This window comes from Pyrus communis, chromosome 7, assembly GCF_041283825.1.
Source record: "Pyrus communis isolate YQ-2024b chromosome 7, ASM4128382v1, whole genome shotgun sequence".
Lineage (NCBI taxonomy): Eukaryota > Viridiplantae > Streptophyta > Magnoliopsida > Rosales > Rosaceae > Pyrus > Pyrus communis.
Genome location: NC_142571.1, coordinates 2,549,863 through 2,690,260, shown reverse-complemented (window position 1 = coordinate 2,690,260; position 140,398 = coordinate 2,549,863). Strand labels below are relative to the sequence as shown.

Genomic DNA, 140,398 nt, shown 5'->3' with positions numbered 1-140,398 from the left:
AGTGTAATCTGAAAACTCAAGAACATTATCAAAAGCTATCAACAAATACGTCACCTGCTTAGGCCAGGAAGAAGATAATGAATTCTGCAGTTCCATGCGTTTGCCAGCTATGCTATTCAGATTCTTTTTCAACTTAACTTCATGGTGCTTCTTTTCTTCCAATGAGCTCACCAATCTGTCTAGAAACCTGAAATTAAGGTTGACATGAATTAGTATTCTACTTTAGTTCTACTTTAGTTCACAGAACATAAACAAAATAAGAAATCCGGGGTTCCAGGATAAAGGTATGGCTACTTAAGTATAAATTAACATGCTAAATGATACAGCTATAACAGAAGAGAAATTTGACTTGTACCTATTCATTAAGACCAAACAAAAATAAAATTATCAAAAATAAGATTAGCCAAATCCTTATATGTATATTCTCATCTCTACCTAGCACGAGGCTTTTTAGAAGCTCACTGGCTTAGGATTCCGTAGGAACTCCAAAGTTAAGCGAGTTTACGCGAGAGCAATCCCAGGAAGTTGCTCGTGAGTTCCCAGAAACAAAACCGTGAGTGTGGCAGCCCGTCCCGGATTTTTCATACCGTAAGGGTAAAATGACAGTTTTGCCCCTAGTGGTTTTGTTTCGTTGTGTGGTTATTTTGGGGTTTTGGTTGGCTGATTTTGGACCACACAGACACACACCCACACTCATTCTTATTCTCTGCCCTGTCCCGAGTCTCTCTCTCTCTTCCTTCTTCTTCATTTGTGTACGGACAATAACCAATTCACTCGAAAACGTGGTAGATCGAGGAAGAAAACTATATATTTATGCTCGTGAGGTTCTTAGGAGTTCAACCATACTCATTTCAGGTAAGGGAACCTTCATTTTCACGTCGAACCCGAGATGCTCAATTCGGGGTACTGTTCATGCACACGTAAATTCATGTGTTTTTGGGAATTTCAGGCTTGTAGGAAGCTTGGTGAGGTCCTTAGGAGTCTCGGGGTGGTTCGTTTGAAGGTTTTGGACGTCGAGATCGTGAGTTGCAGGTTTGGCCGGATTTGGTGCAGTTTTTCCTGCGAGATTTCGTTGGTTTTAGTGCTTGAAAGTGGTAAAGATTTGTTCCTCTAGTTGTAAACTTCATTTTGGTACCAATTTTGTGAAATTTGGGTGAAAAACGAGTGAGATATTAAGTTTAGAAATTTTCCCGGTTTTCCGACGCCGGAGGTTGGACGGAGAAGATGACGAAATATTCCGTCAGTTTGGACAGAATATTCCTAACGGCGTCAGGTTAACTTTAATGGAATCTGTCAAGTTAACAGAATATTCCTGATGGCATTAACTGACGCCGTCAGTGTGCCAGACACGTGCCTGCACGTGGGCGACGCGTGTGGTCGTGCCTTGGCCGGCACGTAGGGGCACGTGCGGCGTCGGAAAATTATTTTAAAAATATGGGGATATTCGTGAGGTTGATTAGATCACATTGGTGTATTCATACACCCCATTTGAGCATTGTATGAAAAGTTTTTACCTAGTTTGGGTTTGTGCTTTAAATTAACTTTTTTATAATTGTTTCGCATATAGGTGAGACCTATCCCGAGGACGAGTGCAGTCACTTGAGGCAAGAGGGTTATGACCCTTCTACATACCAGTGAGTGGGCTTTTGGTTTTCCGTATATACCTATATACTTGTGATTTTCCCAGAAAGTGAAATTAAACGTTTATATGTTTTAAATTCCATGCTTTGCGTTTGCCTAATTAATTATGCATTAGTAGTTGTGTATATATATATGTTTGGTGATGCGGACGCACATGTAAGTATCAGGTAAGTTGTGGTTTATGTTTCTGTTTAGTAGTGAATTGAGATGCATAGAGAGCTCATAACCTGCACCCCCGGTGTTAGTGCTCCCGTCCAAAGTAGGGCATAGTCCTTCACGTGATGTTCACCTCCCGCACCACACGCTCATCTTGGATCCAAGTTAGGGCACAGTCATGTCGTACAGACCACTATAGGTGGTTCTGACTCGTAGGTGACCCGCGATTATTCGCCCAGTCTTCACGTGATCGTAGCACTTGAGCGTATTTATTTACACCCAGCCCTGTCGTACAGACCACTTTAGGTGGTTCCGACTCGTGTGCAGGTATAGTTAGTGAGTTGGGGATTTGAGCTCTAGATTCCGCCGTACAGGTCACGTTAGGTGATTTCGGCTGGCAGATTATATGGCATTGATTGACATTACCTGAGTACTTGCACTTTATTTAGAGGCATTTGACATGGCATATTTCTGAGCATGTTATATATATGTGTATATTCTATTTTCTGGGAAACTATACAGGTTTTACAGCGAGGGGTTAGAACTTTTGTTATTGAAATGGTTTTGAAAAGCTTTGTTTTTGCCCACTCACACTTTCTGTTTTGCGCCCCTCCAGGTTCTAGTTTGGATAGCTCTGTTGGTGGCTCTCGAGGGATTCACAGCATATCTGACAGATTATCACCAATGTAGGAACACATTTGGGTGTGTTTATTTAGTGTTTGTTTCTCCCGGACTACACTAGGTCTTCCGTGCTCTGAACATTGTTTTTCACACTTACACTTGCACATGTATGTTATCTACTTAGTGTATAACTTGGTTTTTATTTATTCATACTTTTATTATTATTCTTAGCTTCCAACTGTGCACATGGTTACATCACTCTAACGTGACGGCCAACATGCCCTGACCTCGGTCGGGGTGTGTCAGTGAGGGCGTGGTTGGGGCCTAAAGCCGACAATATCGTGTCACAGCAGAGTCGAGCCCAGGATGTGGTGGGGCCCAGGCTGAGATGTGACACTTACCACTACAACAAGTTATCATATTCATGTTATTCAAAATATGTATTTCCGTGCGTAAAACCGCCTTGTTTTACATGAGCGGAGCCTGCCTTGTTCTGAGATGTCAAAATATATTTTTCCATGTGAGGTGTCTGTATCGTTTGCATGCCAGAAGCCCTCCCCTTTTTGCGTCCACTAAGCTCGTGTCATTTTGGCATGCACAGGGCCAACCTTGTTTTTTGTGTGCAGAGCTGGTCTTGATTTATGCGACATATCCCACCTCATTTTTCGTGCGCGAAGCTCACATTGTTTTGCATGTCAGAAACTGCCCTATTTTCTGTTAGCAAAGGCCACCTTATTTTGCTTCCGATGGTTCGCCTCGTTTTGCATGAGCTAAGTCTGCTTCGTTTTCTGTGCATTGAGCCAACCTAACACCCATGTTTTTTTGACAAAAATGCAATTTTTTTTATTTTTGCAAAATATTATTCTTGAGTATTAAGTTAAACTTTTCTTTAAGGAATTTGGAGGTAGTTTTACGGTTTTTTGATCAACAAATATATATTTAGTAGAATATTTAAGCCGAAAACTAAAAAAATATAGTAGAAAGGCCTAGAACATTGTTGGATGGGGGTCTACATTCAAGAATCTCAACGGAAATCCCACCTTCATTTTCAAAACTTCACAATGAGATGAAGGTGAAAACAAATAGATTGAACGGTGATTTATGTACGAATTTCCAAAACTGACTAAAAACTCTGAGTGTTAATCTACGTTTCTTTGTAAAAAAAAAAAAATGTAAATTTTTTATATTCTAGAAATATTTTCTGCATTAAGGAAAATTTTATAATGTATTTGGAAGCGGATTTACAATTTATCGAGCAATAACTATATATTTTGTAGAATATTTCAGCTGAAAAGTAAAAAAAAAAAAAAAAAGTGAAAAATCTAGAGATGTTAAAATCTATATTTGGTGTTTATTTTTTTATTTTATTTTTGTCAAATTAGAGATGTTAAAATCACCTGCAAGTGAGGCTTAAACAAAAAAAAATAGCAAAATTTTGTTTTGTTAAATAGTCTTTTAACTTTTTTTGGTTGATAAGGAGAGTTCTATTAACATATAGTTTAGATTTAGATAAAAGAAAAATTAACAAAGAAAATAAGTTCAAATATCTTTAAATTTAGGTTTTAAATCATTGATTACAAATGTTTAAATACAAACTATAAATCACGGGACTTTTTGGCACCCGTAAGAATTTGAATTATTTTTGTAGATTTTTGTTTATTTTTCTTTTATTTCTCTTATCACTACAACAAACTATCATATTCATGTTCTTCAAAATATATTTTTTTGTGTGTCGAGCCGCCTCATTTTATAAGCACCCATAAGTTTGCCTCGTCCTGTGTGCCTGGGTTCGCCTCGTTCTGCATGTGAGTTGTCCGCATTGTTTTGCATACTAGAGTTTGCCCCTTTTTGCAACCACGAAGCCCCCGTCTTTTTGGCGTGCATGGGGCCATCCATGTTTTTTCATGCGCAGGGCTGGCTTCGATTTGTGTGATGTATCCCACCTCATTTTCTGTGCACAGAGCTCATCTCGTTTTGCATGCTAGAAGCCCGCCCCATTTTCTGTGAGCGAAGCCCGGGTTATTTTGCTTCTGATGCTTCATCTCGTTCTGCGTGAACTGAGTCTACTTCATTTTGCGTGCATCGAGCTCGTCTCTTACCCTTGTTTTTTTACAAAAATGTGAAATTTTTTTTTTTGCAAAATATTTTGCTTGAGCATTAAGTTAAACTTTTTAAGGAATTTGGAAGCAGTTTTACGGTTTATTAAGTAACAAATGTATATTTAGTAAAATATTTAAGCCGAAAAAAAAAAAAAAAAAGTGAAAAATATATTAGGAGGCCCATAACATTGTCAAATGGGGTTATACACTCAAGAATCTCAACAGAAATCTCACCTTAACTTCACAGTGAGGTGAGGGTGAAAATACATAGATTGAATGGTGATTTATGTACGAATTTGCAAAACCGACTGAAAATCATGAGTGTTAATCCACGTTTTTTGTAAAAAATGTAAATTTTTTATATTCACAAAATATTTTCCGCTAGTATTAAGGAAATCCTTATAATGTATTTGGAAGCGAACTTACGGGTTATTAAGCAACAAGTAAGCCATCAAACGGGTCGTGTTTGTTGTGTTCGTATCGTTTTCATATAACACCTGTTATCTTAATGGGTTATGTCGAGTCGTGTCACACCCATTATCTTAACGAGTTCTTAACAGGTCGGGTCATTTTACCCAATAAGTAAAATGACTTGACCTGTTATGACCCATTAAGGAAATTTTTTTTTTCCTTACTAAATTTGCACGTACAACATTACCACATAAATATTCTTCGAAACAAAAAAATACATTTGTCGTTAAGTACTACATTTACATACTCCAAAATAAGAGTCTAATAAAAAATTAAAAAAAAACATTAATACACTACTAGTCTACTACAAAATATCAAATGTGCAAGTATGTGCAAAATGAAATTCAAGATTGAGATTCGAGAGTTCAGTGAGAGAAAGAGAGATAAAGTAGTTGCTTCAATTCGAGCTTCGACTTTGATAATGAGAGAGAGAGTCTAATTTATCTTTTAGGGTGGAGAAAAAAATTGGACAATTGAGATTAAATCTCAGCCAATCCAACGGTAGGGATTTAACCTCACAAAAGTGAGATTAAATTCTATTACTTTTAACTATATTATTTTTTTCAGTTGTATAAAATTATTAAATTAATATTTTTCTTATCGGTATAACAGATTTTTAACGTGTATACTTAGATCGATACGTTATCTTAATTCAATTTTTTAGGGTCGGATCGGGTTCAGATTTTCTATATTTTATCCAGCCGTAGTTTTACCCGCTAGGGTTTTGGGGCTTTTTCCAATTGAAATTGATCAATCATCGGCACCCCAAATGGCTGCACTCTACAAATTGAAGTCCCTGAGATTTGGTTATTCGCAATCTTCCTGTATAGTTGCTTCCACAACTCAACGGTTTGTCTCTGGAGATCCACAACCCTCACTTTTTCCTCTTCAAAATCTGCTACTCTGCAGACATTTCACCTCAGAAATCCAACCCAAATTCTCAGTTAATTACCTCATAAACTCATGTGGGGTGTCACCAAAAAATGCAATTTCAGCATCCAAGAGAGTGAAGCTACGATCGCCGGAAAGAGCAGACGCCGTTCTGACCGTTCTCAGAAACCATGGACTCTCTGAAACCCAGATCACAAACATCGTCAGGAATCGCTCAGAAATTCTTCAATTGGATCCTGAGGAAAACCTTTTGCCGAAGCTTGAGTTTTTCAGGTCTATTGGAGTTTCAAGGCAGGATCTTGCAATAACTCTGTCATACATTCCGCAGCTTTTGACCACAAGCTTGGAAAATCGGATTGTACCCACTTTTAATTTCCTAAGTAGTCTTCTTTCTGAGAAAAATGTCGCATCTGTGTTGAAGCACGGCTCGTGGATCTTCGTGGAAGGCCACTCCAAGAAGGTGGAGCCGAAAATTCGGATTTTGAGAGAATTAGGTATGCCCCAATTCTGCATTTCTCGGTTGATAGCTTATTATCCATGCACTTTAATGCTAAAGCCTGAAGAGTTTTGTCAAGTTGTGGACGAGGTTAAGAAAATGGGTTTTGACTTGGGAAAAGTAACTTTTCTGACGGCAATGCGTGCATTGTGTGGTAAAAGTAAGGTTAGATGCAATAGAAATCAAGAAGTTTATAAGAGTTGGGGTTGGTCCGAGGATGATGCTCTCACTGCTTTCAGGAAGAACCCGCAGTGTATGATTACGTCGGAGGAGAAAATAATGCAAGTAATGGATTTTTTAGTGAACAAGATGGGATGGCGGTCAACTGCAATTGCCAAATACCCAATAGTCGTCTGTTACAGTTTGGAAAAGAGAATTATCCCGAGGTGTTCAGTTGTTAAAGTTTTGTTGGCGAAAGGATTGATAAAGGAAATCGATAATGTGAGTTTGTGTACTCTGTTGACCCCTGCGGAGGAAGGTTTCTTGGAGAAGTTTGTGGCCAGATATATAGATGAAGTACCTCAGTTATTGAGTGCGTATCAAGGAAAAGTTGAACTCCAGGATGTATGATGTTCGTAGGTCAAAAGAAGTTGAAGTCCAGCATCTATGATTTTGATACGTTGAAGCGACATCACCCCTGTTAGTTTTAGCCCCTGTATGATTTTAACTCAGAAAATGTGTCCTTAGAAAGTTTCATTTGTCCAACGTGTTGCTCAAAATTTCTTCATTCTTCTACTCCATGGTCTAACTGCTTTGGGTTATACATATATGTGCTTTCATATGAATGACCTGCTTGAGTTGGCATCCTCTTCGTGGTGTCATAAAACTCTCTTGCTGTTTGTGGCTCCTGAATTTAATTTTCCTTGAATATTGTTTTGTAGAAATATGCAGCATACTCCGTTTATCAGGGTTCATACCTTGTGCATTTTTCAGGTTATTAGATGTCAATGGCTATCAGTCCCTAAATATATGAGTGCTTTTGCTTGGTGATTGGATTCCCCAGGGATCAACAAACCTAACTCTAACTCGTACCAGTAGCTTTGACATTTTGCATGTAGTCAAATACTAGAGATATAAATACAACGGCATGCCCTGTATTCCTTCACTGTATCATTGTGATTTGCTTTTGAAGCTTATCAGTGAATCGTGAGACCATAAGGAATTAAGGATTGAGGGTGCAATTTCCATAACGCTTGTGTTATTTAAAAATGAAAATGAAGCTTTCACAAAATCTGTACTGCAGATTCATTAGAGTTATAGTGCAGGTTCATTTGGCAATTGCCATCTGCGTAGTTAAGTGAGCCAATTTCTATGTGCAGTGGTCTGATACCAATGACAGTGCCCGTTCTACCTTAAGTGCTCAATGTGTCCGGAAATGATTTCTATTGCATAATCGGGGGAAGGGAACAACATCGCAACTCTTCAGACTGGAAATCAGGTATGTACTGACTGAAACTGAAGCTGATCATCAACTGTTGATGCCATCATCTGGAGTTTTTTATATAACTTCTGCTAAATTTGATGCATATTAGAATTTATATTTACTACTTGTTGATCTTGTAGGCACAGAGCGCTTGGACAGAAGGTTTCCGCATTCGGCCTGAAGGGAGAGATATACTGGCGTTCATTTCCACTCTTTATTTTTCTTCTTTTGCCATTTACACGACCAGGTTTGAGCTGTTCAGTTGGTGCAATTGCAGCCTGAGAAACATATGAATGATTAAACAGTCTCCAAATTTAATGAACTCTTTTAATGATGATCTTTAGATGATGATGGAAAAAAAAGCTCGGATTATAAAGTTTTATACAATAGAATGATTTTACATCATGATTGAAGGATGAACGACTCCTTATGATTTGTGAAATGTCGGTGAGCAGCATAGGAACTGAACTCCAACATAGGCTGTTGTTTTGTTTTGTTTTAGGTAGTTTGTTGGATGCTTGGATGACCCTGTTCAACCTGGCTTGTATATGCTGGTATCCTAATACATGTATGAAGACATGTTTATGTATATTTGCATATTGGTTTCCAAGCTTATTGAATTTAAAGTAATGAACTAGAGATGAGTGGTATTCTTAAATCATCTTAGGGTTCGTTTGGAAGTGTTTAAAATGATTGAAAACACTTTTGGTAAATGTTTGTGAAACCAATCATTAATAAAAATCCAAGTGGATTCTGAAAAGCATTTAATGTGCTTCCTACGAGAAGCACATATCTGGTGCTTCTTTCAAAAGCATGCTTATTTCAAAAGTGCTTTCAATCATTTTAAAAGTTCTTTCAAACGAGATGTTAGACTTAGATAATTGTACTCGTAGATACAGAGTAGGGCAACAGGCCTTTTCTCTGACCCCTCTCTCCCCTCACAAACACACACTTGCCTGGCCTTTTGGTTAATCCAGCCCCAATTGTGACAATGTGGCAACTTTTTATTCGACAGCCCAACAAATCCGACCACGTACTTGAATGGTATAGTCACCGGCAATGTTTATCTTATTCAAATTGGTACATTGTTTTTCTTTCTTTTGTCCAAAATGATACAATCATTCCTCCTGTGGCCAAATCAAAACTAAGGTAAATATTATAGTTAGTCGCCAACACGTGCATGAGATAATTCTGATCATTAATCTAATGCAGACTCAACATTCATCAAAAACGACGATCAGCACACGCCTACTGCGCAACTAACATTAACACTTCTCACTCAAGTTTATATTGAAAACTGAAAATTGCACTTGAAGAATTCGTGGAAGAAGTCCCTTATATATTACTATAGCATTAATCGATAAAAAAAAATAGATAATTACAGAGAGATCTATTACTAACTATAAAATTTAAATTTGATCATAGCTTCTGAGCACATCCAGCTCAAACTGCAGCATTAATTGATAAAAAAAAATAGATAATTACAGAGAGATCTATTACTAACTATAAAATTTAAATTTGATCATAGCTTCTGAGCACTTCCAGCTCAAACTGCCCAGAAAATGGTTCAAACAAAGAATCCGAAGCGCAATTCGGAAACTGGTAAAAGGAATTCGGGAAAGGAAGCTGAGGCAGCAGCACGTAATCATCCACAACCTTCAACTGCTGCTCATGAGAATCCTTATGAACATTTTGTTGATGATGCTGGCCACTGTTATTTGTTTCCATAAAACGCTCCGCATCGGAGTGTCTTCCGGTGAGCTCCTGGACAAGTGCCCTAAACTCAGAGGCACTAGTCTTAACTTTCATAGGGCTTGATATGTAGACAACTTTGACACCACCCTTTGATCTGCTTCTCTTGCTTTGCTTCGGGCTCTTCACGTTCACACCGGGCACGTCCATCGCCTTTCGAAACTTAAAACGAATTACAGAGATGATAAGATCCTCGACGGATTTCCGGAAGTTATATATCAAACAGTTTCAACTGTCGAGTTAAGAAAAATGTGTACAAAAAGTGAGCGTGAATTGTGATGACCTAGTTTTGCCCTAGGGTTACTTATATATAATGTACGGACAAAGACTTTTGGTTTTGGGGTCTCGCGGGTGAGGTTCTAGGAAGAAGAGGATGGAGGAAAAGGGGAAGAGTTTGATTGATGAAATGGAATTGGAAAAATGCAAAGTATCGAAGATTCCTTACGAGAGATACACACACACACACACATACATGGCCCGCATGCTTACAGATATTAAACATCTGGTGACGCATGATGTTACGAATTCGCTCACGTATCAGAACGCACGAATATTAGTTTATGGTATAGTCTAAATATAAACCCTTAGTGCATAAGTTTTATACTATATATGAATAAGGGTTTGATTGATTGAGACTGAGATTCAATGTAATAAAGCAACTCAGAAAGTCTTGGATAAAACTCACGTGCGCAGCCTCCTATGACTTCAATTACATATTGGTTTCGTGGAAGATGAAATTTTAAGACGTAGCTGCAATGGATTGGCCGAACAGAGTGGGGCCGGCTTGTGGAAATGTGGTGGGTTGAGACTTCGGTTTCTTTATCGGTTTGTCTTTGAGTAATTATTTAGCACATGATGTGGAAAATTGATGTGGAAAATGGTTTGTTTCTAATCCTTATTAAAGAAGATGTTAATTGATTTTAAAGCAAGATTCCCTTCTTTGTGAGGGTCGGAGGAGGGAAGGAATGTCTATTGTATGTACGCAGTTTTATCCTTTTTTTTTTTTGAGAGAAGGGATGCTTATTGTATGTACGTAACTTTATCATTGTTTTTACAAAGAGACTGTTTCTACGATCCAAACGCGTGACCTTTTGATCCCAAAAGAAACATTTGATAAAGATATTATACTCTTTGTTAAAGATGACAATTGATTTTCATCAATAAAAAAAGAGAAAATTTGATAATGATAGTATACTCTTTAATTTGATATTTATAGTATATGAATCATATTATATTACCAACAAGAGATAATTATACAGATTTCTAGTTTTGTGAAGTTGACTAGAACAATGTGTTCTTTTTTTATTAAAGTTTGAGTTTCTCTTCCCGTTTTTAGAATAATTTAGGATAAAACATTGCTTGTGTACAAATAAAAAACTACCCCATATAGAAGTGCATAAGGCATATAGAGAGAGAGTGAAAGATCTTTACTTATTGGTTCCTATCGTGATTCCTTGTGCTTCGATTCAATGACTTCTCAAGATTAGTATTTTTTAGTGTGCGTATTATAAAAGATTTACATCTCTTTCCGCAATTTATAATTTAGAATAAAATACAAAATAAAACACTAATGATAATTATCTCATAATCATTTAAAAAAAGGATTATCATACAAGTTTTGATAACTCCTAACATTGACAAATGAGATCGACTAATATGAAAATATGTGGTGCTAAAGGATACCACCATGGGGACACCTTGATCTCAAGTCGTACGTCTTCATCGGACAAAACACATATTTTTGGGCCACAAGGAAAAAGGGAAGTTTCTGCCTAGGTTCATGACCCCTAATATCCAACGGCAAGCAATGTATTGACAATTTAATATAATAAAAATATAGTAACAAGTTTGTCGGGCGCGCTTTCTTTTTCTTTTCCTTATCTTATGATGTAAATTTTACCGTACACAATTATGCATGTGTTATGAGAAGCTAATGAAGCGGTGGAGAATTTTTCTATTACATATTAATAGAAAATTATTATTGACATTCTAAAAATTTCATTGTATACTTCTTATAAGTGTATTTTTTTTTCTTTTAAATATAAAAATTCAGCGTTTTGGAATACCAATAATAAATCTCTATCAATATTGTTACTTACGTATTTTAATTTATTCTCTATCAATATTGTCGCTCACGTATTTTGATTTTATAATTCTGCAAATGCAAAAAGAAGAGAAGAGGATCGTCCTTTGTACTATAAATAATCAAACCTTAGGATTAGAAGAGGATCCTCCTTTGTACTGTAAATAATCAAACCTTACGTTACCAACATAATACTATCTAGAAGCCTGTTTATTTGTGCCTTTCTAGAACTTTGTTAATATATTTAAAAAGTTTCTTTTTGGATCTTTCTACAATTTTTATAGTATATTTAAAAATTTCTCTTTATATCTTGTTCAACTTTTTGTTTAGTTTTATGGGTCAATTTTGTTATTTTACTTGGATTTTTATCGTTTAAAATTTTTCATTAAGATTGGCATAACTACTTAATTTGGTTTTTGACAAGAAATATCAATAGAAATGGTTCTTAAGTTTGTACACAGTAAATCATTTTGGTCATTCCATAAAAAATCTGCCAATGTCCTTGTTAAATTGTCGCATGAACGACCACGTGATTACCTTTCTAAGAGTATTTTTGTCAAACTAACCTCTCTACTTAAGGCTTATTGATGCTTCAGTTAGAAGATGTGATTATGGTACAGAGGTTCAGGGCCCAAGGGGGTAGAGGAAGACCTATGAAGACTTTGGAAGAGACTCTAAGAAAAGACTTAGAGTACTTGGATCTAACAGAAGATGTGATACAGAACCAAGCGCAATGGCATTCTAGGATTCATATAGCCAACCCACTTAGTGGGAAAAAGCTTTGTTGTTGTTGTTGTTATTGTTGTTGTAACCTCTCTACTTAACGAGGACATTGGCAGGTTTTTCACGGAATGACCAAAATAATTTACAACTGACAAACTCAATGATCACTTTTATCGATTTACATCGTCATGGACCAAAGTGAGAGTTATGTCAATCTCATGGATCATTTTGGTTAGAAAAACCTTTTATACAAAAGCAAGAGTATGAGTTCACAATTAGTGAAAATTATGCCAATCTCAAATGGATAAGTGATCAATTTTAGTACATGATTTATGATTTTGTTACTAATTAGTGTTGTATCCGGCATATGTAAATGAGAAATTCCAAATTTTATTCACAAGAATAACGAGAACTTATAATCTTTTTGTTGAATTGGATTTCAAGTCTCACACATTATGTGACCTAACTTAATCTCATTCTTTTGACTGAAATATTTTATTTCCTAAATAAATAAAATAAACACATTAATAAAATTAGATTGTGCACATGATGCTGACTTTTAGAAATGAAATGGTTTTGGCTTTGGATGAACATCCTTTGGGTTAGGCTTGACCTTCGAGAAAGTTTCATCGTTGTGCAAGTTATCTCCCAAGTTCAGCGTCAACCGTCAAGCGTCAACCGTCAACCACCTATCCATTTATGTATTCAATACTCCTTTTTTATTTTTTTTTCCTTTAAAAAAAAAAAAAAGGACTACTTGATGGTTTCATCACTACAATTTATTTTTTGAAGGTCAAAAAGACTTACAAAAACATTTTAGTCTCTCTTAACCATCATTGTGCGATTTACTAGTGTTAAGAATTGAACTCAAAACGTGTCATGTAAAATACGAGCCTAGAAATCATCCCTAACTACTAAGCCACCTCGTGGTGGTTATTCTGATCCCAGTCACACTAACACCAAATATACTTAAAATGGTGAATTGTTTCTAAATAAATTTTACAATTTTTCCTAGTCTTGCTACATAGTATTGAGTCGTTCGAAAAGTGACAGTTAATTTTTACACATGAAGATATAAAGAATCTTTAAAACAGTTAGATCTTATATAAAATATGTACTACTAAGTGGTATGTAACATTGTAACCAGACCTTGTTTTCGTCAAAAAAATTGTAAAACTATTATTATTTTCAACGATGAAAAGACAAAAAAATTTAGTACTGTATTCTAGCAATATTCATTTGTACTTGTAAGTATAAATTTAATTTAGAATCTTACGAATAGTTCAATACTAATTTATTATGTCTACCCTTATTTAATGTAAGAAAAATTAAAGAAAATGGTTTGAAAATTTGAGTTTTAATGATAAGGACAAAATAAAGAGTAAAGTGAATAGTATCAGGATTGAATTTTTAGTGTAAAAATGTGATTTTTCGTTAAAATGAATAGTACCGGGAGCTTTTCGTTAAAACTCCATTTAATGCATCGTCTCTTGGGCCAAAAACAATAGAGTGGAGAATAGAGAAGAAAGGAAAATACTATTTATACACCAAATTTTACCTCACATATTCTTGTTAATTTTTATTCATTAATCTTTTTTAATTTATTCGCTTTGATAGCCGAAAATTAAAAAAAAAATGTGATAATTAAAAAAAAATGTGTGAAAAACATTATACAAAAGAAATTGAATTAATCTCTTGTGCAGCTAAGAGACGTCGGCTGGATTCCAGCCGTGACGTGCTACACTGATTACCGTGCAAAAACAGTGCATCTGCATCCACTAGAAAACAAAATTTTTAGCATACCGATATGTCAAATCAGATTTCGACCGACTGTGGTCCCTTTTGTTTTGGTACATCAAATGTATATACAATGTACTTAGACTCATAAACAATGCACCTACGTGTATTTCCATGAAAATGTAACCTGCGTTTACAAGGAGCTTGTGAGTCGAGCGGCTAAGAGCGTTAATCTCTGCACTTGAGGTTCTAAGATGGCTAAGAGCGTTAATCCATGCACTTTAGGTTCTAGGGTCCGGTTCCGTCCCCCATTATCTATTGTACAGAAAAAATCAATATGCTAATCTAGCAACATACATCAAAACAAGAAATCACATAAACTAGCCTACTTTGCAGATGTTGGTTAGAGGTTCAGCAGATAATGTGCTCGTTTCCTTGCACCCATGTTTCCAACAACGATCTCGCCTATCCAGGATCGTTACACAAAACTAGTTGACAGATAACCGTGGAAAACTTCTGCCCCTGCGGAGCGAGAATAACTTAGCCACAGGGCCATAACTAATGTACCATGTTCTTTACAATCAACTGCTGTAAATAGCAGAGAACTGGAATGTCAAAAACCTTCATGTTTGATGTGAAGTAGCAGCCAAAACCATCATGCATTTCATTATCCAAAATTCATTTCGAAAACTCGGTCACAAATTACAATTACATAAACACCATAATCCTATAAATATTAACAGTAATAAGCATTACAGGAGACCCTACGATGACTAGAATGCGGGTAGAAAATTACAGAATTACAGAATTAGCACTAACGATACAATTTCTACAGCTACAGCATCAGGAACAATCGATAACAGAAGATTTGTAACGAGAACCCAGTAATCCCGGTGCTGTACTAGAGAAAGTCAATTGCTATTCAGATGCCTTGCAGGCCACAACTTTACCAAGCAGTTTGGGAACATTTCACTCTCTTGGGCGGGCAAGCCAGAGAGAACTCAGAGCACGTAGCCGTGAGAAGTAATCATGTATAGCCAAAAGTGCACGAGCTGACTGGCGGGTTGTCAAGATACGGTGCATTTGTTGCAGTGTTTGTTGCCGCAAATTGTCAGCCTGATATTATTAGCCCATGAACAGATTAGGCACTTCAAAAGTTATAAGAACAAGAAAGTGCATACACGAAAAACAGGAAAAATGAATATTAAGATTTTGTTATCTTTCATGCTCTTTCCTTTTTGGCTAGGCCTCATGATTATATCGAATTTTGTAAAAGAATAGCATATTTTACCAAATAAACATTTAGGTGTGTAAAAACAAATTCATGCCTACAGTCTTACACTCGTAACACAGTCCGAAACAATGACAAAAGAGGTTTTGGCAGGTTGGTGGATAATCTAAAAAAATTCTTCATAAACCCCAATCGCATTAGCTTGTAGAATAAAAATGATAGCCATGTACATTTCAAATGATACATATTTCAGAGATCCAACTAAATATCAAACTGTTTTAGCACCCTCACATTTCAGAAAGAAGTTAAGAGGCGGGATTGGGCAATGGGGTAATTGGCTTTTGTCCCATTTTATTCTTTGATGTACAGTTTCACACTGATGATTACTATACGTGTGATGCTACAGTACAGACTACACAAACGAATAAACGATAAAGCACTATAATGCATTACCTGACGGATAAACCCCTCAAGGGTCCCAAGCTTTCCCATTGCCATGGCCATTTGACCCATGTAGTTAGCTACATTTCCTGAGTTACCTGAGGAGCCAAGAGATCCACTGGACAAGGTCTCAGCTAAAGATTGTTGCAATGCATCCATCCCTTGGGATAACGCATCTTCTGCCTGTTGGGAGGACTGCTGCAAGTTGTTAATCCCAACCAACTGCTGCTCCGTCAGAGGCTCCAACTGAGTAACAAGAAGCTGCACATAAACTCATTCATTTTAATTTTATCAAAGGGATTAAGACCAAAAACGTCATATAGAAAACAAATTCATGATCCTAGGTATAAAATAAAAAAAATGATCGAGGAAATGGGCAGAGCATGATTTGACAAAACCCAAGGAGATGATTTTTCCTTAAGAGATGGAATACCCATTTTCCATAACTTTCTTCCATTTTCCTCAAGAGATGATTTCTTGAAAGTTAAGGAAAATGGGTATTCCATCTCTTATTTTGGTGATTTGGTCAATTTCTTCCATCTCTTATATGAGTGACAGATTAGTATTCAAGAAAGAAATCTGAAACCCGAAAAATGGGTAGAAATGATGTCTTCAACTAGAGCCTTATGAATCTGCCCTATATGACATCAAGAAATGATAAGTTGCTTCACCTTCAAGAGCTCAGATGAACGAAAACCTCCAAGCCACAAGAAACACCTCTCAGCAGGTGTTTTCCACATACCAGACAACAAATGGAATACATCGGCTTTAGCTGCTGTGCCCTTCAGCTTAAAGATCTCATCATAGTGCGCCAAGATTCCATCTACAATAATACGAAGCTCTGCATCACTTGCATGAGAGTTTACTGCTGATCTCAGTTCATTAATTTGCCGATTCTGCTCTTCCAGCCACCGTCCATATTCTACATTGAATGTCATGGCCCCTGCAAGGAGATACAGTGAACAAGATAACCTACCTCATCCACTGGAACTAAATTAAGAGAAGAGGACCAAATTAAATAACAAGATAAAACTTTAACTTTTTTCCTAAGCCTGTCTGCATGCAAATAAACATATTTGCACCAAAAATGCCTATTTTGAAAAATTTAAACAGAAGATATGTCAATCACACCAACTTTAATACTGCTGGATGCAACTGAAAGAATTCCGTATTCTACTTCAAAAGTATCTGAAAAATAGATAAGTAAATTTCATCCATGGAATACGTTTACGATCATAACATTACCATTATTTTCCTTAACTTTCTTAAGACCAAATCACCAAAATCTAGAGCTCGTAAACTGGAATACTACCCTTTCATGCATGTGAGGATTTGCTTCTCTCATGCAAGTGGAAAAGTTATATCTTTGAAACTAAAAGATGGTGATGAAGGAACTGCAGAGAAGAAAGTGGGGAGCAGTTTACAGTAACTTTATAAGTACTGGAGGAGTTTGCAGTCAGATCAAACGGAAGAATCTAATGTAACCATCTGAAACATGATCACATAAAATTATCAAATATAAAGCACCTCGATAAAAATAATTACAGTACAAGGGAAGCTTTTTAAAATACTTTCTCAACAACGCCATAGAAACTTAAATCTAATTAATCCCAAAGTAACTTTGCATCCTCCTCATTGTCCTTAAAGAACCTCCTATCTCTTCCAGCCAAACATTCCACATAAGAGCCAAAACAGCATATCTCCAAGGGGTGAGCATCATTTGCTAGCCCCTCAACTAAAACAACCTCCCTGACATAAATGAAAACAGCGTCTCAGACACACTCACACCATTTTTAACGCCTCTCAGATATGCCTAGTAAAAAGAAAATGAACAAAAATGTGGTCAGTCTTCTTCCCTTGCATTCGTATAACACAATTTAACATGGCGATCAGTAATCTAGGGCCCTCTTTGGATCCTGTAATAAATATCTATTCTCTCATTTACCAGCAGCCATGTGCAAGTTTGCACCTTTGCTGGGTCATCAGCCTTCTATATCAACTTAAATGACTTAGGGGAGGATCTGGTTGATTGTTGACCAATTTACAGAAAGAAAAAAAAAGATTTACTACAAAAGCTACTAAATGAGTAACCGACCATGGCCTTTCATTAAAGTGATTTGGATGCAAGGAGACACTGTTTAGAGAAGAAGACAATGCAGTACATTTGTGGACCTCTCTCACCCAAATTTCTTCAGAATTTTAAATCACAATAGATAATGCCGACTGAAGAAAAAGAAGAGAAATATGTTGCAGTTGAAAGAAACCTGGCAGAAGTTATAAAATAAGGATTGGAAAGACAGTTAACGCTCCCAAATGTCTTTCCAAAATCTGACTTCATTTCCATTGCCCACAACAAATATTTTTTGTTTGGTGAACTTACCCACAACAAATTTCACTCTAGAAGAAAAGAAGAATAACCCTGAAAAAAAATATTGGATGGATTTAAATCAAACAATATAATGTTGTCGGTTTGGTTCTTTCCCTGAAAACTTAGACAGATATATGATCTGCCAAGAATAAAAATCTGATTGCTATTAGATTCCAGAGCTTATCAGTGGGGAAATCAGGAACCTCCCACCAGCGTATCTAAAACAACCTTGTCGCTAACTACTACAACAGACGAGTATCACTGTCAGCCTGTCAGGCACTATACCAGGGCCATGTACTGCATTAATACACTCAGTCCATGTTCACTGATGCAACCAGCATAAATAACTACCATTAATCCAATACACCGAATCAAGCATGCCACTCTTCATCATCAACAACTCCTTAACCAATTCAACCTCTGTACCGGACGCAAACATTCAAGAATGCCCCTAAAAATTGCTACCAAAATCTCCTGATTGTGTTTGTCGACAATGACAACTGATATATATATATATAGAGAGAGAGAGAGAGAGAGAGAGTCTCTTCGTCATCAACTCCTCAACCAATTTGACCTCGATACTGTACACAGACAATTACAACCGAGAGAGAGAGAGAGGTAGTTTCCTTTCCTCTATTTCCACAAGAACATTATCATGTGGATCAGAGAGAGACAGAGAGAGGGAAGAGGTAGTTTCCTTCCTTATTTCCACTAGAACATTATCATGTGGGTGAGCTACTCATGGCATATAGCATATCAACACAATCTTTCTCCTGAGTATAATTGTTTCATACAAATAGGTATCAAGGAACCATTGATTCAAAATCATGTCAATTTGACTACAAATTTAAATTGATCGACAGTTTATCCCACAATTACCAGGAGCTGGTCTCCCTTACTTCAATGATAATTTTCAAAATTAAAACCTAAGGAAAGAAGGAATACCATTTCCACTATTTGAATGGGCAGCATCTCCTGAGTTAGAAATGAAGATTCCCTGAAAAAATAACAAAATAACTTTCGGAAAGATGCAAGATTAAACCCAACATAGAGGTCATCTACAGAGAATCTAAGGCTCTGAATGCATTAGATTTTACAATAGTACAGAAATAATTGCTTTAACCTGCTGTCTGGCTCGCTGGAGCTCTTGCTCTAGTTGAGTCAACTTCAGACGACTACTCTCCAGCTGCTGAACATATGCCTGCAGTAAACAAGAATAGATACAACTCATTTAAGACTTACAAAAAACTGGGCATGCAATGTCATAATGGCTTACTGACCAAACATAAATATGCAGATCTATGCATTTCCTTCTTTTTTTCGTTTTTCATTTTACAATTTTTTAATAAGAGAAACTATGCTTACGAGAGGATAAAGTAACAAAAAATTTTCAGAAAAGGCAACCTAAAACAGGAGATCCAGTGAAAAAGCTTCCACTCTCACAAAAATAAATATATAACAAGCAGAATGCCAGACATTGACTCATTATCCATTGACTACTTATCACACCTACATTGTAGCATTCCTTTGAATGGTTAAGGGGTAATAATTGCTCATCTAGCATCCAAGCTCAAACCACACAACAATTTTGTTAGCAGGGGATCCAGGACAGACCTGGGCTTACCGATTCCCAGGCCAGACCTAAAATCCCAGCTTAAGAAAATCTCACAATCGAAATATACCAACAGATCTAGGCTCTAGCTGTAAGAGACAGATCAAGTATGAAAGTGGTTTTGCCCCCCAAAAAAAAGTAGGAAGGTGGTCCACCTGTGGCCGTACCAAGCTGAAAGTACTACTTAAGAAGACCTTTTGGCATTCGCAGGACAAGAGAGAAACTAATGTTAACAATATATCAAGGTGAAATGAGAGTTAGGGATCCTACTACACTCAAATGGGAAATGATAGTACCAAACCCCTTGAATTACATCAACTGTAACATGCATACAAAGATGTGCTTTGAGCCAATCAACTGCGTGTAATCTGCAATTTGACCAATGTTGGTTTATCGTGTATTTCATTATAGTTCTATGATTTAGAGTATCATTTCCTATTTAATCCCTTGAATTCCATATTTGAATTGTTGCACATGTGCACTGTAAACTAGAAGTTGAGCTTTAAACCAACAAACTTTTCCTAGATGAGGTTAAACTTTGGAGTATGCTGTTAGGCTATGATGAATTAAAGTCACTAGAACTGTAACAGATTAGATAGGCTAGGCCAGGTTAAGCTTATCTTTGCTCGCAGCTATAGTTTATAGTAATGTACGCCAGAACCCATTTTCCAGAACTTAGTTCCGCATTCAGCTCCTGATTACTTATTGAAATAAAACGAGTAGAAGAAAGCAAAGCTTTAAAGATGTGTGGAGCAAAGACTTTTAACCAGGAAACGTAAACAAGGAAAATGAAGAAATGGTGACCAGTTGTAAGAAAAAGTTGAAATCCACAATCTCAAAAAGTGCTCATTATGAAAAGAATTGAATTAAAATTTATAACGTTACACTAAAATGTTAGGAAATCATGCCAGAAAAGGAAACCAACAAAAATAGACAAATAGGTAGGAAAATGAAAAATCCACATGAGCATCAAAATTATCAGACTTTTCTATCACCATCAGCTGACTTTGGTTAACAACAAAGCTAGGACGAGGAGTAGCTGATAGGCTTATCGTATTAGACCTGACATGCGCTATTGTGTAACCCATTGTCTATCCTATTGTTTCTCAAACAACTAAGGATATAAATATACTAAATAGGTGGAAATGTGGGCTGCCATCGAACTTATATTCTGAATATCCCATTTCCATTAAAATCGCAACCATGTTTTTGAGCAGTCATCGCTGCCATTAGGACTAACAAAAGTAAAGCTATAAAGATATCAAGGCATACTGCAGCAGAAATTTAATTGAGCAAATGAATAAAGATAACGAACTTAAAGAAAGTGAAATATGGCCTACTTTCTTCCTCAGCCGACTTTTTCTCGCAGCCTCACGATTTTGAGCCAGCCTACGAAGAGTCTGCAAAATGCAATCAAACAAATGAGCATCTTACCCTTGCTATTCAACTCACATATCATCGATTTCCTATACATCACCTTCTGATCTTTTGGATCTTTCGATTTGTCACTGGAATCAGAAGCCACAGGAGCAATGGCATATTGGTCTCTGTCAAACTGCACATACAGAGTGATCAAAATGTCAGATGGGCAACAAATACTAGTTAACATCTAACTCAGCAAAATGGCTATTGACCTCAAGCATAACAAAATGATTCTTAATAGTTGGTATTACCAAAACTTTGAGGGAGCGAGAGAGAGAGAGAGGGAAGGAAGGAGGGAGGGAGGGGGAGAGAGTACCCTTTGATTCTTATCATCTGTATCCACATCTGTAGAGATATCAGTCCTAGGACTGCCATCAGCCATGGCGGATTCTGCCAACTTCTCAATACCACTATTTGATACAGAACCAGCAAAAAGGATGACCCTTTTGCGATTCCAACCCTCTGATGGCGGCTGAAACTTGTTTGGTATCGACCAAATGAGCAAAAACGTAGAAAGAGGAGAAAAAAATCTACACCCAGAAAGTAAACAAAGAAACTCAATTCAGGAAAAACCCAAAAGGGAAACTTCATTACTCGAAGTAGAAACGAAATTGAAGGGGAAAAGGAGCTAACTTTGAAACCTTGCGGCGGCGATCAGGAGGAGGAAGCGACTGCTCCGCCACCACTTTACTCTTCTGGGGTGATGGAGGTTGAATTCAACACAGTATCTGCTGCATCAACAACTCATGTCCTAAAAACTTTGACTCAGTAGAGACACTGGGGGGGCTCCACCCACTTTCCACTTGAGGGAGAATAAAATTTGGTCTTTCCCAGAGAGCCAAAAAAGAAAAAAGGAAAAAAAGAGAAGAATTATAGTAATAATTCATATATTATGGCAAAACCAAAAACATATTTTTAAATTAATTTTCTTGGGGGTGCTTTTAAGAAGGGAACCCCCTAATTTGGTACTTGAATTTGTCAGTATTTTTATAAATATAAATTATATAATGATCAATTTCTCCAAAAGTGAATACATTGAATTTTTTTTATTCGAGCAATATTTTGATTTAGACAATTTATAAATGGAAGCTGATATTTTCATATAATTTTAGTTTATCATACATTTTTTTTTAATTTTATGAGTACATCGTTTATAATTTCTCACACTTGTTTATTTCATTTCTAACCAACAAATTAATTAATCAACTAAAAACAACGAACATAATTAAACAAAATGTTTGAAAGCCTAAGAAATTTGTGTATTTATAATTTCCCCTACAATTTTGACAAATAGTCACCAAAATCTTCATACAATTTATTATAAAAAAAATTAATTAAGAACTAATGCACATATTAAAGAAGACATTTTGAATAACATCCAAGAGATCCCCAATTTAAAAAGATTTCAACAAAACATAAAATGTTGATTTGGCCAAATTAATAGTCACCTTAGTGGTAAATTTGGGAGGAACGAGATATGTACAAGAATAAGCATGGAAACACATCCAAATCTTGAAATCATTGACACCAAAACTCAAAGGACTGAGATAAGCAAAACCAAATAAACTTCATACCTGATGTAAAAGTCAAATACTTCACGAATTGGCATCTGAGAAATTTCACACACAAAAATTGCAATATAATAAACATAAGGATACTTTTTGACAACAAGCAGCGTCGAGCTCTGAATAAAACTAACAATGAACCAACTAGTGTCTATCCAAACATGTTTTTTGCTTAATAACATTAATGAAGCTACCATAAACAGCAAGGTAGACCTAGAAGAAGTTGAAGACATACCAACACAGAAAATACTCACCAAAATACACTCACAAATAATCGTACTAAAAAGGCACTTCGTGACGGAAATACTAAACCAAAAAACAAATCTAGGGAAATCCATGAACAGAGGAAGGATGAAGGCTATCAAGATGGAGATAGGGATTGCATATACCCCAAGACGAAGCAAGGGGTCGGCGGTTATGAATCTTTTAGATCTAGAGCTTTGATAGGGAGAATGAGATAGCAGTTAGGGTTTTCTATATAAGGTATCCATATTGATCATTGGGAATTATTGTTACTACTTTAAAGTAATTTTTTTAAGGGGACAACTGGTGGCAAGTCATGGTTATTCACCCCCTTCCGGGGCCCCGGAACACTCACAAAGGCATTTCAGCCTCCCCCTGGCCACAAGTCTAGCTTCCACACTAGCATTGGGTTTAGAACCCAAGACCTCCAATTCTTAATTTGAAGGAAGTCTCGAAATCCGCCATTTATCACTGGGCCACCAACTCGTGGTTACTTTTAAAGTAATATCTTGCATTGTTTCACGGAAAAATGTAAGTAGAAAAGAGTCATCAATGACTTTTTAACAAGCATCAATAATAGTTTCTCACAACTCAAAACTTGTATATTAGCACTTTAAAATAATTATCTGGCTTTTTTTTTTTTTTTTTTTTTTTTTTTTTTTTTTACGACAAAATAAAGTAGAAATGAGTGTCGAGTGAATTATTAGAAAGTACTAATAATGGCTTTGTAACATCCCACATCATCCAGGGAAGTGGATCCTATAAGCCTTATATGTATATTCCCATCTCTACCTAGCACGAGGCCTTTCGGGAGTTCATTGGTTTTGGGTTCCGTAGGAACTCCGAAGTTAAGTGAGTATCGCGCGAGAGCAATCCCAGAATATGTGACCCACTGGAAAGTTCTCGTGTGAGTTCCCAGAAACAAAACTGTGAGGGCGTGGTCGGGGCCCAAAGCGGACAATATCGTGCTACAGTGGAGTCGAGCCCGGGTTGTGGTGGGGGCCCGGGCCGGGATGTGACAGGCTTCCCCTTAACTCAAAACTCATATATTAAAATCTATTGTGATGTCACTTAGTACTACGGTCCAGTGATATTCCTTTTCACTTGTAAGTGATAGGTCTTATGTTCAATTCTTGCAAAAAGTGAATTTGAACCACATTATTGCTAACTCATTGTGAGGCTAAACCCGCCTCCTTTTCTTTAATGTAAATAATATCATTTATTAAAAAAAATTATATAGTACAAATCATCTAAGGCTCAAAGTATATATCCCTAGCATCATCAATCCGGAAAAGTGGGGATAACACTCACACTCATTAATGACCATTAGATTAGTTTTGTTTAATTAATTTAGACATGAATTTCAAAATTTAAACTATTGTAACAACAATTCAAAATGTTAAGCATGACTCATACTTTACGAGATGAGCAAAGATGCATTGAGTGATATTGGATATCGTTACTTTTATTTTCAATATCAAAATTTTGATAAATCTCTCAATTTGAATCTCACTTTTATTTCGATATATAAGAAAAACAACCAAGAATGTGACACTTTCATTAAACTATGATTGTGAAAAGTCTATTATTCAATATTCACCAACAAATATCGCAAAAATATTTGAGCAAAAACAAAAAAAAACCACAAAAATATGTGAACCAAACCCACTTGGTATTTGCATTGATGACGATGGAAAACGTTACAGGAAGAGCTGTGCATACGTAGTTTCCAAAAGAAAGAAAGAAAGGGGCAAAAAAAAAAAAAAAAAAAAAAAAAAGAACTTTGCATACGTTACGTTTGAATACTTGCCGCAATCTCTAGACGTCTTCTTCTGTAAGAAAAATTAAAAAGTAAATAAATAAAAAAATGGGTACATTCCCCAGGTCAATTAAATAATTTTTTAATTGATTTATTTTTTCTTTCTAAAGTTGATTGGTTTGACATTTTCTGTTGATTTGTTTATTTGCTTTCCCTGAAATCCGTGTCAGTTTCAGTACAGCCAAATCTTCGCTGATAACGCACCAGTTGAGCCCATCCGAAAGACATCTCATCGGATTTTTTTTTTTGTGGGGATTTTGAAGATTTTTTAATTATATCCATTTATTGTATATAATATTGTTAATTTTTCTCAGATACTTTTTATATTTAATTTTAAATAAAAAATATACAATGATTTATAACCGCACGATATACGATAAATAAATATGATTTAAGGATCCTCGAGATCCTCGTCGGAGATCCTCACAAAGAGAATCCGACGAGGATCCTCACTCCAACCGAGATGCACAAAATATTGTTGTGGTATATGGCTTATTTATAAATACTTTTAAAATGAGTAAAATCGTTTTTTAAAATAATTTTAGAACTTATCTTTAGTAAAAGTTTAAATAAATCTTGAAAAAACACTTAAATGTTTTCCGAGAGAAGCATATAACAGGACGTTTACATAGGCAAATAACGAAGAAACTAACAAAAATAAAATAATAGCTTCACAAATTATTTCAGAATTTTCTACCGGTTGTATGAAATTGAAATAAAATAATAGCTAAATGTTTTAAAAGATGTATGAGGTTGCAATTGCACCCAAACTTAAGGGAGTAGAATGTAATTTAGGGTAGTGCTATCTACACCCATTTTTACTTTTCACACACCTCTCAATGTTCGGCCGTCAGATCGAATGAATAAAAGAAAATCAATGAGCAAAATTTATGTAGTACAATATTTGATACTTAGTACTACGGTTTAGTGATATTCCTCTTGTAAAATAAGAGTCTTAGGTTCGATTCTTACCAAGGACGAACTTGAACCACATTATTGCTAACTCATTGTAAAGCTTAGCTCACTCCTTCATCACCTTAGTGTAGATAATATTGTTTGTAAAAAAAAATAAAAATAAAAAAAATAAAAAAAATAATATATATATATATATAGAAATGCTCCCCGAGTCACTTATATTTAGAAATGCTCTCTGAGTTACTTGACAACCAGAAAATGCACAATCACCCATTGTTAATTTTGATATCAAAAGGTGAAGAATACATGCGCTCTTAGTGTCATAATCTCAAATCCTTGATATCAATTCAAAATTGCATGACCAAATGAATGGGAGTCGCAAATTCACCTAAACCATTAATCCTTGATCACCAGGTGACTAAGATAACGAGACTCTTAAATTCAATTCGAGTACATTGTATAAGTTTCTTATCAAAATGTTTGGCTGGAAAAAATGGGGAAACCTCCCAACAAATAAGGCATGCAGAAAAGATTATAAACTCGGAGAAATGCTCTCAAAAGAACCTCACAGCATAAAAAAAAAAACAACAGAACAATAAGCTACAATGCTCATCCAATGACATAACTGTATCTTGTTTCTTCATTTGTCAAAACATTAATGACTTCTTAAACAACAGCAATTGAGGTATGACCCATGACCTTAACAATCTATATCCAACAGAAAGATGCAAAAAAATTGTCAAGTACACCTTTATTTAACAGCTCCGAAACCAAAGTCCCACGGAAGCACAATCCAGGGAACAGCGGAGATTCAAAAATAATTGCTCTTATAAAAATCTTTGAGAAAAGCAGAGGCCCCCTGATCTTTGGTGCCCAAATCCTGCACAAGCCCTTGGTGACCAACCACGTACTGGCCAATGATGTGGTGTCGCTGCTTTGCATGCTCAGTGATGTTATTCAACTCTTCCATTGCCTTGAAGAGCAGCATATCGATGACCTGCATTTCCATACCATCCACAAAATGAGACTTGTTTTTACAAGTCAAAATCAAATTAACATGAAGCGCGTCAGCAAGTAGGTATGGATAGTAATGAAATTCCTGGTTATACTTTCCACAATTCTGATTTCGTACCTAATAGACACAACTTGATATACAACCAACTCACTAGAAATTCTTCGAAATTTATTCAACACATATAATTTGCATATTACCGAGCAATGTCAAAGTGCATCACACGAATGACTGATTTCATTCAATTGTTTCACTCAATGAAAGCTTTGTTTTTAGCCTAATATAATCATTTCCACAAACATATAGAGATGCAAACTGTTTGAAGTTTGCTACAGAGAAACAAAACACCACACAAATAATAACTTAACCGCAAGAAGGAATAGCTGAAAAAAAGTTACAGAAAGGATTTATCTTCACAAATTTTCAAAACCTAATTACCTATACATGTGTATTGCAATCCAATGTGTGGGGTTTACCCACAAATTCCTGCTTATATTACAACAGATCACATAAATTGATTGCTGCTAAAAATGAGAAATCCTTACCATATTGAATCCCGAAAAGAAATCTAACCATTATATGTTTTCAGTTCCAATATCCCCACAAATTAAAAGATTTAAGATGTTAGGACGTAGGACAACATATATTCAAAATGATTCTCCCTTGTTTAGGATGTAAGTTAACTAGTATCCCAGTTATACTCCAATAATGTCCTCAACGTGCTCTCTCCACTACCACTATCGAGCCCAAAACGGTGAAACTTAATATAAATGTGGAAGTTTTGCAAAGGTTCGAGCTTGCATCTTCTAAAGTCCTCAATGCGTGACCTCCCATTACCACTATAGATCCCAACAAAGTGAAACTTAACATGAATATGAAAGTTTCGCAAAGGTTCGAGCTTGCATCTTCTGCTCCGATACCATGTTAAGATTTTTCGATTAACCACTATTTCCGAAAAGCTCAGCTACTTCTAGGTGGAAATTTTGACACCAACAGAAAATGCAGCATCTAAAATCAGTCCTATTCGACGCGATCCTTTACCTTCTGCCCAAATTTATGTAAATACTAAGCAGAAAAATTCAATACCAAATACAAGATTGGAAGACTGTACTGTATTCAAAAATCCCCAATTTGATTGCAAAATGAAGGTTTATCGTCGGCGAAATATGAAATTCCAGACATTTTACTCCTTGTTCGAAATTTCAGATGATTAAAAGGGCAGCGTATCGTATAATTTGAAGATATAGAGAGAGGGAGAAGGGGACCTTAGGGTTAGTGACGGAGGCGTTCTTGCGGATCTCGGAGGCGACGGCGGAGCGGAGGTGAGAGGGCGCAACGACGTCGTCGAGGTTGTAGATGTCCATGATGGTGGGGATGGATCTGCAGGCGGCCCTAAAGAAGTCGAAGACTCGGTGCCTGGCTTCGTCCAGAGACGCCGAGTTCGGTGGCACCTTCACTGCCCGCTGAATAAACGACATTTCTTCCTCCGAAAACTCAAAACTCGACTCGCTGAGTTCTTCCGCCTCGCTCTACTCGCCCCAATGGCTATGTTAACTTGTCACTCGCCCAATTCTGGTCTACCTGGGAAGGTTATCAATGTGGTGACCACGAGCCAAACGGAGTCGTTTCACCTGATATTTTGCTTTTCTCATATTGGTCCCATGTTTCACTTTCACCTGCCATTTGTTGTTGTTTGTTACTCTCTTTTTTAAAAATTATTTTTTTAAAGAATAATAAACACGCACTATTTTTAACACATATTGTATTAAATTTTGGCTGTTTATTTTGTCTGATTTATCAAATTTGATGGTCAGAAGTTAATAGCATGTATAAATCTTTTCGATTTTCGAAAGAGTGAATTTCTATGACGAAATCACCAGTTAGTTCTATTTTTAAAGGAAAAAAACCCCTTAGACAACTGTTAGGAACAATATGTCTTGCACATCGATAGTAGTAAACAACAAAATACAATGAGTAATGCTAGGCAAATTAAATTTGTAAACTAAATGATGTATATCACTACTAAGAAATAAGAACGTTAATAAACAATTAAGTAATAATCCAATTATCAACTTCTATGTCATTTAGTTTATAAAATTTAGTTTATAAAATTTAGTCTGCGAATTGAGGCTCCTTAAGATTACCCTTCTTCAAATACAAGTTTGTTGACTCGCTTGACAGTTTGAAGACTAAAATTTGTTGATTCACAATTTTGCTCCAACATATATACTCCACAAATCTAAGTACTTATTATTTTCCATCATAGGACCACCTTGTTTTAGTTTCATTTGGGTAAGCTTTAACAAAGACAACTTTTAATAATCATAAGAGTGGGATATACTCTCTAATCTAGACAGTATAGGATATTTTCTAACTTTGAAGACTCATTTGACAATTTTGTTGGACTCTTGGCGATGCTTAAGACACTTCATGAGCTAAGGAATTTGGATCCAACCACCAGCAAGCAATTCTCGTCGTTTAGTTTTATGATGAAATCATAACTTTCTTTAAATTCAAGATTCAATTAGGTTTCATTGGAACAAGAAAAAGTTGTGCTATTCCCACTCCTAGTTCCTATATGTTTCCCATCCACCTTCTAATTTTTTTTATATTTACACGCATAGATATGGAAACTAGAGAGAGAAGATGTTCGTTATAGGCATGTCTCTCCTTCCTTTTGAAACTAGAAATTTTCATATTCTTTTCTACTGAAATTTGACATGTGCGTAAAAAATGTGTGCGATTAGCAAAATGTAAGAATTCCTACTTCTAGAGAACTAGCTTAGAAATGTCCTCTTACAAATGAAACGTGGATGTATTATTTATTAAATCTTATGTTATACAACTTCAATGGTGTTAATCTTTTGATGAAACTATATATATTTTGAGCATAAACCTTACTGTAATTGTTTTAAATATCTACCGGTAATCCTTGTTTCCCAAGGCAATATTATTAAAAGGGCTTAAGGATAATCAATTTAATTATCTACCAGTACATGAGGGTCAGCCGACTCAGCCCTAATTAAACTAATCATTACTATTTCTAATTAAATTAGGAATAGTAATGATAAGTTTCCTTTTTCTAGGGTTTTCACTTGCTTTAAGTTACGCGTAGAAAAGTTGTGTTATATATATCTCCAACGAGCAAGAATATATTACCTTCTCAGTTCCTAATTTCATTCACCACATTCTCTCTCTCTCTCTCTCTCTCTCTCTCTCTCTCTCTCGATCGATCGATATATCTGCACCATGGCTCCTACTCTAAAATTCAAGCTCAGTAGCATGGCCATCGGCCGCAGCAGAATCCCCAGCAACTCCATTCCTCAAGCATTGTGTCCTGATCACATCACCAACCTCACGCAGATGGCAGCGATCAAGGCCCGAGAGGCTGCTGAAGCTTATTTCACACTTGGAAACTTCGAATATGCAATCATGCAAGCCAAGGCAGCGAACGAGTTCGATCCAGATTTGCATGGTATCGAAAACCACATGAACGCATACCAAGTTCATTCTGCTGTGTCACACAAGGAAAACTTGTACCGTGTTCTTGGCATCGAAAACCCTACAGTTGCTGACTCGGAAACCATCAAGAAACAATACAAGAGACTGGCACTTGCCTTGCACCCCGACAAGAATGGATCAATGGCCGCCGAGGGTGCTTTCAAGCATGTTAAGGCAGCGTGGGACGTTCTCTCTGACCCAGCAAAAAGAGAGGCTTACGACAAATCTTTGAGACGACGGTTTCAAGCGGCTCATGGTTCCAATAAGCGCAGAGCTAGTGAGTGCAAACCAGCACAGCCGCAGAGGTCCAGTGCCTTCCCTCGCAAAAGGACCAGTCCTGGCGGTGATGGGAGCTGCTACAAGAAAACAATTAAGATTATAAGAAAATGTAATCCAGGCCAAAAGGCAACTGTGATGATGGTGTCCGTATGCCGAGTGGCTTAATGTGTTCCTCGCTTTGTACTTAATTTGCCTCCTTGAAATTTTGGAGTGCTTACTGTTATATATGTACTTTTTATTCAATACAATTTTGTTGAATCAATCAAATTTTGAATCTCTTACACTGTTCCCGCATCCCACTTTATATTTTCTATCTAGTCATGATGTAAATGTTGGCTATTTATGGAAAGTAGTGTCTCTAGCAATCTATGGCAACCGAAGTTGGATAATCTTGTCAATAGAACGAGTCGGTAGAACATAAGAACAAAATAGATGGGTTAATATATTTAGAATGATAGCCTTACTTTTATTAGCAGAAATACATAGAAAACTAATGCAACGAAAAAGAAAAATTCCAACTAGAACACACGTAACTTAAGAAACAAATTACAAATGACAAAAAAAAAACTATAAGCTCTTGCACGAGTGAGATCGCATGCGAGGAGGCTAAATATATATATATATATATATATATATATATATATATATATTTCAATCGGGTGCTTAGAATAGTTAGTACTATTAGTAATAGAATTGAGCAAGAAAGCTTGTGATTTTCTGTCATAGTAAAAGTTGTTTTCAGAAGAAGCATCCGCTGAGAAGATCATGACCCCATTAGTTTTGAATCCATTTGTCTGCAACAGTGTCAAAGCATCAAAAACTACTTAAACAGACTTGGACTTGATCAAGTTGGCTATAACAGAAGAACAAAAGACGATTTTTTATTTTTTGATGAAACAAAAGACGATTTTTAAGTACAAAAGTCAAAGGAAAATGAAAATGATATTCATCGCCGGGGAAATGACAAGTTGACACAACAGTTCAATCTTTCGATTGTCTTTTTAGAAAGCGAATGTCTCTATTGGATGAAGATGTCACACAATTCTTTTTTTGTTTTTTTGTTTTTTTTTTTTTTATATTTACAAGCATAGATTTGGAACTAGAGAGAGAGAAGGTGTTCGCTAGTTATGGGCATATCCTCCTTCCCTTTGAAACTAGAAGATTCCATATTCTTTTCTATCAAAATTTGACACGTGCGCAAAATGTATGCGATTGACAAAATGTAAGAATTCCTACTTCTAGAGAAATATAGTAATGTCCTCTTACTAATGAAACGTGGATGTATTATTTATATGTACATAGTGAAGCATTCTAAACTTCTCTCTTAATTTTCGATTCATGGGGCTGTGTTTTGTTATTAAATATTTTTTTGGTAATTGTTATTAAATTTTATGTTATATAATTGGCTGATGTTAATCTTTTAAAACTATATATATTTTGAGCAGAAACCTTATTGTAATTGGTTTAATTATCTACGGTTAATCCTTGTTTCCCAAGGCATTATTAAAATGGCCTAAGGACAATTAATTTAATTATCTACCAGGACACAAGGGTCAGCCGACTCAGCCCTAATTAAATTACGAATAGTAATGGGAAGTTCTACTTCTAGAAAGACATCCTCTCCTGATCTCTTCCACCAAGGCTACCGGATCAAGTGATCCGGGTCTTTAAAATTTGATTCAACGGCTAAAATTATTATAACTTTTAAAGATGGCTTCTGTATTTAACAGTTGGATCAAATTCAAAGGCCCAGATCACTTGATTCAATGACCGATCTCTTTCCTCTACTTATATCCAAGTTTCCTTTTTCTAGGGTTTTTCACTTGCTTAAGTTACGCGTAGAAAAGTTGTGTTATATATATCTCCAACCAGCAAGAATATAGTACCTTCTCAGTTCCTAATTTCCTTCGCTCTCTCTCTCTCTCTCGATATACCTACACCATGGCTTCTACTTTAAAGTTCAAGCGCAGTAGCATGGCCATCGGCCGCAGCAGAATCCCCAGCAACTCCATTCCTCAAGCATTGTGTCCTGATCACATCACCAACCTCGCACAGATGGCAGCGGTCAAGGCCCGAGAAGCTGCTGAAGCTTATTACACGCTGGGAAACTTCGAATATGCAATCATACAAGCCAAGGCAGCAAAAGAGTTCGATGCAGATTTGCATGGTATCGAAAACTACGTGACTGCAGACCAAATTCATTTTGCCGTGTCACATAAGGAAAACTTGTACCGTGTTCTTGGCATCGAAAACCCTACAGTTGCCGACTCAGAAACCATCAAGAAACAATACAAGAGACTGGCACTTGCCTTGCACCCTGACAAGAATAGATCAATCCCCACTGAGAGTGCTTTCAAGCATGTTAAGGCAGCCTGGGACGTTCTGTCTGACCCAGCAAAAAGAGAGGCTTACGACAAGTCTTTGATACGACGGTTTCAAGCAGCTCGTGGTTCCAATAAGCGCAGAGCTAGTGAGTGTAAACCAACACAGCCGCAGAGGTCCAGTGCTTTCCCTCGCAAAATGGCTAGCCCAGGAGGCGAAGGGAGCTGCTATAAGAAAACCTTTAAGATTATAAGAAAATGTAATCCAGGCCAAAAGGCAACTGTGATGATGGTGTCTGTATGCCGAGTGGCTTAATGTGTTCCTCGCTTTGTACTTGATTTGCCTCCTTGAAAATTTGGAGTGCTTACTATGTTGTATGTACTTGTAATTTCTCCAGCCATTTATGGTATAGCCAGATTTTGGATAATATTATCAAGACACAAGGTAGCACAAGGGAATGAGAGAGATCTTGAGGTTAATATTTGAGAATGATAAGCGTTCTTTTATAAACAACAATTCATAAAAAATTAATACAACAAAAAGAAAAATTCACAACCAGATCGAATACTTTACTTCAAAGACAAAGCCACAATTAAAAAACCAATTTAATCTGCTATGTAAAGGCGCAGAAAAAGCCTCTTGCGTGTGAGAAAAATGCACATACCGCATATACAAACATAAACCAAAATAAATAATGCCAATTTGTACACAGAGAAAAATGGGATGATTATCCACTGAAGATGACAACATAGCCGGGCTGGTGGGGGATATTGGCGTGGTGGCAGGGTCGGAGGAGGTTGCTGGGGTTTGTATGCTTTTTTTCTTTCAAAATATATATTAACTTTTTTAGTAAGGGTAAATTGGGTCTGGGCACTTTATGGGGGTGAACTTAGATGTGTGTTGAAAGTGTGACTAGAAAATCTCTTTTTAATTATAGACAATTATATATATTAGGAGATATGGTAGTCATTTATTGATAATTACCGAGTAAAATCTTCGAAAACAATGTCATAGGTTCATCAAACGAAACAAATCCAACTCATGTATTAGGGCCAACTTAGCCAATCCAAAGTTCATATAAAGTTTCTCATCTTGGAACTATATTTGGAGTAGGAATGTTCTTGTTGAGAAATCCAATCCAATTAAGGATTAGAAATCCTATTTTAACAAAATATACATGAATTGGTCGGTTCCTAATTCAACTACTAATAGGAATTGAACTTTCTGCCCAAGTATCCTTTTTTTTTTTCTAGGGTTTTTAAGCCGCTTAAGTCACGAGTATACCCTACTTTGTTTCTGGTTCCTAGTTTCCTTCACTACTCTCTTTCTCTCTCTCTCTCTCTCTCGGATCGATATATGTCTCTACACAATGGCTTCAACTTTAAAGTTCAAGCGCAGTAGCGTGGCCATTGGCCGCAGCAGAATCCCCAGCAACTCCGTTCCTCAAGCATTGTGTCCTGACCACATCTCCAACCTTGCACAGATGGCTGCCGTCAAGGCCCGAGAGGCTGCAGAAGCATATTTCATGCTTGGAAACTTCGAATATGCAATCAAGCAGGCCAAGGCAGCAAAAGAATTCGATCCAGATTTGCATGGTATGGACAGTTACATGACCGCATACCAAGTTCATTCTGCCGTGTCACCCAAGCAAAACCTGTACCATGTTCTTGGCATCGAAAACCCTACAGTTGCCGACTCAGAAATCATCAAGAAACAATACAAGAGACTGGCACTAGCCTTGCACCCTGACAAGAATACATCAATCGCCGCGGAGGGTGCTTTCAAGCATATTAAGGCGGCATGGGACGTTCTCTCTGACCCTGCTAAGAAAGATGCTTACGACAAGTGTTTGAAAAGAAGGTTTCAAGCGGCTCATGGTTCCAACAAACGCAGAGCTAGTGAGTGCAAACCGCCACGGCAGCATAGGTCCAGTGCCTTCCCTCGCAAAAGGTCTAGCCCTGGTGGTGATGGGAGCTGCTACAAGAAAACCATTAAGATTATTAGAAAATCAAATCCAGGCCAAAAGGCAACAGTGATCATGGTATCCGTATGCCGAGTGGCTTAATGTGTTCCTCACTTTGTTATTAATTTGCCTCCTTGAAATTTTGGAGTGCTTACTGTTGTATATGTACTCTCTATTCAATACAATTTTGTTGAATTAATCAAATTTTGAATCTCTTACACTGTTCCCTCATCTCACTTCTATATTTTATATCTAGTCATGATATGAATACTTTCTATTTATTGGAGTAGTGTCTCTAGCAACCTATGGCAGCCGAAGTTGGATAATCTTGTCAAAGACCGGGTAGAACATACGAGCGAAAAATATCAAATAGCGTTAATGTAGTAAGAATGATAACCTTTCTTTTATTAGCAGAAATACATAGAATATTAATGCAACAAAAAAGAAAAATTCGCAACCAGAACATACGTAACTTACGAAACAAATCACAAATGAAAAAATAACTATACGCTCTTGCACGAGTAACTTACGAAACAAATCACAAATGAAAAAATAACTATACGCTCTTGCACGAGTGAGACCGCATGCGAGGAGGCTAAGTATATATATTTCAACCAGGTACTCAGACTAGTTAGTACTACTAGTAGAATTGAGCAAGAAAGCTTGTGATTTTCTCTCATAGTAAAAGTTGTTTTTAGAAGAAGCATCCGCCGAGAAGATCATGACCCCATTAATTTCGAATCCATTTGTCTGCAACAGTGTCAAAGCATCAAAAAAGGCATCCCCTTGAATTCCTCTTCCATCTACTTCATAGGCAGGCAACAACTTTTCCTTTCCAAATTGTGCGGCTCGAAGCTTGAACGCTTGCAGATATCCCTTCGCGGTAGTAACCTTATCAGTTTAGAACTGGTGATTGACATAGTCTATAACATCTGCATAGCCATCAAAGAGCTCAATATACGGCGCAGTTGTACTGTAAAACGGTGCAATACTAGCAACAGAAACGAGTCCTTTGTTTTTCAAGCCAGTGATGAGCTCGCCAATGCAAAAAGCAAAAGAACTTGATGAATTACTGCTCTTCGGGTTTGGGAAATTTTCGTAGTCTATGTCAATGCCATCAAGATGGTAAGTGGTGATTATCGAGCCAAGTGACGAGACAGCGTTAGATACCCATTTTTTCGGGTTTATTGGATTGTACCAGTGAAGAACTTGATCACCCAAGCTCCAACCTGAGAGGCTTACCATGACTTTAACATTAGAGTGTTTTTGCTTGATGGCTGCAACAGATTGTGGGGTTAATGTAGATTGCCAATATGGTGAGAATATCCCATTTTGTTGCTTGCCTGATGAGTCTGCATCAATCGCAAACCCGAGTATGAAATGGAAGTCGATCGCACTGTCAATCGGTACAGTGTCAAATGTTATAGGAATTCCAGTGGCTCCTATGTACTCCATCATCAACTTCCCATCTGAATCATGTGTACGTCCATAACGTCACGGTTAACGCACAAGAAAAAATATTGGATATATGGCTTATGATGGCACATATATACAAATAGTGAAAAGAAAATGCAATTGTCCCATATCAGAGAGACTAACGAGTGTGCTTCCCCTTGCGTCCTCAAGTTCAATTCTCCCTCCCCGTAATTTATATTAGTTCAGAATATCGCTCGGATAAAAGGTTCAATAAACATTTTATGATAAATAAATATATACGGGGATAAAAGTTGTGAAAATAGTAGCACTACTTACCACAACATTGTTGAAACATGAAAGCAACTGCTGCCGCATAAAGGAGAGAGAGTTGAAGTACTTGAGCCATCCTTCTTTGATTTTTAGCTTGAATGAAGATATGAAGAATGAAGGAGTAAGGGTCTAGTTTTATAAGTCCATTGTAGTTCAGATTCAGCCGGCCGGCCTCCGAAACCGAAACCAGCACAATGTGGAGTAAGCTGGAAAGATTGTGTACTAATGAAATAAACAAGAGTTTTGAAGGTTACAAGAATTTCATCTATATTTGTTTATTAACTAAGGAACTGGTAACAGTAATATTTTGGTGACCTTTTTTGTGGTACTACCAAGGTTCGGTCGATGTTGCAATTTCTTTTAGAAAAACAAAAGCATCTTTCTTGCCTCGCACGGTTGCTTCACGACAAGAATGGCTCCATCGCCGCCGAATGGTGCTTTCAAGCTTTGTTCAACACAGCCTGTGACGTTTTCTCTAAACCCTGCCCTGGCAAAGGCATACGACAAGTCGATAGATCGATGGTTTCGGTTAACCATTTAGATTTTAGATTTTTATTTCGACGGAAAGGATGGATCAAGAGGGGTGGAGGACGCATAGTGGGAGGAGGGAGGAATGAAGGAAAACTTTACGAAAGAAAAGCTACTTAAATAGATTTGGACTTGATCAAGTTGGCTATAACAGAAGAAACTTAATTTCGATTCTTAAGTACATAAGTTAAAGGGAAAGGAAAATGATGTTCGTCGCCGAGACAATGACAAGTTGACACAACAGTTCGATCTTTCTGTTTTTAATTTTATTAGAATCCATTGTCTCGTTAGTGAATCCATTGACCCGTTAGTAAGCGAAGGTCTTTGTTGAAATGAAGATGTCACACAATTTTTGTTTGGTCCTGGTCTGGAATGAAGATGTCACACCATTGATTTATTTTTATATTTCATATCGGAAAAACTGAAACCCGGATCTTTGAAGAAAAAAAAAACAATAAGGTGGCGTTTGTTATAGAGAGGATTGGTTTGGATAGGATAACTCGATATATTGGAGGCATTTTGAAGGAAAAAATAGAAGATAACTTTTATACTTTGTTCAAGTTGAAAGTTGCTCATGAAGAAAATGTATCCTTACTAATCCTCAAGTTGAAGGTTCCCCCGAAGAAAAGTTATCTTACTATTTTTGTGGGGATTCGTAAGAATACCTTTTCTTCATGAATAGCCTTCAACTTGGACAAAATTTGAAAGTTCGCATCCATTTCTTCCCTTAAAATGTCTTCAATATACTCAGTTATCCTATATAAGCCAATCCTCTCTTAACAAAGGCCACCTTAGTGAACAACAGAAAATGCATATGCAATAAAATTAACAAGTCTATGAACAAAAGGATCCTTCATCTTAAGAAGTCAGAAGTCAGAACATTATATTATTTTTCATTAGAATTACACCCATAGAATGTTTTTACTGGGAAAATTAAGATTCTATTGGTTACAAAAGTTTTTACAGTTAACCATCAATAAAGCTGTTCATAAACTCAGGATTTACATCTCTCCGCATTCAGCAATAACACAAGCTAGTTTAGGGCGATTGTTGGGTCCTGTAGCCACATTCTCAATCTTCCTAACAACCAAAAGACCATCTCCAAGCACTCTCTACATAAAATTAACAAAAAGAAAACAGTTTGTCAGTACTACAAAATAATCGGAAGGTTAAACCTAAAGGCAAACAGGTAATTTAGGGGCCAGGTGACAAAAAGGATAAATAGTCGGTGGAAATCCCTAGGACAACTTATGCGTGTTTGCTTGCTCACGGGTGTGTGGACGTTTGGTTCCTAGAATCATTTTATGCAAAAAGTTTCACAGTACAAAATGACTTGTATCAACTCAGGATAAGTATTATTAAATTCTCATTCGGGATTGATGCATGGTAATACTTATTATGACTATTGATTGTTTTTAGCAACTAAATAACAAATTTCTCTTTGATTAGTATAAGGTGACTTGTACGTTTGAGTAATATAATGCATTATTGACAGAAGAGAGAAGGATCATAGCATACCCCAAACACAACATGTTTATTGTCAAGCCAGTCACATTTCGCGCAAGTGATAAAGAACTGAAGTGCAAAAGCAAACAAACATTAGCCACAACTGTGTGTGTGTAAGAGAGAACCAAAGAGAGACAGTTTTGCTTTATCTTATTATCAATTAGAAGCCAGAGTTATTGAATTACCTGGCTCCCATTTGTATTTGGTCCACTATTTGCCTGAAAAGGAGCAAAAGATTATATCGATTCAGCGTCAAAAGTAGACTTTCATGTTGGAACTGAAAAATATATGTGTCTCAGTTTGTATGTGCGTGTGTAAAATTTCCTGTTTTCGGACAGGATCATCAGCCAATCAAAGAATAAAATCTTACAAGAAGTAACAAATAATAAAACCCTAATACAGGTTATTAATTATGCACATACACCTAATAGGTTAATGGCCATTGGAATCCCATCAATCCCCATTCTTCTTTCCCTGTTCTAAATGAATATTGCAGCAACCTATAAAAAGGTTGAGGATAAGAGAGAAGGACAAAAACGTACTGGTACATAAAGGTCTGCCAATACAGAAATGCCGAAAGACCAATGAACATGTTAATAACACTACAGAAACAATTGCAACTCGTACTCCTTCCAGAAAACCAGGAATGCCGATGTGATATGCTAAAATTACTATTCAAAAGTTGGATCTTCCATTTTGAAAGGCTCTCACCCAAATTTCACCCAAAATCAAAGGCTGGTGAGACTTTAAACTCCAAACTCACTCGCATATAAGTAAACCAATGCCGGTGAGACTTTGACATAAAAGGACCAATCACTAGCAAAAGTACAATTTTTTGTACTGCCTAAGAAAGGTTGAAAAAGTACAAAAGCTCATCATTGTAAATTCAAATAGAAACTAATTTTTTGTATCTCCGAGTACAATTTTGTTGTATTAAAGGACTAAATAAAAAGCTTAACCCTTTTAAATTCTACACACAGAGATTCTAGTGCACATGGGAATTGTAACATGAAGGTAAGGTAAATCAAACAGATGTTGGATAGGATCCAAAAGTAAGGGAAAAACACAGCAAAAGTTAATGAATGGTACTGAATGCAACATGAAAAATGCATACCATTGACAAGAGGCCAGGACCAGTGTGTTTGGCATCAAAGGTCTCGTCATCAAACTTAAGTCCATAGATGGAAACACAGCCACTACCATCACCCTGCAAATCAAGATCTTCATTATAAAATCTCGCAACAGGCGGAAAAAAAAACTTGAGCATCAATAATTGTTAGTAACATCGATGTTTTAATGTTTTATTGTTTACGACCAGGGCATTGCATAACCTCATGAATGAGTACAACCTCCTTTATATGTGTACCCTTTAGTGTCAAAACACTTTAAGCTAGAAATAACATTTCCCCATTTTTTATCCAAACGATATCTATTTTAATTAAGAAAAGTAGAATACTATTGTACACAGTGTTGTGCACTGATTAGAGATGAATGGGGCAGAAGTTACACATTGAATGTATTACAAGAGCACGGTTAAAATAGTTTCGATTAAAAAGACCACCTAGCTGATAATAGGTATGCATATTCATATTCAGAAAATGGTAACAAACTCACAATGCCAACACCTTAAAGAATCGAAACGGCATACGTAAACAAAAGCAGATACTGGTTGAAGAAAGAGGAAAAACCTTGAGAAAGTCACCAGCTTGAATCATGAAATCCTTAATCACCCTGTGGAATTGGCACCCCTTGTACCCAACCGGCAATCCAGCTTTTCTGCCAATTTACAACATCCAATTCAAATATTTTTTTACAAAATCCAAATAATTAGTAAAATCAAAATCCCCAAAATTGAAGAAAAAAATAATAGGTTTGTGCGTTTGGGGCTTGCCCTACCTGTACTCGCCGGTGCAGAATTGCCTGGAACAAGTAAAGAGAAGACAAGCAAGCTCAATTAGGAACGAAACGACGGCGTCTTAAACGAAGAAGTGGATGACAAAAGAGGAATACTAAAAGAAAGAGAAAGCGAGGGAAAATGCCTGAAATTCTCGGCGGTTTTAGGGGCTATATCGGCGAAGAGCTCCATCTTTATGCGACCGGCGGGGATGGTACCGATGGTGATGTCGAAGAAGACGATAGGGTTTTTAGGGTTTGGAGGCCGCAGATGCCACTCCACTCCTCCCCCTGCGTTCCCTCCACCGGACGCCATTGAAATTGATTAAAAAAAAAAAAATTCAAAGTGAGAGAGAGAGGAGTCTGAGTGCTTTCTGACTTGGGTGTTAGTGACGCTTTAAGCTAGGGTTTTATTATGGGTTTAAGGGGGGATTGATTCAGTCCAAAATCACCATTGTTAATCATCGTTTTAAGTTTTATGCTTAGCCGATCTCTCATTCCCTAGTTTAAAAATATCAATGTAAAAAAAATTAAAATTATACTTTTATTTGTTTACAGAAGGCTAGTTAGATGTACACCCTCTTAAATTCAACTGAAGTCTTCGTGTTAGTGTATTATCTTAGTGAGTAATGTCGTGTCAACCGATTAAGCTAATGAGTAATAAAATTTAAACTTGATGATAAACTTTAAATCCATACCTAATCAACCAAAATAACAGGAGTTACCACTTAACTCAACCGGCAATTCCCATTAGTAAATTCTTTTTTAAATAGTTCTATAAAAGAATAAAAGAAGAATAACTTATATTATACATGAACATTACACACGGCGTCTTATACCAATAATATATGAATATGCGGGCTGAAGCTTAAGCTTAAAAATAAGATGGATTTAAGCTTAAAAGTAAAATGGGCTTTATCAATACACCGTAGCTAATGAACAACAACCAAGCCCTAAAATTGCCAATGAATTGTAAGCTAATGTTGTACATGGGAAAATTGATTATGAAGTTGGTCATGAAGAAGTTGTTTGATTAATTTGTGTAGGGATTTCGATAGGTTGAGACGGATGGATGGGAGTTTGCTAGTGAGGGTTGATGAGGAAGAGATTTTTCATTATGCTAGGAATACGGCCCCATATACCAAGTGGCATAATATAAATGTTTAGATATTTGGAAGAAAAAAAACTATGATACTTGATGTATCCAATCGTATCCCTGCACGTTGAAAATTTTCTCTTATGGGAAACTAATAGGCTTAATCAGGATTAATTGATGTAGTAATTTAGAAAAGTTAGATAATTAGGTTGTGTTTTCTTAAGGTGAGCATAAGGGAGTGGAGGAGTGGATTAAACGTCATGATGGGCTAGCAATAATGTAGTTCAAATTCGTCTTTGACGAGTATTGAACCTAAAACTTCTTACTTATAAGTGAAGAAAAATATCATTAGACCGTAATACTAAATAGTAATTTAGAAACTAATTTTAAATGCATGGAGAGAATGAGATATAAAACCTGTGGTCGAATAAAATTTTCCAAAAAGTATTTATGAATGACTTGTGATCGTCTTTCGTGTAATCACCTTCGTTTGACAGAACCATCACCCGTTAATCTCGCAGAGTTACTCTTTCCACCGGCGGTTACGTAGACAGAAAGTGCATTGCGTTCTATTTGCATCAGATATATGTTTTATTTTCATATCTTAAGGGAAAAGATCTACGAATCCGAAAAAATACAGATTTAAGACGTAGGATAGCTCGTATTACATGTACATAAGTTACACAAACAGAGATAAAAACAATGAATTAAGCTTTACATTTCCATAGAGGAATTTTCTGAAGAGCAAAGATAACCCCTACGCCGAGGACTTGGGTATCTTGTACTGTTTCTTGAGGAATTGAGAGGCCTCTGAATCACCTCTGTGACATAATACTCTCAAAAGGGTCTTAGAATCAGCCCCTAGCTTGCTTCTACCACCCTGCATTTCCAGGCCACCAGAAGACTTCAAGTCGTCGACCAGTTCTCGAGTCTGCAAACAGAGCAAGTAAAAAGAAAAGCGACCCAGAAAAAATGGACGTCAGACGTCTTATGTTCAATCTTATACCAAGATAGTAGACATTGTCATGATCAAATATTGAATTTGCGAGTATTGCGTGCTTATGTGTATGTGTGTGCGTGTGTGTGGTCGAGCTACACATTAAGCTTGGCGATGAATGCTTGTTAGCTCCTTGATCCGCTACATCTTACAATTTATTTCCAGTCAATAAGAATATTGTTTGTGGCTCGTTCTATGGTTCGAAAAGATGGCTATTTCTCTCATTCTCCCTTTTTCTATTTTGGTTCTTGACAAACCAACTTGTTAAATCACAGCGAGAGGGTTGTGAAAAAAAATGAATCGGAAAATGGCATCTGTCTAGATGAACATTTTGCGTTTTAACACTTATTCCTAGTGGCAATAGAATAGTATAATGCCTGAAATAATCTGATTCACGTGTAAACCTTCAACCAGAAAAAGGATGAACTAACCTCGTAGCTGTGTAACTTTACTACATCCCGAACACGTGCTACCTGATTCTCAACAACTCCTCGCGGAAGCCCATCTCCTCCAGAGATGAAAAACTCCTGTTTTACATCCACAATGACACAAATTAAGAGCATGTTTACAAATTTGAAAGTCTGTATCACACAAAGTAGACAAGTCTTGGAGAAATCTAAATACATAAATGAGACCAGTTCATTTCTTCTTTCACCAGATGAATTTCAAGCAACTTTCAAATGCCTCCTTTTTGAGTATTTTTTTTTTATTTTTTTATTTTTTAACACGCAACAGAACAAGTGAACAACCCCGAAATGCGGGTTGATTCTCACGTGTTGGGCCAGGCCCTCCAATGGTGAGGGGTTGTCCCCATGTGAGGACAGTTAATAACTGTTTGCCCACAATCTAACATCTTAAACTTTTGAGAATAAGGGTCAACCAATAAACATTCGTCACTTCCGATATTCAAAGGGGCACAAAGCAGGTACCTTGAGGACCTCCAAATCTTCTTCTAATAGCTTTGCATCTCCCACAGAGAAAATTCGTGATGGGCCACCATCTAATAGAACACGGAGTAAACCATCCTGGTAAAAGAGCAAAAAAAATTAAACATCCAGTGAAATATAAATATATTACAGGATTTTTGACAGATTTGTTCAAAGAAGCAAGGGTGTGGAGGAGACCAGTGTTGCTTGAAGGAGACTTGTCACAATGCGATCCCTGAGTGGTTCCACAATTATAGCACATAGTTGACTAAGTTCCTGCAATAGTTGTCTTCAATATCAATAAAAAAAAATTACATGGAAACAGAAAAAGTGGTTGAAGGGGAACTAATAACTGAAGAATAACATAGTTGACTAAGTTCCTGCAATAGTCCATCTTTACGTTCTTCTGAAACTTTAGCAATATTGTAAAGAACTGCTAATTATTCAACCCTACCAAGGTTGTTAGAGGACGGAAGTCAAAATTGACCGTATGAATATCCAATTTTGATGTAGTGCGAGCATGATTCATATCATCAATAACCTCCAACAAAAAAGTTATGTCATGTTGATTGTGCCACGTCCCAACTACAACTACCATTTGAACCTATTATTCAAGTAAATGCATCTTTCTACTTGATGAGATTTAGCTCAAACCCCCAGGGCACCCTCAATTTAATGGTTAGACTGTACTACCACTATGCACATGACAATAAAATTGGCACATGGAATTATATACAATTTAGGCGAAAGGGGTTCAGAGGAGGTAAATAAATGATATACAGTGTGATTAATACCACATAAAATAGGAAAAAAGCTTCCAAAAGGGATAAATCTGACCGTATCAAGTGGTTCGTACACTGCTTCAAATCTTGAAAGAGAAACACTTGGTTTATATAAATTGTCAATAATTGGTTCCCTCAAATCCCAGAAGATAATCTTAGTTCCTGCGGAAAAAAAAAAGTTGCTAAATTAACAAGTGATCTAGATTTCCCAGGAATTGAACATCATTTAATAATGAAATTCTTGTACCAGTGAACTCGCAAATTCGATCTATAGCAGCATTTATATCTTTTCTACTGCCATCAAACGTGTCCTTTTGGGTGAAACTTTTTGACTTCTCGTCCATGGATTTCTCTACAAACAAGAGGTCAATATATCAGCCCTCAGAAAGATTGTGAGTAAATGATAGCATATGCATTTCTCAACCTAAACTCTTGTAATTGGAAAGATTTCAAACAAGTATAAAGTTATAAACCACTTTTCTACACATACTGATAAGTTTTTGGCGGGGCTGCTTCTTCGTCCATCTCTCCCAAATGCTATCTTCCAACTTATTCAGCTGACTGATTGCATACTGTGAATAGCACAAATTAAACCAGACTGTTTTAGATAATCTTATTGGCAGTCAAATTACTCTACAGAATAAAGTATATGGTCAACAAACAAACTTAAACATAACAGACGTGGTGTAAGAAATGAGATGACCTTCAAATACGGATGCAACTAAAGGTTATTAGCATATTATTATAACAAAGTGCCATCCTTCCATATGAAACTTAGGTCTCATTAGCATCCATGTTTTTACTGGAAAGTATACATCTATTTCTAAAGCCAGCTCCGTTATGACTGTAGATTGGCCAGTGCTTCTTCAACAAGTTAGAAGAGAAAGATATCACTTTGATTTAATTTTGATCCGTGTACAAGGATGGAAAATATCAAAGAATGGAGGCAGCATTTAAAGATTCACATACATATAACTAATCATTTTCTAACTCAGGCAGCATACAACATAAGAACACAAACATTATAAGTTCATGGGAAGCCTAGAAGGGCTATGCTTAGTTGCATTTAACACTAATATCATTTAGAAATTCCAAGAGAGAGAGAGAGAGAGAGAGAGCAGGTTCTTAACGAAAAGAAGCTAAAGCTGAACTTACATGAAGTGTGTTTAACTGAACACAAAGGGTTGGAGTCGTTCTAAAATTAATTTCAGTAGACCTTCTCTCATCAGGCAGCCTAGGATCAAATAGTTCCTTCTTTACAAAAGCCTTTATTCCAACTTCCTTCCTGTATCTTGTAAGAATGGGCACTGGTGGAATTAAATCCTCCTTGGTAGCTGCATGACCAAAATAAAAATTCAAGGTCCACATGGGTAGAATAAGGGCAGATAACAAAGAAGAAAAAGGATAAAACCATTTGTAGCACGGAGAGAAGAATGAAAAATCTTGTTTGCTTAATATACACAGTTGACCATTACTGGTACTCAGACTTTGCTAGTTGGAGGTCCCAGGTTCGAAACCACAAACCACAGGACCCACTTCTTTGTCCGTTTGCAAGGGGCACGTGAAGAAGGGTTTAGCTTCACATGCATGATGGGTTGTACATGATGAAGGGTTTAGCTTCATATATAGAATCGACTCATTCCTTAACAGCTTAATTTTTTGGGGTCCAGTGGTAAAGCAAAGAACAATTGAGCAAAATAAGTGTTACACTAATATCCACCAAGAAAATCAATTAAAAATCAATTATCTATAAGGCCAGATAAACAATTTTTGGCAAGGGAATATAAGCAACATAGAGTAAAGGAAACATGGAAGTTTTCAGTACTGTGACAACACACCATGACCAATTTAGAACTGTACAACTCACCCCTACATAATGACATAATCACAAGCGCACACAGGACTTTAACCTACAACCTTTGTGATGTTGAAAAAAAAATATTTTGAGAAGATTGTGATGTTGGAAAAAATGAAAATGAGAAAAAGGTTCAAGGGCAAACGAAGAGCTAGGATCTCTATGAAATTTTCTTAACTCCTGCAAATCCTCAAGACATAAATTATGGGTTCTTTTCCCTTTTGTAAATTTAGTTCTCACAAATAGCACCTACCCAACTTGTCAATGACACGATTAGCAAACACCTGAAATGCATTGTCAACCCCACGAAACAAACCATTCAATTCTGTAGGCCTCATTGGAACCTTGAGATCAAAAAATTGGTCAACAGTCTGCACGAAGAGGTGTTTACAAGGAAACACATCAGTATTGTTAAAGGTAAGGTAACTGACCATTGCCAGAAATAAATAATAGATTTGAATACCAAATCCAACAAGTACGTCCAAACAATAAAACAAACTGATTTATCACTAAGTGTATGACATGTTTTTTATATTTATACATATGCATGCGGTAAAATTTGGTGGCCTCCAATAGGAATAACCAACAATATTGTCAACTAACCATGCAATTTTGTTTTAAAATAAATAGGTAATTTGTTATAAAGACATGCAGGTATAGTGGTATACCGTATACACATAGGTAAGTTATTATAAAGACTACATCTAAAAATCTCCAAAATCTACTATATACAATACCATACCCAAAAGAACAAAGTCGTACCTCCTCCACAATCCTAAATACTTCAACGATTGAACTCCCATGCCGCTGTTGAGGCGATATTGGGTCCCACCTCTGTCAAATGATCACATGAATATAAGAAACTCGACAGAGGAACAATGAAGTAGGGAATGTAGGTTTTCAAGATGAGAACAAAAGATAAACTAACACAAAATATTCAAAAATAAATAAATAAATGATAATTGTAACTTTTACCTCTTGCTGAATAGCCCGTTCAACCCAACCTAAGATCCTCCCAAGTTGCGAATTGACCCAACGCATCACCAATGTTCCAGATATAGATTCAATCTAAGATAATATAAGAAGATGGTAAGAAGCAATGCAACTGGTGCTACATAGTAAACCAGACATCTTGTTTGCATCTTTGTAATTAATCAGCTTTAACTTAGTGGAACCAAGTCTATTTTCCAATTGTGTGTATCCATGACTATAAACTATCAGAATAAGTTCACTTTGAATTTTGAAACTAAAAAGAAATAAGGAAAAAAATGTAATGTAAGAAAATCGAGCCACTCACCTCGTATGGAGCTATTTTCCTACAGTATACATTTGCAGTTTCCTCTCCACAAGTGGACGTAATAAGTTCCATAATGTATTGCTCAAGGTTGTCAGCTGCCGGAAATACAGATACTACATCTTCCGTCAGATGTTCAGCAGCACCAAGAAAAGGTTTCTGAAATAGCACATTAATACTAAGTTCTCATCCACCTAAAAAAATACTGTATTATGGACAAAATATATGTAAAATGTAATTCACATTATGAAACAGCATATAAGCTTACCAACTTGTTGCCATAAATCCTATGAAGGAGTGAGGCTGAGACAGCAGTTGCTTGTGGATGCCTCTGGGATAAAATTGGCATGAACATGGTTGCATCTTTTTTCAAAAGTTTCTTCGTCTCTTCCGCAAGCAATGCCAAAGGATGTTCATGCTTTAAGTCTGATTTTTCAACAGAATGTAAGATCTGTACGACGAGAAAAAAGTTGAAAAGGAATACTTAAAGCCATGTTTCAGCACAAAGTCTTTAATGAAAAATTAGAGTACATCAACATTGAACTTCAAGGGTTATCATCAGGTCTGGTGTGCAGTGTGCTCGTTGTTATATTATATATACACATATGAGTTCAGTGAAGAGTGTGACCATTAGATAAATTGTGTACTGGACGCTAAACAGATTTAGCCACAACAAAACACGACAGTCTGTTATATCCAAAACTTAAATGCTTTCAGGAGAAACTTAGTTCACCAGATTAACAACCAATGAAACATAGCAACTGCAGACTATGTTACTGCTGCATAATAAGAACAAACATCAATCCTAAAAGAGAAAAGCCATGATCCACACTGTACAAAACAATGGCAATGGGGAAATACATGATTCACATTTTCCTCGGATTGACATAAAATGCACAATGACGAGAGATGCAAATACAAGGCCTTTCCCTTCCCATTCTAATACCATGATCATTGTTGGTCTACAAAAGTTCCAAAAGCTTAAGTTTAACATTAAGTTTCATCTTTATGAAATACTAAGCTTGCTAATACTACTTTGTCAGCCAACAATCTTATAAAATCATCTGTAACACTTACCCTCGTAAATGCGTTCTTAATAGAAGATGATATATATAATTCTATCTGATCTCGATCTGTGTTGGAGGTAGATTGCAGTATTGCCTGTCCAAAAAGAAACTTCAGCTTTAAACATTTTACAATTTGACAATACATTTGGATTTCTGTCATTTTTATTAAACCAAAAAAAAAAAAGGAGAGAAGAAATCCAGATATTGCAGTTGGGGAAAAATAAATTTCATCACACAAGAAAAATAACTTCAAAATGTTGGAAAGTGATAATAGTTTTATTCTAGAAAAACCATGGAGCTCCTCGTCATGTCACCAATTGGTGAAAGTGGTGGTGGGTCCCACCACTTCACCTGACACCTTAGCAGTGCAAACGAAGTTTCTCCCCACTGATGAGAAGCCAAGCATTATTCTCTAATATAAGTCAAGCACAAAGTTTCTTTTGAGTCTACACATACTGCTTCAGGTTCCTCCAGCAGAAGCCTCCGAGCAATCATCGCAACTGCTACTATATTCTCCATCAGACCTGGCACCTATAATGTACATGAGAAGTTTTAAGAGAATTAAGTCGCAAAACTAGGAGAATTCCTTGGTAAAAGTGACTAAAAGTAGAAAAGAGCTCCATAAAGTATATGCATGAGTATATAACAACATGATAGATCATGCAAGCAGTGAAAGGGCACAACGCATATGGTAGTTATTTCAAGAATAGTAAAAGAACAAGCATACAGAGATTAAAAATAGTTATTCAACAAAAGCTAGCATCTGCCAGACAAAAGAAAAGATCAAATTAAGCACAAGGTCCACACCCAAGTATAACAGTCCTAGGATTTTAGCCTACCTCGGCAAAGTGCAGATGGTAGTCTCCTAATTGCTTATCAGCCCACTTCTGAATTGGCAACAAGAATGACTGTAAGAAAGATAAATCTTGGTACCCCTGATCACCTTCAACTCTACAATGCAAACTCTTCAAGTGTGACCTCTCCTGTGGTCCGCGTTGTTCCTTCAATGGTATTTTCTTTAACTGTTCAATGGCATGTTGTAAAATTCCTTGCTCGCTAGTAATAACATGCTGTGATCACAGAACCAACATAAACTGTGAACGTGATGATTTTGATTAGCAAGAATTTCCTAATGGAACTTCCACAAAATGTTGATGAGAACAAACAAAAAGGAAACAGAAGAAATAGAAAGAACACAACTAGCTGAACAAAAAAATTCAGAATTGAAATGAATATAAATTTTTTTCTAGAATGGAGCGAATCAAAGAAGATTAGAGGGTAGATATTTGACATAATAGAATACTGACACAAGAAGCCACTCATCAAAGACATTCCAGTGATTCCACTGCGAGTATCTTTATACTAGAAACCATCTAAAAACATGCATGCATGAATTTATTTACCTATATAAAATATTTGTAGTAACCATCTAAAAACATGCATACATGAATTTATGTACTTATATGACATATTTGTAGTGCACTTCAGTTCTCCAAGAAAAGGGTTACCAGTTCAAAAGTACAAGAAGAAATGTCAATTTGTTAAAAAACAAAGCTGAAATCTATTACCAGTGCCATTCAGTGCAAGTTTCAAGATGCTCTAGGTATACAGTTATAAAATGTTGGAAATACATGAGGTTTCCCAAAATATGAAATGCCAGCAACATGGATGAGAGGTTCATGTGAGGGGAGAGGAGTGCCTCCCTTTGTGTAACTCAAAGGCCTATAGGTCCGAAGGGCCTCAAACTAAAGGAAAATTACCATCAAGATGTTATATAACTATATATGGTATCTGCATACTGCACATATGTATCTCTGTGTGTGTGCATGCGTGTGTGTGTGTGTGGGTGTGTGTGTGTGAGAGAGAGAGAGAGAGAGAGAGAGCGAGAGAGAGAGAGTCCTTTGTTAGTCCACATCTTCCAGTGAATATATGAAGAAAAAAAAAATCTTTCTAGAATATAGATTATAAACTCTAACAGTATGAGACATGTCAATCGTACCCTCCAATCTCCATCACAAAATGAAGCTATAAACAATTACATTATATAAGAAAAAAAATCATTTTTGTGGCTGTAGGTCATTGCAAATAGTAAATAACTCTTGTGGGTTTTATACCTGACGGAACAAGACCCATGCATAGCAGGTGTAATGAATCGTCTCCGTGATTCCTAAAACACGCCATGTCGACTTCAATAGCTCGAGTATTTCTTCCACTTCCTGAAAATAAAAATAAGCTAGAGACTATGAGTGGCAGAGAAAAAGCCTAGCTTCTGTGTTCTTCATAAATTTCATATCTGGTGACTTAAGAGTGTTTACAACTGGAGCCTGCATATAAGGGACAATGGCTGTTATTGATTTTGATGTTTGTGTAAGGTTAAGTAAATTTTCACATTTAATTTTTAGTTAAGAACTGAGTTATAGACTCTCTTTTTTCTGACAGAGGCAGTACTGAAATATCATAAATTGTGGACAACTTTGTATTTAGTTTTATAAATTGTTGCGAGTCCAGAAATTCCTCAGACTTGCAGGAGTCTTGGGAATTAAATAAATCCATGTGTTTAAGAAGTAGTTACCCTAAATGGATAATAATCTTATTACTACTACCTTGGTCTAAGACTATAGTTTAGTCAACTATACTTAGGAGCTGCTATAGGAACTCTAAAATAGTCATCCTACAGATAAATTGTGCTTAAGAGGATTGCAGTATGACTGATTTGGAGTGCCAATAAGAATTCCCTGACACCATTTCTGAAGAAAGTTGAGGTTCCACCATAAAACCAATTGGCAATATGGGTAGTAGCTCAACTACTTATAAGCACATGCAAGACCCCTTCTCCCATCAATGTGGGATTCATTCTCAACACGCCCCCTCATGTGTGGCGAATTTTCAAGCCTAACACGTGGACAACACAACCCAGTGACGTGGAGCACGTGTGGCCGTTGGGCTTCACACGTGGGACAACCTGCTCTGATACCATGAAGAGAGTTGAGGTTCCACCATAAAACCAATTGGCAATATGGGGAGTAGCTCACCTACTTATAAACACATGCAAGGCCCCTCTCCCATCAATGTGGGATTCATTCTCAACAATTTGAACTTTAACTGTGTTCTATCTCTTTCTCTATATGCTGTTCATCTTGTTAGAATAAACCTGGTTTTTCTCTTTTATCATCTCTTCAAGATTATAACTCTTGTTCCTTTCTTACCCAATTAAAACCCTCTATGCCAACATTCCAAAATATTACTATGAATGGGTAACCTTTCCGTGCTGCCAGAATTCTGAAAGTATCCTTCTATGGTGTCCATCAGTTTTCAGCCATCAAGATTCAACCTTTTCACTAATAAAACCTTTGGACATTTCTTTCTACAGTTCCAAGCCTTGAATCTATAATTCTTTAACCCTAACTTGGTAGAACCCACCACATACTCAAATGTTACGTTTCCTAGATCACCCAACATCACTATCCAGTAAAGCAAACTACAACTATTTTGCTGTACAACTTCTGAAATCTGTGTTTGATTGCAATACCAAGTTGACACTGAAAGTACGCAACAAATCCAATTTTCAAAGAATTAGCTAAATGTCATATTCAGGGTTGTTTGGTAACAGTTTTTTCGTTGGGGAGGGATAGATGAAGACAAAATGTTGGTGAAATCATATCTGAAAACAAAACAAAATACTAAAAGCAATTCAAAATAGTTGTTATTTCACACATTCTCCTGAACTTATCCCTTATTTCTTCTTCCTCCCTACCTCCTTTCTAACATCCATTTTCCTCTAAATTTAATGAAAAAGAACCAAAAGCTAACGCAGAAGTATTAATGAATGAGCCCCAGGTACCAGTTAAATTCAGAATTTCAAACAGAATGGAGATCCAACTCCAGAAAGCTTCTAAACCTAACCAATCAAGCAGAAAGCGACTTGGCAACATAGATGAAAGCACTTCTTTTTTCGATTTAAATCCTCCTTTGGCGGAGTCATGCTACCATTGCCAAGAACAAAAAGTACTAACCTCGGTCAGCTTTCCCTCATCCAACATATCAAAGACACTGAGAAGCAGTTTCTCATACAGTCTAACGTTCAAGTGATAACCATCTGCCCAGTGGCATACTTCACCAGTTAAGTCACCACGAGCAGGCCTCTCAGCAAGTGGAGTGGCAATCTCTCGAAGAGTTCTCAAGCATTCTGTTCTTTGGAGTTCACCCGTGGATGGTGGAAGAGACTGCAATCAAAAGAGAAGGAAAAAATGGAAATGGAAAAAAAAAACAGATACATTAAACACTAGTAGAAAGCAATAAATTATATCATGAATACTACGAAAAGATATAAGGGAAGTATCCAGATAAGCAAAAGAATAATGTATCATTCATTTTTACTTTATACATTATGAAAAGTAAAACATTTTGATTTGTTAAGGAATCAGCCAAATCTCTACATTTTCTTTAACGCTCCAGGAACAAGTCAGAGCCTTCAGCAGAATGTACAAATTCAATTGATCAATTGATAGTTTATGAATGTGGCCAACCAGAAAGGCTTGTAATTTAACAACTGGCTGATTTAAGGCAAGAGAACTCCTTTTTATGGAAGAATAACATGAAACTCCATTTTATCAACTCAATCTTTCAAATCAACGATACCAAAAGGATAACCATTTCCAGATAAACTATCAACAATACCTTGAAATGGGTTTAGGGTTTAGGCATGTTTTGGTTTAGGGTTTAGTGTTACTGAAGGAAGTGAGCGTGTGTTAGGCTTGCTAGTGTGGGTATAGGAGCAAATTTGGAGCACATGGTGGGTTTTCTAAGAATAAGAGTTTTAATTGCAAAATGTGGTATATTTGGAATGCGGGATGAACTCTGGGTTCAAAATCAAATAGAAAAACGTAAACTTTAAATGTCTTATTCTCATAATTGGGTGCATTGCAACCATTTAGATAAATAGAAGACACACCTCAGATTCTTCAATCTTTGCTAAAAGAATCCTAAACTCACTCGCCCTGCGTCCAGACTCCCCAAATCCAACAGCAGGGAAGTTAAGAAGCCCCTCCTCCAAAATATTCAACTGTGACAAAAAAAAAAAAAAAAAAATGAGAATTTCTCAATTTGGATGTCGTCTTCAGATATGGTAACTCTTCCTCCAGTTTCACCAAATAGGACCAATAAAACATGCCAACAGAAAATGAAGGAGACTGTAAGGAATTGAACTTACCTGCCTATTCTGCCACCGTATATGCGCCTTCTTGTCAGAGAATTCTGTTCGTGAAATACAACATAAAAGCTCCAGAGGAACTAGTATGGTATCCATTCTTTTTCCCACTTTTCCTGCTAGGGCATTAAGCAGCCCTTGTCTAGTCCTGATGTCCATTGCCTCAGATATCTGTGCATTCGTAAGTACGGCCAATAAGAACAAAAAGAAATACAACTCAGCACAATGGAGCATAAAGAGCCATATCAGCAACCAGCAGGATTTCAAAAATCCTTCTAGCTGATGCCACATATACTACAATCCAAATTAATGAGCAATAGATAAGGTCACTCAAAGAGGAATAGATTCAGTATGTACCCAAACAATGGAAAGAAATAACTGATCCTCTTAACAACTTTTACAGTACATAGCGGCTCAAAGTGACGACCACCAATGCACTACAAGATTAACATATGCATGTACTGTATCTAATTACTGGCCTACTGTTAAATATTATAATATTATACATCACAAGTGCTAGGAACTAGCAGAACCAGATGATAATATGGTCCATACTCCATAGAACTGAGAAGCTTATACATGATAATTAACCATCAGTTAATTAACCCTCCAACTCCAAAAAACAAAACATTCCATAAACTCCGTCGTGCTTACATAGTTTTTAACTACTACCGTACGGGCTTGTTTAGTACTCTAGACTGAACTGTACAATTTCAGTCTGATGCGAATGTATAGTTTGTATTGTATTAACCTTACTACTATATGGGGGTACTGCACAGGACTAAGAGACCGGATATGCTGAACTGTGTCACATATTGTAACGTTTAAGAGGACAAACAGGACTATACAAACATAAAATAGGTTTATAAAAATAATTTTATTTAGGAAATGAATATGCCCGCGAACATGTTTGTAGCTACCATTAATAAATAAACATAATTAATCTCTAAGTCTTATCAAAAACCATCTATGTGATAGCCTCACAAGTACTTCTGAAAATCCATATGCCAATTGCCTATCTAATTGGGATGATGGGGAAGTTCCATATTTATAATACCAAAAATTAACTCAACCATAAATGGATAGGAAAGGAAAAAGGAAACAGAGTGGTATTGCATCTTTTTGAAAAGTAAATGACTACTAAATACCTCCATTTGGACACGCATGGTCTCCAATAACCCAACCAGTCCAGGGGCTCGTTGAGACTGGCTCAAAGCATTTTCATTTCTACTTCGTCCAAGTTTCCTCATCAACTTGGACCTTTTGTCTTTCTTTTTCTCTTTTGAAGGCACAATGAGACCCCTGTTCAGACAGAGAGAGGGCAAGCATTGATGGTGTCATAACAGAACATTCAAGGCATTACAAAGTATTTGCATACCAAATAAGAAACTGAAAGTATACCCTGAAGCACCAGCACATGCTAAAAGGACTTCATATGCAGTTTCACGGAGACCATCTTCTGTGATAGCTGAAAAAGAAGAAAAATTATGACGACCATGACATGTTTCAATTTTCATCAGTCAACCTAGGAGATGGAAATGCAATCTTGCTGCTGATTGCCAAATGTTCGTCAGCTATCTAGAAAAAGCAGACAGATCTGTCTGTACAGTTACTACAGTATACCCGTAGGTCAGTTACTCTATAGTCTATAAGACTATGCCTTTTTAGTACTTCCCAATTTTTCTAATATCTAACAAATATATCCAAATTTCAATAATAGTTACAAAAAAATTGTGGGGTACAGATGGGTAGTAGTTATAGATTGAAATATAGCCAGGCCCATAACACATGTTTTCACTCTTGAGTAACTCACCATATAGGTATGAAACAATCTACAGAAATTAGTGTTCCAGCTGTTTTGCACCTTGGCTCCACACAAGACACAACACTAAAAGCACCATATCCACCTAGGCTTTGAAATCTAGTACCTGTCTTAAAAGAAGGCAATCCAAGAGCAAGATCAGCAGCATCATTTCGTGTCCTTCTTGAAATGAGGAGACTATCAGCCTCATCAATATCATCATCCTCAAAATCTTCAATATCATCTACCGTAAGGTCCTGAACTTGTGTAGAGTTAAAAGATTCTGATTTTGACACACTTAATGCATCCAGGGATGAGTCAAGGTCAGGAACAGATGATATGACACCAGGAGGCGGCATGATAACAGGAGGCGGCACAAACTCAGGAACAGGAGGCGGTGCCCTTTTTGGAGAAGAACCAGAAAAGTCAGGATTCGTAACCAAAAAGAACTCGCCAGCAGAACCTGCATTGTTCTGGTAAAGTGGAAATAATAAAAAAAAAAACATATAAATAAGCAAACAAAAAATGGAGGAAATGAACATGACAATAAGCAGAAGATTACTGATTAGGAATGAAATGTTTTGTGAATATCCTAATCCAAATTACAAAAGAAAACAAACTAATATATAAGTTATGTATTTAACCGCAAGCCAAAAAAGAGGAGTAAAAGTGGAGGAGCTACAGAAGACCATTTAAATAGGAATTATATATGCATGATGGGTCTTAATTGCAATCCACATTACTAAATTTCCAACCAGATTCAAATTCTAAAGCTGAAAAGGAAAAATATCCGCTAATCCAAACAAAATAACCCACTAAATCATGTCATAAATTGCACATACCATTTGGGGCAACCCAGTATGGTCATGGTAGTCTCTAATAGCTTCCGAAAGTTCAAGCATTCCACCTACATTGTCAAAAACAGTCAGTGTGTGCAAACAAAGAAACTCCAACTCGAAAAATCGACAATAAATAAATGCAAGAAACGACCTTTCTTAGCACAGTTGAGCACATAATCAACACTGACTTGGTCTAGATCCACATCATCCAGCGTAACCGCACCGGGAGGCATTATAACCTTCTTAATCAAGCTACCCGCAAGTATAAAATCAAGAAGTAGGCGCCTGTCGCGGCGAAACCGCTGTAAAAGCTCCACCGCATTTTCCCTGCATTCGATCATCAAATTGAAGTTCATTTCTATTGAATTCAGCTAAATTAAAGAATAAAAAATATACATTTCCAAAAATTAATTAGTAAAGCTTAACACTTACTCGTCCATCACGAAGCGACTCCAATTATTCTACCTGTGATAAAAAAAAAAACCACAAAAACAAGAAAGCTCAAGCATAGTGCAAAGTTGCGTACTTTGCTCTGTTTGGCAAGCAAGAAAATGAGAGAAAAAGTGATCGAACTTGAGGAAGAAACTCCATTTTCATACCTCAATTTTCTTAGCAACCAAACACTGATTAGAGCATTGAGTTTGTTTCAGTGAGTGAGAGAGAGTCAAAGGCGGAGCTGAGAGGAAGGGAAGTGAAACGGCGTAGTTTTTGCTCGGTGTTGAGTTGGGTTTGGGTAAAGCTTGAAGCGGAAGTCCAGGCAACGGGTTCTGAAGGCGACGAAAAATCCCTGTTGGTGAGATTTGGATCTCAAAAGTCTTCTTTAATCATTTAATTTTGTATTTTAACCTTTTGCTGCTCACTTTATTCACTTATTTCTTATTAAGTAGATCCGTCTGGTTAAGTAAAATAAAAGGAATTAGTGTAACTTAATACGATTTAGTAGTATTTTTCTTCATTTGTAAGTAAAAGATCTTAAATTTGATTCTCGCCATGAGCGAATTTGAACACATTATTGCTAGTTTATTGTGAGGCTAAACTCACCCCCTCATTTAGTGTGAATAATATCGCTTGTTAAAAAAATGAAAATAATTAGCGGCATTTTACCAATGATGTTCACTCAACGGTACTAAATTATCTCATGTAACTATCAGCATCGTAATAACTAATTACATACCAACTAACATACGGCTTAGTGATTTTTTTTTTTTACTAGTAAGTGAAAGATCTTAAGTCCGACTCTTAAATAACGATGACATGCTATATATGTTTTGAGTTCAATAAATACTATTAAAAAAAAAAAAAAAAAAAGGAGTGCAATGAGAGAAACGGGAGACATAAAAATAACTTTCTTTTTCCGATAAAGATGTAAATCCGTAGAATGTGAAAATGTGAACTGGTAGTGTGAAATTAGAACCTCATGGTCCATTATAAAAAGGACCATAAACCTATATGGTGTGAAATGTACTTGGCCTTTCTTAGGTTAGAAGTTTAACTAAAAACTTAATTATGTTGCCAAAATTTTGACTGACTAATTGGTTATATAATATAAATTAATGAAAATTCTTTTGATTTTAGTTACATATGATATGAGTATCGAACTTTAGACGTAACCCTACTCGCTACACTCACCCCCAATGACATGAAATAGTCCAATTAAGATGTGAAAAAAAGCGAGTTAATTTTATTACGGATGCTATTAGTAAATTTGGGAGATCCATTCAAGGAATCTATATATACTAAAACCCAATCAGGTGGTACTGTGGATGACCAGTGGGCGGACGATTCTGCCCCTGGAATTTTCCTTCGGTTGTTCTTCTCTTTGGTTTTTGGGGCACCGAAATGCCGCTTTTGCCCATTGCTTCCACGCGTCTGTCATCGATGGAATCCTCCATTTGGACTGTGTGTTCTCGATTTTTCTTTTGCTTACCGTTGCTTGGCTGAAAAATCTGGGGATGTTACACCTGCTCCCTTGCTATTCTTTTCCTCTTCTGGACTCTTCTTTTCCATCGACTTCTCTGTCACTATCTCGCAACCAGCTACAACACTGATTCACCCTCCATTTCTCCCGCTTAGCAAAAGAAAATCAAAGGGGTTCACCTCCGTGGGTTCCGTAAGATGCTGGAAGCATCGTTTGTTTCTCTCTTTCTTCTTTTCTTCCACCTCTTCCTTCGCCGAAGCAACTAAAAATCAAAAACCTACTTGCGGCTTCTTCCTCCCGATTTTGGAGCTTCTCTTTCTCTCTCTCCCCTCCATTGAAGCACCTCCATACACAGGTATCGTTTCTCCCGTAATTATATATTTAATTATTTGAAAGTTAGTTCTTCTGTGTAAATTTCTTGAGCTTTTGATTACCTGCAATTTTCAATTTTCTACGATATAGGATTTTTGGATAATTTCATGATTTAACGATCCTACTAATTATCAAGTAGAATCAATATGAGGAATAGATTCTTCAATTTCGTAGCTTCCAAGCCTAGACAAGAGATCATATACGCGGTTTTTGCGTTTGTTTATGTCTAATTTGCGTCGATTTTGGTCGGATCTATTTCGGATTTGGTTTTCTGTTTGAGCACCGGTTGTTTTTGCATCACTGGGAAGTTAATTTTCTACAACTGAGGTATGTTTTGTAACTGCTGTGTTCTGATTTTTATTCTGTGTTTTGATTAATTTTGGATGGAATTGTAACTGTTTGGTTTTGGGTTGGCTCTGTTCCTGTGCTAGAGTTTTCCTGGCTAAGAGGATATTTTGCGGTTTGGTTCCTTGCTTGGTCAGTCTCAGATTTACCGACGGTTCCAACGGTCCTATTATTTTTTGGGTAAGTTTTTTCCCTTTTTTGTTTTTTCCTGATTTGACAACTCCTTGGTTGGTGTTAGATTAAAATGTGTGTGTAATTTTTTCGAAGAATTACTGGTGAGATGGATTGACAAGATTCTTGAGTGAAAAACAGGCTTTTTAGTGCGGTTAAACAGAAATATAGAGCTTTATTGTAAGAAAGTTATGGACGATTTAATTAAATTAATTGTACTGATAGAGATATGAATGAGCCTAATGTTTATTCTTTTCACTCAAACATCGTTATACCATTACAGAAAATCAAGAATTTGAACATCAGCTTGCGACTTCGCCGTCGATTTGAACGCCAGCAGCTTCGATGCAGTCCTTGGAGACACCCCTGCCTCCTTTGCCAGTGTCGAATTCTTTGCTCACTGGTCAGCTTTTCTAATTTCTATGTAAACCATTGATTTTATTTGGGAAATAAATGGAACCCCTTATGTTTTTGCTTAAAGTATTGATCTTTGAGTGTAACTCAGTAGATATTAGATCGATTGGAGGCTACCCATTTGAAAAAGAAGAGAGATCACATGGATGATGGATCATGTGAGGTTCTCCAATTATTTGAGATCACATGGAAATATTTAAGTTGTCATAACTAAAATGATCTGAAAGCTTATTGAGAATTGTTGTAATTTGCTTTTCATTGTAGTGTTACTTTCTTAAACTGATTAGAGCTAAAGATTGCTAATTCCATAGCATTCAGTGCATATGCTTATTAATGTCTGTTTGTTATCTTAGAGGCATATGGTGATTTAGTTGCACCCTGCACATGTGCAGCTGAAGGCTGACCCCAAATTGTTCCCCCTGAAATGATGTTGTGCTTATTTGTAAATTTTGTTGCTCATCTGCAATTCACCTTTTGTCTCTTGATATCTTTTACAGGTGCAAAACGCCATAGAGTATTTAAACATCATCGGGGCCTTGGATGAGAATGAGAATCTGACTGTTTTCGGTGGGGAGAGATTTATTATTCTTTTAATATTTCAATTATGCATTGGGATGCTTGCAACTCTTTGTAATGGTTGAGTGTTTAAATTTGAAAATCATTAGCCTAATGCAGTTTTAATCACTTGACAGTTTAAATGCAGGTTGTTATATAGAGCTTAGGATTTAGGTTTTCCAGTTCAATCAAAGCTAATTGGACAGAATCATGAATTAATTAAATGTGGTGTCTTCCTTTTTCCCTCTGTTTCTTTTGCTGTTGGGTGAAAGTGAGCATGGGTTTATGATAACCTATTTAAAAGGAAAGCTGGAGAGAGAGAGAGAGAGAGGGTACTAAAGTAGGTGCATATGGGGAGTCAAGGCATACTGATAGAGAAAAATGCACAGATTGGAATGGTAAAAATGAAAAAAAAATGAAAAGAAAGTGAACCCAATAGAACATAGAAAATGAAGCGTTCATCCAGTGGAATAACCCATATGTGGTGTTTATTTTTAGACAAGATGGGAAGATGTAAACAGTTGGAGGTCCATACCATTTTCCAAGTTCTTTATTAATGTGAATGTGTATGTTATTCTGATTAGGAACTTAAGTGAATAAATCGTTTTCGAATTTGTAAACAAATAATTGCTTACAAAATAATGAACTCTGTTAAACAAAAATAATTGCTTACAGTAGAGAATTACTGTAAACATTATTGAAGTATATATTTAAATATTTTTAATTTATATAAATAGTTAGGTTGCTATTGCATTCTGTGCCTAAATCAAATCACTAACTTGAACCATGCTCTTTATTTGGGAACTCTGTGTATTTCTTATTTGAATTAGTACGGTTTGTTTTTCAAATTTGATTTTGTGTGATTTCATTTTGATAGATATTTCAGAATTTCCGAAAGCAGGTGTGGTTTGATCAATTAAGACCAACCTGATTTACAGAGGTCTGATTAGAGGTACGCTACTAATTACCTCACTTTTCTCCCAGGAGTATGCTGCTTTTTCCAAAAGGAAAAGATTAGCTTGGTTTGATCTCTTATTTGAGTTGTGTAGATTTGGTTTGATCTCTTAATTTGTGTTGTGTAAATTTTGTATGAATTAATTTGGGCTGGGTAGAGGAAGCAAATAATTTTTCAAAATAATAAATTTAGTTTGGTTTGTACATATGTTGATGAATATTATTTACCGAAGCATGAACATGTCAAGAAACTGTTCGTTTCAAACTATTCATTACAACTTTGCACCAACTATTTTTGTTATGCCTAACGGTTTTAAAACCCGCAGCATCGCGCGGGCTCCTTTGCTAGTAATTACCTAATTGAAAGGGATTCTACCTTGTCAACCTCTTTCAATTATCACATTCAAAACAGTTTGAAATAAGTTAAGGAAAGAGTCATTTCAATTCCATTTGCTTTGTGCATAACATACATTAAGATTTTTTCACTCTTTTTTTAAACAAAATAATAAACATTCAACACCATAATTCATGACCATAAATAAAGGAATGGATTTCTTCCCAATTTAAAAAAGCCAACCTATTACCACTCAGTACTATGGTCTGATGGTATTTCTCTTCACTTGAAAGTGAGAGATCTTAGGTTCGAATCTCATGAATGGCGAATTTGATACCAACTTAGGCTGCCCATTGTGTGTCTTTGCCGAACTCCCCTTCTCCTTAGTGTAAAAATATCAATGTACCAAAAAAAAAAAAGCCAACCCATTGTCTCAAGCATATTCTTCTCCTCTCGCAAATAAGAGACCTAAATTCGACTTGTAGAATAAGGAGGAATCGTTTCTTACATAAAAAAATACTACAATCCTAGTGAATTATCTAGTCCAATTCAATCCAGTTTTAAGCACCACATGTTAACTTAGAGAGCACCACTAGGATTGGTGGGCACTCTGAATCTTGACTAAATAATGCATATGAAACTCACATACATCAATGGAAAGAAACATTTCAATATCCCGCAGCATTGTACATGTTAGAATTTCTGATATCAATTTTAATACTTCAAAATCTCTACTCCCAGGCCTTACGGGAAGGCTTTAATATATACACCACAACAACAACTTTACAGATTAAACTGTAAGTGACAGCATGCACACACACATGCCGCAACACAATCTATACACCTTTACACATTAAACTACTAGGTAACAACACACACACATGCAGCAGATAGGTAACAGCACACACACATGCAGCAGCACCATCTGCTGTTTTCTGACAGCACACATGGGAAAATGCTTTAACAGTAACCAAGCACGCATGGGAAGACTTCGGACAGCACACATGCACATGCACATTCCTTTCCCTGCTGTTCATGAGTCAGCAAATGCTTGCTGTGCTGTCTGTACAGCTTGGCCTGCTGTCCTTCTTCCAATACTTGGGTTAACAAGAACAGCTTGAGCACTTCGTCTAACACCCCCCCCCCCCCCCCCCCCCGCAAGCTAACAGGTTGAGGAACAACTGGAAGCTTGGACACCAACAAATTGAATCGAGACGAAGACAGACCTTTGGTAAATAAATCTGCAAGCTGATCTTGTGAACAAATATAATTAACCAACAGTTCACCACGAACCACTTTCTCCCTGACATAGTGATAATCAACCTCTAAATGTTTGGTTCTAGAATGGAACACCGGATTGGAAGCAAGAGCAATTGAAGACACATTGTCACACCATATTTGAGGTCGAGTAAGATGTAACTGCAAGTCCCGAAATAAAGACCTCAACCACGAAAGCTCAGCTGCGGTGTAGGCAAGTTGCCTATACTCGGCCTCAGCACTCGATCGAGAAACAGTTTTCTGTTTTTTTGAACTCCATGAAACCAGATTTGAACCAAGATAAATACAAAACCCCCCAGTTGAATGCCGAGTATCCGGATTCCCAGCATAGTCCGCATCTGAAAAAGCAGAAAGATGGGTAGTACCTGGCTTGTAAAGGAGACCATGACTATGCGTCGCCTTCAAGTATCGTAGAATCCGTTTGACTGCCATCCAGTGAAGAGTTGTTGGAGCATGCATAAACTGGCATACTTGGTTAACTGCATAAGATAAATCGGGACGAGTTATCGTTAAGTATTGTAGAGCACCGACAACACTACGATACATTTCTGGTTTATCAAACTGATCTCCAACATATGCACTGAGTTTTTGACCAGAAGACATGGGTGTAGAAATCGGTTTGGCATCAGTGAAATGTGTGCGTGACAATAAATCAAGAGCATACTTGGATTGGCACAAATGCATTCGATTTCCATCGTACTTAACCTCTACACCCAAAAAATAATTAAATAGTCCCAAATCCTTCATGGAAAACAAAGTACCCAGCTTTTGAATTAACTGAATGATGTGAGAAGAACTGTTGCCAGTAATCAGAATATCATCCACGTAGATGAGTAGGATAAGATACACCCCTTTTTGGTTGAACACAAACAAACTATAATCACAAGTTGATTCTTGAAAACCAAGTTGAAGCAGGAAATCTGAAAACCTCTGAAACCATGCCCTCGGAGCCTGTTTAAGACCGTAAATGCTCCGTTGAAGTTTACAAACATGATTGGGTAACTGTTGATTAACAAAACCCGACGGTTGACGCATGTAAACTTCTTCGTTCAAGAAACCATGCAGAAACGCATTTTGGACGTCAAGCTGCCTAACTTGCCAACCTTTGGAAACTGCAAGACTTAAAACAAGCCTAATGGTGCTGTGTTTAACCACAGGACTAAAAGTCTCATTATAATCCACACCAGCCTTCTGATGAAAACCATTTGCGACAAGGCGAGCTTTATAGCGTTCAATTGTTCCATCTGCACGTCTTTTCAATTTGAACACCCATTTATTTGGGAGCAAATTCATCTTTGGATGAAACGGGACCAAACTCCACGTGCCACATCGTTGTAGCGCATTAAATTCCTGTACCATGGCATTTCTCCATTCCTGAGACTTGACAGCTTGACTGAAACAAGTCGGTTCAATTGGAAACTGGTCAACAGTTACATGCATAGCATATTTAGGGTTAGGTTTTTGGATGCCAGACTTTGATCGTGTAGTCATTCGATGGCCATTATTTTCTGACATCACTTGTACTGATTCCATGGATACCACAGCTTGTTCATGTGAAGGTATGGGTGATGACAGAGGTAAGGCCGACACGGGTGTAGTCGGTGCGGTGGGTGGGGCAGGTTGAAACTGTGTGGTGTTTGGAGGAAAGGATGACACGGGTGTAGTAGAGGGTGGACTGGATGAGTCAATTGAAGGATTGGGGACAGGTTCAGACGGTGCAGTGGAGGGTAAGGAAAGAATTTCATTAGAAGGACAATTTTGACGGAGAGGAATAGCAGGTACATTAGGTGAGTGAGATAAAGGAGACGTGCTAATATCATCAAAATTAAATAATACCACGGGAGAGTTAAATGTACCTGAATCGACGACATTTTCTGAGGTAGATGTGAGTCCCTTAAAAGGGAAAGAGTCCTCATCGAATAGGACATGGCGAGACAAGTAAATTCGTCTTGTGGACAATTCCAAACATTTGTAGCCTTGGTGATTCAGTGAATAACCTAAGAAAACACAAGCTTTTGATTTTGGTTGCAGTTTATGTTGTGTGTATGGGACTAACCATGGAAAACATCGACAACCAAACACTTTCAACATGTCATACTTTGGAACTCTTTTAAACAACTTCTCATAAGGTGACATATTGGATAAAAGTTTTGTTGGCATGCAATTTATCAGGTACGTAGCGGTAGAACAAGCATCAAACCAAAACTGATTAGGAACGTGAGATTGAGAAAGCATAACTATACTGGTTTCAACAATATGGCGATGTTTCCTTTCTGCAAGTCCATTTTGTTCAGGATGTTTTGGGCAGGAAAAACGTTGTGAAATCCCACTGTCAGAAAGAAACTGTTGAAAAGCACGACTTTTATATTCCCCTCCTTCATCACATTGAAAGGTTTTAATGGCAAGATTAAACATGTTCTCGACAGTGGCTTTAAATTTTACAAATATCTCAAAAACTTCACTTTTATTTTTCATGGGAAAAATCCAAGAATACCTAGAGTAGTCATCCACAAACAACACATAGTAACGAAAATTTTCATTAGAAATAACGGGAGAAGACCAGACATCAGAGTGCAAAAGTTCCAATGGAGACGTAGAAACAGACTCGGACAAATTGAAAGGTAACTTTTTACTCTTTCCTAAGGGACATGACTCACAAAAGCTTACATGAGGAGTACCATGAAGTGGTACTAGTTTTTTGGAAATTAAAAACTTAATTATTGAGTTGGCAGGATGACCAAGTCTAGCATGCCATTTTTGCACTGAACACCGTACCCCTACCAAGGCTGACATTGAAGACTGGAACCGTCCACTGCCATTTGGAAATGGGTATAACCCATTCTCACATCTCCCTCGGAAAAGCGTCTTCCGAGTCTTGAGGTCCTTAACAAGAAAAAAAATATGGGAAGATTAGCAGGTAGCAATTGTTGTCTAAAGTAAACCTATGAGCATATATGATGTTTTGAGAAGCAGTTGGGCAGTGAAGAACGTCATTCAAATCAAAAGAACAAGCTTTAGTATTTAGTTGTTGGAAACCAAAATGAGAAATAGTGATGCCAGAATCATTACCTACACCCCCAATAGTTTCATTACCAGTGTACTATTTGGGATTAACCAAATTTTGAAGGTCAGGAGTGACATGTGCATTCGCACCACTGTCTAACAGCCAGGTACCATTGGATTGCTTATTGAGAGTAATAGGCGAGGAGGACATGGCTGTGAGTTTGTGAGCAGGAATCCGACCTTCATAAGCAGAATTCATCCTTTGGAAGCAATCAAGCGCAGGATGACCTGGTTTGCCACATATTTGGCAAATAATACGCTCACCAGAAAAAGAGGATTTCTCACCATTAAACTGCTGGTTGCGCTGATTGGTGGGATTGCGAGGATTGTTGCCACGCTGATTTGACAGAGAAGCACGGGTGAAGGAAGACATTCCTCTTCCATTCCCACGCGATCGTCCACCGCCACGTCCTCTAGTGGCAACGAAGGCGTTGACAGGTGCAGGTTCAGCCAAGGAATTATTCTGATCCACCATTCGTCGTTCAGTTGTCAACAGAAGTGCCTCAAGGGTGGGATAGGTGATCGGGGTATCCCTAGCTTGAGCAGCACTTACTGTCATCTCAAATGCAGGTCCTAGATTGTTCAACACAATCTGCACGAGTTCATCATCACTGACCGGTTGACCTGCGAGAGCAAGATTATCAGCAATCGCATTCATGCGATCCACGTAATCCGCAACAGAAAGATTACCTTTCTTTGTCTGCAGCAACTCATTCCGCAGGAACAAAATTCTGTTCTGAGAAGTGGAGGCATACCTTTGCTCTAAAGCTTCCCAAGTGGCACGCGCAGTTCTCTTGCTTGCCACAGTAGCTAAAACAGACGCTGTCAAGGAGCTATTTATCCAACTCAAGATCATTTGATCTTGTTGAATCCACGCACTGTATGCAGGATTGACCGTGGTAGCACCAGGCAAGTTTTTTGGAGGGCACACCAAAGTACCATCAACATACCCCATCAGATCTCTACTTTTGAGAATTGGGAGAATTTGAGCCAACCACAGTGGGTAGTTGGTTCTGTCAAGCTTGATATTAACAATAGTGGAAAACAGATGAAACTGATTGGTGGTAGGTGGGTTGGTGGAAGAAGTGGCATTGTTTTCAGCCATTGAAGCGTGGGGAAAAAAAAAAAAAAACAAACAGGATCTAGTCGTTAGACAATGAGAGGCTCAATACCATGTTAGAATTTCTGATATCAATTTTAATACTTCAAAATCTCTACTCCCAGGCCTTACGGGAAGGCTTTGATATATACACCACAACAACAACTTTACAGATTAAACTGTAAGTGACAGCATGCACACACACATGCCGCAACACAATCTATACACCTTTACACATTAAACTACTAGGTAACAGCACACACACATGCAGCAGCACCATCTGCTGTCTTCTGACAGCACACATGGGAAAATGCTTTAACAGTAACCAAGCACGCATGGGAAGACTTCGGACAGCACACATGCACATGCACATTCCTTTCCTTGCTGTTCATGAGTCAGCAAATGCTTGCTGTGCTGTCTGTACAGCTTGGCCTGCTGTCCTTCTTCCAATACTTGGGTTAACAAGAACAGCTTGAGCACTTCGTCTAACAGTACATACCAAAGATTTTGACAACCCTCCTCCTTTATCCGGGCTTGGGACCGGCAGTGCCTAATAAACATTAAGACACAGGCGGAATTGCTATGTGTCGAGGCAGATTCTGTACATGTATGCATAAAATCCAAGGACGTAATGACATTGTTCTCAATGCTTCTTCGGCCTTATCATTTCCCCAATCTTGCTTTTTGGCCAATGCCATTCAACCGGCGGCTAAAAATTCACAATGTATCCTTCGCGATCATGTTCCTTGCTAACCTCGGCTCAACAAAAAAAAAAAAAAAAAAAAAAAAAAAGGTTTTATTTTTTGAAGTTTGTTTTCAGCAAAAGCCCTAGAGAAATTACAAGTTTGATTTCAGAAAATCCTACCATTTCTTTATTGTTCTTGTATACCACATACTCCAAAGTGTATTTTTTTTTTAGTACATCGATATCTTTACACTAAAGAGAGGGAGGAAGTTCGGCTAAGCCACACAATAGGCAATTACTCATACCCGTTTTGTTAATAGTTAGTTGTTTTTCTTGGGTCTTTTGACCCCCAATTTTACCAAAAAAAAAAAAAAAAAAAAAAAAGGCAAAACATACATCTGAGAAAGTATACTGCAACGCCAACAACATGCAAGACATAACTCAATGCATAGCCTGCAAAACATTGAATGATAATTAGCATGAACAGAATCCAATTACAAAACTTCATTGAAGGAAGAATTGTGTACATTATTTACCAGCGAACTCAAACGCCTTCCTAATTCAATGATCCACGACACCTGAATAAAAGATGATTCTTAGTAGTATACATAACCACAGGTCGTTCTCCAGGGCGTTTTGAAACAAATTTTATGAAGATAAAATGAAATAATAATATTTTTCTTGTGGAAACACAAAGAAGATCAAAAAGACCACAAAATTAAGAACATGCATTCCTGTAAAGACAGATCTTACTTTTTCGAACCACAGTTGCAAGGAATCTTCTTCTCCTCCAAGGGAAACTTATAATTGTAAGTAATTTCTTCACCAACAGCTATATGCCGTTTTGCGTAAATGAAAATACGTTTGTGACCATCAACACTGATAACTTCGGTGTAGCAGTTAGGCTGCAAACAATTTCTTTGCTTTTACATTATTTATATACGGAACTAAGACCAATTCCAATACTTGAGTCACTCCTTCAAAATTTCTCCCATCATTAGGTTAAAAAAGAGATTTTGAGTTAAAACTTGTTTTGGGCTAAATTCCATTGAAAATACCAGCCCAAACTAAATATTCTGGAGTTGAACTAAGCATCATATTTTAAAAACTCCCTTTGATTTCTTTCTTAATTTGATTTAGGATGACCACACTATTTTTTTTTTTTTAAACCAAACTCTACCTTTGAACTTGGATTTTAAAGAAAGTGTCAAATCCTTTTTTCCTCCAAATTTTCTGGAGTTGCAAGTGAGTTGCATGCAAGGTTTAAATTATCAGTTGTTACGGAAATCAACATCTCAAAATACAAATATAACGACTAAAATTTCGAGAAGATATATGTTTATGAATAAATGGCCTGTTTTAGAACCAAATATAAACCATCTGTTTAGATTTTTTTTTGGTTAAAACTTGTTTAGATTTCTTTAATTTGCTGAAAACCTCTGCGTTATTTCTTAGGAATTCGAAATAGTCTTCAATTTTTTTTTTAAATCTTTAATTCATTTTTTGTTTTTTCAAAAGAAATCTACTAAGGTGGTAGCAACCATAGCCGCTATCCTTGACGCCCAACTACAAATCCTCCCTTGTATTCCGAGGCGCCACGGCCAGCACAGCTTGACGGGCCGCCGCCTTCCACCTGAGTGACACGCCCTTATAGATGTATTCAATAAATGTAGTACAAATAATTTTATTAGTGAGTTAAGGTTGCGCATATGAATGATATTACTCAAAACTTCAGGGGCTGAACTGTGCGTCATTCACTACATAGGAACACAGAGATATGAAGACTTTTTAGTTATTGAATTCACAACAATTTTATATAAAAGTTTACCAAATTCTCGGACGCTGTGGTTTTTGCTGAAAGAACTTTTATAACTAGAGTTTACCACTCAATTGCTTTATTTCATAGTTGTTTATTCTCACAATATAAAAACAATTTTTCTTTAAAAGCACTACAATACCAAACGAGCCCTTACTCCTCAGTCTCACCACTCATCTCCTCGAGTGATTTTCCATTTGGTTCAGGCACTAACAGTGTAAACAGCATGCCAAAGAAGTTGATGACGCCAAGCATAATAAGAGAATTCTTCATACCAATACCAGGGGGGTACCCTGCGTCTGTCTCGGCCGGGTTCGTGCTTTGTGCAGCGTATAAGAACCCGAAGGCGCCTACTATGGCTCCGGCCTTTCCTGCTGCAGCTGATATTCCATGACAAGTAGACCTCAACCTTGCTGGGAAGATTTCTGCTGGCACAACGAAGGTAGTGGCATTGGGTCCAAAGTTGGAGAAGAAAAACGTAAGGGAGTACAATACCACGAACCCTATTCTGTTCGGTTTCAAAGTCCAGTGATGGTAAGGAATTGCAAGGGCAAACATGAACACTGTCATGAAAAAGAAACCCATTAGTTGGATCGGAAACCTTCCAATACGATCGATGAAGGCCACCGTAAACCAGTACCCTGGAACAAGACTGCACAATGCTATTAGTGTTTGTGCCCTTGCAATTTTATAGAGCTCTTCAATGGCGTTCATGGTTTCTGCTGCTGGAAGCCACCCGATTGTGCTGAATATGTCCTTTTGGAAAAGGTTTTGGCTGTAGTACGCAATGTCAAATAAGAACCAAGTAGTGGTGGTACCAAGGAGGTGAAGCCCGTGTCGGCGAGCAAACTCCTTCGTGAACAAGCCAAATGCTTTACTATCTGGATCTTCCATGATTTGAACGTCTTCTGATTCGAGATTAACTTGTAGAACCTTGGACATATCCGATGCGGCTTGTTTTGCGTTATTGGCAACAAGGGCAGTGTACCGAGCTGTCTCAGGCATTTTCATTCGCCAGAAATAAGTAAGAACAGCAGGGACAGCTCCAAACATCAAAACGATACGCCAAACATAATCTGCTTGAGGAACAAGAGAAGCATTTGGATCGACTGAGTAAGGGGGTGCCTTGTATGCGTGATCAAACGCGCTCGAAACAATTATAGAGACAATCCCAGCTGTCAGAATCCCAAATCCCTGCATGGCAAACACAGCAGCTATGAAAGCCCCGCGAGTCTTTTTGTTAGCATATTCGGACATGATCGTAGCTGAAAGGGGATAGTCGCCACCAATGCCGAAACCAAGCCAGAATCTAAAGAAACAAAGCGTTGCCATGACACCTTCCGGCTTAGACCCAAAAGAGAGCCCCGATGCAATACAGCTCAACACCATCAGCATGAGTGTTATACCATAAACTCTTTTTCTGCCTAACTTGTCACCAAGCCAGCCGAAGCAGAGTTGTCCGACTAAAGTGCCGCATAGGGCGACACCGTTAACAGCTGCGGACACGTTGGGAGGCAGCGTGCCGGGCTTCTCGGCGCCTTGTTTGGTGTAGTAGATACGACCGAGGAGTTTGGTGACGTAGGAGATGGAGAAGAGATCATAGGCATCTGTGAAAAATCCCATTCCGGCTATGATGATTGCTGTGAAATGGTACCACTGCGTCTTGGCAACATCAAGTGCATTAAGCACTGCAGCTTGTTGATTCCTAGCCATGGATAAATCTTCTAACTGTTGCTAATTAATTACAGAAAATGTCCACTGCCAAAAAAAAAAGGAAAATGGTTGGCAAATCATTTCTTCAATCATAAACTGATGTCATGCACCAAAAAGCGAAAAAAATATCAACAAAATATCGATCAAATATCTCAAAAAGTAAAAACTTGACAAAGTATCAAGTATCAACAAACTACTGATCAAAGAGAGATTTGAACCTTTGTGAATTTGCAGTGGAGAGTGGGATGTAGAGGCTCTCATGAACATGGATGATCAAGAACAATGGCCATTTATATAATAATTAATAAGTGCGTACTCGATCGTGAATCAAAACTTTCATTTCCATCACTATCATAAATAAATAAAAACCGGTTTTTTAGTCAAAATTATCTATAAGATTGGCATCTCTCCACTTTGGTTCTTGAAAATGAAAAGAAGCGGGCTCTGAGTTTGTCCACCGTAAATCATTTTGGTCATCCATGAAAAATTTGTCAATATCCTTGTTAAATTATTACGTGAATGACTACTTGATCACTTTTTTAAGGGTAAAATTGTCAAACCAACCTCTTCACTTAACAAGTACATTGACAGATTTTTCACGAAATAATCAAAATGATTTACGGTGGACAAACTTAGGATCACTTCTATCCATTTTCATTATCATGAACTAAAATGAGAAGTTATATCAATTTCAGAAAACCATTTTTGACTAAAAAAACCTTAAATAATCCTCTGTTTGCTGTGTGGTCAGTTGAAATAATTTCTCTCCTTTTTTTTGGGGTACGACAATAAGCACTCTACCAATTTTTTGAATTAAAAAATAAATTGACTTTGACTTTCATGTGATCCAAGCCACACTATGGTCCACCAAATCAGCATAATTTTATTTCATTTAATGACGTGCAATTATAAAATATTGATGGGTTGGATTTGTGTATGTTTGACCAGTGATCTTGAATTGCTTATCAACTAATTACTAATAAAATAAATATTTGTCACTTAGTACTACGATCTAATGGTATTCCTCTTCATTTGTAAGTGAAAAGATTTAGGTTTGATTTTCACCAAAAGTGAATTCGAACCACATTATTGCTAGCCCATTATGAGATTAAATATACTCTATTTTCTTTAATATAAATAATATCGTTCGTTCAAAAACTAAAATAAAATAAACACTACTTGTAAGGGAGCTCAGCACTCAAGCAGTTTTGAGCATGTATATGTGCACAGGTTCTATGTGTGAATACGCCTCCCCTCAACATCATATGTATTAGAATAGAAAAATGAAATAATCACTCAAAATTCTAGCAGGTGTAATTTTGTCGTGCAAAAAACGAACACTAGTAGGTGGTTCGAAGCCAATAAAATTTAGTCAATCCACATACAATCAAATGTAGATTTTTTCATTTTTTAAATTAGGAATATGATTGTTCGAACTTAAAAGTAGAATCGCAATTGGAAGCCAAATTCTCATAGGTTTGGTATTACTTGTAACGCAAGAAAGTCCATCATTACTAGAATAAGGTACAAAGCAAAGAGATAAAGACACAATCAATCGCAATTTATTCAAATTCAAATGCACAAATGAGGATTAAAAGCATGAAACCAACTAGATTTGGTTGATTTGATTCTCACAAGAAAATTTGCGGCTTGTCTAGTGATCGAGTTTAGCCTGAATTAGCGGTAGAAGTTGCTCCCTCTGGACTTACTTCAAGGAAAGACAGGATTGAGCAATTTCACAGAAATGCTTCACAGATAGTATCAAAATATATATTCTCATTCTTATTTCATCAAGATATAACGTAAACAATACTATCACGATCAATTAGAAATACTTCGCGTATGGTATCAAAGTATATATTCTCTAAACATTGGGACGATTTCCCTTAGACGATAGAACCAAATGCAAGATGCCAGGTGTGTATCTCACTTCGTCAGACTTGTCTATCCATACACATCCTTATGTTGTCAGATTGTCAATTTGCATGATAATATAACCATTTTATGTTGCTTTAAAAAGATAATATTGAAGATTATCGTAGAGTATATCGTGATAGATTTTGTCAGCTGATTACCACTAATTCCAAAAGCTTAAGCTGCCAAAGGCGTTAACTAAAACCTACATTCCAAACCAGTAATAAACAAAATCATACAGCCTAACAATTAGATATAAAATGAATAATCATATGCATAATTGAAGGATAATAATATACCGGGGATATACCCTTGTGAGATTACAGGTGTAAGCATGCAACATCATCATTTCTTTAGATATATAGTTTCAAACGTTCAAGCAACAGAGGGTCACAGACAGACTAAAGAAATACCCCAAAAAAATATAAACAATTCACCAGTGCATAAGGTATAAACTTACAAATATGCCATAAATGTCAATTTCTCATCATTTCATTCCCACTCGTTCGGATTCCTGGAAAGCAAGAGTTTGAATATGTAAAAAGGAATTGTTATTAGCACTCCAAAATTCTCATTTTACACTCCTAACTTTCTATATTTGGAAAGAAAAATACACTTGTGAGGAGTATAAAATGAGATTTTTAGAGTGTCAATAACACTTCCTATGTAAAAAAACAATTGACGATATCAATCCAAGATTTAGAGCAAGTCTACTGGCAAAGGCAAGGGCTACGGGCAAGAGGCTTTATTTGGCCTCTCAAAATGTCATTATTCTTGAAATCCAGCCCTCTCAAAACTTTGTTGTTCTAATGGTATTAGAGGCTAGGGGCTAAAATGTGTTAGGTGGCTAGTTTTCATTGGCTATAGGTTTCTTCCTAAGTTGGCTTAGGTGGCTAGTTTTCATTGGCTCTAGGTTTCTTCCTAAGTTGGCTCTTCAAGAGCCTTGGGCAAGAGCCGAGGCTAAACTGGCCCCTCAAAGAGCCCTGGGCAAGTTTAGCCTGGGCTTAATACGTTGCGTTAGAAATTGAATTTTGTCATTTAGGGCTTAATAACCCTTTTCGTAGGCTAATTTGCATGCATTAAATATACTGTTAAAGGCGTGACTGAATGAGATGACTCTAACTAATTCTTTAATGAAATTTATAACGACATATTTGAGAACTGTTAACGTAGAGAACTGAAATCAACTAAATATATAACCTTCAAACTTGTCTAACTTGAACACCTCCTCCCCTTTAAATTTTATTTTTACTCATATAAAACAAGAAAACATCCAACTCCAGGTGTAGTCAAAAGGAACATCTTCTGAGTGGTTTCCGTTTGGGTGAGAACTGTCCAGGCAGGATGTGGTATAATATTAAATAACTAGACACACATGTTCAGCTGTGGCTTTCGCTTGTTGCTTTCAGATTCCATTTTTCTGAAGTTTAACGTTCTATAGTTGTTAAGTAGTGAAGACTTTCAATGCTTAAATTAAATATAACCCTTCTGCTTCCTTAATCATCTAATTTGTAATATTAAACTGGTTTTTTGAAAGCTAGGACATACGGATCATCTTTCTCTACTCCCACAATTCTAAATAAAGATCTCATTCAATGTGCTATACACAGGCACACAGCTATATATAAGCGTTTTAATCACGCGTTCTTTCTTTTGCTTTTTTGTTGACACTGAAGATCTGGGAACTATTTGCTAAACGTACTATTTTCAAAGGGATGAAAATGAATTTTGGTCACCCGAATGCAGTTCTAGAATGCTGAATTGAGTTGTCGGAACTAGGACTCTAGGAATGCCAGCCACCCTTTCAAAAGCTACACCTGAGACGTATGTTACCCTAATCCCCTTTGGCATCCCTCTATCATGAAGATAATTATTTAAGACTTGAATCCATGTCTATGTTTACAAGTATAACAACAGCATACCAGTTACCAATAGACAAGGATTCTTTCGTATTCTGTGGCCTAGTTACGCGCATGCTACCCTCACCTGCAAGTAGATAGCCTTGTCAATACAGGCTCAGAGCACCATACAAAAGCAAACTAACACGTATTATAAAATAACGTGTGGCATCCCACATCGCCCAGGGGAGCGATCCTTATATGTATATTCTCATCTTTAGCTAGCATGAGGCCTTTTGGGAGCTCACTGGCTTTGGGTTCCATGGGAACTCTGAAGTTAAGCAAGTAGCGCCCGAGAGCACTCCCAGGATGGGTGACCCATCGGGAAGTTCTCGTGTGAGTTCCTAGAAACAAAACCTTGAGGGCGTGGTCGAGGCCCAAAGCGGATAATATCGTGCTACGGTGGTGGAGCGGGCCCGGGAAGTGGTCCCGCCTGGGCCGGGATGTGACAATTTGGTATCAGAGCCTAACCCTGGCCGTGATGTGCCGACGAGAACGTCGAGCCCCTAAGAGGGGTGGATTGTGACATCCCACATCGCCCAGGGGAGTGATCCTTATATGTATATTCCCATCTCTACCTAGCATGAGGCCTTTTGGGAGCTCACTGGCTTCGGGTTCCATGGAACTCCGAAGTTAAGCAAGTAGCGCGCGAGAGCACTCCCAGGATGGGTGATCCATCGATAAGTTCTCGTGTGAGTTCCCAGAAACAAAACCGTGAGGACGTGGTCGCGGCCCAAAGCAGATAATATCGTGCTACGGTGGTAGAGCGGGCCTGGAAAATGGTCTCGTCTGGGCCGGGATGTGACATAATGTATCAAGCAAATGATGTTCACCTTTATTTCTGCTCCATCTTCATGACCTTTTGGCTATGTTTGGATAAGGGATTTGAGCTAAATATAACTAGAAATGGACTGCAAAAGATTATATGGAGGGATTTGAAATGAGTAGATACAATGCATTAAGATGCAAAGTCACTTGAGAGGGTTTTACAAATGTCTTTGCAATGATCATGTAGCACATTTCATAGTCCTCCATCTAATATTTTATTGTCCATTTCTAACTATATTTAGCCTATATCTTTAGGTACTTGCAAATCCCTCACGTAACACAACCTTTAAGTTATGGCCCAAAAGACACTCAAATTATTGGCACTTTCCAGATTTGGGAAGGAAACTCACCCTTATATAGAATTCTTCAAATGCGGTCATGATGAATTTAATACAGCAAGTACCACAAGTCAAATGTAGAAGCTACTGGTACTCGTACCACACAATGTGATATGTGACAAAGTTAGATGTACATAAGAATAGATGGACATCCAGTTGAAATTCAAGGCGAAAAATTCTGTCCGTCAAACTGAAGGGCAAAGTACTGATATGCAATATCACATGTCAGTTAGACAGAACCCACTAATCCATCGTCACAGATTCACACTAATGCAATAAATCAAAAAAGAGCTGCAGAAAATCCACATCTGAATCACAGAGTAATTGGTGTGTAATTTATGACGAGCTTGGATGTGCTATACAAACGTATGAATACAATACTTAACATATATGAGAATCTGCTAAGTAAAGAGTAGACACGATTGTACGAGGAAAGCAAAAGAAATGACAATGTGGTCATGCAAGGAGAAAAGGCAAAGAGATCTTTGCAATGCAAAATGAATACAAACTTTATTCAACCCCATCCACTTCAGAAACCAAACACCAAAGTTTTTTCCTCCAAATCAATTAGGGTGAACTGTGTTGTTACTCGAAGCAGAGACATAAAGAAAACCTTCAATTCCTACAAATCCAGCATCATGTGCTCCTTAACAAAAACAAGGAGCTTACTAAGTGTTAATCTTCTCATATTGTAAGTACAGCGTACTCTAAGGGTTTACATTAAACCCTGCAAGTGTAATTAATGTTGTATAAACTAACTTTTCTTATGAAGTGCTCCATTTTTCTTCTTGGCGGTTCAGTTTGGACTTCCTTTCACAAGCTTGCACTAACTAATAACAGCAGGAATATCACATAAGCACTTATTTCTCATGACCTGTAGCTCTCTATTTATGGAAAAATAAATATTACCCTTTTGTTTATTGAACAGGAATTAATTAGAGAGTTGAAACAGTAAACAAGTACCATTGTAAAGGCAAACTTCTCTCTTTTGATCAGAAAGTCTTCAAATGTTTTCTAATAGATTCATTCATCCACGGATATAGAAGATAGAAGAAATGTCTCTTCATTACATACCCCATCAACTGCCATGAGAACTGATATGTATGCGCGCATGCTCGCATTTTTGTTTCTTTTGATTTGAACAATAGACCCAAAAAAGAAAAGGTCCCCTTCACTCGTCTGTTGAATATATTAGAAGCAAGACTTTGTGCATCCTGTCAAAAGCCATGCAGCACCATTAACTGTAAATTGGTGGCATCAGGGAGATCAGGCCAATATCAAGTTGGTGTTCGGTGTTCTAATATATGTACAATTAAAGCAGCTACTGCTAGGCATTGGAGACGCAGAAGATAAACCAACGAATTTATATTTTCAGCCACTGGCAACCAAGTGAATTTGCTGCAGCAAAATATGAAGGGAGACTACACATCCTGGATATCAACATTTCCATGATACACACTCACAATTTGAGGTACTTGGTGGATATATCTGGTCACAAAACTCTCCAAGAACTTCTTTTCCACAGATTTTAACACGACATTCAGACTCAAGTTTTCAATATTTACCAATCCCTTCAACAGCAGAACTTTTACAACCTTACACCTCGGGATAATTCTCTTCTCCAAACTCAAACCCATGACCACCGGGTACTTGGCAACCATTCTTGACGGCCATCCCATCTTGTTCACTAACAATTCCATTACTTGCGCTATTTTCTTCTCCGACTTAGTCATACACTGCGGGAACCGCCTGAAAGCAGAGAGAACATCATCCTCAGACCAACCCCACCTCTTATAAACTTCAAGGTTTTGATCCCATCTCGACTTACCATTGTGCCCGCACAATGTGCTTATTGCAACAGCTGAAGTAGATTTTTCGAGATTAAAACCCATTTGCTTAACCACATCCACTACTTCTCCAAACTTTTCAGTCTTCCACATCAATTCACGGGGAAATCTAGCAAGCAACAGAGAAATGCATGACTGGGGCATACCTGATTCTCTCAAAATCCCAATGTTCGGCTCCACATTCTTCGAGTGTCCTTCCAAGAAAATCCAGGTACCGCGCTTGACAACAGAAGCCGCATTTTTCTCCGAAAGCATACTCCTCAGAAACTCATAAGTCGGTACAATCCGTTTCCGCAAGCTCAACACCAAAAGATTTGGGCTATAAGCCACAATTCTGGCAACGTCCTCCCTCGAAACTCCAATGGAGCTGAAAAACTCGAGCTTTGGCAAAAGGGTTTGATCAGGATCGGCTAAAAGGAACTGAGGGCGTGACCTGACGAGCTTCGAGATCTGGGTTTGGGAGAATCCATGGCTTCCCAGAAGGGCCAATACGGAGTCCGCTCTTTCTGGGGACTGCAACTTGATCGTCTTGGAGGCGGAAATTGCATTTTCCGGGGCCAACCCACATGAGTTTATGAGGTAATTGACTGTGAAATCATGGTGGTTTTCAGAGATTTCTGAGCTGAATTGTCTGCAAAGTAGCTGAATTTGAAGAGGGAAATGTGAGGTTTTTAGATCTTTGGAAGCAAATGTAGAAGAAAATATTGAAATCCCCAATCGAAGGCTCTTCAAATTGCAGAGCGAAATCATGCTACGATGTCGATGGTGAATAACTTCTGTGGTAGAATTCAAAACCCTAGCGGGTCTTTTTCTTTTTGAACTGAACTTGCCACCATTGTCGGCTTTGCCGCCTCAATTTCGCAACCCGAAATGAAATACGAATCGATTGCTCACTCAAATTTAAGGGCGCAGTAAATTTGGATTTAACAGGGTTTTAATGGATAGTTTTATGCGACAGATTTTAAAGAATTTTAAGAAACATTATAATTTTGTAAGATTTTGGAAGATTTATATTTAAATTAGATAATTATCCAATACCGTCAGGTTTGATGAATTTTCATTCATTTTTTTTATTAAGTACTGGACGATTTTAACCTCAAGAGAATCACATGTGGCCACGTGATGGAAAAATAGATGAAATTTTATCGATTATGACGATGAGGGGTTAATGACACACTCCGATCGAAATCAAGACGTGACGGCTAGCACGCCTTAATTTCGGTCGGGGTGTGTCAGTTAATTGGTGATTTCTGCACGTCTTGATTTTGATCGGGGTGTGTTAGTTAATTAGTGATTTCAAACAATTCGAAGAGTTAATTATCAAAAAAATTTAGCCGATCAATTTCAACAACGATAATATTTCAAGAAGTCAAACGACATTTTCCTCTTACACTATATTTGAATAAGGAAAATAAACTTAAAATTTGAGTAAAAATCTAAATTTATAAATTAACATGCACTAATTTCTTTATTTAAATTTATAAACATAAAAATTTAGAATTTTTACCTAAAAAAAAAAAAAAAAAAAAAAAGAAATTTTTACTTATAATACCTGATGGAGGCTTGTGGGAATGTAAACGTCAAAATAGGGGTACAGCTGCAAAAACGAAGAATCCGATGGCAAAATCGCCAATTCAAATTTTTATTACTGTTATTAGGGTTTGTAGAGGGTTTAAGGTTCAAAGTGAATAAACCCTCCCTCCTCCCTTTCTCTCTCAAGATTACTCATGGCGAAGAACGGCTCCGAATACGAACCCACATTCACAGACGAAGAATCCGAAGAGCTCCAAGACTGGAACGATTGGAATGCAGAACCAGAAGAAGAAGACGAAGAAGAAGAAGAGGGCTCAGACTTGCTGTGCTTGTTCTGCGACTCCAGGTACAGCTCGTGCGACGACCTCTTCGACCACTGCACTTCGACCCACCGTTTCGACTTTCAGGCCGTTCGGAAAGCGCTGGGTCTGAATTTCTACGGCTCCTTCAAGCTCATTAACTTCGTTCGCGCTCAGGTCAGTCATTGAGCTGACAGACAAACAAAGGGAATGAAATTTTGAGATAGAGTTTAGTAATTGGATTGGATTAGCGTTGTTGGAGTAGTTCTTTCGCTTTTGGTTTTGATATGTTTGAGTAAGCGAAACTTGAAGAATTAGCTTTTACCGGGTAGTATCTTCTGCTGCAATGCTAAGAAGTTTGAAATGGAAGTTTGTTTATCTAATGTGAAATTATATTCATTGTTTTGGTTGGTGTTAGGATACAAATGAGAAATTGGTTAAAAACAGTAATCCTTGAATCCTTACGCTGGGCATAACACGAATACCCAAGTCAAATTGTTGTAGTTGTCTGCATTTGAATTGAATCTATTGATGTATGAAATGCATTGTTAGTCCTTTAAAAAGTCTATTCATTTTTCCTTTGTTTGTTGATAGTAGGTGCGTGCTTTTTGTTTTTTCGGTTGTTGGGAATTTGAATGTTAATGTGCTGAGCAAAGTGTTTTCATCATCCTGTAATTTTGGAGTTTCTATTTCGTTTTATTTTATTTTTTTATTTTCTGCTGATTCCATTTGTTTCCAGGTTGCTGAAAACAGATGTTGGAGTTGTGGGCTGACTTGTCATTCCAACCAAGATCTACAGAATCATTTACATGAAACAGTCAATTTCAAAGACATGACACCTGGATGGGATAGTGATGAGTATTTAAAACCTTTCTTGCAAGATGATTCGGTCTTGTATAGCTTTGGTGAAGATGAAGAAGGTGAAGATGACTACGCTGCAGTAGTTGACAAGGACGAACTTATGAGTGATTTGAGGCAGTTTGAAGAGATCTGCATTGATCATGATATTCATGTGCCAAAGATTGCTATTGATTATGATACCTCTAATGAAAGTGGGAAAAATGTTGCTTCATCATCCAATGGCCCCTTGAATAATGTGAATTCTCCTGGAAAGGCGATCATCAATGGTTTGGATTCAGGAGAACATGTTGGGTCAGCTGAAAGAAAGAAAAAAGAACAGCTTTTAAGAGCGTATATTCCAAATCATGGCTCAAAGGATATCAAGAATGTTAACAATGACTACTTTGGCGCTTACAGTTCATTTGGCATTCACAGAGAGATGCTCAGTGATAAGGTATTGAGTTAATCTGTATTTCCTGGCAGAAGAAAATTTGAAATGAAAAAGCCTGTTTGTGTTTGTATTTTAGTTTGATTTAGACTCCTATATTGTCATTTATACAGGTAAGAATGGATGCTTATGGACAAGCTATTTTAAAGAACCCCTCTCTCTTGAAGAGTGCAGTGGTGATGGATGTAGGTTGTGGCACAGGTATACTAAGGTGAGATGACATGCTAGTTGCTTTCTTATGGAAGTAACAATTAGTTGGAGGTTTCTGATTCTGTACTTCATAGTGGATTTAATCTCAGTCAAAATGCTGGTTTTGTCACAAGGGCTGTTATGTTTATCACTATGCTTCTTTGTTCTATCGAGGTGATAATGCTTTCTTGGTTTGACAGCATTACCCATGAGTCTTGTTAACTACGGGATTGCTTGTTGCATTTGAACACTAGTAATGACTAGAAACTTAGACCTCTGATATGATCAGTTGAAGATGTGCTCTAGGAAAACTTTAACTTGGAATAATAACTACTTGAACAATCTCCTTGGGAAATATTTGAACAGTGAGGAAAAAGAAAAAGGAGAAAATAAGCAAAAATCTTTGAAAAGTAAAAGTTTTGCGACTCTGTTAATAACATGTGTGATTGACTTTGCAGGCAACTGTTTTGTATGGTATGAGTTTACAATAATGAAAATGGGTTGCAAAACCCTGTATTTGTGTTGGCTCTTGTAGCTGATATTGAGATTCTTTAAATCTTCCCAGTGTCCAATCTAAAGTGTGTCTCTAGAGACAAATTATACGAAATGTTTTTGCATTTTCTCTAGAAATGTTTACAAACACTATAGTTTCAGTTTAAATATTTGAGGTTGCTGAGTATGTAAAAAGTTGCTAGTGACCATATTTTATCTATCAATTCAACATTAATGTGGGCAAGAGATTTACGAGTTTCTTGCATAGAATTCATAACTCGTGCTGAAGAACAATACAACAGTTTCTCAAATAGCCAGTCTCTATATATTATGTTCAGGCAATGAAGGTCTGAAGTGTGATCATGTTGATTATTATCAATGTTCCATTACTCAACAACTTATCGCTCCTCTAACTTAATCTTCTTTTCCCCTAATAGTCTCTTTGCAGCCCAAGCAGGTGCTTCAAAGGTAATTGCAATTGAAGCAAGTGAGAAAATGGCTTCAGTTGCAACTCGGGTAAATTTTCCCTGTTTTTTAATTGGATTTCTTCATGTCCTGACAGAGTTTGTTGTGAGTACTTAATTGTTGTGAGTACTTAATTGTTGTAAGTACTTAATTGGTTTTTTAATTGCAGATCACAAAAGATAATGGTCTTTTGTCTAGTAAGAGCCCTGGTGAAAGTACTAAGTACTTAATTGGTTTTTTAATTGCAGATCGCAAAAGATAATGGTCTTTTGTCTAGTAAGAGCCCTGGTAAAAGTACTAAGTACTTAATTGGTTTTTTAATTGCAGATCGCAAAAGATAATGGTCTTTTGTCTAGTAAGAGCCCTGGTGAAAGTACTAACCATGGCACTGGGGTAGTAGAAGTGGTTCAAGGTATGGTTGAGGAGCTTGATAAATCCATGCCAATTGAACCTCATAGTGTTGATGTATTACTGAGTGAATGGATGGGGTACTGCCTACTTTATGAGGCAATGCTCAGTTCAGTGCTTTATGCACGGGATCGGTGGTTAAAACCTGGAGGTGCCATGCTTCCTGATACGGCAACTATTGTGAGTTCTTTCTCTAGCCTCTTATCTCTTCAATTCTTCACATACGTCTCCGTATGTTGTTCTTAGGGTTACTTTGTTCTTTAGTTTTTTCCATTCAAATTTCCCTTTTTTCTTAGTTTGTTGCAGGATTTGGAAAAGCAGCTACCAGTCTTCCATTTTGGGAAAATGTGTATGGTTTCAACATGTCTTCTGTTGGCAAGGAGCTTGTTGAAGGTGCAGCCCAAATCCCTATTGTAGATACCGTGGATGGTCATGGTTTAGTGACCAATGCTGCTGTTCTCCAGGTTGGTGTTATGCAAGTATTATATTTATATGTGCATGTGCAATGTATCAGGTCTTCAATTAGTCTTGGTTTTAGACATGACTTTGTGATGGATCAGTCGCTCTCTGTGTGCTCCTTGATGCTCAATTTTATCTTTCTTGTCTTGTTATCTATATTCATCTTTCAAAATTCACGCCTTTTGCATGCGATAAATCATTTTTAGCTAACGGCAGCAAAGTCCCAGTGCCCGTCAACTGGTTTGCATTCTTAGTTTTTGTATTAAATTTGTATACATAGTTATGTAACAAATCAGTTATTTTCTCTTGTGACATGTCCTTAATAGGACTATAAATGAAGAAATAAGATGCAGAATATGGCAGTTGCTAGGACCAAAGCATGATAAACATAGATCAAAACTTAGGTATACAAGACTTAGGCTCAACATGACAACGTTAAAGGGGGAAAATCCACCTAATAATTTAGTTTTAGTAATATGATATTATAATTTATAATATAACGTTTATACTAATTATATTATTTAATTATTGTCATCGTACATGTGAATTTATGGAACATTATATGTACCAAAACTGAATAAGCATACCAGTGGCTCCAATTTGGTGGACAATGATTTTCCTTTGATTTTGTTTCACAGAGCTTTGACTTGGTGACAATGAAGCCTGATGAAGTTGATTTTACTGCAAGTGTTGAGTTGGAACCAAACTTGAGCGGTGCAGCTAACAGCTTAACTGATTTGGAATCTGAAGCAACCTGGTGTTTTGGAGTTGTCTTGTGGTTTGAGACGGGGTTTACCGGCAGGTTTTGCAAAGAGATGCCGGCTGTTTTGTCAACATCCCCATATACTCCCAAAACGCACTGGCAGCAAACAATTTTGACATTTAAGGAACCAATTGCTGTGACATCAGGAAAATCTAACGTGGACGGATCAGCAGCAGTTGGCACTGAAGCTTGTCCGGCTGCAAGGATTCATCTGCGAATAAGCATTGCTCGTGCTTCCCATCATCGTGACATTGACATTTCCTTAGAAACTGCTGGAGTTGATCCTCATGGTCGGAAGCGCAATTGGCCTGTTCAAATTTTTAATCTTGGTTAGTCTAATGATCAAAATTTGGGATCCTGATTGCCCCTACTTCTTAACATTGACATTTTCCGAGAGACTGCTGGAGTTGATCTTGATTGTCCGAACCACAATTTGGCCTGTGTAACTTTAGTCGATGTTGGTATAACGATTCAAACCTAAGATCGGCTGACTTAAAGCGGTCTAGTTTTGTACTGTCTGTGTTGTTTCACTTCTATTTTGGTTCTGAAGAATTTTCTAGTTTGTGTTTATTTCCTTGCGGAGTTTATTCATAAAAAAAAAAATATTGTTCTTGAATTTCAACAACTAGTGAACGACAGGCCTAAAATCGCAAAAATTGAAACGACGTGGTTCAAAATGAAACTCCACCCAAACTTCGTGGACTAAAATCAAATTCTTTCACTAGTAAAATTGAGACATTTTTTTTATTATTGGGGGTCGAAGTCGAATTTATGTTTATTTTAATTGCAATTTTGGAGAGTGAAACGGAAATAGTTTATCCAAAAGGGGGTCCCACCTTTTAACGACCTCCAGATTCTCAATGAAGTCAAACCGATCCACAGACCCTCAATAAAGTAAGCTAATCTGACGGCCAGGATCAACTCAACTCACCGCAGAGTTTCCCTCTACAACGCACTCACGGAAAATATCTGGTGGGCGCGCAATAACACGTGACAGTTTGTAAGGCAGTGCGTTTTGTCACTTACGTGGGGCCCAATCAACTGCCCGATGCTTTCCGTCTTCAAAACAGCGCCTAATATATAACAGACCACCGTACTTTTTCACAACTCCACCTCTAATCGAACCAGGTACTTTCTCTCTCGATTTTTTATTTAATTTTTTGCTTAATTTGGGTTATTTAATTTTGGGTTTAATTCGGATTATTATTTTTGGGGTTATTTGGAGTGGTGTAGGTGGGAATTGCAGAGGAAGATCTGATGTACTTGCTGGTGGATCTCAAATATACACAAGATCATGATGGCCCTTGAACAACCCGGTTCGATTTTCTTTTTTTTGATGCGAAATTCGTTTAAAGTTTAAATTTTTATACGAAATTTGATCTCACAGTTACTGCTTCAATTCTCAGTGTGAACTTTGTGCTTGTCAAATTTTGTTTTCGGTGGCGATTTTTGTTGCAATTAATTGTTTTTGTGGTGGGTTTTAGTTTTTTTTTGTTGTGTTTTTTGATTGTTTGGGAGCAGTTTGTTTGGCGTTGTATGATTCAATCTAGGTTGATATGATGCAATTGGGTAAAGTAGAAGTCTTTTGATGATGTGGTATAATATTCTGGCTCGTTGGGAGTGTTTAGATGATTGTAGCCTCTAAATTTAAAAGGAAACGAATGTCGTAGAATATTGTCTCCGTGATGATTGTAGTTTTGAATTGAGATGCCAATGCTGTGATTTTTTCTTTTCTTTTTGAAATTCAGAGAACAATGAAACTTTCATCTTGGCCTCTTTTTTGTTGATAAAGTTATATCTAAAAATCTAATTTGCGGAGTGCATGAATCAAACTTGGGTCCAAGAGACGGATTCACTGCCTTGACCACTGGCCTACTGACATCTTCTTCATCTTATCTAAATATAAAATGATCGAAAGAAGCTTTCAGGTGTAGGTTTCTTCAGTTTTATTGGTAATTTTTTGGGATCAAGGTTCCATCGTAGCTGTACTTTCTTAGAGAGAAACCTGCCATTTACTATTTTGGTATTTTAGTGTATTAGATTCTCTTTTTAAATAATGTGGGTTAGTATAACCGATTACTCTACAAAGTGGCGAGGAACTTCGTTGACCCCTCAAAGGTCCTGTACGTTGCATAACCGAACTGATTTCTTGTGCAATTATGTTGAAATTTTTGTGGCAAGATTTCTGAGGACTAAATTATGACTACAATCAGTCAGTGGTCATTAGAAAATGTAGATGATATGCTCCAATGTAAGTTAACCATGGTCCTGTCCTGTATGCTGCAATGAAGAGTAAATATAACCAATGAGAAAACTGGAATTTTACTGTTTTTCCACTAGGATTAGCAGACAATGAGGGTTAGATGGTGAAACATACTAAAGCCTATGAAATTGGTGGTAAAAATTCCATGAACGGGGGATATGTAGAGAATTCTGTTGAAAGCATCTTAATATTAGTATTTTTCACATTCACAATAGTTATTTACTTTGACGTCAGTCCAGTTAGTCGGTTACACTACCTTAAATTATATATATTATTCGAGTAAGGAGAAGGTCAACATGGAGAGATATTTCGCACATAGGAAGATTTTCTCTTTGCCAAACTATCTGGCATGTTATATTTTGAGTGTCAATTTGAACCATTAATCAATTGGAATCTTTTTTAAATGGGCAGCTCAAACTGGCATTCGGGTATCATGTTATGCCGTATATTTGCAAGAGAATATTACTATATGTATATCATTTCAATTGTGCTACCCTGCCAATAATTACGGGCTAGACATTGTACTGAGCATTTGTATCCACCTTTAGGATGTGCCACTGCTTTGCTTTTAACCCACTTAGTAGTGACTCAGGCCTGGCCTTAGAAAATTTTACTTCCTGTTTCACATTCTCCTATGTTTGTGCTAGGACTTTCCTCTTAGTCCTTTTCAACCCTGTTTAAGTGAAAGTTTAGTAATCCCAGATACCGTGGTAGTATATAACGAGACACGCTTTGAGTTAGAGCAAACACTGCTTATTCTCCTTATTGAACAGCGGTATATTGATCGGCCTATGGATTTATGGGGAGAGGGAAGGTTTAGCTTCAATCCTGTCGCTGCTTACTATTAATTTAAGAAGCAAAAAGGAAATGGATGCAAATTGATCTTTAATATTTTTTTCTTTTGTTTTGAAAAATCCAGGAACTGCGATTTAGGGATTTAGAGAAACCTTGGAATATAGTGCCCCAAGAAGTCCTACTCCCAATTGATTGCTCCAATGGATTGCTTTCTGCCCTGCCCTCAGGTGTGGGTACCCTCCACCATGCAGTTGCTGTACTAATAATTGAAAAAAGAAGACAAACAGAAATGAGTTCAGTTGATGCTAAAACTAAATGAATTCAGTTGCTGCTAAAACTAATTTTATTCGTTTTACTAAAACTAATTTTCTTTGTTTTATTCGTTCTTTTTCAATTAAGAGATACTTGAAAAATAGTTGCCTGGGAAGTCCCAATCCCCCTTTTCCCAGTCCCTGTTGCAAACTAGCTCTTCCCACGACCTAATTCCTTCTGTGGCAGTGTACCTGGCCAGAAAATTCAATACTGAGTCTAGGTGTAACATAGGAAATAATGAATAACAAAAAAGAAAAGATAGGTATTCTGAGAGATGCAATTGTTTCCTGCCTCCGTTTTTCTTGTCTGTTTTCCAGACATAGAAAGTTGATGCAGGTTTCACAAAACCTACTTGTTCTCCTCTGCACTGAACTCAAGTAGTTTACTTTCATCCCATTTGGTAATGATATCACTAAAAGTTGTTTTCCAGTCTAGCAGCTTTACATGTTACAGTTTGATCGAAAATTAAAAGGTAGATGAGTTTGAGGCAGTGAGATATAACTGGATCTGTGTTCTAAACTTCTAATTGAATATGTGACCTTTGAAAAGGATTCTGAACTCAATCGAGTAGGTTTCTCCTGATTCTGAAAGATTGGACATTGTGTTCTTGGACGTTGATGATGATTGGTGACTGATTAACCAATTGCATCTTAAACACATGAATTTCAGTTTCTCTTTTCCTCGGAGCTGTGCATTGTTTCTACTACATAAGTACTCTAAAAATGTTGAACACATCTATAAAGTTATCGATGCTTTAATTTCGGTGCAATACTGCATGTTGTTCTGCAAACACTTTAAACTCGTCTACTCTTTGTTGTTTGATGTGTTGGTTTTTGCTGGTTATCCAATGACACGGTACTTGTGTTTCATCTCATTTTATTTCTTTCCTGTTGCAGAACATATGGAAAGGACCTGCGAGGCTTCCTTAAAATGCCTCCACAAGGGATTCCCATACAACCTCCAGTGTAATGGGAGTCCCATTGAAGGATTTCCAAATCTTAAAGATGCAATTAGTAATCATCCAGTTGGGGATGTTCCTGAATCAGACCGTCCATTGGGCAGCGAATTTCTTGAACCTCGAACTGAATGTCACGACAAACCTAACTACCATCATGATTTTGGATACTGGTCAACCTTCCATTATGACTCCCAAAAGGTGCAACAGTGCCAGACGAATGCTTTTGAGAGCCAGTTTTATCCCTTTCCCATGGAAAATCGATTTCATTATGCTCCATTCAATATGTTTGCTCAAAGTTACCCGAATGACTTCCAGTTCCAAGACTTTCAGTATTTTGTGGTAATAGACTTTGAGGCTACCTGCGATAAGGATAGAAATCCCCATCCTCAAGAGATAATCGAGTTTCCATCTGTGATAGTGAGTAGCATGACAGGCCAACTGGAAGCATGTTTTCAGACTTACGTGAGACCAACATGCAACCAACTCTTAAGTGATTTCTGCAAGGATCTTACAGGAATCCAGCAAATTCAGGTTTGTCCTGAACTTAGCCTGCTTTTATTTATCCATAGGAACAAAATACTGTGTAGACTTCTTAGTGGCTGTATTTAGTGACATTATCCTGATTGTCTAACATGATACGGTCTGGTGAATCATCTTATGGGTCCATCGTATGTTTTACGTCAATGTTATGTTTGCAACTGTTAAAGATGGGAATCTTGGTTGAGTAATGTGTGGATTTTCATTGGCTCAATTAGTGTTGTCAACTGTAAAGTTGTCAATAATAGTTCCACCTATGCTTAGCAGAAATTTTTTGTCCTTAGTATCCACCCACCTCCCTTGGGGAGTTAATTTCATAAGCTATAATCCTGCTCCCACTCTCTATACATCTTATATGCTATTGGCACAGCATGACTTTGCTATTCAGTGTAGAATCTGTAGATCAATTCTGGAAGAATTTGGATAGTGATAAATTGCTGATTACTTTGAATCCTATGGTCACTATGAAGATAAATTTTATACACAATCACCTTGGGCTGAATTAGGTCATGTAATATATAAGTGGTGGACTTTATAGTTCATGATAGAATATATGATAGTTCTCATTGTGGTCGCATGGAAGATTTGATGCGACAATGATTGAAAACATGCACCCTAAAGCTGTAGTGTACTTGCTCACACATGTCTATAGATACTCTTAGCAGTGGACTGAAATGGAGTAACTGGCATAGAGAGTAGGTTGAGTTTGCGATTGATGCTATGAGCAGTATTCTACAAAATGAGTTATGAAACTGAATTTTGTGGAGGAGCTATTTTCCAGTTTTGTTGGTCAAGAAAAAAAATGGTTATGAAAGTGAAGTTGTATGAAACTATGTCCTTGTTTGGTGCAAAGGATTGGTTTGGAATGGATAAGCCACTATTTCAAGGTCTGCTGAAAGAAGAAATGAAAATTTTGTGGCTAACTTGGAGGTAGGAGAAAGTTTACTTTAGAAGAGAAGTTATCCATTCCTATCCTCCCCAAAATGAGAGGATTCAAAGGGAGAAGTTTTCTTCTTGGGTAGTCCTCATCTAATCCCCTCAAAATGAAAAAATCATTATCTTCTACCTTCAAAATACATTGAATTTGGACGGTTATCCATTCCAATCCAATCTCTATACCAAACGAGGTTTTTATATTTTAATTTGTAGTTTATGTTGTAATGGCATGCTTTGTGCGTACTTCTTAACTTAGAATCATCTAAGTCTCTAGATATCACCACATTCTTTGAGTACTGTATGCAACTTTTTGTTGTGATATTGTGTTACCAGTGTTTCTCTTCTTTCTTTACTGTGATCCGCTAAATTCATTGATGATGAATATGGGTATTGGTAGGTGGATAGAGGAGTTACCATAAGTGAGGCCCTTTTAAGGCATGACAAATGGCTTGAGAAGAAGGGAATAAAAAACACCAACTTTGCTGTTGTGACATGGTCAAACTGGGACTGTCGGGTCATGTTGGAATCTGAGTGCCGATTCAAGAAAATTCGAAAGCCTCCATATTTTAACCGGTAAGAAATGCAGATCAAAGAAACTAGTGTTCATTGGAGTTATTTCTGTAGTGAATATAAGAAAACTTTGTCAATAATTTTTTGGTGTTTAATATATACAGAAAAGAGATCAGAATATTTCTCATATTTTCATGTTGATTTTCTCTTGATAGGTGGATCAACTTAAAGGTCCCTTTCCGTGAGGTTTTCGGTGGTGCTAGGTGCAACCTGAAGGAGGCAGTTCAAATGGCAGGGTTGGCATGGCAGGGCCGTGCTCACTGTGGCCTGGATGATGCCAAAAACACTGCTCGCCTACTTTCGCTTCTCATGTGCAGGGGCTTCAAATTTGCCATTACAAACTCATTGGTGTGGCAGACTGCTGACCGTCCCTTGACAATGAAACAATCCCCAGAGCACATGTCACCACCACATCACCCTCTGAAACTGAAGGAGATGGGCGCTCCAGTATTCCATTATCATCACCCATTCTGTTTCTGTGGGGTGAAGAGCAGCAAAGGTATGGTCCGGAAGCCAGGGCCAAAGCAAGGGAGCTTCTTCTTTGGCTGTGGAAACTGGACCGCCACTAGAGGCGCCCGTTGCCATTACTTCGAGTGGGCTTCTGCATAATCGAAAGTAAGAAAGAAATTCCTGATCTTTCGAGATCTTATCCTAAGCTTATTCAAAATTTCTTCTGTATAAAAAAAGACCAAAAAGGGAAAAAAAAGAGAGAGGACGGAAGTAGGGATTGTCTCCGAGAGGAAGCAAAATACGGCATTTTTAGCCGGCTGGTGAGGTTTCTGATTCACCCAGAAGAATAGATATAAATAGTTGGCTCAAACTACTTATGTTTCTGCCAAATATTTAAGTACTCTAAAAAGGGAAGAACTTCAACCTGTAAAGATGACTTTGATGTTGACAGACGGAACAATTTGGGGAGTGAATTTGGGTAGTGATTTTAGGATGATGGTGCTTCTGCATGCATGCCTGAGAGCTCAAAAAGGCATGCCAAATTATCTTTAAATAAACTTGTGAAATAGGGGAGACTTATGGTTTTCTTAATGCAAACTTCTATGGGCATCTCTGTAGAGTTGATGTGCCCACTTTGCTTGCTGTTCTTTTTTCGTTGCGGTTTTTCGATTGCTGGTTGTGTAATCTGGAAACAAAAACAAACCATCCCCAGACACTTTTTAACTATTCATAACACTTAGATGAGTATGCGTGTTTTGATCAGAGATAATGGTCGATATTTCTATGGAAATATCCAAAAAATTAGAGAAAGATAAGGAAATGGAGGGTGAAGTCTAAAACTTCACCTCATATCGGAGAAACTCTCAAGTCTTGGCTAAAATCAACATATATCGTCGATATTTATGACACATCTACTAAATATTGAAATAACTCTTATAATTTTTTCAAATCAATATTTGACAATTCTTAAAAGTTTTATTTTAAATTTCCAACACTTCTATCGAAAGCAACCGATATCAACATCAATATTCGATATGTCCGTCAATATTTTCACATACCACATATCGATATTTTCACAGATACTGATATTTTAAACAATGGTTGTACGTTCCTACCTTGGTTTCAACCTCATGAGATTTGAAAGGAATTTTCTTTTTTAATCCAGCCATTTTTATCTCTACACGTCAACCAGGGAAATGAGTGCGTTGCAATCATCTCTGGCGCCATGGGAGCCACCATGGGCGATAGGGCTGGGTTCGGTTTTTTTCGGTTCGGTTTTTTCTCAAAACCGAAACCGAACCGAAATTTCGGTTCGGTTCGGTTCGGTTCAAATTTTTTTCGGTTTTTTTCGGTTCGGTTTTTTTTCGGTTCGGTTTTTTTCGGTTCGGTTTCGGTTTTTTTCGGTTTTTTTTTTTTTTTTTTTTTTTTTTTTTTTCTTTCTCCCTCCAAAATTATTAAAAAAAAAAAGGAAATATAAAAGTTCACATTCATATTAATAGGCTAGGCGGAATGAAAAATAAGGAGGAGGAGGGTTAGGGTTGTTTTGTTAAAAAGATTAAAAAATTAAAAAAAATCTCACAAATCCTGGAGGCATGAGGGTTCGAACCCATGCCTCCATGCTTGTAAAGTTTCACTGAAACCAACTTGGCAACAGGTTCTGTTTTGTTATGATTGTATGACTAAAATATTTATAAATATTCAAAAAAATTATATATATATATATATCGGTTCGGTTCGGTTCGGTTCGGTTTCCGAGCCTCAAAAACCGAAACCGAACCGGTCAGATTCGGTTCGGTTCGGTTTGACAATTTCGGTTCGGTTTTTTTTTCGGTTCGGTTTTTTTCGGTCTCGGTCCGGTTCGGTTTTCGGTTTTTTTCGGTTTTCGGTTTTTTGAACCCACCCCTAATGGGCGATTCAAGACGTTTTGGTTTTTATCTAAACTACTGAGTTTGAAGTGTTTATTTCTAAATTAAAACTTTTTCAAGGCTACAAAATTTAGAAATCAACAAAAAAGATGCTATAAAGAGGTCCAAGTAATTACAAGATGGTACGACAGTATCTCTGCAGTTATATATAACAGGACTTCTAGTTCTAATGAGGCCGAGGGCATTTAACCTTTTACTTGCATATAACTCATTGAGGACGATAAAGTCATGTTCGAATCCCACAACACCCTCATTACGCCAATCTTTGTTTCTGCCTCCTCAAATGAAACGCCCGTGGCCATAGATGGGTGCGGAAGCCTCATTGCCCTTCGAGCTTTAAGCTCTTTAACATCCACAACATACGTCCTCAGCTCTTCTAAGTTCCTACCGTACCATTGGCCACGCACCTGAAACACATTTCCTATTCCGAGCTCCTCTCCATTTGCGCCTACCAGCACAACAGAGTCACCTTGCTTGCACTGTGCAAATTCTGCAGGACAACTGGCAACTGCTTCTGCCACGTTATTCTCAGCTACCGCTGCCATAGCAGTTCTCAACATGGTTTGAGGATCTCTCCTCGCATTTAGTTGGGCGGAAGCATCTCTACCAGGACTATCGGGGGAGATGTTGGACCTTTGCCCCCGCCCACCTTGCTTGTCTGGCAAAGCATTGTCAGCCTCTGGTGTTGCACGAACATCCTTAGCTGTGCGGGCTAGCCTGGCTTTTCGATTGTTTAACCTGCGGAGACGCAAAACATTGATGTTTTAAGCTATTAGGATACTGAAAGTAGTTTTAAGCAATGCCTTGGAGAAACAAATACAAGAAAAATGGGGATGGTTTACCAATTTTTTAGCTGTGCAAATGTAACCTCAGAACCCTGGATGACACAATGGTACATTTCTTAGTGAAAAGAAGTTTGGTATTGTTGTTGATATATAGCGAAGAAATTCAACATACGTTATTTACAAAGTTTGAAGTTTTGAAGTATCAACTTACTTGAAAACTTAATTTCTCAGCCAATGATTGTATTGAGGATGCATTTCGCTGCATATCAGGTTCATCCAGTAGGGCTCTCTCAACAAGTTCTACCTGCATATCATTCATTATTGTTCGTTTGCGTTTTCTCCGCTGCTTTTTGTCAGACTGAAGAGTTTCAACCTTTTCATCCTCTGGGGTTCCCCCATATCCACTTTCTTTTATGTGTGCACTCGACTTTGGATATTCACTGTTTTCCATCTGATCAGCTTGTGTCTGAACCACTTGTGTCTGAACCACTTGTTTCAACATTATGAGCATCTCTTTCGTACACCCTAAAAAGTCTAGAGATGCATTCCCAGATACACCTTTGCCTTCCCTGACATCAACTTGTCCGCATCTTGAAAATCAGAATTCTCAGACATTTCCTCTAGGTTAGCACTTCTGTTATTAAGCTTAGAAGGTTGTTTACTCAATAATGGCGGCGCACATCCTCCAGTACTCGGACCGACCCTCCTACCAGGAATCAAACTTTACTCTCAGGTCACTATGTTGAGAAATAACTACTACACTGTTAGCAAACTCCAATGCCCAATGTATTATCTTAAAATATTGAATTAAGCATGCAACAGTGACTATTAATGTATATTTCAAAGATACTAAACAGTTTGTCTCCCCATTGCTACGAGTCTCATGTTAAAGTTTATTGTGTTCGTGAAGCTTGTCATACCAAAGTACACATTGAAACGCGTCAACTTAATAATGTGGCCATACAGTGCAAGTATAACTACGAGCATTTTGACTCCACCTGGAAGAAGGGAAAAATGCCAACTTTTACCTGATGATGATCATTGATGTTGAGTTTAGCGAATTCATCTATATACATTGACTCCTTGTGTTTCTTTGTCTGCCAGCATCATTATTTGGAAATATTTAAAGACATAAAGGGTAGGGGGGAAAGGAAAAAACAAAATGACAAAACTCATTTCTACCAAAAAAAAAAAAAAAAAAAAATTTACCTGAACTCGGTTTGCTTCAAATTCAGCCGAAGTGATTAATGATTGTAAATGCTTAGAGAAAGCCCTAACATGTAAGTATGAATAGAAATAATTTTCTGAACAGAGAAGATGAGGAGGAGGACCTTGTTCGATGATCGGATTCTTGAGCTCGATTAGTTTGGATTGCGATTTGCAATGCCACACTGTCTCTGCTCTGCTGCTAGGTTAGGTTAATATATATAGACAGTACATAAATGAATCGCACCAATTAGATAGATAAACTCAATTTCTCACAACCCAACACATAAAACACATAAATCCAACCTTCTGATCATTTTCTCCGTTCACAGTAAGAGAAAGACCCATTACCTTGATCGTTGCTGGCAGTAAAGAGAATGGCCTAGTCTCGTCCCCAATCAAGCACCCAGAGATTCGAAGCTTAAAGCTATTCGTCGGAATCTCTTGGTCGTTCATGGTTGGTGAGACGGAAGCCCTGTTCGTGGTTTGCGCAGTGCAGGTCACTCAGACCTCCATCCCGAACTGAATCTGTGAAAAAAAAAAAAATACTAACACCTCACTTTTGTTGTTTTCAAATTATAATGGGTTATTCTTAAAAAATTTTGAGTCCAGTTTTGCAAAATAGGCTTACCAAACGGATTTTTTTACTTTAAAATTTAAAAATTATTTTTGAGTTAAAAACTTTGAACTCAAATTCAATACCAAACAGGCCCTAAGTATCTGTACGTAACACAAAACTTGTCTGGCATCAAATTTAGCTGAAGAGCATTATCTCAGAAGTTAATTATTATATAATAATTGTAACATCTATCAAGTAGATTCCATGTAAAGCCCATTATACAACCACGAGACCATTGCCAGCTCTGCGTGCGAAGATGATCTTAACATGGTTGAGGTAAAATTCTAGCACATCTAGCATTAATAATAGATTCAGATACCACAAAAAAGAAACATGGTTGACAGTAAATCATCTTAGGAGCTGTACGTCCTCCTCATTCAAAAAATTGGGAATTAATGATTCTGCATGACTTATCAACGAACCTACACATAAAATTTATTTGTAAGGAAGGAACTTACTTCTACAATTGTGTTTTACAAAAAGATTATCAGAGGATGATTATTACGCAGATTTCTGCAAACAGTTGCAGCTTTAGAAGTATCAGAAGCAAAGGAAAATCTGGGCAATGTGTTGGATACATCCATTTGCAAGTACTCCAGAAATTTGTTAACAAAGTGGTTCCTCTCCTGTTCTGTAAATTAAAATAGAGAACTACATTAGTAAGACAACAAAACAATGACATGTACTAGTTGAAGTGATTATGAAGAATTACAAAATCAAGAACCACCATCACAGATGGTGGGAATGAAACAATGGAGATTTGCAATTATTTTCACAAATAATGATGTTCTCTGATGTGAATAGGAAGCCTGGGTCACGATACTGTTAAAATTCAGTAACACAACTACACAAATAAGTCTAACAGGATTTGAGAGAGATATTTAGAAAGGTTTAGAAGATGAATTCAGAGGAAGAACACACGCATAGAGCATAACTCTTGAACTTCTATCATTGTATTTCTACATAAGCATGATAGCCCGAAGAGTCACTTAACTGATGAAAGAATGAGAGAGAGAGAGAGACATAACCTCAATTCAATCTCAACCAACCATTACAACATATCTTAAGATCAAGACACTTGTCAAATGATAAGCCCTATGAGATTTAATCAACACATCACAATTTTACACAGTAGCTCAGCCTATGAGCTGAGACATAACACACATAACAATCTTGTAACGTTTTCTAATCAGCTCAACAACTTACATACTAACACTCCCCTTTAAGTTGTGAACTGATTTCACTCCAAGGAGATTTCTCAAGTAAGTGAACTGCTCCCTTGCCAATGCTTTTGTAAAGATATCTGCTATTTGCTTCTTAGTAGGACAGTGAATCAAATCAATTACTCCTTGCTGCAATGCTTCCTTTATGAAGTGATATCTTCTGTTTATATGCTTGGTCTTCTGATGAAAGATAGGATTCTTGGTGATGGCTATGGCTGATGTATTGTCACAATTCATTGGTGTTGCAACTGTTTGCATTTCACCAAAATCCTCTAGAACAAATCTCAACCAAGTAGCCTGTGTTGTTGCTTCAGAAGCACTGATATACTTTGCTTCGGCTATGGATAATGCAACACATTGTTGCTTGACTGAAGACCAAGAGAAAATCCCATTTCCAAAAGTAAAAGCATACCCGGATGTGCTTTTCATATCATCCTCTGAGCCACTCCAGTCACTGTCACAATATCCCATTAAGAGTGTTCCTTCACCTTTCTTGTATTCCAAACCAAAATCAAGAGTTCCTTGAACATATCTCAATACTCTCTTTGCTGTTCATAGTGCTTGTTAGTGGGACAATGCATAAACCGAGATAAGAGACAGGCAGCATACATTATATCAGGTTTAGTTGCTGTGAGATACAGCAGACTACCTACAATCTGTCTATACTGAGCTTCATCTGCATTTCCACTTCCATCTTCTTTTCTCAGTTTATCACTTGGAACCAAAGGAGTACTCACCGATTTGCAATTTTGTAGTCCGAATTTCTTCAGAAGAGATAAAGCATAATTCCTCTGATGAATGAAGATACACTCCTCAGTTTGGATCACTCGCATACCAAGAAAATGGTGTAAAAGACCAAGATCTGTCATCTCATACTTACGCATCATCTCAGCTTTGAAAACATCCATTAACTCTTGACAATTTCCAGTATATATAATATCATCAACATAGATGGATACTATGATCAAATCTGTGTCTCCCTTGTACTTGGTGTACAGAGTTGCCTCACTGATGCTTTTCTTAAATCCACAAAGCATAAGGTATGAATCTATTTCACCATACCAGGCCCTAGGTGCCTGTTTTAGACCATACAAAGCTTTATGTAATCTATAAACCTTTTCTTCCTCTCTTTGCACCACAAACCCATCTGGTTGTTCAACATATACTTCATCTTCTAATACTCCATTCAGAAAAGCTGATTTCACATCTAGTTGAAATAACTTCCATTTATTTTTTGCTGCCAGTGCAATTAGAGTTCTAACTGTGTCTAATCTTGCAACAGGTGCAAAAGTCTCATTAAAATCAATTTCGGGCTTTTGTGCATAGCCTTTTGCAACAAGTCTAGCCTTGTTCTTTTGAACTGTTCCATCCAAATTCAGCTTTGTTTTATACACCCATTTTACCCCAATCACAGGCTTATTTGAGGGTCTTCTCACCAACTCCCATGTCTGATTTTTCTCGATCATATTCATTTCATCCTTCATTGCCTTTTTCCAAGCTTCATCCTGTGCAGCTTCATCAAAGGATTCAGGTTCAACAATACATAAGTGGTATCTCTCATAGATCTCGCTCAAGTTCCTATACCTCAGTGGAGTATTATCATACTGAGATGAGACCAGTGAGCTACTTGATTCACCAATAGCAGTAACTGGAGAACTTCCAGCTTGAATTTGAGACCCATCAGATCCTTCTTGTTCATGAGATTCAGACATCTCATCAATTTTATCCAACTCTGAAGATTCAACTGCAGATAAAGGAATACAAACTTCCTTGACTTTGTGTTTCTCCCAGTCCCATCTACCATTCTCATCAAAAATTACATCCCTAGATAACAAGACCTTTTGAGTTAAAGGATTCAGAACCCTATACCCCTTTTCACAAGTACCATATCCAATGAAAACACCCATGACACTTGTTTCTTCTAATTTGTGTCTTAGATTCCCTGAAATAAGAGAATAACAAACTGAACCAAACACTTCCAAGTGTTTAACCCCAGGTTTTCTTCCACTAAATTTCTCAAAAGGTGTAGTATTCTTCACTGCTTTTGTAAGACTCCTGTTTAGCAGATACACAGATGTGTTTACTGCTTCACACCAAGGATTGTATGGGAGTTCTTTCTCAAAGATCATGCATTTTGCCATCTCCACAATTGTCCTATTTTTCCTTCCCTTCAACTTCAACCAAAACTCCAGTGCCAACTTGGACTTTTGCTTTCACTTTCCTGTCAATATCAACAAGTAGATCTTCTCTGGATGTCATATGGTTACTACATCCAGTATTTATATACCATTCATCACTTCTTCGGAATGATTTGCATAAAACAAATTTCCAGTTTCTTCAACCTGATTAGCAAAGTTCACATGTTGCACAGTCTTGTTCATATTACAATACCTTGCAATATGCCCAATTTTGTTGCACTTGTGACACTTGACTTTGTTTTTAACCCAACACTCTCCATAGTGAAGTTTATCACAGAATTTACACTTATCCCCAGTGTTGTTTGCCTCATTCTTCACAATGAATCCACCCTTATTACTCCAATCACCCTTGTTACTCCATTGTTTCTCTTTTGGCTTAAAATTCTTGTGATATTTGTTACTGTTTGGCTGACCATAGAACTTATTAGACTTCGGGACAAATTTCAAACTAGTAAATGCTTTCTCCATACTACTCTCTCCATGTCTATCCAACCTTTGTTCATACCCCTTCAAGATAGCTACAACATCCTGTGCATCTATGGTGTCTAAATCCTTAGTATTCTCTATCACAACTGCAATACTATCATAGGACTTAGGTAAACTGATTAACAATTTCTGAACAACTCTTTGATTACTTAGATCTTCACCATAGCTCTTCATTTGATTAATCAGATCAAACAATTTAGCAATATACACAGAAAGAGATTCACTATCATTCATGCGAGTATATTCAAAATCTCGCCTAAGACCTTGAAGTTTCACAGATTTTACTTGTTTATCACCAACGAACTCTAGTTTCAGAATGTCCCACGCAGCCTTTGCACTTTCCTGAGTTGCAATCCTCGAGAAAATTTGATCTGAAACTGCACCTTGAATAATACCCAGTGCTCTAGCATCCTTAACTACATTCTCACGCAGCAGCTTCCTCTCCGCCTCTGTGAGTTCCTCCTCCTTCACCGGAGCTCTGTACCCACTCTCAACCATATTCCACAGTTCATACGAGCGAAAGATGGTCTTCATTTCGATTTGCCAGAAATCAAAATTCTCGCCATTGAAAATTGGGGCCCGGAGTTCTCCTCCTCCAGATCCAGCCATATTAGACACTCGAATCACTGCAATAAGCTTTTGCTGTGAATCCGAACTCACCCACTCGTAGAAACAACGCCCAGAAGTTTAGATCGAACTCGGCTCTGATACCATGTTAAAATTCAGTAACACAACTACACAAATAAGTCTAACAGGATTTGAGAGAGATATTTAGAAAGGTTTAGAAGATGAATTCAGAGGAAGAACACACGCACAGAGTATAACTCTTGAACTTCTATCATTGTATTTCTACATAAGCATGATAGCCCGAAGAGTCACTTAACTGATGAAAGAATGAGAGAGAGAGAGAAACATAACCTCAATTCAATCTCAACCAACCATTACAACCTATCTTAAGATCAAGACACTTGTCAAATGATAAGCCCTATGAGACTTAATCAACGCATCACAATTTTACACAATAGCTCAGCCTATGAGCTGAGACATAACACACATAACAATCTTGTAACGTTTTCTAATCAGCTCAACAACTTACATACTAACAGATACTGGGAGTGACAGGAAATTCTAAACTTGCATTTAGTAAGTCATCTGACGAGGAAACATCCAAAACCCATCCGGCTGTTACAAATGAATCATACTCAGTACCGCCATCTTCTTCCTTTAAAGGGAGTTCAGAAGAACACCAACAGGATAAAAAATCTCCATGCGGGAGCAAAAATATTGCAGTCATCACTTTAGTCTGGAGGGACATACAAAAGACAGTAAACAAAATCTCATGATGAGAAACTATTTAATACAAATGCATGATGCGAGGTTCCTCAAAAAATATAAACGTATGGTGAGAGCACACTGGATGTATCTAACTATGTGGATAATGTAATGGTTTCTAATGAAATAAGAAATTTTAGCTTCTCCAATGTTAGAGAATACATTGAAGCACAATGATGGTGCAAAAAAAAGAGTGAAAAACAATAGAAGTAAAGCACTAATACATAAGAGGATAACAAAAGTAAACCCAGACGAGAGAGAGAGAGAGAGAGATGATTATAGCTTACAAAGTAATGTGTCACGCAGGATTGAAAGTTTTAATCATCGGAAAATATATCGGCTAGGCGCATTGCATTGAGTTGCAGAAGCCCCACTGGGTAACTTCTATCAGAACCTGCAGCAAAAGATCTGGGGTCTTTTCCAAAAGCAGTCTTCATTACCTCAAGAACCTGCATCGAAACCACTAAATTAACAGCAAGAAGCTGGAAAATTAAAAAAATGGCTGATTAAAACCACCATTCTTGAGAGTTCATAAGATGGAATGAATGCTAACCTCCAATACAACAGACTTTGCCAAATCTAAGCTTGCTGGCGAGCTGGAAACTTCGTCCAGGTAAGACATACTTTCTGCTTCACTCAGGCTCAATAGCTGCAACAAGGATAGTAGTGACTGGACAGCAAAATGTTTATCACAAAAGGTCTCGGTTTAATTAACACAGTTTGATTGTTTAAGCCTTCTCTCTCTAAGGGTGTTAAGTAACACGGATACAATCAAACTGGTTAGATTTTAGCCTTCTTTCTCTTTAAAAAAATCTTGCCATCTCCCATGATTGTCATTCTGCACCGCCATCTACTCCTCCGAAGTCATCCAATCCTCTTGCTCTTCCTTTTCTTCATCATTTGACATCTCTAAATTTCTAGAGCACTAATTAGCTTAAAAATTGGTATGTGTTCAATCGATTAGTTCAACTTTTGTATTGAAACTTTGTAGGTGAAGTTTTTGTATTGAAGCTTTGTAGGTGAAGCTTTTGTATTCAAGCTTTGTAGGTGAATCTCTTGTGTTGAAACTTTGTAGGTGAAGCTTTTGTGTTGAAGCTTTGTTGGGCACCATAAATTGATTTTCCTTCACACTACCTTAATCAAGAGTGTGTGAAGCTTTTGAGAATTGTAGTTGCTCTCCATTGATGAAGCTTTGTTTGATGTTGAAGTTTTGTTGTTGAAACTTTGTTTGATGTTTAAGCTTTGTAGGTGAAGCTTTTGTGTTAGTCACCATAAATTGGTTTTGCTTCACACTATCTTGATCAAGAGTGTGTGAGGCTTTTGGCATTTGTTGTTGCCTTTCATTTGTTGAAGCTTTTGTTGGCACTATAAATTGAGTGTGTGAGGCTTTTGACATTTGTTGTTGCCCTTCACTTGTTGAAGCTTTTGTTGGCACCATAAATTGATTTTGCTTCACACTATCTTGATCAAGAGTGTGTGAGGCTTTTGAGAATTGTTGTTGTCTTTCATTGATGAAGTTGTTGCGTTCCATAAATTGATTTTGCTTCACACTATCTTGATCAAGAGTGTGTGAGGCTTCTGACATTTGTTGTTACCCTCTATTTGTTGAAGCTTTTGTGTTGAAACTTTGTGGGTGAAGCTTTGAGGTTGAAGCTTTGTTGGGCACCATGAATTGATTTTGCTTCACACTATCTTGATCAAGAGTGTGTGAGGTTTTTGACATTTTTTGTTGCCCTCCATTTGTTAAAGCTCTTGTGGTGAAGCTCTTGTGGTGAAGCTTTTGTGTTGAAACTTTGTAGGTGAAGCTTTGAGGTTGAAGCTTTGTTGGGCACCATGAATTGATTTTGCTTCACACTATCTTGATCAAGAGTATGTGAAGCTTTTGAGAATTGTAGTTACCCTCAATTTGTTGAAGTTGTTGAATTTCCCAATTCCCTCTTTTTTTTTTTTTTTTTTTTTTTTTTTTTTTTGGGGGGGGGGGGGGGGGGGGGAAATGTAGGAGAGACAACATATACAAATTTTGCTTCCACACTGTTGAGCAAAAGATTGTGATGCAAGCCACACCTTGTAGTAGTCGAAGGTTTGGATGAGCCATATAAATTGAATTTGCTTTGGACAATCTTGATCAAGAGTGTGTGAAGCTTTCTATAAGCTGGCATTGTTACAGAGGAGAAATGTTTGAAGCAGATGTAAGAGGGCTGAAAAGGTTGATCTTCGTATACCATGCATTGAAGCTGTTGTTGGCTTGCAATAAGACTTTGTTGGTGACTATAACTCTTGTTAGGCATAAGTGCTCCCCTAGTTGAGTTGTAAAGTTTGAGGGTTTTTTATTATTTATGAATGTTAGGAGTTCACATGTACAAGTTGTACCACTCGTCTTCTGGTTGGTGGAACGAATGATGAGTTGCTTTCATCACTTGGTTAGTGGTACGAATGTGAGTTCCTTTATCACCTTTCATCACATTTCATCACTTGGTTGGTGGCACGAAGATGAGTTCCTTCTTCACCTGGTTGGTGGCATGAGTGGCAAGTTGTCAAATGATGTTAGAGTACGGGTTGTACATTTCATCACCTGGTTGGTGGTATGAAGGAGAGTACAAGTTGTACATTTCATCACCTGTTTGGTGGCATGAGTGGCAAGTTGCCAAATAATATTAGAGTACAAGTTGTACATTTTATCACCTGGTTGGTGGCATGAAGGAGAGTACAGGTTGTACATTTCATCACCTCGTTGGTGGCATGAAGATGAGTTCTTTCTTCACATTTCATCACTTGGTTGGTGAGAATAAGGGCGAGGTGTCGAGGCACATTGTAGCAAGTGTCGAATGACACAAAGTATGTTGAACCCTTTCGAAGCACAGTTGGCTTATGTATGGATGTGTTGGAATGTATGATGTTTATGTATGAATGTGTTGGAATGTATGATGTTTATGTTGATTGACATAAGTGATGCTTATGAATGTTTTGCTATGCATGAAGGGATCCATGCTTTCGATAGATGAACCCTGTTGGTTGTAACACTTAGTATCACATACTTTGTGTCAAAGTACGCATGTTGAAGCTCTGAGTTGGAGTATAGGGGTAGGTCAGCGTAGACCAAGTGTTCTAGTGCTAGGAATGCAAAAGACTCAGAAGAAGTTGTCTGAATTCCCTCTTCTTTAAATATTTGCCGAATGGCTTGTGTGACAAAAGATCTCAAGTGGTTGAGAGTCAAAACATTTGTAATGTGTATGCCTTCTTATAATAGTATTTCCTTCAATACCCAGTCCTCCACTTTGAAAAAGTGAGGCTTGGCCCCATAGTCATAATAGTCAACGATACGTTCACCCCTGGTTGTCTTGATACGAACTTTTATCCATCTTGTTGTAATAGGCTTGCTGAAAGTAAAAATTCTTTCTCTTACCAAGAGACAAATACATTTGGTGACTTAGCGAGTAGCTAAATGAGGCAGGAGATGATGCAATGGGTGTCTGAATGGCCAAGATCTTCTCACTTGGTAGAACTTGACTTCCACTTCCCACTTATTGATAGGGGTTAACCATATGGGGGTTCCCTTGGTATGTCCTTGCTTCGGCGGAGGCGTGGTTGTAAACATGTGCCATCACCCCAGAGTAAGTCTTCCAAGTGTTGGCATTGATCATGTACTTGAAGAAACAATCACGTAGGCCTGCCGTGAAGGCTTTGAGGGCGGTCTTGTCATCTGCCTCAGCGCAGCGAGAATACTTATGGCTGAAGCGGTCGGCATACTTTTGTAGTGGCTCGTCTGGCTTCTGGCGAATAGTGTACAAGTCGTCTGCGGAATGCAAGCGATCTGTCTGGAAAATGTGTTGAGAGATAAACAGTTTCCTTAGTTCCTCAAATGAGTCTACTGTCTTAGGTGGAAGATGGCAATACCAATTCAGAGCTCCGCCAAAGAAGGTAGAGGGGAAGATAATACATCGTTCTTCGTAGGTATGCATCCGATATGCCATGGTGGACTCAAAGAGGTTAAGGTGTTCAATCGGGTCCTCCCTTCCAGTGTAGAGCTGTAAGCCAAGCTTCTGCTTTGTCTTTGCTTGGAAGGGGTGTCGAGGATCCTCATTGTAAGAGGGCCATGCCTAGGTTGGTTCCAGTTAGGTATTTCGGCCTGACGTTCGACCTTCAACTTGTTTACTTCCTTAAGGAGTTGTAGGACAAGGGGGTCTTGAGTGGAGTCAGTACTGCTGGATCTTTCTTCCATAAGTCTTCATCTCCTCTTGGAAGTAGGAAAGCTTGATCAAGGGCATGAGATTTTTCTTTGGACTCACCGTACTGACTGCCAGGGCGAGCCTGTTTAAACGCCCCCGAGTCCTTCGTACCTTCATATTCCTCTAAGGTATGTCACTTATTCCCTAGATTGGCAGTTGTCTTGGGGTATGAAAGATGATTGAATCTTTCAGAAACCCTTGGGTCATTGACCTTCGAGCTTATGTGGATGGGGTTCTCTCGACGTTGCCTTAGGAAGTCCCGACAGTCGTGATAAACGGCTTTTGATCCTTCTACTCCTTCTGCAAGAATGTGCCTTCCTCCACTTCTCCTGCTTTGGGTCGAAGCAGCTGGGTCGAGAGAGGTCTCATGTTGATCAACTCCTTGATGAGTAACTCGCTCCCCATTAGGAATATCCATGTTGAAGGCAGGTGATCCCTCGTGTTGGGGGGCACCTAGGTGGTGGTTGACTTCCTCAGGGACGATGAGTTCGTGTGTTTGAGTATGCATATCTTCATGGAGCATCCCGAAGAGCTTCTCATACTGCTCCTGGAGGATCTCATTCTTTATCGCTATCTTGTTGTTCTGAGCCTCTAGCTCATCGACTTTAGCCTGAAGAGCAAACTTCTTTCGTTCCTTCTTTCGTTGCTTCGCACTAAGTGCGAGAGGGGTGTCATTCTGCGTGCTGTGGCTTCCTTCACTCCCCATGTTGGAGAGGGGTGTCTGGTCGAAAAAAAGTGTACGAATAGTGGAAACCAGCTTAACAAAGCTGGAGAAAGTAGAAATAAGTGCGATTCCCACAGACGGCGCCAAATGTTGATGCACAAAATCAGCGAGGACTTTGGTACAACAGAAAGTGTCAAGTTTGTGACATTCGCTAGATTGTTCTGGTCATTAGTGTGGATAAGTATGTAAATGAATAAAGATAGGGAAGCAAACAACACAAGATGTACGTGGTTCACCCAGATTGGCTACGTCCACGGAGTAGAGGAGTTCTCATTAGTTGTGAAGGGTTTACACAAATACATAGGTTCAAGCTCTCTTTTAGTGAGTTCTAGTGAATAGTTTAGTGCAAATAACATTAGGGGTAATTGTGGGAGAATGATCCCCTTTTATAGAAGAGAGTTTCTAGTTTTGTTCTGACATTGACACGTGTCGTGCTGTGATTGGCCTCTGATATTGACATGTGTTGCGTTATGATTGGCCTCTGATACCGACATGTGTCGTGTTGTGATTGGCCTTCTGGTTGGAGGAAAAGTCTTGTGGGTCCTTGACGGTATACTGTTGACCGGTGCTTAGTAGTTTCGAGATTGGTCAAGTATGGTACAAACAAGCTTCGTGTTTAATGAGTTTGGTATGTTTCAATTAAATGAGAATCTTCTAGACTCTATATTCCTATCTGTGGTAGAAAAATGGGTACGTCCGTGATAATTTTTGGTAGATCAACGAATATTTTTAACCGTGGATATATATATATATATATATATATATATTTTGTCGAAACCGTGGATATTTATTAGATACAAAAGTTGTGGACAACAATTCACATTACATTGAATTGTGGCTAAAAAGTATATCTCCTTTGCATGTTTTAAAGGCGAACTCATAGCTAAGCAGTTTTTATTGTGGAGCAAAACTTCAGGAATTGATCTAACCTGGATGTGTAATTGAGTTTATGCATTTTAATGATTAAACTGATAAATATTTCAACCACATATGGATTAATATTGTTGTATCTTTTAGCCTCTATATGCCACAAAAGTTGCAGACAAATATTCACAATACATAGAATTGTGGTAAAAAAGTATATTGCCTTTGCATGTTTTATAGGTGAACTCATAGGTAAGCAGTTTTTATTGTTGACCAAAACTTCGGGAATTGATTTAACTTGAATGTATAATTGAGCTTATGCATTTTAATGATTAAATTCATAAATATATTGACCGCATATGAATTTAATAGCGTAGTGTCCTTTAGCCTCTATTGTAACATCCCACATCGCCCAGGGGAGTGATCCTTAAATGTATATTCACATCTCTACCTAGCACGAGGCCTTTTGGGAGCTCATTGGCTTCGGGTTCCGTAGGAACTCCGAAGTTAAGCGAGAAGGGGGTTAGAGCAATCCCATGATGGGTGACCCATTAGGAAGTTGCTCGTGAGTTCCCAAAAACAAAACCGTGAGGGAATGGTAAGCCCAAAGCGGACAATATCGTGTTACGGTAGTGGAGTGGGCCCAGGAAGTGATCCGTCCCGGGCCGGGATGTGACAAATTGGTATCAAAGCCAATTCTTGGGCGGAAGTGTGCCGACGAGGACGTCGGGCCCCTAAGGGGGGTGGATTGTGACATCCCACATCGCCCAGGGGAGTGATCCTTAAATGTATATTCACATCTCTACCTAGCACGAGGCCTTTTGCGAGCTCACTGGCTTCAGGTTCCGTAGGAACTCCGAAGTTAAGCGAGAAGGGGGCTTGAGCAATCCCATGATGGGTGACCCATTGGGAAGTTGCTCGTGAGTTCCCAAAAACAAAACCGTGAGGGAATGGTAAGCCCAAAGCGGACAATATCGTGCTACGGTAGTGGAGTGGGCCCGGGAAGTGATCCGTCCCGGGTCGGGATGTGACAATTTGGTATCAGAGCCAATCCCTGGCCGGAAATGTGCCGACGAGGACGTCGGGCCCCTAAGGGGGGTGGATTGTGACATCCCACATCAGGGGAGTGATCCTTAAATGTATATTCTCATCTCTACCTAGCACGAGGCCTTTTGGGAGCTCACTGGCTTCGGATTCCGTAGGAACTCCGAAGTTAAGCGAGAAGGGGGCTAGAGCAATCCCATGATGGGTGACCCACTGGGAAGTTGCTCGTGAGTTCCTAAAAACAAAACCGTGAGGGAATGGTAAGCCCAAAGCGGACAATGTCGTGCTACGGTGGTGGAGTGGGCCCGGGAAGTGATCCGCCCCGGGCCGGGATGTGACAAATTGGTATCAGAGCCAATCCCTGGCCGGAAATGTGCCGACGAGGACGTCGGGCCCCTAAGGGGGGTGGTTTGTGACATCCCACATCGCCCAGGGGAGTGATCCTTAAATGTATATTCCTATCTCTACCTAACACGAGGCCTTTTGGGAGCTCACTGGCTTCGGATTCCGTAGGAACTCCGAAGTTAAGCGAGAAGGGGGCTAGAGTAATCCCATGATGGGTGACCCACTGGGAAGTTGCTCGTGAGTTCCTAAAAACAAAACCGTGAGGGAATGGTAAGCCCAAAGCGGACAATATCGTGCTACGGTGGTGGAGTGGGCCCGGGAAGTGATCCGCCCCGGGCCGGGATGTGACATCTATATTGGTATATGTGGCAAAAAAAATGGGTAGCTCTATGAGAAAATTTTGTAGATCGATGAATATTTTCAATCTTAATATTTATTAGATACCATAAATTATGAGTCTATTCGTGAAAGTTTAAGTCAATGCCACATACAATATTTGTTAAGATATATTTAGGAAACTGTTATTAGCACTCCAAAAAAATCTCATTCTACACTTTGCACATGTGTATTTTTCTTTCTAATTATAGAAAGTTTGGAGTAACAAATGAAAATTTTGGAGTGCTAATAACAATTTTCTATATTTATTTACATTTTATTTTAGTTTAGAAGTCGACTTCCTTTTTTTTTTATTTATCAAGTTGGGAGTATCATTGACTGTGACCATGTGCAACTAGTTGTTGATTCGTTTTGAATAATCAACATTATTTCTTACAATGTCTTGGACGTATGAATACTAGAAAGAAAACGGTCATGATACAAGCTGAATAAGAGTAGTACTAATTAGTAAACAACTTGTACATGATGTTTGCTTATAACACAATCTCAAAATTTAATTAAACTCACATAACAACGATAAATAAAGGCATCATCACAACTTAGGGGTGGTGAGCAATCCCATTAAAATAGAACTTAATTTATACATATTAAAAACAAAAAAAAAATTGATGCAAAATCTCCCAACGACTAATACTATTCCAAGCCATGCATGAAACATACACATTTATCCCTTCATGCCACTTGGTTATAAGCAAACATCATGTATTTACGAATATTATTCCAAGTCATGCGTGAAACATACACATTTGTCCCTTCATGCCACTTGGTTATAAGCAAACACCATTTCAAGTCATGGATGAAACATACACATTTGTCCCTTCATGCCACTTGGTTATAAGCAAACACTATTCCAATTCATGCATGAAACGTACACACATTTGTCCCTTCATGCCACTTGGTTATAAGCCAACACTATTCCAAGTCATGCATGAAACATACACATTTGTCCCTTCATGCCACTTGGTTATAAGCAAACACTATTCCAATTCATGCATGAAACGTACACATTTGTCCCTTCATGCCACTTAGTTATAAGCCAACACTATTCCAAGTCATGCATGAAACATACACATTTGTCCCTTCATGCCACTTGGTTATAAGCAAACACTATTCCAATTCATGCATGAAACGTACATTTGTCCCTTCATGCCACTTGATTATAAGAAAACATCATGTATTTACTAATACTATTCCAAGTCATGCATGAAACCTACAAATTTGTCCCTTCATGCCACTTGGTTATAAGCAAACATCATGCACAAGTTGTTTACTAATTAGTATTACTACTATTCAGCTTGTATCATGACCATTTTCTTTCTGTTATTCATACGCCCAAGACAATGTAAGAAATAATGTTGATTATTCAAAACGAATCAACAATTAGTTGCACAGGGTCATAGTCAGTGATACTTCTAACTTGATAATGAAAGGAAGAAAAAAAAGGAATTCGACGTCCAAACTAAAATAAAATGTGTATAAATATAGAAAATTATTATTAGCACTCCAAAAATCTCATTTGGCACTCCAAACTTTCAATAATTAGAAGAAAAAAAATACACTTGTACGGAGTGTAGAATGAGATTTTAAAGTACTAATAACAGTCCCTAAGATAAGACTTTCGCAAATAGACTTTCGCCCTAGACGGCTGTACGTAGGCGTTTAAACCAATAATAATCATAGTACTTTTGCAATACTAGCATACAAACGTCACTACTGGCGCTCGACGGCATTTTATTATATAAATGGCGTTTATTTTGATCAAGCTAAACAAACTAGACGAAATCAACGAATTATATATATATATATATATATATATATATATATATATATATATATATATATATTATGTACTGTGTAAGATTAAAAATCTAATAAAACCAAAGAATATAATGTTTGAAAAGAATACTACGGGCAACTTAGAGTGGGGAATATTGTTAGATTTCTAATGCTATCAATACATCCACCAAAACCTGAATAATTTTCCTTGTTGAATGAGAAAAATAAATTCAGAATTTAGACAAAAGTCAAAATCTATAAATTGGCATGAATCATACTTTTTTATTTTGTTTTATAAATATACAAATTTAGAATTTTGGTGTGGATAAAAATTAGAATTTGAGACCTCTAATTTTCAAGTTTAAATTCCATGTAAATCATTATTATTTCCAAATTTTTATGAGTAAGAGTTTAACAATAAAAAATATAAAAAGCTCAACCAAGAGTTGCCACCACCACCACATGTCACCACCACATACCACTGTTGCCGCCACACTACCACCACCCGCCGCTATCACCGTCGCCACCACTGTCCATAACGCAGTCACTACCACCATTACTAGCATATCTCCTAACTACAATTTTTTTTTTTTTTTGTCAAATTAATTACAGTCTCTCATTTATATATTAATGACTCTATACACACATTGCATTCCGTATTTAAATTTCATTGTTCTTTTAAGTTAGCTGAACAATAAAATTCACAAACTCTATAAAAATAAAATTTCGTCATTTTGGGTGATCTTACATTTATTTATCCAAACGCAGTGTTGATTCGACTTATTCACTTACTTTTCCATAATTGCTATTATCGAATATACTAAGCTTAATCTTAATATTTTCACGACTACAAACGCAATAGAAAGACAAATGCAGATAGAGTGAGCAAATGAAGGATTTCATGAATATAAAAGCAAGCCTAGACCAAATGCAGCTATGCCAAGGAAAGAGAGGCTAAAATAGTTAAGAACCATGTCTTCCTCATCCCCAAACCCAGATGCCAATAAGAAGCATTTTGTGCTGATTCACGGAGCCTGTCACGGAGCATGGTGCTGGTATAAGTTATCAGCTTTACTAACCTCTGCAGGTTACGATGTCACAGCCCTAGACCTAGCAGCATGTGGGATCCACCCAAAGGAGGTAAAATATGTACAGACCTTCTCGGATTATGCTGAGCCATTGATCAAATTCATGAAGACTCTTCCACCAGAGAAGCGCGTTTTCCTGGTAGGCCACAGCTTCGGTGGGCCTGTCATATCTATTGCCATGGAGATGTTTCCTGAGAAAATATTGGCGGCCGTTTTCGCCACCGCTTTCATGCCTAGTCCTACTTTCAGTTACCCTCATATAATGGAGAAGGTAATAAATTCACTCAGCTAGTACTAGTACGTAGTCTAATATGAACTCGAAGCGCGCGTCTCAGTTGACATATCTGGTGAATACTAACAACTAATATCCTTGAAAATATATATTGTTCAGATGTTTGCTGGTGTGGATTTGATGGACTACTACCATAGATTTGATAACGGACCCAACAATCCTCCAACTTCGGCAATTTTCGGGCCTAAGATCATGTCGTCACTATTGTACCAGCTCTCGCCACCACAGGTAAAGTCTTGACAAAAAAAAAAAAAAAAAAACGTAAAAGCCGATCGTATATTTGACTATCAATTTTATATCGAGAAATTATTTCAGCACACATTTTTCCCCTATGCATAGAAGGGTGCGCAGAAATCAGTTCCCTCTTGTACATATAACCATCCCTTCGAATCATGCATGTGAGCTTTATATTTCAATTGGTTGGCTAACAATTTTGTTCATTTTCTCTTTTCTTTCTTGGATTTACTAATTAATTAACAGGATGTAAAACTAGCATCATCCTTGTTGAGGTTCTGTCCTGAACTGACTCATGATGAAATAAAACTCACCAATGAGAAATATGGATCAGTTCGTAAAGTGTTTATTGTGTGCGACCAAGATCTTATAATACCGGAGAAATGGCAGAGGTGGATGATCGATGAAAATCCGCTGAATGAAGTGCACGTGATAAATGGTGCTGATCACATGGTAATGTTATCTAAACCGCAGGAGTTGTTCTCCTGCCTCCAGGGGATTGCTTCAAGGGAAGCATCACTAATTAATAATTTTGTAGAAGAAGAAGAAGACACTTAATTGATGTAATTAATCATCAGAGGATGAATATTCTACGTCTTTTTTTTTTATTAAGTGGCATGTACATGTCACTATTCGTTATGTTGATGCAATGGACAGATGACATCATTTAATGTATTGAGTTGTTAGCTTTGTTAGAAGTTTATTAGGTGTGTTTGTTAGCTGGTTAAGTTGAGATTTCGTTGTGATTAGTAGCGAATCTGGACCGATTTTTGAAATTTTCTTGACATGCTAATCGTTATGTTGAATTGAGAGGTAACAGGTTTTGACTCTGTTTTCTTGTATTTTTTTTTTTGTTTTTTCTGTCTTATAAGTTGTAGTAGTTGTATCTATCAATTTCACATGTTTGTTGCAATGTGAGATTCGATTACACATTTCGATTGAATTTTGATGTTGTTTTGGGACTGTACGGGAGTGTATTGCACTTAAATTGGAAAAAAAAAAAAAAAAAAAAAAAGGCCACCAGCGCTCGCTTCCCTAGGGTTCTGTGGCTGCGGAGTCGGTGTCGATGGCAACGGCGTCTGATTTCTCTGCCGGTGTCAAACAGTTCGAGGGACGATCTAGTTTGTTCTGGAAGGTGTGGACGATCTGATTCATCTTGGTTTGCTCTGAGATTCTACCGTTGTCGTCTTCCTTGTTGGTTCTACTGGCGTCTCGGTCATTGATTTATGGTACGATCTTAGTTGGATTGAATTCACCATGACGATTTGCCCTTGGTCTTTCTTGGCTACGCCGGAGAAAGTCCTGTCTCCTCCAAATCCTGTTTCCAAAGCTTGGACTTTTGCCTCCATTCTCTCTGATTCGGTGGAATCAACCGTGCACCTCAGTCAGCTTCCTGCTCCTTTGGTACGTCGAGATAAAACCTAAAAAAGATTAGTGAGGATCTCTATCAACATCAGTTGCAATCGTTCAAAACAAATCTTATTGGCCGTCTTCTGCTCAAAAAGGGTTCCACTCCGGTTAAAACTGAAGCCTTGAAATCATCATTGGCTGCGTTATGGCGTCCAGTTGCCTCATGGCGTCTTGTACCATTGGGTAAGGGTTTTTTTGACATCCATTTCAGTACCAAAGATGATATGCGACGTGTGTGGGGAGGAGGTACTCGCACTCTGACTAATGGGTTATTTTGCCTCTCTCAATGGAAGCCTGATTTCAAACCAGGCTTTGTTTCACATAAAGTAAGAACATCTTTGTTTCACATAAAGTCAGAGAAGCTACTGGCAATCCTTTATACAAGGACATTAAATTACCCCACCCTTACACTACCTTCCCAAAATAATCATCAGCCACGACATTAAATATAAAAAAGAGTGAAGATGCCTTATTGAATATTCGCCTAATGCTACAGATTATATGAAGTTTCATGTCACTGCAGAAAATTTGAATAACCATGCTACATAATTCTTTCATGTGTTCATGGGTACAACACAAGAACGGAAATGCAAACAATAAAACAGAGCAGAAAGAGAATAAAACTTAGATCAAAAGTACCACAATCAACCTGTTCAAGTTTGGCATGTCGAGGTGCTAAATTACACAAGGTGTGCAATAGCCTGATACCGCATGATAGGTATTCGAACAGAGCTTCATCTCTTTCAGATGACATAAGCACTGCAATAAGGTGCAGAGGAAGAAAGCCCACAAGCTTTTCCACATCAATCTGAAATATTACAAGATTTTAAAATCGAGATATCTATAAAACAAATAAAAAATAAAAAAACTCAGGATACAAAGGCATAGTATGAAAATACTAACAGTAGTGATGATTTCTGACCTTTTTAAAAATTGATCCCTTTTCGGTAACACACAGTGTTGATGCACAAAATCGGGTCGATCTTGGACCAACGTAAATCCGACCGTGAATCACACAAACGCACAAGAACACAAAGATATATTGTGGTTCACCTCAAGTTGAGGCTACGTCCACAGTAGCGTTGATTCCGTTTCACTATGTAAATGAATGTTGAATATACATGGAGGCTATAGAGGCAGTGTTTGCTCTCTTTGCTATTCTGTTTGCTCTCCCGTTTCCCCTCTGTCTGTTTCCCTTCTCTCTCGTTGAGTCTCCTCCCCTTCTTAAGTGAGTGTGAGGGAGCCCTTTTATAGAATAAGAGTTTCCTCCCCTCTTACATGAATCATGGGCTAAGTAATGAAATCCAAATACTGAGACCCAATATATGGTACAACACAGAATAGTAAAAGTTTCATGGTCCCTCAGTAATTTATTAAGCTCCTCAGAGTTAAACCCATGGGACCCCCTGACTAACTCAATAACCTGTCCATGCAAAGAAATAAATACTTATTCATGCTAACGGACTGAATTTGGAAAGAACAGTCTAATTGGTTGCCTAATTAATAAATTCGGGTCCTTTCCTTTTCGAGGGTATCCTTGATTCTTAATTCTAGTGGTCCATCAGAAATCTCAAGATTCTTCCATCCTGCTTAGGATTTGATAACAAAACTAAAATATCCACTAGTAGCTATTGGATGAATAATAGGCCACTTCAATTAAAAATCAAGCGCATACAAGACAATGTGAATATCTGGATCCTTAATGAACAGAACCTACACAAGGAAAAAATAAATAAATTATTCAAACTGTCAACTATTAGTAGTTGAGAATCTTACTTGTGTAGCACTACATGACACTTCTTCCTTAGCACCTCTCATTCTACAAAACCTATGCACAAATGAGGAAAAAAAGAAGGATAAATATAAGAACATTCATGCTCGCTGGAGTAAAATTTTACCGATGCAACTTCCAAGAATCCGTCATATTAAGCTTGTGAATGTGTTTGACATACCAAACATTATATTTGACTAACATTAGGCGTAATCAGGATTTGAAACTCGGGCGGATGGATTTTAAGCTAACTTTTTACTTACCTGAACGGAAAGCATTACAAAATTTTTAGCACAATATAATTTGTTTTCATACATTTCGGAAGTAAACCTAATTAAGATTTTAAAGAACACTCAACGGTACGCGTAATTTTATTAGTAAACAAAAAAGATACACCTTGTCAGGGGGGATGTAGTCAGCCTTACCCCTCAAAATGCATATCTATACATAAACAACAACCAAAACAATAAAAAGCTAACCAACTCACAAACAAAACAGCAAAACATCAATATAACAAACAAAAGTGCAGTGCTGTAGAGTGTAAAACTATTTAAACGGTGCCCTCCTCGCCTTCAAGCCATCAATCACCGAATCCATATCAATTCCATCACAAATTCTTTTTTAAGATAGAGAATCACACCACCACACTAACCTAGTGATCAAATGCAGAGTCACTAGGATTCATGAATTTAGTATGTGAACTTTGAAACATGACTAAACTAACTATTAAATAACATAAGACAGAATCTCAAATTGATAATTTCCAATTCCAACCTATATAATAAGCACATAAGCAGCACTACAACAGTTCCTAATTCCTCACCCTAAATTCGATTTCACACTAAACACCCCAATTTCTAATTCGATTTTTCCAAATGGAATCTAACTAGCATACCATAATCTTCAAATTCAGGAATATTAAACCCTACTTCTTACATTAGAAAGAATAAAAACAAAGAATTAAGAAAAAGTAGATAACTGGGTGCATCTGCAGCGTGTTGTCTCACACGCGGGAGTGCCTCCCTGCTGCTGCTTCCGACTAGCTTTTGGGCGGGTGCTCTGGTAGCTAACAGGCTGAGAAGCGGTGAAACGTAGCAGAAGAACTGAAATGTTGAAGCCGCTGAACCTAGTGCTTATAAAGTGACATCACTATATTTTTTTTGGCCTTTACAAAATGGTCACTTTATTCATTTCGCACGTGACAATACAACTCATATAAAAATTGATAATTTTTTTTTTTTTTTAACAAACGAAATTATTTATATTAAAAAGAATAAAAAAATAAATATTGTTTGTTTTATCTATCAGAAATTATTTTGACAATAAAACTCGATATAAGCATGTTATTATCCAACGGTTACCCAAATTCCAACAAATTGACTACAAAATCCTACAAAATAGAAGCAATGAAGAACTTGGCATAACATTTTAGGCTTATTTTTAGTTACGCTTCTTGGAATTTAATTTTAATATTAATTTGTTCCATTTAACTTAAAAGTCATAATTTTGCTACTTAAAACTCAAAGTTTGATTTACTTTTACGCTTAAGACCCGATTTTGATCCCATTATGCCTCTGAAACTTGAAAATCGTTTCTATATAACTCAAAATCTTCAATTTCTTTCAAACTCTTTCTTATTGTTGTATGTTAGCGCATAATGAAAATTTATAATCAAACTTATTGCACGTGTGACATAGTCTTATTGAGTGTTGGGTCCCACATATGTTTTAGGAGGCGACTTATAAGTTTTAGGAAGAAGAGAATCCACAAGTCAAAGTAGAACAAATTTTGAGTTTAAAAAAAATAAAATTGTGACTTTTGAGTTATATAGGGCAAAGTGAGATCAAAATGAATTTCCAATATACGTAGTTAAAAAATAAGTTTAACATTTAGCTAAAGCTATAACAACTCGACAACCTTGACTTTGGCATAACATCAAGTAAACATTGAAGTCTTTGGTACATAAGGCACGGAAAAGAACCAAATTGAGGCGGTTCCCGGCTCATGGCACAATCACTTGAATAGATGTCATTTTACGCAAACGACGATAATTTTGGCACGCCCGGTAGGATACCGTGTTTCATGCCAAAGCACTGAAAGAAGGAAAGAAAAAGAGAGAGCAGAGGAATGACATTCGCAAACTCTGTATTGCTCCTGGTGAGTACCAGAAAGTTGATCAAGGCTTCTCTAGCCCATCTCATCAACTCAGAAACTCTAAAAGCCCCAATGACATACCAGGAAATGGCCGTTCCCTTTGAAATATCAAGAGAGTTACAGGGCAAAAATAAGCAAGTGGAAAGGCACTTTGTTACCCCTGACCAACTGCCAAGAGTGGCAAGTTCAGAGGTCAAGGGACATTTACCAAGCTCAGAGGTTGTTGGAGGAGGAGTAAGAATGACCAAAAATGCCTCGACAGTTGTAGGAGTAAGGGACATTTGCAACTCAAGTGGCTGGATAGTTGGAGAGACCATGTTGCATGAATACCGAAAATTACATGACACAATATTTGGAATACAAATTTTCAAAAGACTTTAACCACCAGGACAATCCACCACTTACAATACACTTTGATAGTTAAATGTATTATATATTATCAAAACGACAAGCGGAAATTCAATAAGTAGGTGTCCCTACTCCCCTCCCCTCCTCTCCCTCTCCCCCCACCCCCCAACAACCCAAAAAAAAAACACCCAAAAAAAAAAAAAAAAAAAAAAAAACCTGGCTTTTTATCTCCCTGCAACTCCCCTTCCATGTCCTCCTATTATTTTCATAGCCGTCATCTTTCTTTGCTTGGCCTTTTTGGTGGCCCTTTTTGAGCTTTTATCCCACCTTATCCATGTGCTCATCTCATATTTAGGCTTTTATGCCCCTCTTCTATTCAGATGTCGTTTCCTGTCGCAAGTCTTCAACCATCAAGCTTTGCTACATGGGCCATCGAGTGTCTCTTCTCGGTGGCATACTTTCGTGTTGTGCTGCTTTTAAAGTACTTTTGTACTATTTAATAGGATTATGGGAGCATTTATAGTGCAGATTTCATTCATCTAGTTGGTTTGTCTTCTTGGTGGTGGTATCCTTGCGATGGTGGCGCAATTGATTAGGTGGAGGTTGTCGTCTTTCTCCAAAATTTGGGTTATTTTTATTGTCATGGGATGGCTCTTTTGGGGCTAATCTATTGTATTTTCTTTGTTGTTGTTGGGCTTGTATTTGAGTGGTTTTGGACTACCTTTTGTGCTTTCTCTATTTTGTACTAGTGTTTTTACTTCATGAAGCAATGTAGTTTGGAATAATTCAATCATGAGTGTAGGTAAAGTAATTTACCTTGTAGTTGATAGCTAAATTTTGTGGTCTTGATTCTTTCTGACCTTCTGATGCTGGTTTAAAGAGTAAGACTATTATTGCAGTCCGACGACCAAACATTATGTGTAGCTTCACTCTTCAAAAAAAAAAAAAAAAAAAAAAAAAAACAAGATTTAATACAAAAACATTAAAACACAAGATTAAATACATTATTTGGCCAAAAGGATACGGATTTGAAGTATTAGATACGTATTCAAGAAGTAACGAGTGAGTATTGGAGCATTCAATATGTATATATCATATATACAAGGTTTTAATAAACGCTAGACGCTAGTCAGGCGACAGCCTGAGGTTGAGCACCTTAGAGGCTAAGCGGGTGCCTAGGCAGATTTAAGTAAATTTATTATATATTTATATAAATAAATATTTTTTTATACTTAAAAAGAACACACAATTGTGTTTGGACATATAAATTGCAAAATAAAATGACAGATTTTTAAGTATTAGAACATATTAAAAACAAACATATAATGAGTGTTTATCTAAGTATCTAACAAGTCTATTACATTTTATTGAAAAACCCAAATACAAAATGAGAGTTATCAATTTTCTATCTAAATAAAAGTCATGGCCAAGGCATGTGCGTAGATGGGTTAAGGTGGGTTAGGCATGCACCTAAACAGTCTGCCTAAACAGGTCTAGGCGCATTTTCTTAATTTTCAAATACTTAGAGACCAATCGTGGCGCTGGTTAGCGCCTAGCGCCGCCTAAACGTTAGGCGGGAATTTTTAGAACAGTACATATATATGAACATACTCACGTCCACAAGAATTCACATTCAACAGAAAAATGGCGATACAATTACTTGAAACTAGAAAGGTGGAAGAAGACAAAAGGAGACACAAATTTTTTATTAGAATTAGCAACTTTCCTACCTAGCATACATCATCAACACATGGAAAAGGAAGGGAGAGCCTGCGGCGGCCATTCTACATAACTCCGGCCGCTCATTCAGAGCCCCGTGTCATAAACGGAAAATTGTATAGAATAACTATGGAGAATCAAGGACTAGATTTACATACAGGAAAACTATACAGCCGTTTGATCATGAGTCAGGTTGCCCAGTTTTCACTGGAGCACCGGATGAGGATGCACAACTCCCATTTTGAAGGTACAGGCTGTTGGCCACCATCGAATCACTGACCAGGCCTACATCAACGCTGTCGAAGTTGAGAGTGCCTCTGAGCTTTCGGGTACTGAAAAAGGAAATTAATGCATCAGAGGAACCATTTATTTAGTAACAGTTTACCTTGGTTATTTCATCCATAAACTAAAAGCATACCCGTTCAAGCGGTTGTTGATGGCAGTGAGATCTTTCGAAGGGCTCTGATAAGCATGAGTACTCTCCCCAACACAAGCATAATAGCTTTTTGAGCTATGTGAGATCAAAGCATCCATCTGTGAACAGTTCAGAATCAGATTCACAGTTCAGGACTCGAAATCAAGAATTGAGTTTCTTTGCATAAATTTAATTAAACGTATTGCAAATGCATAGAGAGAATCTCAATGTTACAACATTATCATGATCCCAAGAAGAACTTGAAGACTAGCCAAAGGATAGGCATGATAGTATCTTCGGCTAACAAAACAACACATGCTTGCCCGAGTTAAATGATTGGCTACCATGTTACATAGAACCATTAGGCTCAGTAAAGCAACATGGTCCATGAGGTATGTACATAGTATCCTGGAACTCTTTGAAATTAAGTATGTTGACCTTATATTGAATACTTGGAAAATAGACACACCCCAAATGGAAACATAAATGAGAATACACTTTCACTGAGATGCAGATAGTTGACAACTTGACGTACATCTGATATCTCAGCTCAAATTATTTCTTTCACTACTAAGCTCAATTTGTATACAAATGGTATGACAATGAAAAAATGGAATTAAAAAATATTGACATGATTTCATTTGCATCACTTCAATCAATCTCTATATTGCATTCCGAAGTGGAAAAATATTGACATGATTTCATTTGCATCACTCAGAAGTAGATGTCAAATGTGACGTACCTCATAAAGTGTTGATGTCTCAGTTGAGTGTTCATTTTCTTTACCAACAATGGTTTGAAGAGCTGAAGTATCAACTGGTTTGCCAATGCGAATATCTTTCTCATCAGATTGCTTTAGCAGTGATCTCAATTGCTTCTACCACGTTATTCTCAGCTACCGCTCCCAGAGCAGTTCTCAACATGATTTGAGGATCTCTCCTCGCATTTAGTTGGGCGGAAGAATCTCTACCAGGACTATTGGGGGAGATGTTGGACCTTTGCCCCCGCCCACCTTGCTTGTCTGGCAAAGCATTGTCAGCCTCTGGTGTTGCACGAACATCCTTAGCTGTGCACACTAGCCTGGCTTTTCGATTGTTTAACCTGCAGAGACACAAAGCATTGATGTTTTAAGCTATTAGGATACTGAAAGTAGTTTTAAGCAATGCCTTGGAGAAACAAATACATGAAAAATGGGGATGGTTTACCAATTTTTTAGTTGTGCACATGTAACCTTGGAACCCTAGATAACACAATGGTACATTTCTTAGTGAAAAGAAGTTTGGTATTGTTGTTGAATATAGCGAATAAATTCAACAAACGTTATTTACAAAGTTTGAAGTATCAACTTACTTGAAAACTTAATTTCTCAGCCCATGATTGTATTGAGGCTGCATTTCTCTGCATATCAGGTTCATCCAATAGGGCTCTCTCAACAAGCTCCACCTGCATATCATTCATTATTGTTCGTTTGCGTTTTCTCCGCTGCTTTTCGTCAGAAGGAAGAGTTTCAACCTTTTCATCCTCTGGCCGGGGTTCCCCCATATCCACTTTCTTTTATGTGTGCACTCGACTTTGGATATTCACTGTTTTCTATCTGATCACCAGCATTTTTTCCTCTTGCCGAGCTTGTGTCTGAACCACTTGTTTCAACATTATGAGCATCTCTTTCGTACACCCTAAAACGTCTAGATGCATTCCCAGATAAACCTTTACCTTCCCTGACATCAACTTGGTCCGCATCTTGAAAATCAGAATTCTCAGACATTTCCTCGAGGCTAGCACTTCTGTTATTAAGATTAGAAGGTTGTTTACTCAATAACGGCGGCGCACATCCTCCAGTACTCTGACCCTCCTACCAGGAATCAAACTTTACTCTCAGGTCACTACGTTGAGAAATAACTACATCACTGTTAGCAAACTCCAATGGCCACCTAGAAGACGGGGAAAATTACCAACTTTTACCTGATGATGATCATTGATGTTGAGTTTAGCGAATTCATCTCTATACATTGACTCCTTGTGTTTCTTTGTCTGCCAGCATCATTATTTGAAAACATTTAAAGACATATTGATGTTGAGTTTATTTTGGCATAACATCAAGTAAATATTGAAGTCTTTGGTACACAAGGCATGGAAAAGAACCAAGCTCAACAAGAAGGCAAAGGTTTATGTTGTGTCATGTAATTTTCGGTATTACATAACACAGCATTCGAGATACAAATAATTTTCAAAAGACTTTAACCACCAGGATAATCCACCACTTGCAATACACTTTGATAGTTAAATGTATTATCTATTATATATTATCAAAACGACAAGTGGAAATTCAATAAGTGTCCTTCCCCTCCCTCCCCCCACCCCACCCAAAAAAATAAAAAAAAAAATTAAAAAATCCCTAGCTTTATCTCCCTTTGTTGTCGCCTACTCTAAATCTTAGGAATGGGTCGGCGGCAACTTCCCTTCCACATCCTCCTGTTATTTTCCTAGCCTTTATTTTGGTGGCCTTTTTTGAGCTTTTGTCCTACCTTATCCATGTGCTCATCTCAGATTTGGGCTTTTATGCCCCTTTTCTATTCAGATGTCGTTTCCTGTCGCAAGTCTTCAACCATCAACCTCTGCTACATGGCCCATTGGGTATCTCTCTTTGATGGCGTACTTTTGTGTTGTGCGGCCTTTAAAGTGCTTTGTACTGTTTGGTAGGATTCTGGAAGCACTTACAGTGCAGATTTCATTCATCTAGTTGGTTTGTCTTCTTGGTGGTGGTACCCTTGCGATGGTGGCGCAACTGATTCGGTGGAGGCTGTTGTCTTTCTCCAAAATTTGGGTTTTTTATTGTTATGGGATGGCTCTTTTGGGGCAACTCTATTGTATTTTCTTGTTGTTGCTAGGCTTGTATTTGAGTGGACTACGTTTTGGGCTTTCTTCACCTCGTACTAGTCTTTTTATTTTATAAAGCAACGTAGTTTGGAATAATTCGATCATGAGCATAGAGAAAGTAGTCTACCTTATTGATAGCTAAATTTTGTAGTCTTGATTCTTTCTGACCGCCTGATGCGGGTTTAAAGAGTAAGGCTACTATTGCAGTCCAACGATCAAGCCTTATGTGTAGCTTCACTTGCCAAAATAAAAAAATAAAAAAACAAGATTATATACAAAAACATTAAATACAAGATTAAATACATTATTTGGCCCATAACGTCAAAACTCTTGTTCGCATAAGCCTTCCATTCTATTTTTAAGCCCTAGTAGCTTTGGGTGATGGTGATGGCGATGGTTAAGGGTGTAGGAGCAAGTTTGCGATTTAGATTAAATACATTCATCTTTTCTTCTGCAAGAACTGTTGCAAATAATAATAACTACATTGACTTCAGGGTTTGCGATTTAGATTAAATACATTCATCTTTTCTTCTGCAAGAACTGTTGCAAATAATAATAACTACATTGACTTCAGGGTGTATCTCCAAAATTCAAATTTTGCAACCAATAAAAAAAAAAAAAAAAAAAAAAAAAAACTAAAAAAAACAAAAACAAACTCAAAGAATATGGATTTGAAGTATCAGATACGTATTGTGGAAGTAACGAATGCGTATTGGAGCATCCAGTACAAATATATCATATATACAAGGTTCTAAAAGACGCTAGATGCTAATCGTGTGACAGGCTGCAGTTGAATGCCTAGGTGGATTTAAGTAAATTTATTATATATTCATATAAATAAATATTTTTTATACTTAAAAAGAACACATAATTGTTTTAGGATATATAAATTGCAAAATAAAATGACGTAGATTTTTAAGTAGGGGTGTGTGGATAGCACACCCCTTTTTACTTTCTATCATTTGATCTTCTTCAATTCATTCGATCCGACGGCTAAAAATTAAAAGGATATGAGAGAAGTAAAAAGTGGTGTATAGATATCACACCCCCTTTAAGAATTAGAACATACTAAAAACAAACATATAATGAGTGTTTATCTAAGTATCTAACAAGTCTATTACATTTTATTGAAAAACCCAAATACAAAATAAGAGTTATCGATTTTCTATCTAAATAAGAGTAATGGCCAAGGCATGTGCCGTGATGGGTTTGGATGGGTTAGGCAAGCTCCTAGACAGTCTGCCTAAACAAGTCTAGGCGCACTTTCTCAATTTTCAAATAACTAGAAACTAATTGTGACGGTGGTTAGCACCTAGCGCTGTAGGCAGAAATTTTTAGAACAGTACATATATCTGAACATACTCACGTCCACAAGAATTCACATTCAACAGAAAAATGGCGATACAATTACTTGAAACTAGAAAGGTGAAAGAAGACAAAGGGGGGAGAAATTTTATTAGAATTAGCAACTTTCCTACCTAGCATACATCATCAGCACATGGAAAAGGAAGGGAGCCTGCGGCGGCCATTCTACATAACTCCGGCCGCTCATTCAGAGCCCCATGTCATAGACGAAAAATTGTATAGAATAACTATGGAGAATCAAGGACTAGATTTACATACAGGAAAACTTTACAGCCGTTGGATCATGAGTCAGGTTGCTCAGTTTTCACTGGAGCACCGGATGAGGATGCACAACTCCCATTTTGAAGGTACAGGCTGTTGGCCACCATCGAATCACTGACCAGGCCTACATCAACGCTGTCGAAGTTGAGAGTGCCTCTGAGCTTTCGGGTACTGAAAAAGGAAATTGATGCATCAGAGGAACCATTTATTTAGTATCAGTTTACCTTGGTTATTTCATCCATAAACTAAAAGCATACCCGTTCAAGCGGTTGTTGATGGCAGTGAGATCTTTCGAAGGGCTCTGATAAGCATGAGTACTCTCCCCAACACAAGCATAATAGCTTTTTGAGCTATGTGAGATCAAAGCATCCATCTGTGAACGGTTCGGAATCAGATTCACAGTTCAGGACTCGAAATCAAGAATTTTCTTTGCAGAAATTTAATTAAACGTAATGCAAATGCATTGGGAGAATCTCAATGTTACTACATTATCATGATCCCAAGAACTTGAAGACTAGCCAAAGGATAGACATGATAGTATCTTCGGCTAACAAAACAACACATATTTGCCTGTGTTAAACGATTGGCTACCATGTCACATAGAACCATTAGCTCAGTAAAGCAACATGGTCCATGAAGTACGTATATAGTATCCTGGAACTCTTGAAATTAAGTATGTTGACCTTATATTGAATACTTGGAAGATAGACACACCTCTAATGAAAACATATATGAGACTACACTTTCACTGAGATGCAGATAGTCGACAACTTGACGTACATCTGATATCTCAACTCAAATTATTTCTTTCACTACTAAGCTCAATTTGTATACAAATGGTATGACAATGAAAAAATGGAATTAAAAAATATTGACATGATTTCATTTGCATCACTTCAATCAATCTCTATATTGCATTCTGAAGTGGAAAAACGAAACTGAACAATCCTTGGTCTTGGCCAAATTGCGAGTCCTAAGACTTAAGCCAGATGCTCATAAAGTATGATCAAAGTGAGAATTCAGGTGTACACTATATAGCAAAATCCTAAGAAACACAGAACACTTTGAGCCAAAAACAACATAATAGACTTTCCCCTTAATAAACCCAGGGCTTTGAGGTTTCTTAAACGAAAAGGAACAAGAGGCCAACACATCAAATGTTCACCAAAGAAAAGGGCATAATAGAACCGCAAAGTTGATCCATCAAAGACTTGAGATTCAAGATTCCAGTAATATAAAACTAGTTATGTTAAATAAGTTGCAGATTAAAACATATTAAAGTTAACGTAACTTTGTGTTGAACATGAAAGATGACCTCTTTTATTCCAAGAGGCAACATCTGTGAAAAAGAAAAATGGAACTGCCACAACTCTGGAAAACCAAACAAGTACCTTAGATGATCGCAATGGAGAGACATAAACATTGTGCGCTGCAGAAACTTTCTTTGGTGACATATCAGGAAGACTTGGAAAAGTAGATACTTTAGGTGATCCAGGGCATGGAGCTAATTGGCCAGTAAAACAAGATGAGCTTATTAGGGAATGGTAAAAATGATTCTCCCCAAAGAAAAAGGAAATACATTTAGGCAGTTACACATACGTTTTAACACATACCATCATTATTATTGTTAACTTCAGGAACCATGTTAGCTCTTGTAGTTGTTGTAACAGCAGGTCCAAGCTCAACTAGCAGGGTCTTCACAGAAGGTATGAATATTTCATTGTAAAATGTTATGATATCCACGTGTTCCTGTGCAGGCCTCTGTAACCAAAATATAAGAAAGGTTAGGATTTATCAGGAAAAACTAGTAGTCAAGAGTAAATATTAGGTGTAGTACCCCATTACGGCGTGCTGAAGGCCACTCAACAAACACGCTTCGAAAAACTTGCGGTTTACATTGTGGTTGCTTTCTGTAGTTGTATATGATTTCCCTAAATGTTAGATTTAGTTGAGAAATCTGCAACCAGAAAACAGTATTGAGTAAGAAAAGAAGAAAAATATTTCACAGCATTGCATAAAACTGTCAAAAGTAATATCACACCTTTGAAACTCCATAAAAACAACAAAGGATAATCTGGTCAATATGGCGGTTAAAAAAGAGAGATGTCCGCTGAACAAGTATTTGTTGAAAGAGACGATAAACATTCTCTCTTATCTGCTGAGACAGTTGCATTCTTTCAACCATACCATTGATTCTGACAGCTGCCAGCTTGATTATCTAGATAAAGAAATTTATGGTTAAGCGAAGGATAAATCCTAATAAGGCACAGCTACGAGGTCATGTGGCTAAACATACCAAATAAACAGTTATTAGTATAAACTACAGTCTACAAAACAAGTCCTCTCCAATCAAAAAGATTTTTCTACGACTATTTACAGGAAAAATATATTGAGAACTAAATTCTTGGACTGCCTCGCACCTTGCTAAAGAAAATACTAATTCCAGTTTCTGCACATGTTTCCCCTCCGCCTCCTGGGTTTGGTCGAGTTGGACTGCACACATGAATTTCAGAAGTATATTACAATAAAGAGAACAAATGAGGCAGTAAGTTGCTACAAGAAATTAGATTTATTAGTTCCTGGGACTGGTGACTGATACCTGGCAAATGCAGATTGTAAAGGAGGCGGTGGCAGCTTTGACTTAAGGTTACTTAACGCCAGAGGACGATCCTTCACAGGAGATGTAAAGGAATTCCGCTCCAGCAATATACTCCTATAATCTGTGCAGGATCTCTTTGGAGACCTGATATCTCCATTCTGGCCTGAAAAAACAACAATGAAAAGATCAAATCACCACTTCAGCACATTACTGTATCATCTACCACCAAGTGGATAGAAATCCATTTCCATGTACTTCTAAGAGCCACATAAAACTGAAGGACCAAACTACAACTTCATATTCGAGAAGATATATATATATATATATATAGTGTGTGTGTGTGAATAAATACCTGGTGAAGTCTCATGCTTCTGTAAAGAAGGTACTGGAGGCAACCCTCCACAAGGGAAGTTAATATTCATGGCAATTGCATCCAAAGATGGCATGGGCTCTGCTAATAACCCAAGACGATTTATTTCTGCTGAGAGGGCAGGTCTTGCAACAGTTAAAGAATTGTACATCGAGGAACCTTTCTCCCATACCATGCTCTCCAAAAGTCGTTCTTCCAATGAATTCAGATGTCTTCTTAATTCTCTTGGGAGAGATTCCTCATGTCTAATGAAACTCTCTATCACCTTGCTAAGATCAAAAGCAGTAATACCCGTCCTCACTAATACTGCTGGAAACAACATTGTGACAGTCTTATGTGTTGCCAGGACTAACTCTCCAGAGCAGGCTAACATGCATCTGTGGAACCTCTCATTGGTTAACAAGGAGGTCAAATTAGTTGCATGCAGTACTTGAGCCTCTGCCCTACACATTGCCTCCAAAACTCTATAATAAAGTTTGAGTGCTTCCAATCTTCGTTGCTCTGACCAGATGTTGTCCATGAGGTTAGCACCTTGCAGGCTACCACTTACACATCGCTCTCCCAATGCACTACTTGGAAATATGGCCTCCAATATAATTTGTGCCCTACGTATCACATCAGTAGTAACATCCCTATCACACAAGGCCAGGAACCCCTCCAGCTCAGCTGAGGGTTGTGACGGAAGCGGAGAAATAAAGGTCCGAAGCCACTTTGCAGTTGTCATTGCAGTACTCACAGGTGTAGCCACCATCTTTGAATTAGCACCACCACTGACATGAGATGCAGGAGAGCGATGGGGAGAGAGTGGACTTATAATTGTCTTTGTTGGGGAGGCCATGGAATCAAATTTCCTCTAACACAATAGAATATATGAAACTATCAACCAACTCCTCTACACAAAAATGTAGGCAACGGGGAAAAAGAAAAGGGAAAAGAATTTAAAATGCCACAAGTATGGTCCTGAATAGTGGAATTTATTAAACGCATACCTTCACACCGGCTACACTCATGGATCCTCCTGAAAAGCTCCATGAACCAATTAAGCTATCGTCCTCGTTGATGAAGACTCTCTCATCAACTTCTCCCTTATTCCTAATTGCATCATCGTAATCTTTTTCTAGAATCTCTAAACTGGACAACAAAGATGGTTCCTCCATAAGACCTTCAAAGTACGTCAAACCATCTGCATTCACAGGATCATATCTCAGAATCATGAAAATTTCATACAAAACATCTTTTGAGTTTTGAATCAAATCATTGTATATAGCAGAAACTTTTCATACAAACCTGGATCCATATTCTCTAGATTTTCCGTTTTATAATCAGATGCCGAAATGGGCTTCTTCTTCAAAATTTCTGCTATTAAACCGTTAGCCATGTCCATTGTTTTTCTCAATTCATCTTCTGAGGTGTCATAAGTGTTGCAGAGGCATGCAAGCAGGTCCACACCTTTGTTGCCTTTCCTCGCTGAATCAGACACTAATCAAATCAGCTCCGATAAAATGCCAAAATGAAAGAAGAAGATAGGGGAAACAAATTGGCGAAATTATCGAAAGCAGAAGAAAGTTTCAAAAATTGAATATCCCTCCTTGAAAATGAAAGGGAAATTATTACATGCAACGTGGTGAAAATATTACCAAAGCGTGTTGAATCATGGATGCTGAACTTTCTGAAGCGAACTGGGACATGAATTATTAAAATTCCCTGTACCAAGGAAACTCAGCAAGTAAGAAAAACCACATGTTCAAGTAGGAAGTCAAAAAGGAGATATGTATATGGGTAGGAATATTACATAATACATATACACAATTTTTTCACACTTCTTCTAGGAACCTATTTCTTGTTTATTGTAAAACGGAAATCCATTCATTTCATATTATGTTGGATATTTCAAGTAACTGATTGCCATCCTAGTATCACATACTAGCATAAGTACTACAGAAATGCAACTGACCAATATTGCAACCAAGCCGTTTGTGCAAGTCACCAGGTCTTTAAATCGGCTGAATACGTGTACACGAAGGGCCAAAAACAGCAACCATCCAAAACGATGATACTCTGACACATAACCAGTTCCACTGGCAACAGTTGACTGCTTGTCGGCAGTTGTATCACTTGTCAAGAATAACTCCCGATATGCACGTTTGTAGTACCTTGTAGCATTAAATTGTTAGAATAGGACTCTACTAGCTTAAAACCTCTCAAATAAATAAAATCAAATCTGAACTGAACAAAGTACAATAAACCATATCTGTTACACATACCATAAAACTCCAGTATAACTTCAACATAAAATGGTGCAGTACCAAATATAGTCCCTTGGAATCCAATGGACTTGATTATGAATCGCATATCATCTCAATGCGATTAATAATCTAGCTAGTCTGAACTAAAATGGTAATCAAACTAAGGAAAGTTTTCAGTCATATAATGTTATTTTTATACTAAAGGTCAGTGCGAATCATGAAAAGAAAAAAGAAAAGGATTTCCACAGACTGCATAGTTCTACAATGCCCTTGTAACATTTAGATGTGAGTGCAGGGAAAGCCACCCATGTAGGTGCTTAATGATTTCAGTTCTACAATGCCCTCACACGTTTATACTATACAATCACCAATGGGGTGTTTAATGACGTACAACAGGTTTCAGCCATGTAGTCAACTATCCTAAAGATACATTAGAAACACTGCTTTGGCATAATTTTCTTTAGCACAAGCATAGTATTTCACAACATAACATCACCAGGTGTTATTTTAACATAATAAAGAAGGATTTTCAATACATGATAAGGATAAGATACAACAAATTATGCCTATTTAGTAAACCTCTTCTCTTTCTTTTTTCTAATCAACGTGATTAATCTATTACAAGCCATAGCACCCCTGTGACCCAATCCCATTACATTTTTCTACGTCAAGCCACTACTATCAATTTCAAAATCTGGCATCACCAGACATGCACCACCGTTTACTTAGTTTCATCCTAACTATAGATAGCTCACACATGATAAGGCAACCTTTTAAGTGAAAGAGAAAAAATTCTAAAACCATCAGATGATATTAATAACAGGCATAATGGCGCAAAAGAAAGAAACTCACTTGCTTAACGAGCTCAAGTACACAAAATTTGCCTGCAGCTCTTTTGCCTGAAAAATTAAGAACTCAAATCATGAGCACCGGATCGAGTAACTCCAAGAAAACAGAATGCTGAAAGACATAAAAACACGGCTAATTTCAAGCATAGACTATCTCTGGAAAATTAATACCTCAAGTTTGTTCTCCCAATCTACACCATAAATATTACTTAAAATTGAACCAGCTTTAACAACAAACTGAGGAAGCTCCTTGAAAAAATCTACGATGCTGTAAAACATCCCCAAAAAGAAGAAAAGAAAAAAAATTAGATGACAAGAATTCATGAGCAGCTAATTATAAGCTAAAGGAAAGAAAGCAGAATGGGAAACAACGTACTTCAACTTTGCAGCTCTCAAAATTTGGAAGAGAGAAAATCCATTATCATCAGAACTCTTCTGTGAATTATCCGAATTCTTGTCATTCAATGTTTTTACAGAGTACAAAACAAAGGCAAACCAGAATCGTTCTGCTTCTTCAGGCTGTACATAGAAATGCATTTAAGTTTAGCCAAATCCAGATAAAAGCAAGTGTTCCAGCAAAGATATCACCTCAGACCTTATTTCAACATAACATTATTAAAATGACTATAGAATGGAGAAACAATAATACATACTGTTCCGTTGCCAATAGCTGACGCATTTGATATCAACAGATGTTTGGTTTCTTTGAACAGCTTTGCAGCTTCCGCAAAAGAGTTTTCGTCCAATGATAATACATTCTGTAATCAGAACCATGTAAATTCAGAGAAACTAAAATTAAGAAACGGCAACGTAAACAAAACAGAAATTCAAAATGTAAATAGAAGTACAGTTTACAAACTAAACTTTACAAACAAAATGACATTTACAATAAGAAAGAACAAAACGACAAATTCGATCACAGTCCAAATGGGGCAAAAAGTGGCAACCTTGCACAAATCAGTAAATCGATCTTGGACGGGACCAGAATCGCTGCTCTCGGAATTTGAATTGTTGGAAGCTGAAACTTCAGGCTTAGTATCTTCCATCTTCACCATAGCAGGTGGACTCATCTGAACCCTAGCTGAACCAAACCAAATCAAAATTACCAAAATTAACTAACCGTTAATTTCTATAAATCATACCTCAAAAGTTTAAATAAAACAAAATCAAAGGGTTTACATGGATTTGCGAATGCAAGAATTTCAATTTCCAAAAACCCACTACTGTAAAAACCCCAAAATCCAGAGATTTAGTACCCAAAAAATAACGAAAATTTCCAAAATCCAGAACTCAAATTCTCACTGTACGTTTACCAACTGCTGTAATTGATCTCTTCAGTTACACGAGCTAATTTTCGCTCCAAAAATCAATGAATTTACTTCGCAGAAAAGTCAATTAAGCTTAAAAAATAAAATTAAAATATTAATTTTGAAAAATAAATAGTCACCAACCATCGACAAGCAGAAGAAGTGTGACAAAAAAGAAAAAGAAAACCCAAAACTTGCAGCTTTAAAGAAAATTAAAGTAAGAAAAAAGCATACGAATTTTCATTTGGAGGCGAAACCCGCAGAGATCTACCTATCTGATATCGTAGTCGGAGCTTTCGGAGAGCAGCAGATCTGCCAATGTTACCCAAAACGACGGCGTTCTCTGACGCCGAAGCTCTCTCTCTCTCTCTCTTCTTCTTCTCTCTTTCTGTGATTGTGGAACCCTATCTCTCTCTCTCTCTCTCTCTCTTCCCTTCTCTCTCTCTAAATTTGTTTGGTTTTCAGGCCTCTTTTTGGGCGCGCGGGAAAAACAACATAGCATCCCATCGTGACTCCCATACATACATGCATCCGTGGCCAATGGCAATGGGACACATCATCAGGGTTATGTGTTTTTTACCGCCAAAATTTCTCACCGTTACGACTGACGAGATTCGCTGGGCGAAATGTCATGATTCGCTTTTCGGCCGTTACGGCCTGAGTGACGGAAGGGTAGGACTGTTTGGGGGTATTTTAGTCCCGTCGTCCATCTCGGTAAATGCGAAGCGGCCCACGGCCCAAGCGTGGGGACTACGGGGCCCACTTTGTTTATGTCTTTGTTTCCGACATCTGAATGTCGTTTCCTGCTCTTTTGGGCCCACACAACAGCCGCATTGACCTTTTTTAATTTTTGCTCTCCCTTGCTGCCATTGTCACTTTTTTCCTTTTACTTTAGGGTAAGTGTTATCCATACATTCGTTTTATTTTTTAGATATTTTTATAAATTGGAATTTTTTGATATGGGTCTAAAGTAATTAAAAATTGGACATATTTTAAAATTCAAAAATCACTAAAAATTAGATCTATTTCAAAAGATGATCTATAAAATTGGACCTATTTCAAATTTTCCTTTTTAAATTTCGATCGTTGAATTGAATGTATTAAAGAGGAATATTAATAAAAATAACAATAATATATAAGAGGTAAAAAATGAGTATATGAATAACATTATTTTTAATTTAATAATCTTTAGAGCATTTTTCAATTGGCTACAAAGTGAAAACCTACCCTATGAACTTGAAAACTTAGACGGAAGTTATAAATTTTAAATTGATATTATTTAATTTCTTTTTGATTTAGAATGATAGAAACTTAGAAATTCTGTGTAAAAAAAATATATATTTGAAGGTTGTTGCGAATAGAGTTATTTTCTTTCTCGGTGGTCTTCGTCATTGTCAAACTGGATAAGATTAATGTCGATGCTTCCTTTTGTTCAAATTCAAAGTGAGAGGGTATCGGTGTGGTTTTTCATGATGAAGCTGGTAGCTATGCTGGAGGTTTTGTTTGCAATATTCCTCATGCGATCAACCTTTATAATGTGGAGATTCTAGCAGCTCATGCAGGGCTGCACCAGGCTGCACAACGATATTGGAGGCTATTCATTTTGGAGAGTGCTGCCTTACAAGTGGTCCAAGCACTGCATAGTCCCCATTGTGGCGTTTCTGCTACTGGTTTATTAATTAAGGATGTGAAAGTAATCTTATAGAGTTTTGCTGCAGTGAAAGTAAATCATATATGTAGATCCGCCAATGTTGCAGTGCATTGTATTGCTAAATTGGCCTTAAGTTCTACTGTTCCTAGTCTCTGGTTAGAGGTGCCTCCGGTTACTAGTCAGGATGCCCTCCTACATGATTGTATGCTTCATTAATATTATAAATAAAACTGCTTTCGTATCTTCTTCTTCTTCAAACAAAAAAAAAAAAAAAAAAAAAAAAAGAAGAAGAGAATGTAACTATGTAAACTTAAAATAAAATCCTATTAAATCGAGAAGATCTTATCTTATCATAATTGTATTATTTGAGGGTCGAGTAAAACCCTACTAACATCACTACCTCCACAACTCATCATCAACAACGCCTCTGTCACCCACCATTATTGTTGCCGCTGTCACCACAACCACTACATTTCATTTTTATTTTATGTTAGCCAAACAAGAAACTTCGTAAGTTCATTTTAAATTTCACAATTTGAAATTCCTTATAATCCTAATTTTTTTCATCCAAACAGATAGATGAGGTTAACTAAAGGAAGGTTATTCTAACTCCAACCGTGCTTACTTTTTTTTAATATATACGATAATATCTACACCATGAGATTTGTTCCTAAGATATCAAATTTTATTAGAGTTCTTGAATATGGATAGAGTTTCATTTTAGTTGTCGCTGCATTTTTAGTTCCTCGGATGTACTATCAATTTTGAATTAGGGCCAAAAAAGTAAGAATATGGCGACACAACAAATGGATGGAATGTTTTCGATTAGTTAATGGGAGACATTTAAGCCCAACAGTTAAACCACATGCCATACTGGCTTGGATTATTTTGACATTTAAGCTTAAAAACAGTGTAAATAAAGCGTTTTAAGTGTTCACTGGTAATTTTACACAAAGGTATAAAGTGTCATTTTAACTATGATATCTTCATTTTCTCTTTATTTTAATTTTTTTTCGTCCGAGCTTTTGGCCTTTTTTCAACTGTATGTCTAGAAAACGTGCTGAGACTGACTTATTTGTCGACTCAACTGGTGTAGATGGCTAACTATAGCCTATGAAGTAAGATTTCAAAGAGAGACTGATATGATGAGCTTACGTTAGTAATTCGTAGTCTTTGAATGGTACTCCGGAATAAGCTTATATGTTGCTCCTCTATGACTATGAGAGTGGTAACCCCTTCTGAACTTGTTTCTAGTACTTAAGTGGTTTGTATATGATCTTCTTTCAACGCCATTGTCATCTTGAAATTAAAGTAGGTGCAAATGTAGTGCTAATAAGGGAGGGGGATTCGAACTTCGACCTCTTCTAACCTTGGAAGAGAAGTACTACTTGACCGAGAGCGAATATACGTGCAATAGTGCTATACTCTTCATTATATCTCCTTAATGTAGTTTTCATATCAATTTGGTCCCTTTTGGCTGTAATTTGATGCCTAGAATTGGTTTGAATTGAATAACGTAATAGATTCAAGGCATGTTGCATGTAGGAACGTAGGTCAGCTTCCAAATTCTTTCTGAGTTGAAAGCAAAAGATGCATTAATAAAATTCGGAAGCTGGATGTTCTTTCTTATTTCAACATATCTTGAATCTAGTGAGTGGTTAGCCAATCCCAATCCTAAGGACCAGAGTGACGCCAGTTGAGTTAATTCTAAGAGGCTAAAATAATAGGGTTTGATGAACCTTATTAGAATCAGTTTTCTTAATGTCTTAGATCAGTCATCAGTTTTCTTAATGTCTTGGATCAGTCTTTCAAACACTGTAGAAAAAATTTCGAGCACTGTTCTAAAAATTTCTGCTTACGCGCTAGATAATTGACCATCACTTTGATTAATTCTTAGATGCTTAAAAATTAAGAAAAGACGCCTAGACTTTGCCAGGATCTAACCCACCTAGATACGAAAAGCTAAAAGCACGCCAGTTGGCATCCATTGAATTGCTGTGAGAAAAAGGAGGCTTTAAAGATTTGATATGGAACAGAATTGTGAGAAAACACATAAAGGTAAAAGCTTGAAGCATTCTTTTCTGTGCCTCCAACTTTTCGTAATTGAAACCAGATTTACATTTCTTTCTTGTTCTATGGCAGGTATAAATGTTGGAGGACCTCCAAACCATGCTAAGTCTATTAATTTTACACTTAGATGCTGCAAGTTTCTGCAACCCAACTCTTCGAATGACGGTTCGTCATCGCTTGTTCTAGTGTGCGTGCGAGTTTTTAATATTCAGCTGAACACCGCATCGCTTGACCTGTTTTACGCAGAACCCAGATTTTCACAATTTCATGTAAAAAACTCCAAGATTCTCCAATCCGATCCCTCGTTGGAGTGAAATTTTGTAAAGGAATGCAGGGGTTCCCTTCCTTGTCTAGCTGGGAATCCTGTTGAACTACCTGTGCAATAATGCAGAGTCCAGTCCTGGTTCTACATGTTACAGTGGAGGTTGTACTCTCATAAAACTCTTGACATTTTTTACCAGCTCGATCAAAGGCTTGGGCTCGTTTGGTGCTTAGGATTCAAGCTCGTTCGGTGCTTAAGATTTAAACGAATTGGACAACTCATAAAATTTAAGATGCATTAAAGGTGGAGGCGAAATTTTTTCTTTTAGTGGGGATTATCTATTAAAACAAATTTCTCCCTTCTAATCCTACCATTTTGAACGGAGATCGAAAGGGATATGTTTCTTTAATGAGGGAGCGAGGAAGTGCGGGATTCCATATTGCCAAACTCAAACTCAAACTCAACTCCAACTCGGTAGTTTACAGACGAAAATTCTTGAGTGCACCAGTTGTATATGGTATCTATATTAAATATAACTGTTGAATGTAAGAATCCAGAGAATTAAACGAGTAGATCTGAGCCACTTCAAAGACAATTTTCCAGGTTTTGAAAACAATTTCATAAAGTTCCACGATTCCACTTTGTCTGTTTATAGTTTTGGGACGTTTGCATATAATACCAGAACCATGGAAATCTGAAAGACAAGAAATGTGAACAAACCTGTAAAGTCCCAAACTTTTCCATTATATTCCCATTCCGAAGAGTATATATGAACACTTACGCGATGACGATAAACATGGAGAGGCAGGATCCTTCCAGAAAAGCCACACACAAAACCCACTGCTCAGTTGCAGAAACCGAAGGGTCCAGCCCGGTTGCAGAGTTGAGAACTAAACGGTCGCAAAATTTGGGAAGAAAGCAAACTCTTTTTACCAACAAAAAATTGATGACCTAAATCATCGTGCTTCTTCTAACTAAAGAGTTTCTGAGTTCCTTTCCGCCACACACCTTTGACAGGCAATCCTCCAGCCGAGTTACTGCTTCCATTTAATCCTTCATCACCGGCATCTGGCTGAGAATCAGAATTTCCAAGATCTAAAAGTGCTGCAGCATCACCCAAGCGGACTCTATGAAATTTGGAAGTTTTCTTCCGCTGCTTACTCCCTCCACCGCCATCCACTAAATTCGGATTAGATCCACTAGCAGCTGGCAGGGAATCCTTTTGGCCGCTCAGTTGTACTAGAGGTTGACTACGAGAATTTAACTCCACCTGGTGCTCATTAGCAAACTGCTTTGATTTTCCTTTGGCACCACGGTACCCGTCCTTTGTCAACACCTCCACAGCTTCTTCCATAGGCCTGTCGTTTGATTGAAGTTCCCGTACAGAACTAATAATGCTATCTGCTAGCGTGTTCTTAGAATTACTGTTTTCAGCCTCTGATATCTTCCCCTTACCTTTCTTAGAATTATTACCATCTTTGAATTTAGCATTGTCCTGAGACCATCCGTTGCGGGTACCGGTATTGTAGGCATCAATCAGCTCTTTCTGCTTCTGCGAATCAGGGCAGAGTCTAGCTAAATCAAGGACCAGATGAAGCAAGCCAAACTGCCGCACAAAATCAAGATAAATTCCCGTGTCAACCAAACCCTGACGATACTGTCCAGATATATCTTTAAAAATAGTGTATTTTTCCTCATCAAATTCAAGACCAGCTCGAATCTTTTCCACCAAGGACTTGTTAGCAGTTTGAACATCCTCCACTTTCAATAAAGGCTGGGTAGTTGAGGGCAACTTCCGCACTTTTACTGCAGAAACTGGAGGAAAATCAGAATTGGAAGGATGAACAGATCCATTTTCAACCAAATTAGGAGCTGACGTAGAGTGGCTGATCCTACCAGGCTTGGGGTTGCTTGAATCCCTCGAAGAACCATATGATAATAATCCAGGTACTGTTGCCTGTCTAGTCTCAACATGAGCTGCAGAACTTGCATAACTCGATGGTCTCGCACCATTACCAAAGGCATTCTGTCTAGTCTCAACTTGAGCCTGAGAGGCATAACTAGATGGTCTGGGTCCATTACCAAAGCCCATATTGTTCTGACCAGAAACAAGAGATGACACAGATGAAACATTTGTTGCAGGCCAAGCCTGAGCTGAATGAGTAGGCTGTACTACAGGCCCACGCGTTGCTGCTGGCCAATCCTGTTCAGAACTACTAACAGCCACAGGCCCACGCGTGGCTGCTGGCCAAGCCTTTCCAGAGCTATTAACAGCCACCTTATGGTTTTGCCGGCGGAGATGCGATGCCATGGTGTTGCTAGGCAAACCATCTGAATCTTGTTTGGGGTTTGAACTGTTGCCAGGTGCTGTTGAGAGGGGAGGAAAGAAAGATTCTTCCAAACGCCCATTCCTAGAAATAGGCCCCACAGCTTGACGGTACCTTGAAGATGTTTCAGCATCTGCTGTACTTAATGATTCAAATGAATCAGTGATTGGATCAATATCGCCTGTATCCCCAATATCTGGAGGAACTTGCACACTGGAGTATGAAGGGTCATCGTATGTTCTATCAGCATGAGCAGTCTCCAAACTTGCTTGAATAGCCATAGAAAGTTGATTTTCAGAAGAATCAGGACGAAATGTCCGACCTCTTCCACCTCTTCCGCCTCTTCCACGTCGATGATCTTGTTCACTACTCCGTTGATATCTGAAGCTGGTTGGTATCTGTTACAAATATACGAGGAAAATTAATTATATTGCATAAAGCTGAATTACAAAAAAAATGAGAGGAGAAGAACCCAGCCTCAATGCACAAAGGAAATTGCAGAGAACAAAAAAAAAATTGTACACTTACCTGCAGAGCAGCATTACGCTTAGAACGAGACATGCGACCTCCATGTTCAAGTGTATTATGCCTCTGAAAAATAAAAAGAAAGGGAAGTCAAGAATTAAATACTACAAGGGCAGGAACACAGAAATTTCTTGCATTTTATAAAAGTCACCTTCATTTCTGCCTCAGATTGGAAGACAACAAACTTTTTGCTGAGGCACGACTCATCTTCACATAGGAAATGACCTTGGCGGAAGTGCATCTGTGACATACAATGAAAAAGCATTCAAAACACATAAAAGACAACAGGAAGAAAGAGAATACAAAATAAATACAACACTAATAACTCACCTCCAGGTCATCATAATTCTTATAATATTCATATTGCCCAGGATTCTGCCTGCATTGAACAGCACAAAATCTCATATGAGCTTAAACATTTTAAAATTACAATAAAAACAAAGCACTCTTGAAGTGAAAGACGGTCGGTTACCTTTGGCATATATGACAAGTATAGTGATCAGTAGTCATGTGGGAGTACAGCTCATTATCCCCATAAAATGGGGTTCTGCAAAATTCACACATAGGATGTCCCATGAAGCCACCTCTTTCACTCTCACTTCCATCCACTTCAGAATCACCTGTATTTATATGCCGATTCAATTGTGCTCTCGTATATAGCTTTTGTTCACATATAAACACCTGCATAACATTAATAGATAAATAGAATAAAAAATCAAATAAAACTGATAGTACCTAAGAAGACAAAGAAGTTAATAGAGAGAAAGCGCTGCTTGAAATGTACATATATGATAAATATCAAGTCTCAGTATAATTGATTTTACCTTCCTCCCTTCCAAACATAAAGAGCACATCCACAACCTATGTTGGTGGTATAAATGATTCTTCAGATGACCAAGATTCCGAATCCTCCCGCGACGCTTGGGGCCATCGTTTGATTGCTCATCCATCTTGTCACATTCGCTGCATGAAAGCTTGCACATTGCCTTGATCATCTTGTAGTGGTCCACATCATCAAAAAATGCTTGAGTGTCCTCGTGGTACCAATACGATCCCACACGACCCTCCCTTACATCATTTGGCAAGACTGAGAAATCATTAACCATCCTTGTATAATCTCCTAAAGCCTGAAAAGATAGAAAAAGGCACACCACATAAGGAAACCAGAAGCAGAGAAGAATCAAGAAGGCGCGAAAACGCTAACGGATCCAAGTTATAATAAATTACAACGGAGCAGGCACTGAATAATGTATCTGCTGAATTATATAAAGCTAGAATCTTTTCACAATAAACAGATACATGGACAATTGAACAAAAAAAAGCATTCACGGGCGAATGCATGCCACTTAAACTTACGTGAAAAACTCATAGAATAAAACACTTATAATGCAGTCGAGAAGCTCATTACATTGAAAGGCAAGAGAACCCAATATGCACCACAATGATAAGTCACTAGATACCATGAGAATTCAACCCAAACAAGCGAATCGAATACAACAGCCCAGAAAAACATAACATTCAATCTCTTACAAAGAAGGGCAAATCTTTCCAGCTGCTAAGCTTATCAAAGATTCCTTCGCAAAGAAAATTCACATATCAACGAGACGTAAACAAACAGTTATGATTGGAAGTTTCAGCACAAAATCCTAAGCTAAAAGCAATAATCTTTTAACTCAAGAGAAAAGGAAAATCCAGTACCTTGGTGATAAAAACGACGTCGGACTCGGTCTTGCAGATGCAGCATCGGCGATCGTTGCAGATGAAGCGGAGACGAACGACGCAGGTGGAGCAGACTTCGCGATGTCCACAGGCACCGTATGCGACCCATTCGAGAGGATCGGCACACACGGCACAACTATCGTCCATGGCTATCGTTCAAGCTCTGGGCGTGCCTCTGGGATCGGGGAGAAGAAACCCTAATTCGGAGGTTGGTTGAAGGCGGAGGAGGGGTTAGGGGATCTAGGGTTTTTGGACAATTGATTGGAATTAGAATTTGGGAATGTTGTGAAATTGAAAAGGGAAGGAAAATTTGAGTAGGCGGAGGATGAATTTGTACTGGGATGAAAGAAAGGAAGAGAATTTGCAAAAGTTGTTGTCGAAGGCGGATGTTTATCCAAACGGATTTGGATCCGAGCTAATGGAGTGGATACTTTGACCAATTATGGATCGTTGGATTTTTATCCAACGGCTACAATCATTATAATTTTAAAGAAACTCTCTGTTTGTAATCGTTGAATAAAAATCTAACGGCTCATGATGATTGATCATGAGGATTCACTCCATTAGCTCAGTATAATTTTAAAGGAACTCCCTGTTTGTAGTCGTTAGTTAAAAATCTAACGGCTCACGATGATTGATCACGAGGATTCACCCCATTAGCTCAAGAGGATCCAAATCCTTAACCCCGCGAGAAGATGAGAAGTCCAGCGGCAGCCTCCTCAAAAAGGAGGGGGGCAAATCTGTAATAAAGTCGGAATTCTCTACCATATAGGAAAAAGAATTCTTTCAATTTCTTTCCTACTTTTATTC

At 37.5% G+C, this 140,398-nt stretch overlaps 13 protein-coding genes and 4 pseudogenes across 27 annotated transcripts; 5 read left to right on the top strand and 12 right to left on the bottom strand.

Moving 5' to 3' along the window:
• The first annotated feature begins 5,642 nt into the window (after positions 1-5,642).
• LOC137735482 (transcription termination factor MTERF8, chloroplastic) lies at positions 5,643-8,432 on the top strand. 2 transcript variants are annotated; one of them, XM_068474915.2, is made up of 3 exons: positions 5,643-7,014; positions 7,695-7,813; positions 7,939-8,432. In XM_068474915.2, the coding sequence occupies exon 1, from the start codon at positions 5,758-5,760 to the stop codon at positions 6,943-6,945; it is 1,188 nt and encodes a 395-aa protein (XP_068331016.2). In that variant the 5' UTR covers positions 5,643-5,757; the 3' UTR covers positions 6,946-7,014; positions 7,695-7,813; positions 7,939-8,432. The 2 variants fall into 2 exon arrangements, with proteins under 2 accessions (XP_068331016.2, XP_068331015.2); XM_068474914.2 differs by having other exon boundaries at positions 5,643-7,030; positions 7,939-8,132.
• A 684-nt stretch (positions 8,433-9,116) lies between these two features.
• LOC137733548 (uncharacterized) lies at positions 9,117-10,101 on the bottom strand. Its single transcript, XM_088696714.1, has one exon. The coding sequence runs from the start codon at positions 9,698-9,700 to the stop codon at positions 9,311-9,313; it is 390 nt and encodes a 129-aa protein (XP_088552840.1). The 5' UTR covers positions 9,701-10,101; the 3' UTR covers positions 9,117-9,310.
• Positions 10,102-14,733: 4,632 nt separating this feature from the next.
• LOC137735229 (transcription factor TGA2.2) lies at positions 14,734-22,056 on the bottom strand. Of its 2 annotated transcripts, none has more exons than XM_068474637.2 (9): positions 21,801-22,056; positions 21,484-21,697; positions 21,223-21,300; positions 21,086-21,145; positions 19,257-19,334; positions 19,079-19,130; positions 16,437-16,708; positions 15,778-16,026; positions 14,734-15,209 (listed from the first exon to the last, which is right to left on the bottom strand). In XM_068474637.2, the coding sequence occupies exons 2-9, from the start codon at positions 21,547-21,549 to the stop codon at positions 15,063-15,065; spliced, it is 1,002 nt and encodes a 333-aa protein (XP_068330738.1). In that variant the 5' UTR covers positions 21,550-21,697; positions 21,801-22,056; the 3' UTR covers positions 14,734-15,062. The 2 variants fall into 2 exon arrangements, with proteins under 2 accessions (XP_068330738.1, XP_068330739.1); XM_068474638.2 differs by having other exon boundaries at positions 21,809-21,947.
• Positions 22,057-26,305: 4,249 nt separating this feature from the next.
• Positions 26,306-28,302, bottom strand: LOC137733789 (NADH dehydrogenase [ubiquinone] 1 alpha subcomplex subunit 6). Its single transcript, XM_068472974.2, has 2 exons — positions 27,987-28,302; positions 26,306-26,706 (listed from the first exon to the last, which is right to left on the bottom strand). The coding sequence occupies exons 1-2, from the start codon at positions 28,197-28,199 to the stop codon at positions 26,521-26,523; spliced, it is 399 nt and encodes a 132-aa protein (XP_068329075.1). The 5' UTR covers positions 28,200-28,302; the 3' UTR covers positions 26,306-26,520.
• A 7,111-nt stretch (positions 28,303-35,413) lies between these two features.
• On the bottom strand, positions 35,414-36,608 carry LOC137733667 (chitinase 2 pseudogene; annotated as a pseudogene).
• Positions 36,609-37,897: 1,289 nt separating this feature from the next.
• On the bottom strand, positions 37,898-40,904 carry LOC137734029 (peptidyl-prolyl cis-trans isomerase CYP22). Its single transcript, XM_068473273.2, has 7 exons — positions 40,606-40,904; positions 40,463-40,486; positions 40,255-40,342; positions 39,681-39,773; positions 38,752-38,784; positions 38,579-38,635; positions 37,898-38,172 (listed from the first exon to the last, which is right to left on the bottom strand). The coding sequence occupies exons 1-7, from the start codon at positions 40,773-40,775 to the stop codon at positions 38,062-38,064; spliced, it is 576 nt and encodes a 191-aa protein (XP_068329374.2). The 5' UTR covers positions 40,776-40,904; the 3' UTR covers positions 37,898-38,061.
• A 1,223-nt stretch (positions 40,905-42,127) lies between these two features.
• Positions 42,128-57,158, bottom strand: LOC137733772 (protein unc-13 homolog). Its single transcript, XM_068472957.2, has 27 exons — positions 56,922-57,158; positions 56,755-56,787; positions 56,474-56,649; positions 56,326-56,390; positions 55,611-55,956; positions 55,084-55,150; positions 54,831-54,984; positions 53,686-53,853; positions 53,428-53,538; positions 52,490-52,699; positions 50,591-50,692; positions 49,316-49,546; positions 48,933-49,007; positions 48,487-48,570; positions 47,678-47,860; positions 47,413-47,568; positions 47,091-47,183; positions 46,878-46,949; positions 46,369-46,486; positions 45,416-45,594; positions 44,751-44,832; positions 44,508-44,612; positions 44,316-44,422; positions 43,677-43,754; positions 43,482-43,577; positions 42,984-43,079; positions 42,128-42,486 (listed from the first exon to the last, which is right to left on the bottom strand). Exons 2-27 carry the CDS (start codon positions 56,760-56,762, stop codon positions 42,313-42,315), a joined length of 3,336 nt encoding a protein of 1,111 aa, XP_068329058.2. The 5' UTR covers positions 56,763-56,787; positions 56,922-57,158; the 3' UTR covers positions 42,128-42,312.
• Positions 57,159-58,012: 854 nt separating this feature from the next.
• On the top strand, positions 58,013-61,319 carry LOC137724468 (uncharacterized). Its single transcript, XM_088697192.1, has 5 exons — positions 58,013-58,595; positions 59,046-59,137; positions 59,412-59,531; positions 60,040-60,109; positions 60,975-61,319. The coding sequence occupies exons 1-5, from the start codon at positions 58,013-58,015 to the stop codon at positions 61,007-61,009; spliced, it is 900 nt and encodes a 299-aa protein (XP_088553318.1). The 3' UTR covers positions 61,010-61,319.
• Positions 61,320-69,358: 8,039 nt separating this feature from the next.
• Positions 69,359-74,990, bottom strand: LOC137733773 (low affinity inorganic phosphate transporter 1 pseudogene; annotated as a pseudogene). 2 transcript variants are annotated; one of them, XR_015964510.1, is made up of 3 exons: positions 74,876-74,990; positions 73,414-73,467; positions 69,359-71,084 (listed from the first exon to the last, which is right to left on the bottom strand). The product of XR_015964510.1 is annotated as a low affinity inorganic phosphate transporter 1 pseudogene, transcript variant X2 (transcript). The 2 variants fall into 2 exon arrangements; XR_015964509.1 differs by lacking the exons at positions 73,414-73,467; positions 74,876-74,990 and adding an exon at positions 71,258-71,686.
• A 1,511-nt stretch (positions 74,991-76,501) lies between these two features.
• On the bottom strand, positions 76,502-78,800 carry LOC137733774 (transcription termination factor MTERF8, chloroplastic). 6 transcript variants are annotated; one of them, XR_015964506.1, is made up of 4 exons: positions 77,481-78,800; positions 76,981-77,231; positions 76,777-76,847; positions 76,502-76,663 (listed from the first exon to the last, which is right to left on the bottom strand). XR_015964506.1 is itself a non-coding variant. In XM_088697561.1 (3 exons), exons 1-3 carry the CDS (start codon positions 78,612-78,614, stop codon positions 76,654-76,656), a joined length of 1,284 nt encoding a protein of 427 aa, XP_088553687.1. In that variant the 5' UTR covers positions 78,615-78,800; the 3' UTR covers positions 76,502-76,653. The 6 variants fall into 6 exon arrangements, 3 of the variants coding, with proteins under 3 accessions (XP_088553687.1, XP_088553688.1, XP_088553689.1); XR_015964508.1 differs by having other exon boundaries at positions 77,092-77,231; positions 77,481-78,799; XR_015964505.1 differs by having other exon boundaries at positions 76,777-77,231.
• A 681-nt stretch (positions 78,801-79,481) lies between these two features.
• Positions 79,482-84,330, top strand: LOC137734986 (putative protein arginine N-methyltransferase 3). Its single transcript, XM_068474333.2, has 7 exons — positions 79,482-79,873; positions 80,436-80,990; positions 81,098-81,195; positions 82,103-82,181; positions 82,458-82,718; positions 82,835-83,002; positions 83,636-84,330. The coding sequence occupies exons 1-7, from the start codon at positions 79,592-79,594 to the stop codon at positions 84,092-84,094; spliced, it is 1,902 nt and encodes a 633-aa protein (XP_068330434.2). The 5' UTR covers positions 79,482-79,591; the 3' UTR covers positions 84,095-84,330.
• A 458-nt stretch (positions 84,331-84,788) lies between these two features.
• On the top strand, positions 84,789-91,228 carry LOC137735175 (uncharacterized). 3 transcript variants are annotated; one of them, XM_068474571.2, is made up of 5 exons: positions 84,789-84,888; positions 84,994-85,076; positions 88,027-88,619; positions 89,959-90,134; positions 90,287-91,228. In XM_068474571.2, exons 2-5 carry the CDS (start codon positions 85,055-85,057, stop codon positions 90,738-90,740), a joined length of 1,245 nt encoding a protein of 414 aa, XP_068330672.2. In that variant the 5' UTR covers positions 84,789-84,888; positions 84,994-85,054; the 3' UTR covers positions 90,741-91,228. The 3 variants fall into 3 exon arrangements, with proteins under 3 accessions (XP_068330672.2, XP_088553685.1, XP_088553686.1); XM_088697559.1 differs by having other exon boundaries at positions 84,866-84,888; positions 84,986-85,076; XM_088697560.1 differs by having other exon boundaries at positions 84,870-84,888; positions 86,943-88,619.
• A 1,392-nt stretch (positions 91,229-92,620) lies between these two features.
• LOC137733313 (nodulin homeobox-like) lies at positions 92,621-101,097 on the bottom strand (annotated as a pseudogene). The gene is made up of 11 exons (XR_015964346.1): positions 100,909-101,097; positions 100,643-100,804; positions 100,120-100,326; positions 95,844-95,925; positions 95,622-95,747; positions 95,469-95,538; positions 94,804-94,972; positions 94,320-94,388; positions 93,503-93,866; positions 93,349-93,383; positions 92,621-93,244 (listed from the first exon to the last, which is right to left on the bottom strand). The product of XR_015964346.1 is annotated as a nodulin homeobox-like (transcript).
• Positions 101,098-110,558: 9,461 nt separating this feature from the next.
• On the top strand, positions 110,559-112,042 carry LOC148695451 (methyl jasmonate esterase 1-like). Its single transcript, XM_088697558.1, has 3 exons — positions 110,559-111,089; positions 111,210-111,338; positions 111,591-112,042. The coding sequence occupies exons 1-3, from the start codon at positions 110,703-110,705 to the stop codon at positions 111,900-111,902; spliced, it is 828 nt and encodes a 275-aa protein (XP_088553684.1). The 5' UTR covers positions 110,559-110,702; the 3' UTR covers positions 111,903-112,042.
• Positions 112,043-115,401: 3,359 nt separating this feature from the next.
• Positions 115,402-121,171, bottom strand: LOC148695450 (nodulin homeobox-like; annotated as a pseudogene).
• Positions 121,172-123,464: 2,293 nt separating this feature from the next.
• LOC137733888 (retinoblastoma-related protein) lies at positions 123,465-131,531 on the bottom strand. 3 transcript variants are annotated; one of them, XM_068473092.2, is made up of 19 exons: positions 131,306-131,531; positions 130,675-130,808; positions 130,381-130,485; positions 130,104-130,246; positions 129,899-129,995; positions 129,732-129,778; positions 128,588-128,786; positions 128,271-128,337; positions 127,921-128,100; positions 127,623-127,816; positions 126,616-127,486; positions 126,264-126,426; positions 126,085-126,157; positions 125,706-125,882; positions 125,502-125,621; positions 125,278-125,425; positions 125,056-125,168; positions 123,922-124,037; positions 123,465-123,835 (listed from the first exon to the last, which is right to left on the bottom strand). In XM_068473092.2, the coding sequence occupies exons 2-19, from the start codon at positions 130,795-130,797 to the stop codon at positions 123,685-123,687; spliced, it is 3,087 nt and encodes a 1,028-aa protein (XP_068329193.2). In that variant the 5' UTR covers positions 130,798-130,808; positions 131,306-131,531; the 3' UTR covers positions 123,465-123,684. The 3 variants fall into 3 exon arrangements, with proteins under 3 accessions (XP_068329193.2, XP_068329194.2, XP_068329192.2); XM_068473093.2 differs by having other exon boundaries at positions 130,675-130,804; positions 131,306-131,529; XM_068473091.2 differs by having other exon boundaries at positions 131,269-131,495.
• A 4,197-nt stretch (positions 131,532-135,728) lies between these two features.
• LOC137733765 (uncharacterized) lies at positions 135,729-140,017 on the bottom strand. The gene is made up of 7 exons (XM_068472946.2): positions 139,568-140,017; positions 138,694-138,996; positions 138,342-138,550; positions 138,200-138,248; positions 138,021-138,110; positions 137,873-137,935; positions 135,729-137,742 (listed from the first exon to the last, which is right to left on the bottom strand). Exons 1-7 carry the CDS (start codon positions 139,733-139,735, stop codon positions 135,988-135,990), a joined length of 2,637 nt encoding a protein of 878 aa, XP_068329047.2. The 5' UTR covers positions 139,736-140,017; the 3' UTR covers positions 135,729-135,987.
• Positions 140,018-140,398: the final 381 nt, after the last annotated feature.

Coding starts and splice junctions, on each gene's coding strand:
- LOC137724468 (XM_088697192.1), top strand. CDS start 58,013: ATGCTATTAGTAAATTTGGGAGATCCATTCAAGGAATCTATATATACT. Junction 58,596..59,045: donor TGAAGCACCTCCATACACAG/GTATCGTTTCTC, acceptor CCTGTGCTAGAG/TTTTCCTGGCTAAGAGGATA. Junction 59,532..60,039: donor GTCGAATTCTTTGCTCACTG/GTCAGCTTTTCT, acceptor TATCTTTTACAG/GTGCAAAACGCCATAGAGTA.
- LOC137735175 (XM_088697560.1), top strand. CDS start 87,789: ATGAATTTCAGTTTCTCTTTTCCTCGGAGCTGTGCATTGTTTCTACTA. Junction 88,620..89,958: donor CAGGAATCCAGCAAATTCAG/GTTTGTCCTGAA, acceptor GGGTATTGGTAG/GTGGATAGAGGAGTTACCAT. Junction 90,135..90,286: donor AAGCCTCCATATTTTAACCG/GTAAGAAATGCA, acceptor TTCTCTTGATAG/GTGGATCAACTTAAAGGTCC.
- LOC137735229 (XM_068474637.2), bottom strand. CDS start 21,549: ATGGCTGATGGCAGTCCTAGGACTGATATCTCTACAGATGTGGATACA. Junction 19,131..19,256: donor TCCAGCGAGCCAGACAGCAG/GTTAAAGCAATT, acceptor TTATTTTTTCAG/GGAATCTTCATTTCTAACTC. Junction 15,210..15,777: donor TTGAGGGGTTTATCCGTCAG/GTAATGCATTAT, acceptor TAATAATATCAG/GCTGACAATTTGCGGCAACA.
- LOC137735482 (XM_068474915.2), top strand. CDS start 5,758: ATGGCTGCACTCTACAAATTGAAGTCCCTGAGATTTGGTTATTCGCAA.
- LOC137733774 (XM_088697561.1), bottom strand. CDS start 78,614: ATGATTTCGCTCTGCAATTTGAAGAGCCTTCGATTGGGGATTTCAATA. Junction 77,232..77,480: donor TCCACCAAGTACCTCAAATT/GTGAGTGTGTAT, acceptor GGCTTTTGACAG/GATGCACAAAGTCTTGCTTC.
- LOC137733789 (XM_068472974.2), bottom strand. CDS start 28,199: ATGTCGTTTATTCAGCGGGCAGTGAAGGTGCCACCGAACTCGGCGTCT. Junction 26,707..27,986: donor CCTCCGTCACTAACCCTAAG/GTCCCCTTCTCC, acceptor ATGGAAATGCAG/GTCATCGATATGCTGCTCTT.
- LOC137733765 (XM_068472946.2), bottom strand. CDS start 139,735: ATGGACGATAGTTGTGCCGTGTGTGCCGATCCTCTCGAATGGGTCGCA. Junction 138,997..139,567: donor ACGTCGTTTTTATCACCAAG/GTACTGGATTTT, acceptor CTATCTTTTCAG/GCTTTAGGAGATTATACAAG. Junction 138,111..138,199: donor AGAATTATGATGACCTGGAG/GTGAGTTATTAG, acceptor TGTATGTCACAG/ATGCACTTCCGCCAAGGTCA.
- LOC137733888 (XM_068473091.2), bottom strand. Junction 125,426..125,501: donor CTTCAGCACGCCGTAATGGG/GTACTACACCTA, acceptor TTTTGGTTACAG/AGGCCTGCACAGGAACACGT. Junction 123,836..123,921: donor ATCAACAACCGCTTGAACGG/GTATGCTTTTAG, acceptor TTCCTTTTTCAG/TACCCGAAAGCTCAGAGGCA.
- LOC137734986 (XM_068474333.2), top strand. CDS start 79,592: ATGGCGAAGAACGGCTCCGAATACGAACCCACATTCACAGACGAAGAA. Junction 81,196..82,102: donor TGTGGCACAGGTATACTAAG/GTGAGATGACAT, acceptor TTCCCCTAATAG/TCTCTTTGCAGCCCAAGCAG. Junction 82,719..82,834: donor TTCCTGATACGGCAACTATT/GTGAGTTCTTTC, acceptor CTTTTTTCTTAG/TTTGTTGCAGGATTTGGAAA.
- LOC137733548 (XM_088696714.1), bottom strand. CDS start 9,700: ATGGACGTGCCCGGTGTGAACGTGAAGAGCCCGAAGCAAAGCAAGAGA.
- LOC137734029 (XM_068473273.2), bottom strand. CDS start 40,775: ATGGCGTCCGGTGGAGGGAACGCAGGGGGAGGAGTGGAGTGGCATCTG. Junction 39,774..40,254: donor AAGCTGGTGACTTTCTCAAG/GTTTTTCCTCTT, acceptor CTTGATTTGCAG/GGTGATGGTAGTGGCTGTGT. Junction 38,173..38,578: donor ATAAACATGTTGTGTTTGGG/GTATGCTATGAT, acceptor AATTTTATGTAG/AGAGTGCTTGGAGATGGTCT.
- LOC148695451 (XM_088697558.1), top strand. CDS start 110,703: ATGTCTTCCTCATCCCCAAACCCAGATGCCAATAAGAAGCATTTTGTG. Junction 111,090..111,209: donor ACCCTCATATAATGGAGAAG/GTAATAAATTCA, acceptor TATATTGTTCAG/ATGTTTGCTGGTGTGGATTT. Junction 111,339..111,590: donor ACCAGCTCTCGCCACCACAG/GTAAAGTCTTGA, acceptor ATTAATTAACAG/GATGTAAAACTAGCATCATC.
- LOC137733772 (XM_068472957.2), bottom strand. Junction 49,008..49,315: donor ACCATCTGCACTTTGCCGAG/GTAGGCTAAAAT, acceptor TGTACATTATAG/GTGCCAGGTCTGATGGAGAA. Junction 44,423..44,507: donor TCGAATTTGCGAGTTCACTG/GTACAAGAATTT, acceptor TTTTTTCCGCAG/GAACTAAGATTATCTTCTGG.